Source organism: Camelus ferus, chromosome 2 (assembly GCF_009834535.1).
Source record: "Camelus ferus isolate YT-003-E chromosome 2, BCGSAC_Cfer_1.0, whole genome shotgun sequence".
In the NCBI taxonomy this organism is placed as follows: domain Eukaryota; kingdom Metazoa; phylum Chordata; class Mammalia; order Artiodactyla; family Camelidae; genus Camelus; species Camelus ferus.
The window spans coordinates 77,940,708-78,084,886 of NC_045697.1; the positions used below are offsets into that span (position 1 = coordinate 77,940,708).

The window sequence follows — 144,179 nt, forward strand, 5'->3', positions numbered from 1 at the left end:
GAGATGGTAGAAGAGAAAGTTTCTTTCTTGAAGTTCTCCGGAATACTGATGCAGTGCGATGAGTCCCCAGGAAACGTCTCTGGAAAGAATCCCTTTCCTTCCTCCCCAAATGTTAGGAATGAATTTATCTCCAACTTCAAATGTGTCCTTCAATGCGGAGTTACCTTCCAATAGAGCAAAAGTACTGACCCTTCTCTGCCCCTTTACTCATGTCTCCCCTCAAATTTAGGAACAGGAACTGGGCATACTTGGGTCAATTCACACTACTTTCCTCTTCTAGGAGTCCACCTGTTCAGAGAGTGTATGTTCTGATCTGTTTTCAGAAATAAAGCAAATAGCAATAAAGGCTCCCCATGGGGCATGAAGTTGCCCAGGGGGCTGTGGCAGAGTGGTGAGTCTACCAAATTCTCTGGGTTCATTATTATTACTGCCCACCTAAGCTATGTCCTCCAGCCTAGTCTTTATCCATAATAACTATTTATTTGTTTCCCAGTTGGCTGAGAATTCAGCTAGGAGGAAGGAGGCATATAAACTGTTGATAGACTGAAACTCAACACCAATATGGAATCCCTCCAGGGCTGCACAAAACTATATTTACTCAATCACATCAGATAACTCACATACTAAGTGGAGTTTTTAGATAAAAATAGGATTGTCTGACTAGTATTATTTAGAAATACTCCCAATTGTCTACTATTTGCCTCTGAAGATACATCTTTAAATGTATATTAGTAAACAGAAATAAATTACTAGTTTTCAATTGATACTTTAATAGTAAAAGTTGGCCTTAAACAGTAATTTAAAGAGTTGGCCAAGTCCTAACTGAATTAGGGGTTAAACTTTATCTTGAAGAATGAGTAACATGTAGTTAGAAGGACACAACAAAGGTGGAAAAAAGGTTGGCATTTTTAATAAAGTTGATATAATGTAGAAAAGAGGAAGGGACTAGGATCACAATGCTGAAAGGCAAACCTGAACTGATGTAATAGGGTCCAGAATTTGTGAAGTCTGGTAAGTTAACCTGAGGCCTTTATCCCATGGGCAATTAAGGAAACTGTTGAGAGTTTAGCTAAACTTGCAGAGGTTATGAATTTTAGCATCTGTTGAGCTCCTGCTATGTGCCAATTACTGTGCGAGGTGTTTTATGTACAATTATCTCATTTTGTCCTAACAACAGTCTTATGAAGCAGGTATTAACACCTTTTAAAATGAGGAAATAGGCTTAGTGAGGTTAAAAGTAACTTGTTCAGGATCCAACAGCTATTAGGGGGTGAAGCTGAGATCATTTCTGGTCTGGCTGATGGCAAACCCCATCCGCTTTCTAATTTATGAAACACTAAGTTTAGCGAAACAAGGGTACTATTAAGGAATAATTCATACATTTGATAAATAGTTCTTGAATGTTACTTTCATCAGCTAAATTCCATGCTTATTCAGATTTCCTTAGTTTTTGCCTATTGACTTTTTTTTTTAAATTTGTTTCAGGATCCCCTCTAGGATACCATATTGCATTTAATCATTTGATGTCCTTGAGGCTCCTCTTGGATCGAATACAGAATGTGATCCCCAAAATATAATTTATTACAAATCCTAAATCCTAAATAATTTTCTTTCTAATTTGCACATGTTAATGTTTATTTTTTGTGCTATAACATTCTATGAGTTTTGACAAATGTAAGAGATACAGGTTTTTCAGCTATAGATTTTGGAGGCATCTCTCTATCTATGACAGTTAAACTTGTGCAAGCATGGAGCCCCAAGGGTAGCATGTGGAATGAAAAACAGGAATAAGGAGCACAGAATACTGGGAAACAGCAACGCTGAAGGGGCAGATGAAGGAAGAGAAACCAGAAAAAGAGGATGAGAAAGAGTGGTCAGAGATGTATGAGAGAAAGAGCTCTAAGGAAGCCAGGGAAGGAGAATGCCAAGAAGGAGGGTGCTGAGGGTTGAACTGTGTCCGCCGGAAAATTCATATATTGAAATCCTAGCCCCTCACTTCTCAGGATGTGACTTTCTTTGGAGACAGGGTCTTTAGAGAGGTAATCAAGTTAAAGTGAGATCTTCAGGGTGGGCCCAAATCCAGGGACAGTGTCAAGTGAAGATAGCCACCTAAGCCACTGAGAGAGCCTTGGAACAGATCTTTCCTCCACAGCCCTCAGAAGCAGACAAACCTGCAGACACCTTGATTTCAGACTTTAGCCTTCAAAACTGCAAGACAACAAATTTCTGTTGTTTAAGCCACCTTGTTTGCCATGGAGCATAGCTTCCCCCTTCGTAAGTGTGGGCTATGCACAATGACTTCCTTCCAAAGAGTACAGCATGGAAAGAGCGAAAAAAAAAAAAGCAACTTTAAAGCAGAGAACCTGACAAACACTACCTCAGCTAGGTGTTCCACGTCAACATCAGTGATAAATCATAATGGTGGTATGATGTGATGAGATGGCACTTCACCTCTGTGGTCACTCTCCCTTAAATCCATAACCCCAGTCTAATCATGAGAAAAACATCAGGCAAACTGCAACTGAGGGACATTCTACAAAATAGCTGACCAGTACTCAAAACTGTCAAAGTCATCAAATACAACAGAAGTCTGAGAAGTTTATTACAACCAAGAGGAGCCTCAAGGACATATAATGATTAAATGCAATATGGTATTCTGGTTGGGATCCTGAAACTAATAAAAAAAGGCAATAGATAAAAACTAAGGAAATCTGAATAAGTATGGAATTTAGCTGATGAAAGTAACATTCAAGAACTATTTATCAAATGTATGAATTATTCCTTAATAGTACCCTTGTTTCGCTAAACTTAGTGTTTCATAAATTAGAAAGCGGATGGGCTTTGCCATCAGCCAGACCAGATCTGATCTCAGCTTCACCCCCTAATAGCTGTTGGATCCTGAACAAGTTACTTTTAACCTCACTAAGCCTATATCCTCATTTTAAAAGGTGTTAATACCTGCTTCATAAGACTGTTGTTAGGACAAAATGAGATAATTGTACATAAAACACCTCGCACAGTAATTGGTACATAGCAGGAGCTCAACAGATGCTAAAATTTGTACCCTCTACAAGTTGCAATGAGACCTGGAAGTCAAAGAGGGCAGGTCTTGCACATTATGCAGAAAGCTGAATGTTTACTTTAAGTCTCATGTTGCAGATTAATACTTTGCCATCCAACACTTAAGAGGTAGATATCACTTGTCAGAAATTAAAATATTTTGAATACAGTATGCCTTTGATGAGGGATAAAGCCTCTCTCAGCTGTTAGAACTTTTCATAAATCTTCACCTTGTACTCATTCAGCCTTTGCTTATTTGAAGTTTAATTATATCTCGGTTATCTGAAAAGCCCTTTCTGAATATTCCTTATTTTATTAAAAAAGAGAGCAGGTAAAAGAGAACAACTATTTAATTCATTGTAACAGTTAATAAGACAAGTGATAGACACAATGCATTTTTGGTCATGAATTGTGTCTTAATAAAAAGTGAGTCTTCTTTCTAACTGCAAAAAAAGAAATTCAGTAACAGCAACCAAAAGCATCCCAGGCCTACATACCATGCTGAAATACAAACGTTTAAGCCAAAGGTAAGAGTGCCTTTATCTTCTATTTGGATACCAATAACCAAACATCAAACAGAATTGATATGAACCCAAAAATATATAATGATAATTTTTTTAAAAAAAGAAAGAACTATTAGTGGGAAAAAGACATCAATATGTGAATAGCAAAGCAATGCAATTTCCAAAGTAATTTCCTGTTCCTTACTGGTTTGGAAAAAGAGCTCTTTTCACTAGATTAGACCTCACATATCGAGAATTAAGAGCAGCCTCTAGTGGCAGGTTAAGGATTTTACAGAGTGGCCTTGTAGAAACCAAAATGCCTTCTAGCTCTTTTACTATTTGCTCTGAGCAGAAAGTACATTTCATTCAAGGAACCTGGGGAAGCTTAGAGCCAAATTGGCTAATCAATTTTAGCAATTGTGCACAATTTCACCCCACCTTGAGGGTTCTTAATAGTTATATTTTATTTGTATTCTTTTCTATATGCGTAGTTTTTAAAACCATCTCAAATTCTTTGTTGACAGAGATAGGCTAATAGCTGAATGGGCTATTATCTGAACCATGGCCAGAGATGGGGGTGCAGTGTTTAATTGCAAGTCATAAAAGGACTGACAAAACCTAAATGAAGACAGATAGGTTTGATGAAATGAAGTCCAACTCTTACTTAGCCTTTCTATCTCCCTAAATCAAGGGTGACGAAAAGCAGAAATACTCTGAGGAAAAGTCGAAATATCTTCTCCATCTAAGGAACAGTGAACTTTCCTGAATCTCATTTCATCTTTTCAAAGGGGGCCCTTTTCATGGACAGTGCAAGAAAAAGGCTGGGAATATACCGAATAAACATATCCTGATTTTATACCACTGTCTTTCTCCTTCCTCTAAATTCTAATACATTCATCCAAAATCTTGATTTTTCACTACTTATGAAAATTAATTAAATGAGTGAGTGAGTGAGTAAGTAAGTAAGTAAAATGTTCTTCATCAATTATTGCCACAAAAACACTGATGTTACCTTTGGATAAAACTCATCGAGTGGTGCTGGGATGTGAGGTTTGCCTATAATGATAGCTCTGCTGCTCTGGTGCAAAGAACGCTCAGCAGAGACAACCAGAAAGCTTTACCAACGTCCAGGAACAGACAGTTTTAAAGTTTCCACAAAGGACAGAGCCAGGGAACTGGGAAAGTCGCTGAGAGCTGTGACACAAAGTGCGGACTCTGGGTAAGACCTAAGTCACTCTGTGAGAGAGGCCAAGCGCCCTTTGACACACCGTCGCCTCCCTCGACCTGTAATCAGGCCCCACCGTGAGGGAGCGCGTGGGGTGGCGAAGGCCGCAAACCTCGCGCGCCTTCCCGGTGTGTGAACACCCTCCTTGCTCTCAGGGGCCCAGCCGCCCGCCTTCTCCGCTCCTTCCTCGGCCGGGCCGCGCGGGGGTCGCGACGCGCAAGGAGCGCAGGCAGGTGAGGCCGGACCCGCGCACGGCGCCTGCACACCCGGCCCGGACCCCGCACCTCGGCCCGCCGGGACCCCCTCCATTGCCCACCGTCCGCCGTCCACCAGCCCGCGCCGCAGGACTGCGGGCCTCGGGCTCCGGCCCAGGCCTCCTCCAGGCCAGAGCCCCGCTCCACCTCCAAGCAAGGAGCAAGAGGCGCGCGCAGAGAGGCCGGCAGGTCCAGGACGAAGCTCCGGGCTTCTCAAGTACGTGGCGCGCTTGGTCATGGAGGGAACGAAGGAAGCCGCTGGAAAAGGCAGAGGTGACTGATACCCTGGGCAGGACCTACCTAACTGGGCTCGCCGGACCGGGATCCCCGCCTCGCCTGGCAGGTGAGCGACCAAGGGGGCCGCGGGCGCCTCCCGGCGTTGGGGGCGGGGCTTCTGTTCGTTGGGGTCCCGTGAAGTGGGGAAGGGCTGGACGCGCGGGTTCGCGAGACCTGGGCTCACCTTGCCTGGACTCAGTCACATCTCCCTGGCAAGGCTGCTAATTGTTCCTTCATTTGAGAAAGGAGGGTGGAAACAAAAATTTTAAAACCTTGACAGGCCCCTTACTCCCACGAGCTCCTCCTGAAATGACTCCAAGGGAGAGTGAATCATAAAACAATATTACCTTCTTTCATCTAATTAATATAATCATTTAATTTTTTAGTTTTTCTGCTTGTCTTTCACAGGTGCCTTCAAATAAATTAATCTAGAATATATTTTATTATATTTTATTTATTAAAAATTCCTACCTCCTCATGAGAGTGCAGCAATGATGAATTAATATTTGCTAAGCACTTGGAAGGTGAAAGCTACGTAAACTTGCTGGAGTTACTCTATTATTACTGATTCAGAAAAGCTAACTCGATAGGATTGGTAACCCATACCATCTGCTTTAATAACTGAAATTACATTATAAAAAGGCTTTGCCTATTGCGGGAAAGTAGTCGAATACAGAAATAATTCAAATTCCCCAGAAAATGGAATCGTGCTTTAAAAGAAAAGTGAGTCTCCAGACTGATTTCCTTTTGTTTTGCTCTATTATTATTGTCCCATTTAAATTAATTAGATGTATAAATGTAATCACCTGGACAACTTCTCAATATTAATTTCTCCTTCCTGTGATTTAGAATGAGTCATCTGAAGGCTAGGTCTTGCATTAACAAATTGAGAAATCATGCTCTTCCTTTCACAGCAGTCCCACTGTTTTACTTTATATGCAGGTATTGTAATAGAAATTTAAGTATAACTGCAAAGAATTTCAAATATTTTTGTATCTATATCATTTGTTGCTCAGTATTTTTGACTAGTAGAGTGGAATAATGTTAATAATGTCTAATTTGTCTGAGGTATATGGTAACCAGAGCAAAGACAGGCATTTAGATTTCCAGTTAATAGAATTAGATTTCCAGTTAAACTTCTTTCAACCATAATTTGACTATTAGGGCAATTGTTTTAATTTCCTCTTTTTACTTTGCTTAACGATCATAGCCCTCAAAATGACTTGGCACCAAATGTGTTTCAAAAGTAATCCAAAGAGTTTTAGAAATAAATTATTTTTAAAATGCAGAGTTTTTTAATGTAGTGTTCTAAAATATCCAGCAAGCAGCTCTTATCAGTCATTATGAAACTTCCCTGTATTCAAGCACAGAAAACATTAGTATTTAACACCACAAAAGTAGGCCAGACCACTATCATCAACCTAATAGTCATCATTATTTGTATCATTTATTAAATTACTTAGCGCAGCAGTGCCAAAAAGTGAAGTAATACTATGAATTCACTAGAGGGAGCAGTTCTTTTTAGTAAATTAGTATTACTTATCTATATTTAGCAGTCCTAGAGTGAATCTGGACATGTAACATAATCTGAGAATAAAAGTATGCAGAATTCAAGAAACAGATCTCAGTGAAGATGTTTAGAGGTTTTCTTAAAGCTTTTGAGGAGAAAAGAGAACTTGAAAACACAAGATGAAGTCCAAGGTAGTAATAATTTAGCTGAACATCTGTCAGCATTTCCTTTTTGTTTTAATTTTCACGTACTTTTAGACAAAATAATTACTGCCTATTAAAATTGGCATAGCATCTGATCCATTAAAAGTTCAACAATAGCCAGTAACAGTAACAGTAACAGTAGCTAGTTTCCAAGTGTCTGGTACAAATGCAAATAAACTCCAGATTCAATTAAGTAAAGATGCTTATTCTAGTTAGCAATATGTGAGATGTTCAGACCTATTCACATTTCTGTTATACATCTCTATTTTTTACCTCTATTTTTTACCTCAACAATTCATCCTATTTTTCATACTTGGGCTTTTAGCCAGAAAGACACTTATTAATTCCATATTAGTTTAAAATGAATGTGGAATTAATAAGTGATATTTATACAATTGTGCCTAACTATATTAAGTTTTGGTTACCTATAAAATGTTAATGTTGAATGATATAGATTTGGCCTTTGAAAACAAAATAAACTGAGTTGTTACTATTGAATTAATTCCAAACTTAATAATACCAAGGTGCTAATGTTTTTAAATGATAGTTTTATTTTATTTGTAAAATAATTCATTCAATACATACTTAGTGAATTTCTACCTGGTGTTGGATACTGTTAGGATCTGAGGATACAAAGAAGTGATATCCAATTTAGCTCACAATTTAATGATGTTTTAAAAATAAAATTTCCCCAATAATTTAATTACATTTATGTTTAAAAAAACCTATGCACTTAAAAAGTTTTCTCAAATCCTTTACTAAAAGGAGTAGCATTTCTTCTTCTTCTTTTTTTAATCACTAGGAAATCATCAGAAAAGCTCAGAGCTAAAGAAAAGTTTTAGAGTCTTCCAATATATGAGACATGTTCAGTATACGAATGGTCAATTCTGGCAACTCCAAGTCAAGTAGTTACTATTATTCATTTGTATGTGGATGGGCCACATGTTCTCCAAATGATATTCCCCAAACTCTTCCCTAAAATCCTTTTTAAAGAAATGTAATCTGAACACTTGTGCTATTGAATTGATGGTTTTGGTCTTGTTTTTACTTAAAGATGAATAAAGAGGATAGGTGACCCATGAATCCCTGGTAATGGTCAGTATATTCCACACTGAATCTCTCTTTTTCCCATTACACTATTTAAGTAGTGTATATTTATTTCTACAGTGTTATAATGCACCAAGTTAATCATAGGATGAAATGAACTATAATAATGTATCAAAGTCTCCATGAAATTGTATTCTAAAATATGAAGATGCATATCCTTTGTTGCACTGATAGTGTCATTTCACATGTTATCTTGCTGTGAATTAAAGTGTAAACATCAGAGCCACAAAGGAAGAACTATAATTAATATATTAGGGCCAAGGATTATGTAAGTTGAGGGTAAATTAATTTTCTTTGAAGTCAAATGCTGAAAACTCACTTTAAGCTATGACTTAAAGGAATATTGAACTTTCATAAATATTCTATATATCAATAAGAATAATATATTTTGATACTGGCATATGATTTATAGAGATGATTGAGAAAATAGAAATCCATTTATTCTACATTCTAAATTTTATTTTCTTTTAAAATTATATGAAGTTAGCTTCCATTATAGGAAATAAGTACATAGCAGTAAAACATTATGCTCCATATTCAGAGACATTCAACATTTTAGTTAGTTTAGACTATAATGTCCTTAAAACTAAATCTTCAAACATAGTTTAACAGTGCCTTTAGAATTAAAAAGCCCTCAGCCTTTCAAAGATGGAAACTAAATACATTAATTTTTCAGTATTTTAAATATTTAACATTGTCACACATAAATAGCCATCCAATATGAAAAGTGGAAACTCCTGTAATTATCAGAAATATACTTTCTAACACATTTTCCAGATTCTAAACCCAAACCAATTCAGTTTTTAAAGAAACAATTTAATTGCAATATATGTAGAAAATGAGTGTGCTCCATTCTCCTTAACGATAATTAAGATTACCTCATTTACTACACAAGAAAAGCAAATTTATACCTATTTGGAAAGCCTTGGCCCTTTGCTTTTTGTGTATTTGCAGTTCATAAATGTTAATCCCAGTGGATCCCAGGGACTGGTAAGGCTCATAGGCTAGAAACATTTTGTAAGAAGTGAAAAAAGCAGACATTCCCCCTCAGTTATAAAGCAAAGAACTTAAGAACTTTGAACTCCAATCTAAAAATCTTGGCATATTAACTAAGATTTTGAAAGGCAAGTATCCATGTTCAAATGTTGATATATTTATGAGCACTTTGCCTTATATATTTTTCTACTTAATCTATACTGGTAATATAAAATAAAAATAACGATGATGGAAAAATAACTTGGGAGGCTTAGCCTTGAGGATCAATGATAAGAAAAGATCTTGAACATGAGATTTTCCTAAACAGCAAGCTAAGAATGGGCTTTTACCGGACCCTGAGCCTGTGTAACATCAAAAAAAATGTTTACTTCATACTTAAGGTTGGTATCTTAATATGAATTATTCAGTGAACATATGATCCCTGTCTTAATAAATTTGAGAAATGAAACTATATTTTAAAGTATTCCACAATTATCAGAATCTTCATCTTCAAAGCACAATAGATAACAAGCCAATGTTTGCATAACATTCATATATGTTTTATGTAAATATTAATCGTAATTTATAGATGGTAAAACTGAGAAAAGATTCTTTAATAACTTCAGAGGCAATTGGAAACTAGTATAGTTTCTTCTCACACTTCTGTTTAAAGAAATATTATTACATTGGACAAAATTATCTAATAAATAAAAGTATTACAGGCATGTTGTTTTCATAATTGTAAATATTTTCCTAGCAGTAATTCCTGAGATATTTTTTAAGAATGAGGACATCAACTCATCTTCTTTGTATATTTATGTTTTGTTTTATTGAAGTATAGTTGATTTACAATATTATATTGGTTTCAGTTATACAACACAGTGATTCAATATTTTTATAGATGTTGTAAAGTTTATAAATTTAAGCTTTATAAAATATTAGCTATACTCCCTGTGCTGTACAACATATCCTTGTAGCTTATTTACTTTATACATAGCAGTTTGTACCTCCTGTGTAGTTTTTCTTTTTCTTTTTTTAGAGAATTGGAAGCATCAAAAAAATGCTTCTCTGTGTTGAAGTCTATTGTTCTATGACTTTTAGCCTTTCATTCTTTTTCTCCCCTTGGAAGGAACACAGAACATGCAGGATATGTCTATTACATATTTCTCGTGCTAATGCCCTAAATACATGTACAGATGTCACATCACCCCTACGTCTACTCAGTGTATTACCAGGTGTTCTCATGCACAAATCACCAGCTGTTCTCAGGTACTCTCCATGTTGTATTTTGTTAAGTCTTTACTATCCTGATAGTCTTTTAGTGCTCTCAGTGTGTTTTCAATGCCTTTCAAAGTATGTTACTCAAACTGTGTACAGTATCTTAAATTGATATATCTAGAAACAAACTATTACCGTAGTTGATGTGGAACTTTGTTCCACTGATACAGTCGAAAAGCACATAATATTTTTAAGCAGGCATTTCATTCTATTGCCTCATAATGAGATTGTAGTCCATTGTTTTAGTTATCTGTTGCTGCATAAAAATTACCCCAAAATTTAGTGGCTGAAAACAACAATATTTATTATTTTTCAAAATTTCTGTGGCTTGGGAATTTGAGAGCAGCCTAGCTGGGTAGTCCCGGTTTAGTGTCTCTCAGGAGGTTACAGTTAAAATCTCAGCTAGATCTACAGTCCTCTGAAAGCTTGACTGGGGCTGGAGGATCTGCTTCTACTTTGGTCCATTTTTATGGCAGTCAAGTTCATGCTGGCTCAGTTCCTTACCATATGGACCTGTCCTTAGGGCTGCTGGAGTGTCCTCATGAAATGACATGATACTTCACTTCCCCCAGAGTGAGTGATCCAAGAGAGAGCAAGGCAGAAGCCACAATCTTTTACGTCCTAGTTTTGGAATCCATATATTGTCATTTCCATAATATACTGTTGGCTGCACTAGTCAGCCCTATCCAGTGTGGGAGGGAAGGGTCCACACAGGGGCGTAAGTCCCAGGAAGCAAGAATAATTTGGGGGCATGTTGGAGGTTGGCCCTGGAGTCCATCCTCTACCCACCCCCACCATTGACTAGTCTCCCTCCCACAGGTAAATTATACTAATACCTGCCTCAAGGCCACCAAAAATCTTATCCCATTACAGCACCATCTCAAAGTCTAGAATCTTGTCATCTCAACCAGACCTAGATGTGGATGAAGCTTTCTGGGAGTGGTTCCTTGAGCACAGCTCCTTGAGAATAGTTCTTTAATCTGAAGACCTGTGAAGACCTTATCTCTTTAGAGATAAGATATCTGTTCACTGCCAACCCAGCCTACCCCCCACCCCCCACCCCCACACACACTCAACAGACAATGGTGGAGCAGGAATTGGATGACCACTATGGATGTTCCTCTTCAAAGGGCAGAAAACAAGAGGAATACTGGAATCACTGGTCCATAGTAATTCTGTAGTCCAGGTAGGCACATACTGGAAGTTCTTTCACTGGAACTTATTCCTGCTGCGTCTTGGGGATGGCTTTCCATGACTCTTCACTGTGACCTCTAAGCTCCTGGTCTGCATTGTGAGTCAATTTATTTTTCCATGAAGGTAGTCTAGGTTTAAAGCTGTGTAGTTTTCTCAGTCTGGTTCCTGCCTATAGAAGTCTTTAGGTCCAAAGGCCTCTTTTCCTTTTGTTCTATATCTGTTCCTTTCAGTCCAAGCTGCTGATGTTTCTAACAATAAAATAATCTTTAAAATTTTGTGGGTCTCCTGTGAATCTTACTAAGGTTTACTCCATTATACAAAAGCCACACCTACAAATCTGTTTGAGATAATTCCTTATTTATGTAGGATTTCTGCTAAGATGACTGAAGGACAGTACACTTAAGCTTCCTAGAAGCCCTAATGTCGACTGAATAGCTCTCTTGAGTTGTAACCTTAGCAAATCTTAACAAAGGACTGTACAGTCATAGTGTCAGCTTCATTTTTATACTATGTTTGTCTCACAGTACCTGGATTTAATCTTTGCTCAGAAGCCATTTCTTTGTTTTTGCATTGTATCCCATCTCGAGAGGCTGGCAGTTTTCAAGACTAACAAGTCTTGGCTTTTTTTGGTTTAACAATCCTTCCTTTAGCTTATCTTACCTCTTTCTCATTTGACCATAAGCAGAAAGAAGAAAGCAAGCAGCAACGTTAACACTCTAACTGAAAATCTCTTAACTAGATCATTCATGTTATTAGATACATTTTTCAGGTCCCACATCACTGCAGGTGACAGTGTTGCTCAACCTTCTGCCAACATCATAAAACTGTTCTCCTTTTCTCGGTTTCCAGTAACGTTTTCCTCACCAGCAGCCTCTTCAGAGACTATGAGGCTTATAATTAGTCTGTTCAAGACATTTTCAACTTCCACTAATACTGTCTTCAACATTCTTTTAGTTTCTGCCACTGCCTAATTCCAATGCCTTACCCACATTTTTAGGATTTGTTATGGCAGCAGCCCACTTCCAAATATATTATCTACTAATGTGTCAATAAAATTACTGCAAAATTTAGTGCCTCAAAACATCAATAAACATTTAGTATCTCAGTTTCTCAGAGTCAGGAATTTGGGGGCAGCTTAACTGAGTGGTCCTAGTTCAAGGTCTTTCATGAGGTTGGATTCAGGAGAGTGGCTGAGGTTGTAGCCATCTGAAAGTTTAACTGAAGCTGTAGGTTCTGCTTCAGAGATGTTCTTTCACATGGCTGGAAAGTTCCTACTGGCTGTTGGCAGGCAGCCTCAGTTCCTTACCACATGGATTTACTTCATAGGGCAGCCTGAGTGTCCTCATGGCAGCTACTTCTCCCCCAGAGAAAGTGATCCAAAAGAAGTACAGCAGAAGCTGCCATATCTTTTATGCCCCAGCCTTGGAAGCACACATCATTATTTCCACAAAGCCTATTAGTGACATAGATCAAACTTATTCATCGTGAAAGGGGGCTACAAGATGTGAATTATAGGAACCTGGAATAAATCGTGAAGGCTGGCTACTACATCCACTAAAATCCCTGATAATTTAATTTTAATCTATTAAGCCAACTTCATCACTTTTGGTATTTACTGATTTTTTTAAACATAAAAATTACCCATATTGAACATTAAATTCCAATTGTAGTTTCAATTCTTTATTTCAACCTATTCAGATGTTTTTGAATTTTAACTCTCATATCAACAATACTCCCCAGCTTTGAATTGTTGATAAGTATGCTATGCTATGGAATTTTAAAAATGCAATGTGTTGATAAAAATCTTGCTATACACTTGTGTCTCTAGGTCTATTTATACATTTAAAGTTGATAAAGTAAGTACATATATCCTCACCTGCACCATTACAGAAATAGCACATACATTAAGTTAATTTTCTGTCCAACATAAATAAGAGTCCAGTTCTCCCACGCACCATGATGATATAGTGCACTGAACAATGGGCAGCTCCAACTTTACCAGGAACTCTAGTGCATTTTGAAAGACGGATGAATTAGACAGACAAAACCCTCACAAATGAGTACAAAAGGTTATAATGCTTTGAATTTTCTAATCTGGAAACATGTAACTTATTTGCTAGGGCTGTACACAAAATATCAGCCAGTAACCAAATTATGAGATAAGATAAATTCATTATCTTTGCTCACCGAACCACATAAGAATAGAAACAGGTTTTTTGTTTTTGTTTTTGTTTTTGTTTTTTTTGTCATTGCTGTTGTTTTCTCCCATTGGACTTAGCAAGATGCCCTATGCCTGGTTGATCCTTCAAAAATATTTTTAATGGGTGAATTGTTTACTAAATTATTGAGAGATCATGAATTTCCCCCCCCCCCCAAGTTTCTTGGTACCCAGCTCCTCTTGCCTGTACCAATACCCCACCAAAGCCTGCCCCCAGCATTCCAAGACGGGAATCTTTTTCAATCTCTATGAAAGTTTGACTTTTTTTTTCTTAAAGAAGTTGGGCAATCTAATGATACTTAGGAACCTTTTGTTGTTGATGCCTGAATCCATCTTAAGACATCTTATGGTGCGGATTTTCTGATACGGCTAACAAATAAAAGTTTTGACAAACTTTGGGCTGCCTTACAAATCATAACAGGTTGCCATCAACTTGCCCTCTCAGTAAAATCAGTCTTGGTTGAACGCATCAATGGGGGAATTTTGTATCTGGAAAATCTGGCCTTGCCGATGTTGCAATTCCAAAACTGTATTTCTCACTGTCTTTCTTGCCGTGATTCCTTTTCTTGTTCACCCAATTTAAGAAATTACTCTTCAAAATGAATAGCATTTCCATATTTCTGCTAATGGCCGCATCATTCAGTCAGAATAACGGAAGTTTATTATTCAAAAACTTGAAGTTTGTATGAATTTGCCCTTTCCCTAAACTCATCCAGTGTAGTTTTTTTTTTTCCCAACTTTCTCAGCTCTATTTCCTCTTTTCTCTCTATCATGCACCAATTTAAAACTTTTAGTTTAATTCTTGTGGCAATTTGGTTACACATCCTCACCACATTAAGTCACTAAAGCACAGCATCTATCCATTTACTATGCTACTCAAAAACCTCACTTCCATCTGCTCAGGGCCTACACAATGAACTCCAAACTTTTTAGTCTAGCTTTCAATGACTGCCACATTCTAGCCACAGTTCCGTTTGCCAGCCTTATCTTTCACCACTTCCCCAGACTGGATTTTTCTTGGTTCACCAAACTCACACAGCTACTATTAAGTCTTTGTTGTGCTTTTTGCTCTGCCTGAAATGCTCTCCCTTCACTTCTCTTAAAACCCTGCCCATCTTTCAAAGTCAAAATCAAAAGGAATCTCAAACGTGATGTCTTAATCCTCCTAACCAGAAGTATGCTCACTCTTTTCTGAAAGTCCCAGGTACTTTATAAGACTCCTAAGGTGCTGACTGACTTCTAACTTAGGTTCCAGTTATATGCTTACATGACTTATCTCTTCTTATATATTTTAAGCTTTCTACTGACATAGTATCATTCTGTATGTAGTAGTTAGCACATCTGTGTTACTTAGAGGTGGTTGTTTCTGAGTTGAAACCATCACAGAATGAGTTGGGTAGTATTATATATTGGTTTGGGTTAATGAGTAGAAACACAGTATATTGTGGTTAAGAGAAAAATCTTTGGAGGGCAAACAATCCCAGATTTAAATTCAGTTTTACTGGTTCCTAGTTAGGTGATCTTAGGCAAATTAATTAATCTCTTAGCAACACAGTTTCCTCATCTGTAAAATGGGAATAGCAGTACCTATTTCATAGATTTGTTTTCATAATTAACTGAGGTGTTGAGAATAGAACACTTATCTTAATAAATATTAGCTTCCTATCCTTTATTTTTTCTAGCACAGAGTCTTACAACAGTGTTCAATTACTTTTTATTAAATAAAAGAATTATTTCAAAAACAAAAACATATGAATTATATTTTAAATATACGTGTATATTTAACAATTAAGAAAAAAATGAGGAGTATAGAATACAGGATAAAAAATGGAAAAGAGAAGTAAGGAATTAAGATAGGACATTATTTTTTAAAAAGCGAGCAAGAAGAAATTTAATTTCTGACACAGACTTATAGTCTTAACTCTACAGAATATGCTGGGAATTCCTTACAACTTTCCAATGGGAAAAATCTAATTACCCATTTTTAATTATAACAGTTCACATCTTAAATTACATATAAAAATGTTTAAACAGTGTAGCTTATGGGAGGCCCAGCCAGGCTCCAGAATCTCAGCCACTGGGGAATTTCTGTGCCGGACCACCCACTGCGAAAGTGAAAAGTTGGTACCTTTGCCAGTATGGAAATTTCTTCAGAAAAGAACTTTAAGCTGTCATAACCATTTTCCCCCAAGAAGACTGAGAGGGAGAAAAACACATGAGAAATTACTGGACAAACACTACTTGTCCAAGTTTCAAAGTAATAATCAAAGTTGGAATTAATGCCTTTAACACGACAGTTCTCCTAAACCTGAGTCTGTTTATATAGATTTGGTCTGACTTGTTTCAGTCCGCTCCTTTGGAGGACACAAACTTACATAAATAAAGCTAGAATTTCAAGGCAAGTCACGCTATTTAGTTATAGTTTAATTTGGATTTTTTGTTCACTTTTTACAGTCTTTTTCAAAATGTCTTTAGAAACAAGTCATTCAAATAGTAATACTGAAATAGCATTTGCATTTGACATCTTGCCTCAAGTTTCTTGGGGTAACCTTTTATTATGAAAGTAAAAGAGACACCCAAACCGGTGGTTAAACAGAGAAAGTATAGAAAGGTACACACGATGAGTCTTTGCTCATAACTTTCCCATTTCATAAAGACTAATATTTAACATCTTTTATATGCAAAGTATTGTCTCATCTATAATTAGGAACAGTCTGAAAAAAAATCAAGTTTCTTAGGCTAATGCAGAACAGATGTTTGTGAAAGTGCCTGAAATATAATAGACCTTCAGTAAATATTATTGTATTGGCAAAAAAGCTGGACAGGTGTGTGTGTGTGTTTTTATGTGCACAACTCTCCTTCTTCCCCATGTCAGGATTTCCCAGGGAGTGTTAGCAGAGGGCCTCTAGAAGATGAGATTTTTCTGCTCACACTGGAGCCCCTGAAGATACCCAAAGTTTCTCTCAAATCATGGCTCCAAAGACACTTTCTTCTGCTCTCTCCAGGGAAGAAGACTATTTATTGGGGACCCTCTATTGAAGAAGAACTCTTTGGGTTGCAAGTAACAAAAACTCAATTTGAACTACTGTGGGCAAAACAGGAAATATACTGACCTGATAAGCAATGTCTCAGGAAGGGCATGGATTTAGCTGGACCTCCAGGATCACAGGAACAGGGACACAGCTAGACTGTCCCCAGCCAGCTCTCATTTGTGCTTCTCTGAGTCAGCTTTCTGTCTTGCTAGGCACTGCAACCCTTCTGCCCTGCAGAACCTGCCTTTTGACACAGCATCTCTTCATCATGAAAAGGACTATTTCTCTTCTCTAAATCCAATTTGAAAATTCCCAGAGAGGGACCACAGGGCCAGCCTCGGTCATATGCCTCCTCTTGTGAACAGAGTGACCAGTTCTGTCATTGGCAGCCTCCACTGGAACAGCACAGCTTGAGTAAAGGGAAAAGCAGCTCCTCCAAAGGTGGACCGTTCTACCCATGGATGAGAGTATGAGGCTGGACAGATAAAACAAGTATTCTTAAAATTATACTTAAAAAATATCAGAATTATATTTACTAAATATGGAATTAAAATCTTTTTCCGTTGCTTATTATTTTCTGTAAATGTATTCTTCTGCCTCTTAGTGTTTTTCTTATGTTTCTTCTGTCTCAAATTTTTTCTTACACAGCATCATTAAGTCCTACCCTTTCTCTCTTTCATATCTGTGCTTAACATTCACTTCTTTGGACTGCTGATAAAATGTGGAGAATTGAATAGATTTATCTTTGTTTTCCTCCAAGTGCAATTAAAATGGCAGCAAAAAAGAAGGAAAAAAAAAAAAAAGAAAAAACCCCTAAGTGAAGATGAGAAAAGACTACAACAGGTGAAAAGTGACAAAAACTTTTGGAAGATAGGAAATGATATATAGTGTCTTAGTTATCTATGGCAATGTAACAAATAACTCCAAAACTTAACATCTTATAACAATAAATATTCATCTCACACAGTTTTATGGGTCAGAAATCTGGAATCAGCTTAGGTTGCAGTCAAGCTGTCAGCCAGGGCTTGCACACATTTGAAGAACTGGAGGATCTCCTTCCAAGGTCACACACGGTTGTTGGCAGGGGACTTCAGTTTCTCACCATGAAGCTTCTCGTGAAATACTAACTACAGTGGGGAAAAATGTAACAATATGATAGAGAAGCTAACAGACACCACCTTAATCAGGTGATCAATGTAACACCACCAAACATCGTCTAAACGGGCACTATGTGCCTAAGAACACAGCATCACTTCTGTAATATTCCTGAATATCATAGAAGATAAATGTAATCTGAGTCTAATAACGTGAAAATATCACACACATGCAAAGCAAATGGAGACATTCTTCAAAATAGCTGGCCTATACGCTTCAAGAGTGTTAAATTCACGGGGAAGTGCGTTATGTGCTTTGCTATGGCTATGGGAGCACACAGGAGGGAAACCTTGACCTAAGCCAAGGCCAAAATATCAGGGAGGCCTTTTGCAGAGTAGGAATGTCTAAGCTGAGATCGCAAGTCAGCCTCAAAAGTGGACAACAGGGGTGAAGAGAGGCAAGAAGAATGAAGAATGAAGCAGGTTTTAGTGTACAAGACCAAGGAAAATGCACTTGCTCATATGCCAGCTGATGTCTGTGTGTGTGTTTGTGTATCCTTTCTTTAATATTAGCAAGAGTTTTCTCCTTTTCCTAACATATCCAAAATGTCACATTTCAAAATATCTTAGGAGGTCATACCTATTGCTTTAGTCTAAGAAATATTCCTTGAAACACATGCGAAAAGAGTAGAACAAATTTACTTTTGATTGGCTAAGTCACTACACTATTCATCTCATAAACTAATGAGGTAATATTATTTTCATATATTTCCTTAATACGTATGCCTTTTATAAATGGTATTTTCTTTTTAAAAAATTTTTAATTTTATACAATTTTTAAAGATTACTTTCCATTTATACTTGTTACAAAATATCAGCTATATTCTGTGTTGTACAATACATCCATGAGCCTGTCTTACATCCAGTAGTTTGTACCTTCAACTTCCTCACACCTATATTCCCGCTCCCCCTACCCACTTGTAACCACTAGTTTGTTCTCTATATCTGTGAATCAGCTTCTTTTTTTTTTTATTATATTCACTAGTTTGTTATATTTTTTAGATTCCATACATAAGTGATTTCATAGATTGTTTATCTTTCTCTATCCTACTGATTTCACTTAGCATCACAAGTCCATCCATGTTGTTGCAAATGACAAAATTTTATTCTTTTTCTATGGCTGAGTAGTATTCCATTGGTTATATCTACCATGTCTTCTTTATCCATTAGTCTGCTTATGGACGCTTAGGTTGCTTCTATATCCTGGAAATTGTAAATAATGCTGCTATGAACACTGGGGTGCATGTATCTTTTCAAATTAGTAGATTCTTTTTTTTCAGATATATACCCAAGAGTGGAATTGTTGGGTCATATGGTAATTCTAGTTTTAGTTTTTGAGAAACCTCCATACTGTTTTCCAGTGTCTGCACCAATGTACCTTCCCACTAACAGTGTACAAGGGTTCCCCTTTCTTCACACCCTTGCCAACATTTGTTATTTGTACACTTTTTGGTAATAGTCATGAATGACATTTTCTAATCACATCAACAGAAAGTAATGCAGAAGACTAAATTCTTTCACAGTGGCAGTTTGCTTAGTGGTTGGGAGTACAAGCCTCTTGTCAGATTGTGCCTGATTTGAGTCCTATCCTAGGTTCATTTCTGCTACTCTAACCAGGTAGCCTGAGGCAAGATACTTCTGAGCATCAGTATATGTAGAGTGCTGTGAAAATAATATTGGCCTCCTATTTTGAGTGTGTAGATAATTTTTTAAAATGATGATTGTAGTGCCTGAGCCGATCAAAAATATCTATCTACTCCATCACATTTTGTAAGTTCCCAATCATCATTCCCCTTGATTTTTCAAATTTCCAGTCATCTAACCCTCCCTAGAGTGCCTTCTAAGAAACAACGAAGCCAGGACTAGTGATTCTTCAGTAGAAACTGGGGTCTTTGAAAGCCCTATAGGCACTGCAAAACCCACCTCACTGTTAACACCCTACCATTCCAATCCCTACATTTACGTATTTGTTCATATATGTTTGTTTGTTTGCTCCTTTATTTAGCGTGATAAGACAAAATATTTTCTCTAGTATAAGAATTACTAAATGCTTCATAGTTGTCTCATCAAAAGTTGTCTCATCATAGTTGTCTCATCACTACCCATTGATGTAGTGATGTGTGTTTATTTTTATGGTAGTAGCTGGAAAGTGGGAGTGAATGAGGTAAGTGATCTAAGGAATATTTGCCACCAATAAATTAATTAAAAATATTTGAAGCTATCTGGGCAAAAATCAGCAGAAAAAAGTTACTGTGGTTTGTTTAGCTTATGATTTTAATCAACATCTGATTGGACGAATACTTTTGTGTTGTTTTAGGGTTGACTAACATTTTTATTTAACGTCTCAAGTTTCCTTATTTCTAACTACAAAAGTGAAAAGACAACTTTGTCCAAGTATATTTTGATGCACTGCGTTTTACTGTATATTGTGAATAGTAAAGTTTTTAAAAGTGTAAAATAACTATGAGAATTGGGGATCATAATCTCAACTAGTAAAATAATCTTAGGTTGTGACATTGTAAACTGGAAAATTCTGTCATCTATGTGTCTCCTCACCCCCCTTCACACACTACACACCACACACATGCACATCTCCTCCCTGTCTCCCTCACCACACACGTTTCCCACGTTATAGATATATTTTTAAATGTTTATTTTAATAAAGATATATCAGGAAACATTAAAATGTGTCCAATGTCTTATGAACATTAATGAAAATGATGAACAATATGAATTATTATCCTAAAAATTCTCACATAAAGATGAAGTGGTGGTAAAAAAGTTTAAGTTGAAATTTTTTCTATAGAATTCTTTCAAATATCTGATTTATTGAGAAAATATTAGAAATTAATTAGAATTAATCTGAAGTTTAATTCATGCCAATTAAATAGATTTTAATGTCTTTGATCTTTGATTTTTGTGAACAAAGTTTTAATTATACTGTTTGATCAGTTGGCATTTATTGAACATCTACTGTTTGCCAACTGTTATGCCAGGCTCCCATAAAAAACCTAAAAGAAAATGATCCCCCAAATGTTAATTCATTAAAATGCTCCACATAGTAAACGACAAAGGAGTAGTATGGACAAGGGATAATTTTCAGGTATGGGAAAAATGAGTGCCCAGAACTGAAATTTTAAAAATTAAAAAGGGAGAGAGATGTGAGATTTAGACTTACATCTGGGACAGATGTTGGAAGAAATTAGAAAAAAAAGAAATCAAAGGAGGATAGAAATGTGGCAGCTCTTCTGTGGAGGAAGAAGTCTTTCTACCAAGTCCTAATCTGAAAGTTACAGAATGACAATAAAGGTGTTTTCCAACCATAAAAAGAAGAAAAACCTCTATAAAATACTGCTTGAGCTAATAACAATAGGACATAACACAAGAAAGAGAAATACTTTTATATGGAAAGATGCAGAAAGGAACTTATATTAGCACATAAACTCTACACAGGACGGTATCTGTCTTCTCCAGGAACACATAATTTTGACAATGTATGCAAATATACAGGTGGTGATTTCAGGCAGAGAAGGAGCTTCCACACTAAGAATAGTAAACTAAGCTGAGATTTACCACTTTGGTAGTCATAATGCTAAGGGTAATGTTGCCTGGAATGAAAGGAGTGTGCTCACTGACCCTTCCAGGATACCCAACATGCAGTGGGGCTTTATTAAAGAACGTGCAAAGTACAGTCCCTCTGTTGCTATGAAAATACAGATTCCCATATTGCATGCTTTACTTACTGGCCCTGACACCTTTATTATTTATACAAGCACTCCATATTTATGAATACAAATGGTTTACAGGTAAATTCTGGATTGGATAAAACAACGTTTCATATCTGGAAGAGTAAACACTGCAAACAATCTGAAGTCTTAACTCAAAAGAGGGGACAAGCCAAGGATAATCCAGGAGCATTTAGAATTCTGGGGAGAGTCTCCTGAGATGGGAGAAGGGCAAAAAGGAGGAGGACACGAAGAAGGTAGTAAATAAAGGGAAGGCAAAGAAAAGGGATGTGGAGAGATGTGTAAATTTCTCCCACCCATGAAGCTGTATTGATAGCTCTTCCTAATCCCCTGTTCTCTGACAAGGCATTTCATGTGAATGCAGGGTCTGGCAGAGACTTAACAGTTGCTGGGCTTCTCCAGCCACTGTGGCCTCATCCTCTCTCCACTTCTACCCACCCAGATTCCTTTCTTGTCAAACTTGTTTCCAATCACCCAAGCCCTCTAGTCTAGGACCTTTTGGTCAAACTGTCTGTTACTCAGGACACAAATAGATTGAGGGTGTCAGATAACATGGTAATTTGGTGGGGGAGAAGACAGTTTGAGCACTGCAATACCCTTTATAATACCCCCTTTTCCAACCACACACACCTTTAAAAGTAAATGTCCTTTATCTACCTATGTTTTTCTATGTCTCTAAGTCACTGGAGGGCAACTGAGTATGATTCATACCTCTTTTTATTTATTTGCTTTGATGTGTTCATTCTCTCTGAGGAGCTAACTGATAGAACATTTGAGTCAATTCTCTTTTTCTTGGGGAAGAGGGGTAACACAAAGCTGAGTGATGACAAACTTGGGCTCTGTTGCTCTAAGAGAACCACATAGAATATTGAATGCACTAAAGTTAGAGCATTGACACTACATGAAGTGATGACATCCTTTAACTACATCTTAAGCTCAAAGCCATTTCTTCTGGAACTGTTTAATGTCCAACTAATATACATGCATAGTACTCACCACATGCTTGATGCCTTGCTGATTGTCTGAAAACCGTGTTCCCCAATATCTCAGTTGCCTCTCTCCCCCATCCCCTGAAACTCTCAGGATCACTATACAGGCTGTGAATAGCAGGTGACCTTGAAGAAGCTAAGACATGAGCATAAGAGTAGTGGAATGAGGCAGAGTTCACCCCAGACATACACACCACCATGGCTACTTGATCGCACACCTAAATACAAAGATTCGGGTGAATGCTCTCAGTAAAAATGGTGCTGCTTCAATGAACAGGTCAGAAGGAGGGTCCAAGGGGAGGGGGTTACCTGCTCAAAAAATATTTGCTGAGAAGTTACTATAGGTTAGGCACTCTGTTTTGAGTAAAGCAGCTATTTTGCATAGAAATACACCAGTCTTCTTAAGAGGTACAAGAATTTTTCTTCGCGTTGGTTGGCAATTCCTGAAAGCTCTTGTAACATCACATCTTTCTCTTGTTTGCACCTACTTTCTCTCTTTTCTTGAATGAGGGAGAAGGAAAGAGACGGGATACAGGAAGGAAATGACCTTCCTTTTCAGGGATTTGCTAATGTTTCCAGGTGAGGGCACAAGAATTCAGGAGGTTCACTGCTTCTCCAGCTGTTATCTTTTCATATGTTCTGTACATTTGACTGGGCACATAAGTCAGTGCTGAAGTACCACTGTAACGTTCTAATATTCATGTTTAAAGAAACAAATAGGTCAGAGAGTAGGAGTGACAGGGTCCGGGGGAGTGGGGGCTAGGCTGGCACCTGAGCCTGGGATTTCAGCCAGATCGCTGGCCGGGGCTTTGCTCAGAGTCTGTCTCGGGATCAGGACCCGCATCCCCTGCGTCACCCTCCTCGCGGCTCGCCTCTGGCTCCTGGCGGCCTGGGGTGCTCCATTCTTTACCCGCACAGCCTTGCCTCCCAGGGTCCACCCAGAGCGTCAGGGCTGGCGGCGGATTCCCGGAGATGTCCGCCCAAACTACGTTCCGGACCCTGTGGGCAGCGACTCCTTCTGGAATTGCAGCTGCTCCTACTAACCTTTGGAAAAGAGGAAATCTGTCTCAGATCTTTCTGTGTATCTCAAGTGTGAGAGGAAAGAACATTCACTTGCGTTAGAAGGCCTAAGTATCAAGCTACTCAAGGAGAAATGCTGGTCCGTTAACCTCTAACCCTCCCGCCCCAACACAATCCCAGCCGCTGGGGAAGTGGCCGCCGGAAGGGTCGGTGCATCGGGCCAGGGACTTGGCCGGGGCAGCTCTCGGCGCAGAACTCTCTATAGGTCCTCACTCCCAGGATCGGATAGATGATTCATTTTTATATGTAACGTTTTACCCCACTCTATAGCTCCGGCTGGTTAATGTTCAACCTCAGGGCTTCGAGAGGCAGGTCGAGGGAGGCAGGCGGGGACGACCCATTCAAGGTATATGGCTGCTCGGGAGTGAAGGCTCAGAAGCCCGAGAGAGGGTGAGGAGGATGTGACGGGGGCTCCTCCGGCCTGGGCCTCCCTGGGCCGACTCTGAGAGGGTAGAGGAGCGGGGGCGGGGGTTGGGGGTCGGAGGCCCGGGCCCAGTTCTTGTCCCCGGAGGCGCAGCCGGGAGGCTGTGCCCGGGCTGAGTCCAGACCGCCCACGACGCCGCGGCCCAGGCCGGGAGCGGCGCGTGCAGGGGCGGCGGGCGCGCGGGCGGGCGCTTCGGCCCAGCGGGACTCGGAGGCAGGCTGTGCCGCTCCAGCACCCGGCTCCGATGCTCGCCTGGGGCTGCGGGCTGAGGAGGGGGGAAGTGGGCGCACGGCGGCAGCTGCGGATCAGATTCCGGTTTTGTTGTCCGGAGGGACGCGCAAACACCATAGCGGAGACCCGAGAGGAGTACAGCGGGGTGCGTAGGTTGCCCTCTGGGCCACCACTTCTCTGGGTCCCTCTGAAAATACCATCAGGGTAATGAGAGGCGGCAAGTCTTGCCACCTCCCTTCTCCCGCGTCGCCGGCCAAAAAAAATGAACATTAAGATAAAGCAGCTGTTGTGGTCAATAGAAAAGGGGAGGATTGGGTCGTGCCCGAGCCACAGTGCGGGCAGCCAGTGAGGCCCACGGCGAAGCCGCCCTTGGGGGCATGTTCAGCTGGAGCGAGGTCACCGCGGGTCTTTCTAAGAGCTGGGCCGCTTGGTCCCCACGGAATCCAGAGGTCCAGAAGGTCCCGGTCAGCTGTCCAGGCTGCCATCCCCTGGCGCTGGGCAGTTGACAGGCCGGCAGTGCTGCAGGGGGGGAGGAGGCTCCGAGCTGATGAGGGAAGTTTCGTTCCGGGAGCTGCAGCCCAGTCTTCGCAGGCGGGATTTTTCCCCCCTGTCAGAGAAACTGACAAACAAGACCCTGCCTCATCAGATAAGAGTGGCTCCTACGATTTCATGGATTTTAGGAGAGGGTGGAGGCGTTGATGTTAGTAGAGCCCTGTGAATGAACATCCCCCGAGGCCCAGCGCCCGCATAAGAAGGGTTTTATTTTACTTTCTTTTGTTTGATATTATCTTATTTTCTGACAAAGTGACCCGTCGTCTGTCGCTTTGGGCTCTGGCAGGCAAAGCCCCTTTTGTGGCGCTGGGGATGGCCTGCAAGGTGTCCACCTCAGTCCACAACAGCGTTCCCCGCCCCCTGTGCCCCCACACAGCGGGGTGAATTACAGAGACCCGTGGTCAGCACAACGCAAACGGCCCTGTACAGTGACACTACAGAAGGCCCTGCCAGTTCATCTGGGAGGACAGAGAACGATGCCATCAAGCTTCATGTGGGTACAGCAACCCCACCCAGATACCCACCCAGAGAAGCAGACATGAGGGGGCTGTTGAGACAAGCAGAACGGGGGAAAGCACCCAAGAACTGGGTAGCCGCTAATCTGGGTTCCAAGTCACATTCCATATGCTGCTCCACTGTCTTCTTAGGGACAGCAGAAACGCCTCAAGGTCTCATCTCCCTAGAGGGACGAGGGTAAATGTTCTTGTCCAGGACTGCCGGCTGAGGGAGGCCAGGGTGGGGGGTTTGGGGTGGGGGCGGGTCCCCCGCTGCTGCAAACTGTTGGCGGAGGCAGAAAGACTACTGCTTCTGGACAGAGAAAGCATTGGTAGAGGGAGTCTCGAAGCTCTAAGGACGCTCTAAGGTACATTTGGTTGCAGCATCATTGGTCCGTTTTCTAAGTTGATAGAACAGGAAAAACAAGCAAGCAAACAAACAAACAAAAAACCCCACTTTGGAGTGGATAAAAAGAAAAAAACAGAAGAGGGAAAAGATAGGAAAAGAAAAAGACAGAAAGCACGAGTGTGGGGCAAATACCTTAAACATTTTTGCAGGAAGAATAGGAGAACTGGCTCTAGAAGGATCCATCAAAGTCAGGGGATGCAGACACATAGCCTGATCAGGGAGGGTCCAATGAGTCTGAACTTCTCTTAGCTCTTCTGAGAGAAGAAGAAGAAGAAGAAGAAGAAGAAGAAGAAGAAGAAGAAGAAGAAGAAGAAGAAGAAGAAGAAGAAGAAGAAGAAGAGAAGAGAAGAAGAAGAATAGAGAAGAGAAGAAGAAGAGAAGAAGAAGAGAAGAGAAGAAGAAGGAGAAGAAGAGAAGAAGAGAAGAAGAAGAAGAAGAAGAAGAAGAAGAAGAAGAAGAAGAGAAGAAGAAAGAAGAAGAAGAAAAAATATACAGTCCCCGACACAATCCCCTAAAAGTGAACACCTTTACCATATAATTATTAAATATTTTTTAAATATTTAAAAAGGGAATTTAGATGGTTCTTTTAGTCATTCTTTGGCTGAGTAACTTTAACTTCCAGTATCTTCTGCTTTCCACAACTGCCACTGAACTACTAACAAGGCATGTTATAACAGGAGTGGAAATGATTTTTTTTTTAAAGGTAATGAAGTAGAATTAAATACATCTTGAGTGGGACATTGTGTTTCTTGCAGGCCTTCTCTAAGCTTCAAACAAAATCTAAAATCCATATTTCCATAAAATGCGTAAAATACTCGGCACAGAAGTGAATGAAGTTAAGTATCCTCCACACAATAAATTCTGGTTTCTGTCTTTTCAGATAGAATGGCAACAATGAGAAGGCCTCCTTTGGTGGTGGGGTGGAGTAGGGTGGGTCATAAATAAACTTTTGAGATTAAAGACCTGAAAAAGTAAATTAGTAATGTGTATAGATAGTTTAAAAAATTTCCTTCTGAAAATCTGCTATAAGAAATTTCTCCCGTTTACTCCGAGACCTCTCTTCCCTCAGTCAACCACGTTTCTGGCTTCCCCGTGTGCTTAGATTAACTGCAGCTTGTAGGGGGGTTCTATAGGATAATCAATATATTCATAAAGGCCTCTGATCTGATTACATTGTTGTTTTCCCTTTTCCTTTCAAGAACTTCAGTCGGCGAGCCGGGGACTCCCAGCGTTGCTGCGTCTGTGAGCGCCGGAGGCTGGGGAGCCCTGGCGACGGCGGCGAGGGCGCTCGTGGATTAGGTTGTGGATTGCAGGGCAGACCTTTGTTTGGTCACATTCTCGACGGGGTTTGGGGAGGGAGGGAGTTGTCCTCCTGGGAGATCGCGACAAGTTTTTATAGACTCTCCTTAAAAGAACTCGCCGCTCTTCATAGGGTTAATTTATGGGGCTTTCGAGGAATATTGGGACTTTTAAGACGTTCTTTATTCCTCCCCCCCCTTTTTTTTTGTTACACTCCTGAAAGGACTCCTGGATTTCAGCACCTCGCAGGAAGAGGGTGGGAGTGGGAGAAAGAACAGGGCCTAGAGGAGAAGGGGAGGGTTTGCCTCCTAATCAAACCGCCTACAGGGCCCAGGCTGCCCAAGATATTTTTAAGAATTAAGTTTCTAATCATGCTGTGGGCTGTAAAACTCAGGTTTAAGAACTGGGAGGAAATTGAGACAAACGTGAGCTACATCCACCTTTCCCCAGGTCTCCATTAATTTGAATTCAGGATCAGAGTAAGGAAGAGTTTGGGGCCTTGAATTTTTTAAGTTTAAAAACCAAGGACCTGCGGGAGAGAGGATTGGAGTAACAGGTGAGGAGGGCAGGGAGGAAAAGCCCCTAGACCGCGAACTGTCTGCTTGTTGCTGTCCCAGACCCCCTGCCTCAGGGCGCTCAGAGGTGGGCGGCGGGGGACTGAAGGCCTGGGAGGCCCGGGCTCCTGGGGGCCCGACCTCCCGCTCGCCATCTTTGATCCTAAGCGGAGGAGGTTGGTGTTCATGCTATAGATTACCTTAAAGGTTCCTTTAAGCACTTTAATACACAACTAGCTCAGAAATCATTAAGAGACCTAGAGAAGAGGAAGAAATACCCTCACACTCACCGGTAATAAATGTTGACATGCAGCAAAAATCGATTGAGTGGAACCGAGGTGGTGGCAGTAGCGATGGCTGGAGGGGGGGACCGGCATGGGAGCGGGAGGGGCGAGGGGACCGACTCCGCTGGCTCGGGAACTAGGCTTTTCTCACTTAAAGGGAAAAGGAGGTGCGGAAAGGGGCCGGCGGGCGAGGGAGGATGGGTGTGGGGAGGCGGGGGAAGGGTGAGGAGGGTAATTCTTCCTTCTGGAAGTCCGGGGAAAGGAGCTGAGGTGGGAGAAAGGGCCTCTCATCAGTCCCGAGTCTCCGCCCCCAGCCCGCACCACTCAAGTCAGGGAAGTGACAACCCTTCCCAAACCTCGACTTCCATTTTTGTTTCCTGCAGATTGATTGATTTCTTCGAAATAGAGTTCTATTTCAGCAAGCGAACTAGGCCGAGATTCACCTCCTGCACCCAGCGCTCCCAGGTCACTCTTAGACCCGCAGACGCAAATCCTCCCAGCAGGTCTCCTTAACGCTTCCAGCTCCCCATCCCCAAATCCCCTCTCCCAGTCCCTTCTCCCGCCGCCCCTCCCCCATACCAGACGGAGGCTCTGGGCGGCACGGACGGACGAGCCCCGCGGCTCCAGAAGCCAAAGTCCGCCCGTGGGGACCATTTTCCTCTCCACTGCTCTCAAGTGAACAACAAGGACCGAGGTGACCCTCGTCCAAAGGGCTTTTATCTGCCCTCCACTGCCGCGTGATCCCTCCGCAGGTCTGAGGCAGAGCTTAAAAAAGAAAGACAGTTAATGTACATTAAGCACTGGTCTTAAATCGGGGACATTATCTGTGATCTCTTTAAGTGGCAGCAGCAGTTTCATGCAGAACAAAGACTCAGTGTCTGAGCTCCAGAAGCTATAGGTAAAGTTTCAGTCAGATAAAAGCGACCTGAGCGCAAAAACACAGGTTTTCTCGCCCCAGAAAAACCAGCGGCTACTTTTCGTTCCCGATTCCCCTGGATGGTGTTTGTCCTCGCCCATCGCGGGGGGATGGGTGGTGGTGACCCGAATGGCAAAAGACTTCAGAGCTCCCCCCCCCAACACACACGCCGACCTCCCCTTGCGCCATGGTGAATTCTTTGGGACTAAGTTGTATTTGCTACTCTTAGTTACAAAATCAGATTTCACATTAAAAAAAAAAAAAAAGCTGAAAACCACCAACAAAGGGAGAGTGGGTGCTTAAAGTTCTTTTAAACACTCACACCGACTTTATTCCCCTTTTAGATGTCAGAGGATGGGAGGGAGGACCAGGGCTGTAATTCATCTTGATTTGCTTCATTGTCCCACAGTTTGCAAACTATAATCCTGTATAATTTCAGGAACAAGCAGGTTTAGAATTAATGGGTCAATATTATTTAAAACAAAACACAGGGAGCATGACCTTTGCCTCAACTACATATTGGTCGACAAGACTCAGGAAACTCCACTCTAACCTCTCAACCCCTGGGCTCTTTGAGAAACTAAAGGGCTATGGTTATTAGAAATGGTCTTTGTTTCTTTTAATGTCTTGAAAGGATTTGGAAATAGTAATGTAATATAACATGAAGAATCTCTCTACTTAAGCCTGGAAGATAAACGTGGAGGCCTAAATATTTTGAACTGGAGGTGTTTCCTTGTAAACTTATTATTGATGTATTCCTCTTGAGGGGAATGTATATATACTGTACATGTATACATACACTCATACTTCTCCAGAACGATTTACTGGATGTGCAGCTCTCCCCTCCCCCAAAAGAGTAAACTTGAGACTCATTCCAAGCTAATGTACTTTCTAAATTTCTTTCTCCTTTCTTCTTTCCCTCTTATATTATTTGCTAGCAATAATGGAATCCTCTGGGTTTAAGCCAAACAAAAATCTGGGAGACAAGTCCAGACTTTGCAAGTTTTTTTTTTCCCCTGAGAGTGTCTTTTTTTTTTCTTTTTAGTTTCTGATGAATGACTATAATTTATTTTTACCAAAATTAAATAAGTACTGCTGCCTTGTGTATTTAACTAGGCAGGCAGAGGGAACTGGTTTGTTTAGGAAGCAGTGACTAAGAAACCCTGGACAGGTGACAAAGGAGGGCAGAAAGAATCCAGACCAATCTGTATGCAGTATATTTTACTCCCATGAAATAAAACACATTTTTTTCATATTTGCTGAAAAGTAAAACAATAATATTGTACGAAATGTTATACACAGGGTAGGTTGTACATAGCAGTTTCAGAAACATCATTGCATCCACCAGAGAAACTATTCTAAAACTGATATTCACACATTTTTTATAATAATAATATGTTAGAAACATACAGTGTGGCATTTAGTATATACATTCCTTTGCTCGCAAGCGAAAAATCCTAATCGCTTCTGTATAACATGCTTTATTTTAAAGCCTAACCTTTAAAAACACTGTTGTGATATTACTAACAACTGCTTTTTATAAAATTAATTTGACATTTCGATATATATACATCCTTTCAGTCATTTTAATGTTAACAATGCTAAACTTAAAAAATAACAAGCTTATAGTAATGTTAAAATGTCATATCCAGTCAAACATTTGTGTGTGTCCTTGCAACTGTTGGAAATACTTTTAGTGAAAGATGTCAAACTTGCGGAAATTCCTTTGAAATCAAAGGAGCTTTCTTTAATTCAGTGGTTTCCTTTTCTTTCTGTCTTCTCTTTCTCTCCCTTTCTTTAGCGCCCACGACCTTCTAGCGTAATCCCCAGTCTTTCAAGGGCAGAGCTGCCCCCTCCGGCACGGTCCTAGGATCCCGGCGCAGTGGGCGCGGCTCACACAGGCCGGTCCACGGCGTACTGGCAAGCACTCAGGTTGGACGCCGGGTTCTGCACGCTGGCGTAGCCGAAGCTGGAATGCTGCTTTGCTTTCAGTCTCAGGCTGGCCAGGCTCGAGTTACACGTGTCCCTATAAACGTACGGAGGAGTCGGCGGTGCGTAAGGACAAGCGGGCGTCGGCACCGCGGAATTCAGCGACGGGCTGCTCAGGTTGTTCAAGTTATTCAGGCTGTTGAGGCTGGAGCCCGGGACGCCGGTCACCGCTGAGGGCACCATGCTGGACGACATGCTCATGGACGAGATGGAGTTGGGTGGGGAGAACATGCTCTGCGACGACAGGGGGTTCACGTTCATAGAGTTGAAGAAAGGGAAGCTCTTGGTGGACAGGGAGGCCGACGTGAGGCCCTTGGCGGCCCAGTTGTTGTATGAATAGCCCGGGTACATGTCATCGTAGGGCTGCATAAGCCCGTTGAACTGCGGCCCAAAGCCATTCTTGCAAAGCTCGGCCTGCTGGTTGCGCTCCCGCTTTCTCCATTTGGCCCGGCGATTCTTGAACCAAACCTGGGGGTGGAGGGCAAGGGAGAAAACAGACGCCACAGTCCAGATTAGTAAAACCTTGATCCCAGAAGACACCAGCGGCCACCCTCCTCGGACACATCCATCCTCGCCGCCACTATCCCCGCCCTGCGCCCCAAGCTGCCGGAGCCCGGTCCAAACCAGGAAGGCCCGGCCGGCTCAGGCCTTCGACTCCGGGCTCTGAGTTGTGCCACAAACCCCAGCCCAACGCCTGGCGGCCTGCGGGTGGCTTGTACACTAACCCAGGCCCTCCTCAGGGTCCAAAAACACTTACTGAAAAATAAACGCGGAGCTGTGGGCTCTCGGCCCAACCCTTCCCCGTTCACCTTGCAAACTTGCTTGCATTCCAGAGCCACAGACTCAGTGGTGTGGACAAGGGGCTGGGAGGGCACCAGCAGCCCGCGCTCTCTCCATACAACTCCCTCCCTTCTCGTATCTCCACTGCCGCCCACTACTCCACGGAAAGTGCGCTCTCAACAGGCGCCAGGCCGCGACCCCCTTCCTCGCCTATCAAAACAACCAAATAAGAAGCAAAAGATCACCTCTCCAACAGCTCATTAAACTCCTCGAGCTAGGCGTGTAAATCTCCGAGACCCCAGAACTAGTCTTTCTGCAGCCTTCCCCTTACTTCGCTCCGCTCCTTCACACCCTCCACCCATCCCAGGCCAGGCCCGCGCGCTGGGTGCCGCTCCGACTGGCTGGGCCCACCCAGCCCGGGTGTTGGGCTTTGCAGTCGGCTGGCCAGCCCCCACCCACGTCCGGTGTCCCCGACACAACCCCACTCTCAATCCACATCGGGCCCGCCGCCGCCCCAGACGGCGTCTTTTGTGTATTGGAGCGAGGCCTGGCCCGAGATTTCCGAGTTGACACCAGTGATGTTTCACATTACACATCTCAGCCAGGACCAGCTGCCTAATCCGCTTTTTTCCCCCCTTTTCCCTTTCATTCTCGATTTCCTTCTTATCCCCCTTCCTCTTTGCACCCGACTGCTATAAAAAGCACGCCTCACTCCCCACTTGGCTGGACAAGCCGCGGGTCTGGAAAGAGGCTGACGGAGGGAGAGAGAGCCCAGCGCTGCGGCGGCAGAGACTTGGGAGGGACTGCAAAAAAGCCGGAGGGGTGGGGGAGGGCTTTTCCGAAGGATTCCAGAGAACCCACAGATTGTGCTCTCATTTTAATTACTTGCCATTTCTACCCTGGGCGGTCTAAACTTTGCCCAGGCGAGAAGAGTACGTGCGAGACTTGTTCCCCAGACGCGTAGGATAGCTAAGGAAAGACTGACCTTGCGCAAAAACCACGCGGCCCAGGCTGGAGCGCAGCTCTGAGCAGTTAAACTAAAACCATTTCCAATTTCACCCCGGCTCTTTTATCCACCAGCATAGCCTCATTCTCTACACAGATGCCACCTAGAAAATGCCTTCGTTGCCTCTGTTTTGGGAATGCATTTTGGTCTTTATTCATTTCATCATTGCTATACAGTGTTTTCTTTCCGTTTTCTCTGCTGTAATTGGAGGCTCTATTTTTCTATCCAGAGCATTTTTTTTTTAAACAGCAAAGTCTCTCGACCCTGCTATGTATTTTTTTCTACTTCCAGAATCCTAACAATCTTGGAGTTTTCCACCGACCAGCATAAACCAGGATATTGCTACTGGGTAATTTATCTGTTAATTTTCACCAATCCATAAAGTACAGAATTGCTACAAAGGTAAGCTCTTTCTTTAATAAAACTATTATAACTGGGAGGAAGGGTGTGAGTAACAATCTCCTGAGAAAAGATAAATAAACAAAACCGTAAAGTCTTTCCTCTTTTTTCTCTTTTTTTCTAAGAGGACTAGCAGAATAGGAGTTGTGTATTAGAACTGATTCCGCAGATCACAAAACAAGGGAATAGGGTGTGGGAGAGATTTGAATGGCAGAAAAACTGCAAAGACCGTATAAAAGGGCAACCTGAGCAGAGAAAAGGCTGGGGTAGGCCAGGAGTGAAAGTTTTCCAAGAAGAACCAACCCTTGAGTGTTTCAGGCGGGTTTTCGTTGTTAAAAGGGCACAGGTTGGAGCCTGTTCTAGGTTCCTGGCCGGGGAGGGATTTTATTAGCTCTTGTCTGGTGAAGCCGGGAACACAATACCCTGTGCAGGGGAATGCACGCGGCCCAGTTTGGGAGGGCGCTGGGTGGCGGCCTGTGAGCCGGTGTGGCTCTGGGCTTTTGCGCCAGGCCTGCAGCTGGCCTCAGAAGGGGGAGCTGTAACCTCGCAACTGGGGCCGCCGCGAGGCCTTCTGCCTTTGCAGAAGCAGCCCCCCTCCAACCCTCCCGGGCGGCGCTGCCTTCCACACTCCTCACCCCCATCTCGGTCTACAGTGCCTGCATCTCTTTAATGCCTACCCCACTAGTCCTCCCAGCCTCCCTGCGGGCTCTTACCCGGACTCGGGCTTCCGTAAGGTTGGTCCACACTGCAATTTCTTCGCGCGTGGACATGTCCGGGTAGCGGTTCCTCTGAAAAGTGGCCTCCAGTTCCTGCAGCTGCTGGCTGGTGAAGTGAGTCCGCTGCCGCCGTTGCCTCTTCTTCTTGGACGGATCTTCGGCGCCAACGTCCTCATTCTTTCCCTGCTGGCTTTTATCTTTCTCTGAAAACGAAAAGCACAGAGGTTCCCGTCAGCATGCCCACCTGCTACCCGCTAACCCCAACTGGATCAGGCGCAGAGGCCGGGGAAGAGCGAGGCTGCCTGGCGGGGAAGGAATGCGTGAGCGGCCGATCCGGGCTGCGAAGAGCGCTGCGTCTGCGGGTTGTGCAGATGTGAGTGTGGGTGTGCGCGCCGCATCTCCTCCCCTCCCCCAGCGCCGCACGTTTTATTTACATGTTTATCTCACTGAGACGGCACATTCATTTTTATAGCCTGTGCTTTCAAGTATATTTATACGCCTCTGAGCGGACACACCAAATCTCTCGACACAGCCTCAAGCGCGCGTTTTACACAACCCTCTCCCTCTCGTAGAAAGCTCAGATTTCGATGCAGTTTCGGAAGGCTAAGAAAAGTAAACTTTGGGATTCGGAGAGTCACTCAAGTTCCTCCGCCCTTTAGAAAAACCGCCTCTTCTTCTGAGGCGTAGTTTCACAAATATTTTTTTAACAAGTGGAGCTTCTTGGGAACTGAAAGCCGAGAGGGTAACAGGGGCCGGGGTGGGAGTGGGGATGGGGGTCAGGGGGCCCCCTCTGAAAATCCTCTAATGGGGATGCTGAGATTTTTGTGACCCAGGAAACAGAAGGAAAGTCAGGATAGGAACAGGGAGGGCAGCTGAATGGCCGGCTTGGTTCGCGCCACCCCAGCCTGGAGGTCGAGGCAGAGCGAAAGGGACGCGGGGTCAACAGAACCTGGCTCCGGAAGTGCTGCGGGGAGCAAACTGAACGACCACTCCCACCACGCCTCCCCCTGGAGGGGCCGACTTCCTTGGGGGCTAGAAGTGCCGAGCAGCGCCGGGCCGCAAGGGGCGGCGCGGTGCCTTACCTGCGGCCTCGGGGCTGGAGGTGTCGGAGATGGTGTGCACCTCCAGCCTGTGCTTGGAAGAGTCCAGGGAGCGGGTCTGACCGGGAGTCAGGACCGAAGCCATGGCCAGTGGCTGGGGATGGTGACAGGAGGAGGACGAGGAGGCGGCCAACAGCCTGGTCCCTGCTGCTCGGTGCTCCAAGTACAGCGGGCCTTTCATGCAGTTCATGGACGAAGGAACGCGTCGCCCTACTAGTCCTGGGCTGCCGCCCTGCGAAGCCCCGTGGCTGCCGCCGCCTGCTCCGCTTGCTTCGCGCTCTAGGCGGGGAGTTTCCTTGCCGTGGCGGCCGCTGGCAGAGCCAAGGAACACAACCCCCGCTGAGTCTTCAAGCCGAGCTGCCCCAGTCCCCTTCGGAAGGCTCAAGCGAAAGGGTCCGGCGGCCGAAAGTCAGTGGGCAAACGGAGACATGAGGATGTGGGTAGGAGAGCACAGCTCGGAGCGTCTTTTGGGAGGAGGCTTCCAAGCTCCAAAGCGAAACAAGAGTGGGCAAAGACCCCTTTCTTCCCTCCCTCCCTCCCCCAAGTACCCCTCCAATAAGGAAAGCTAACGCCGATCGCGCTCTGCCCGCCCCTCGCGCGGCAGCCCTGACAGCGAAGTGTCAAGAGTGACAGGGACAGGTAGCTGATATTAGATCTCCGGCGGCAGCGGCGCGGGCCTCTAGGCGCACCCTCCGCGGTGCCCACACGCACACCCCCTCGGGCTGTAGAGCTCGAGCCCAGCTTCGCCGCTGCTCAGCTCCCAGCACCCAGGCGAACGACTGACCAGATCTGCGGCTGCAAGCTTCCCTGTTGGCCTAACATCTTAAAACCAGAGGCGGGCTTCCTGATGCCGAGACGTCACTCGGCAGCGGCCCTCCCCAATCCTCCCCGCCTCTGCCTCCTCCCAAACTCTTCGCGGGCTGGAGTGACGTGGCTCCGCACCAATCAGAAACCCTCGAGACGCGGCGGAGGGACAGTCCTGTCTGCACCTATCAGCTGTTCGGGGCCGAGCTAATAACTCGCCTTGCCGGCGGAGTCTACACCGGCCGACTCCCGGGAATTCTGCTCCGGCCCGGCCCAAGACGATCCGGCTTTTAGTTTGGGCGGGGAGGTGGAAAGATGGCTGGGAGTAAAAGGCTGGGCAGAAAGAAGCGGAAAGGTCGAAGGCTGAGAGGTACAAGGATCAACAAGGCACCCAGCCCTCCTTCCTTTCGTGTCTCCTTACATTAATTTCCAACCGAGAGGTGTTTTTCTCCCCCTGTGTGGAAAGGAGATATGCTGCTTAAAACTAGAAAATTTTAAAAACACCCAACAAATCATCTCTCCGATCTTAAATTTTCCAAACAGTCTGTCAAGTGAATGCTGCGGCGCTAATCTGAAAAAGCTTTACTTAAATTGCAAAGAAGACATAGCAGGGAGAAGAGAGGCTAATAAATTAGAAATCGAGAAGCAAATGGACCTGTCAAAGGAAAATTGCTTTGACTTTAAGCGAACAACTGTTTGGTGGTTCACTCTGGATTTATACAAGAATAAAAAGTCGCCTCAGATCACGTTCTCTGTAATGCTTATTAGTCCCCAGACAGAAAACATACAATAGAATAGAAACCCTAACCCAGCACTTTCAAAATGCTGAAAGCTTATCCATTCTACTTAACGTGTATTAAGACACATATCCTAGAGCTTTCAAATTCCTTATACACTGTATTAAGCTCATCCTAACCCGAGAGAGAGCCATGCTTTAAATTTGACTCTCTTGTTTACTTTATTATCAATCAGATTCAAATCCATAAAGCCTGTAGAATCAACAACCTTGAGCTAATTACGTATAAAATATGCTTTAATGAATTTCCATACAATTAAGAATGTTGCCAAATAACCAATTTCAAGGATAATTTTTAAGTCATTTTCTATTCCTAGGGAGCTCAAGACTGTCTTGAATTGTTAAGAGTCTAAGCAGGCAGAGGCAGTAGGTTGTAGGCAAAGGGCAAAAGCCTAGGGAAACACTCAGCTAGGAAAAACAAATCCTTGTACATTTATATAAAACAAAAGAGAAAAAAAACACTTTGGGGACATCTAAATCTTTACAGCACTATTTCCAAAGAAACTGAAGAAGAAATCCAAAGATATCATTCAAAATAATTTGTGAAAGTCCTTTTGTCCTCTGGCTTAGGTCAGCTAGAGAGCACAAACTAATCTCCCCTGGGTTTTTGCATTGGCGATTGCTTTATTGTGGAGTTAGTGTTATCATCCCTCAATGTGTATTTGTTTGACATTACAGTCAATGATTTGCAACACGAGCATGAGGTATCTTCAGAAAACTCCCTCGTCCTTGTTCCTAAGATTGGGAAACTTATTCAGTCTGGGGCAGAGTGGATGAAGCAGACTACAAATATGTTTGTAACCCATGTGTCTCTCCTTTGCCCTGCTCCCACTCCCCAACCCTATCTGGAACTCCTCCCCCATGTTAAACATGCTTGAGAGTAGTCCAAAGAACCAAGTGAGAATTCTTTGGTCTCTCTTCACAAGCATCATCCCATTTTAAGAAGAATTTAGCTATAGGAAGGAACTTTCTTCATAGCAAGCTTTAAATCAGCATTTCTACTTTTAACCTTTCATTCCAATTCACCCCATTCCACACATACACACACCTGCTCAGAGCAGAACAGATCCCCATGTGACAGGTCTGCATTAGCTGAGGCTCACACATCCAGCCATATTAGGTCCTGCAATCTTATCACTAAATTATACATATTACATAAGCAGCCTGTTGGTAAAGAAGGTTAAATTAATTTACATACTGCTCATTATCTGGTGCTTAAATGACGCATTTTATCCCTGAGATTTGGCAGAGAATCTCTTTCTCAGACCCCACAGTGTTTCACTGAAGACAGTGCTTCTTACATTTGTAGTGGTTTTTAATCTGATAAGACTCTAATTTGCTTAAGTCTTTTAAATAAAGGTTTTAAATGTTTCTAGCCATTTTCTTATTGAATTTCCCCTAATTCCTCCAAGATCATAAAGTATATGTGTAAAGTAAATATTTCCTCCCATTGCCCAGCCAGTCCATGACCTATAACTAAGTCAATATGAATCAGCTCTTTTCTGCCCATGTTTACTAATCATATTCCAGTATCTTCTTTAAACCTCAGCATAGTTGCTATCCCTACAATACCACATGCTCAAGGCTTCATTTCACAAAACAAATCCATCACATCAAAGTATAAAAGGTTCTCCTCCATAAGGAGCATACTTTCTGCCTTGCTTTTTCACAATTCAAACTCTGGAGCCACAGTTTTTGGTGGAGAACCTGAGTGGTTTTCAAAATGCCTTACTCAGGAGAGTTGAAAAACTCCACAGAGATGTATAGATTTCTAAGCCCGTGTCTCATTAAATCCATGGAAGTTTGATTTAATCTCATTGGCTCCATTGACTAACAGAACTTTATGGCCAATATACACATATGAAGGGCCTAAACCAGCCTCTAAAGTGGGTGAAAAACCCAAGGGCAAGTGGCAGTTCCTCAGAGTGCCAAATGTGGGAGATGTCGGAAGTGCTAGTGATCTTCAGGTGGCCTAAAAGCCAAAAAAGATAAGGAATCTTAAATTGTATTGATCCATTGTAACATCAAGTGGAGAATAAATTATATTGAAGAACTCTGGTTAAGTAAAAACAAAATCATATATATTATGCATGTATCTATTTATAGATAGAAATGCTCATACATAATACATATACCTCTCCCCAACCTCCTCAATCCAACTGAGCCAGGGCAGTATTTCTTTGCATTTTTCTGGCTAGAATTTCAACTCTCTTCTAATCTTCTAATCACTTCACACACTCTGAGGTTGGTCAATACCCTTTCCAGGCCCAACAAAGTTCACTTCCATGTGTGGCAGGATTATTCCAATGTGAAAAGTTGGGGTGAGGAAAAGCAAGTGTGTAGTGGGGAAACAAGAAACAATTTTCGGTGAAAACTGTATTGGTAGTAGGCATTTTTTTTAGATTTAATCTACAAAAAACCCCAAACGTTGTGGTGCACAGGTGTACACGTTTAGGCAGTACAGATAAAAGAATTTGAAATAAGGAAATCTTAGGCATTTTGTGAGTTCAGCTCTACCGTTACCAGCCTCCTTCCCGCCCCTACTCTTCTTTGACTGGTTCTGGAAATTAGTGTGACTTCGGCCTCCATTACAGAAATGGTCAATCCAGGAAAAAAAAAAAAAAATCAGTGCAGTGGTTTCAGGGAAGCTGGAGGTGCTGCACTGCTGCAGTGGGGGAGAGAACAGGAAGCCCAATGAGGGTTTGGGTTTTCCACTCAGAAGACATCAGGAATCGCCTCAACTGGGTTTTCTTAATTATTCTTCAAAGAAAGACCCTTGAGGAGGGAAATGTGTGATACGAGGTCAGGCGTGTTTTGAGCTGGTATTTGCCATCGATTACTAGTCTTAAGGTCTTATTTAATTTCACGCTCTTTAGTGTTAGTTGCACAAAGGCCCTCTGGCCATCACGGCGAGATGGGTCGGGCAGCGCCGCCAAACTCTTGGTTGCAGCGGCCGGGACGCGAGCTGGGACACAGTGAAGCGACTCACGATTTTTGGAGAAAATTCTATCCTCAAAGCTCACATGAAGATGGTTCAGTTAGATGTCTCCTTGCGCTGTCAGGTGGTAGAGGGCTAGGAGTCTCGCTCAGGTCCAGGCCAGCTCAAGGATGAGGCCAGCAGGAGTCAGCTCGCAGCCACATGACAGGCGCGCGTGCGCGTGCGTGAGAGAGTGTGTCTGTGTGTGTGTCCGCGCGCGAGCGCGCGAGCCTGCGGTGTAAGGCGCAGAGGTCAGATGGAGACCTTGCACCTTGCCCGAGAAATGGTTCTGCTCCCCTTTTTTCCTGGCCTGGCTTTTTTTCACACACAAATCAAGCTAGAAAAGGCCCCTTCGCCGTCCTCCCCAACCCCGCCATCAAGCCAAAGCACCCAGAAATTAAAGGTTCTGCCGTCACTGGTTTCTCCCTGGTCCCTAAATGGAAAAAATAAATAAATAAATAAATAAATAAATAAATAAATAAATAAATAAATAAATAAATAAATAAATAAATAAATAAATAAAAGTGCAGGTTTGTAAAAAGGGGGCGGATTCTTTTCTAAATCAAAAGCCTGTAGAAGTACTGAGCAACATCCACCCTCTCTGGGTCTCCACAAATGGTAACCATATTTCTGTCCCCCACAAACCACTTGAAGTTTGGGGTAACTGGCTGGGGGGTTCTTTTCACCTGCCAGTGTTGGGTGAAGAGGAGCTGGGGATTAGGGGAGGAGCGGGGAGGGGGAGAGGGGCTACTGCAATCACTAACCCACGTGCTGTAGAGCTTTTGCACATTAGTCTGTTAGCACAACGGGTTTATTAGGCGCTCATTTAATTACGGAAGGCAACTAGGCGTGGAAAAGTAAAATAAAGTCAATGGTATACTTGTGCTTGAGGGTAAAAGAGGGATAGAGAAATGAGACTGAAATAAACATCAATGCCTAGGTCTAGAGAGATGGAAGTGGCAAAGGACTAACTAAAGTCACTTAAAAAATTGGATTAAAATACTTCTCTTTCTATTTTTTTCTATTTTCCGTCTCCAGCTCATGTCCGTCTCCCTTTCTATTTCTCTTGCTCCCCTTCTTTCTGTCTTCCCTCTCCCAGACATGCTGGTAGCTAACATTCAGCATTAGTTGTCATGGTGACCATAAATCACATAAATCCAAAAATACCCACCTATAATCTGAGATGAAGCTTTTATTTCCCTAGCGAAATAATATTTTAAAAGCTGTCAGCTGACCAAAAAAAAAAAAAAAACCCACCTCATTGTAGTAACCCAAGTAATATATTACTTCTAAAGGTTTAAATTAAAATGTCAGCCTGTTAAAAACATTCTGGGAGAATCTTGGGCACTCTTCATGTCAGATCCTCACAATGAAGTTGGCTCCATCACTCTTGATCTCTCTTTAACACATATACACAACTTTGCATGCTCTCTCTCCTTCTATTAATTTCTTTCTTCCCATCCCAACCATCTTGTCCTCACAGATTCTCTGCCTTTGGTTGTAAGAGAAAGGAGTCTCCGTCTAGATGAGAAAGAAGCTCAATCCTTTGCCTGAGCCTTCTGAGGACTTGCATGTTGGTCCTCTGTTATCAATCGCTTCCCTAAATGAAAGATGGGTGCCTTGGGGAGATAGGTGCTGGTCAGGGCCACGATGGGGGAGTCTTTCTAGAGAAGTTGAGAAGAAAGAAATGCAGAGGGAAGGACTGGTGGGGGAAGACGGAGCTGGACAGCCAGGTTCTGTGTTTAAGTCTAGCCCAGGAAAGGTACGTATACTCTCCCACTTGTGCATTTTTCTCTTGAGAGGAAAGTTTCCCATGTGAAGACCCTGGGTAGGGGGCGGAGAAGAGGGTGGCGGCCGCAGTCGGGGCTTTTGTCTTCTACCTTGGGCTTGTTGTCTTTTGCCTATCTTTGGATTACAGGGTATTCGCCTAGATGAAGAGCCATTAATTACCCATTCAGTCAATATTAGGAAGACGACAAAGCTTTTTACATAGGATTAAGAAGACATCAGATTGTTCCATTAGTATATTCCTGCTCACGAATAAGCTTTCGTTATACATTTCCTTTTCCCCCGAGTCGCTCTGACAACTGCCGCATATATTAACAGCGGGCGGTGCGGCATAGCAGCCGAATCAGCCTTGCGAAACTTTGAGCGCACACCGCGTCGGTACCGAGGAACGCGACCCGTAAAGACGCGAACGGGGATCCGCAGGAACTGACTACCTTTGGACAATTTCCTGTTTGGGGAACAACAACAACAACAACAACAACAACAACAACAACAACAACAACAACAACAACAACAACAACATCACCAAAAGGAGAAGCAACTTCTGCCAATAAGCTGAAGATTTGAAGCGGGGTGGGGGTGGTGGCGATGGGGGTAGAAAAGAAAATGGAAATCTCTCCTCTCCCATCTCCCGGCTTCTTCAGACCTCACGCCCCTCTGGCACTCCCTGGTCTTTTACCCCGGCTTCGCACTAAAAGCCCTCCACCCTTTTAAACATCCCCCTTCTTTCTGACCACGCTCAGGCCCGAGAGCCTCCCCCTCGCACCGCCATTTAGCATTTTGCTAGAGGTGGTCTGGGTTGCTTTTGTTGGTATCCTCGTTAGCATTAAAGTCGCTTCCGAACGGCGAAGGGAAACCGGATGATTTGCTTGGGGGAGGAGGGGGAGGCATTAGGAATCCATGCAGTATGTGCTTGGCAAACATTTGGTGATTGAATGAATGGCTCTGCGGCCACAAAGGCGGCGAGGGTTACCCCCGCTCCTCTGAAGAAGACCGGGACCCGACTGCTGCCGCGTGAGACGGTGTGTCGCGGCTGGAGTCTTGGAGTCCCTGTCCTTAGGGAAGAAAGCCTGCGCGCACCAGAGGCCGAGGTTGAACAATTTCAGCCCAACTGCTTTGCCAAACCACGTAAAAATTAGTGGCGTAGCTGAGGGAGGCCGGGCGAAGGTATCGGCCCCAAATCTGGTCCCGAGGCCAGCGCCGGGACCGACGGACCGCAGCTGGGTCGATTACAGCCCCAAATTTACAGCCACAGCCCTGAAACTTTAAAGGTGATTTACAGGGGAGGCTCAGGCCATTCTCTTCCTGAAGGTCAAGATTACTTTTCGTGTTTCTCCAAACGGAGGCTCCACTCAGGACACTCAAAGCAAGGAAAAGCCAAGGACGTCTGTTCAAAGGGAACTTCTCAGCCTGCCTTCTGTCTGGGGGAATCCTGTTTAACTTACCAACTCTTCCTCTCTTCACTTGCCATCCTTGCCATCCTTCTCTCAAACTCCTTGCCTTAGGGAGTCTTCAGGCAACTTCCTGCCCCCCAGTCATTTCTGGGTTTGAGCCAGGCTGTGGGTCATCTCAATGGGTATCAAGGGCACGGAGACTTGTTTGGGAAGAGAGGCAGATCTCCCAGAGATCGATCCTGTCAACTCACAGAACTTTTTCAATATTCAAGGAGGACATGGTGTTTTGGGGTGGGGTTTAGGAGAGGGTAGTGTCTTCAATAGGATATCAGGGACCTTTTCAAAAATTGCATGTCATTGTAAATATTTTTTCTTTTAAAAAGCAAATAAAAACTATTAAAAAGTTAAGGAGAATAATCTCTCTCCCTTTTTCTTTTAAAAATTATGCTGTGGCTAGGAGTTTGCCTATTCTGTAAGTTAAATTTACTTACTACAGCTTTGTCTACATTTGTGTGACATTTTTGGTCTACTCGATTCCTTAAAAGCCAATAAAATCAAGATTTTCATAATTTTCCCCTACCACGTGTCTCTTCTTAATTAATGGCATTAAACGTGTTTGGGCAGCAGTTTTCGTCTTCAGTCCAAAAGGCAGAAAACAGACTACTGGCAGTGTAGGGAAGAGCCTTTCCCTGCACAAAAATAATCCGGGCCTAAAAGTATTGATTAAGAAAATAATCGTTTATTATTTCTAGCTCTTTGCTAATTATCAAAAGCGAACTCCTAGGGCCGCCTGCTCGGACGGTGACAGGAGAGGACAGGACTCCCTGGCTCCGCCACTTCTAGCCCATCCAAGAGGCCCCCATCCCACCTCAGGCTTCTTTTTTCCTCGAAGGGACCCTAGTCACGTGGAGGCCACCTGTTCTCAGAAGCCATCCCTGGGGTCAAGGAAACCCTGGGTGCGGGTAGGGTTAGGGGTATGAGACATTTTGCGTCTCTGGGCTCCTAGCGCAGCGAGAAACGCCAGCCTCGGCTGGGCGGCGGCCAGCCCGCGCTGTGCGAAGCGAGACTGGGGAGCTCCCCTAGCCTGGCCGGAGCCAGGGCTGAGCCCGCACAAAGCATTTCCCCCAGGAGTCATCGCTGCTCTTGATTTTTAACCATATCCCAAACATGCTCCGGTGTAATAATTTATTTTTACGACCGATTATCAAACAGAAGAAGAATTTAACACAATCTTAATGACAGAAATCACCCGATGTTATCTCCGTGTGGCCTCATTTAACCCCATGGGGTTAATCCCGGACAAGTGAGCGTTTAACTGGCCCAGCGGGAGGACTAGCGATTTTGTGCAGTGTCGAGGCCATTCTGCTCCACACCACTTTAGACGTTTTATTTCAACAAATGATGCTTTTCTCTCAGATTCACTGGGAAGCCCAATGCGGGAGGCCTTTGTTTTCTTCTCGGTAATACGGCTTGTTTACTTGGCGGGGGTCCCAATTCGCCCCTCTCTAGCACACATTACATTTGTACCCTTAAACTTTAATCCGGAAAGAGGGGGTTAGGGATGAGGGCTGTGGGGGGGTGCTTTATCTCCTCACACTATCAAAGGTCAACAACATTCTATAGGCACTTAGTTATTAAGGAGCCTGGAAAACACAGAGAATAGAGCAACAGTAAATTTGAGTTTTTTCTGTATTCCAAAGGACAGGTTGTCCCACTTATCTCTCTCTCTCTCTCTCTCTGTCTCTCTCTCTCTCTCTCTCTCACACACACACACACACACACACACGCACACAACTAAAGGACACATTTCAATTCAGCAAAGGCCTGTGCGGGGATTGGAGACGTTAAGTTCTACTCGAGCCTGCAGTCTTTGAGTAGCAATATCCCTTGACTCGTCCAGAGTGAAACAAGACAATGAACCACACTACCAAAACCTGAGGCCTTGGAACCAGCACAACAGGTAGGTTCGCGTCGACAGGGGCAAACTCCATTCCACCCTCTGCTGCTGCGCCCAGTTCGCTGCCCTCAGGCTCTGCAGGGCTGTTGTCAGCTCCCCCACCTCGCTGCCTGGGCGAACCTCCGCCAACCTCGCTTGCTGATCTTCCGCGGTAAACCCCGCACCCACAAGCCTGGGCGGGGCGCGACCAAAAGCCGCCGGGACGGGGTGGGCCCTGCTGGTACTGTACGCAGTGGGACGTGGTGAGCGACAGAGGTCGCTGTTGGACCACTTTTCCACGCCAGCTAGAGGCACCGAGGTAGTTTGGGGTGTGTGTAGATCAGGCCACACATCAGATCATAAGGAGAGAGCGAGAAAGAGCGAGAGGGAGAGGTGATGGGTCTCAGGAGGGTAGTATAATTTGGGGAAAGGAATTAACGTTGCTTGGACGGCTGCTTCTCGTCCTACCCAGAGGCCAAGTGTCTTAAGTTCGGAGAAGGCGCGCCCAGTCTGGCGGCCTTGCCTGCGTGCGTCTCACCAGAGCCCCAGAGGCCCGGGGGCGGGCGCCAAGCGCGCGGCGTGCGCCTCGCTCCTGGCCTTACCATAGGCGCTGGGATGCAGCCGCGGGAAGAGCTTGCTGGTGGCCGCCTCTTTCCGGCTCTCGGGAGAGTCCGTGAACTCGATCTTTTTGATTTCGGAGTCTTTGGAGAAGAGGCATTCAACGGCCGCCGGCTGCACGCCTGGGCCACGCGCGCCCGCCCCACGTGCGGGGAAAGAGAGGCCCCAGACGGCGGCGGAATGTAACAGGGGTTGAGCGGGGTGGGAGAGGGAGGCAGAACAGAGGAGAAAAAGGGACAAAGAGCAAAGACCCAGTTAGAGGGAAGAGCGGAGGACACTCCAGTCTCCCGGACCCTCTGGCAACCCGGCGCAGGGCGGCGTACTCTCACCGCGCCTCCCTGGCTGTCAGCGGCTCCCCCCGGGAGGAGGAGGCCCGGGGCTTCGAGACGCGGCGAGCGGCCCCCTCCCTACCCACAGCCCCCCGCGGGGAGAGGCTGCCGGCGTCCTGGTTCTGATTTCCTTCCTGCCCTGGGCGGCTCCTGCGGGAAGCCCCCCTCGCGCGGCCTCGCCGCGGGACCTGTGCCCTCTCGCCGCCCTCGCGTGGCGCGGTCTCCCGTCGGGTGACCCTGGCAGAAGAAACGACTCTTACCTAATTGCACACACGCCGACACTAACTTGCGACAGTTGGTCTCCATTCCCCGTTATCTACAAAACAGAAGAGAAAGAAGGCTGTGAGAGTCGGCGGCAGGCAAGCGCGCAGGGCTCAAAGGAGGCTACCTGTGGGGCAAACAAATTCAACACTAGCTATTAGGCGCCTACTCTGTGCTAGGTTTTAGGAGTGTTTCTCGGACTTGACAGCCTCTGGCTGCCCAGCCTCATCCCCATCCTAGCCCTGGTCCAGGACATCTGAATGTTTACCAAGGGGCGGGATCGGCCTCCAGAGTTGCAGCGAATGGGCCCAGGGGCTCTTGGCCGATAAAACCACCATGTTCTGGGAACTTAGGCTGTGGAACTATCCACAAGAGTGTCTGTGTAAGGGGTTAAAAGCCCGTCTGAACACGAGGACAACCTTAGCAGATACAAAATTTAGGGATGAGTGGAGAGGACTTTCTCTTTGGGGACTTGTGTGCGAAGGCCAGCACAGTGCTTGTTCGTTAAATGGAGCTCAGCAAATATTTATAAAATGCCAGAAACAACTTGTCCCTGTCCTAGACAGCAATTCTCGATTTTCTGTAATTCTGAAACACACAGGACTCCAAAGCTCTCTGCCTGTGGTGCTCCAGGAGTGAGCTGGCTTCGGGCCTCTCATCCATCAGGAGCCACTTTTCCATATTTAGCCACACTTTCCCCTGGAGATACTCACCCAGCCATTTATTTACCCTAAAGTATGATTTAAGATCGCCGAGCAGGGAAATGGGGTGGACCGAGTGAGACTGAGGAGAGCGAGGCAAAAGTCCCCGGAGGGTTTACCGCTCGCCAAGGACAGAGAAATAGCTCCGAGGGAATGGCTTCCCCAGTACTCCCCCTTCTCCTCCCTGGCAAACCAGATCTTTTTCAAATTTCTAACCAGAGCGCAGCGAGCCAAGCGTTTAACGCGCGCCCCCTTCTCTGCCACGGGCAAACCGGGAGAGGTGGGTGGCGAGGGGCTCTGTCGGGGAGGGTAGAAGAGCCGTGGCTGCTTTAAAGACAGAAGAAAGGAAAGAAGGTCCCAGCTCCCCAGGCCCCTTGGATCACGGCGCCTGCCTCGCTCCACGTTAACCAGGGTACGCCGGCGGCGGGAGGGCCCACCTCGCTGGGGTCCAGGGCTGGGGTTGGGGGCGGGCGTTGCCCGGTTGTTCGAGGGGCAGAGGCTGGGCAGGGAGCTGCGGGGTTTGGCTCTTGACTGAGTCGCATTTCTCGGCTCTCGGCCTCTCCTGGTAGGAGCCGGGCCGAGGGGCCTCTGGCCAAGGTCGGTGCCTAGAAAAGGGGCTGCCCCGCGCGGCAAGCGTGGGGATCCAAGGGAGGGGACAGCCAGGCGGTTCCCCCACCCGCTAGCGTGGACGCGGGCGGGGACTCTGCTGATCCTTGCAGGCCCGGGCGCCCAGAAGTAGCAGTTTGGCGGCTCCAGATTTAGTGATTCTGCAGTAAAATCACAGGATTAGTCCCTGATTGAGATGTCTGTTCGTGAGATATTACAAAATTCATTATCACAGCTTTCTACTAACTCGATATGAAGTAACACAGATGGGATTTTATTAGTCCAGACTTCAAATGTTTACTTATGATAATTTCAGGGGAAATTTGCATGTCATCATCATTTCGATAATCTTTTTTTTTCTTTTCTTTTTTCTTATTTCTGAACTGGCTGCATTATTAGCTTTGCAGATGGTAACTGCAAATAGTTTTTATTTTTTAAAATAATGACATATACAAAAGAAAAAGATCCAGTCGCTCAGCGTAAAGTCAGTCAATTATTACACATTCTCCCCCTACTCCCAAGGTTCAGTACTGAAGACCAAACAAAGCAACACAAAACAAATCTTCAAGAACTCCTCTCTAAAGACTGAAAATAAGGTCAAGGCGTGTTCCTTAGCTTACTCCTACGTGTCCTTGTGATTTGTGGATTTATTTTGCAGTCAAAATGAGTCCTGAGACCTGCATTTTTTTTTTTTTTGCTTCATTTAAAGATCAGGCCTCCTAGATGAATTGACTCTATATAACTGGGGAAGATAATTTTTAAGAAGGGACCTCCAAGTCCTGCCTGCTGATCCTTAAACTTGCCCTGTCAAGACAAGTCTTACAAGACAAATTTGGCTGCAGGATTTAGGCACTGGCTTGAATGGCTAATCTCACAAATTAAGATGAGCAACTTTTCCTGTTGGATAGTTGTTCTCACCCTAAAAGTTCATGTCCTGCTTGGAATGTATATATATGCGGCAATCTTGTTTTGGCCACCTTGAGTTATCTATTGTGAGCTTGCTAAAAAGCACTACACAGCTAATGGAGCCCGCTGAACCTCTGGCTAGGGCAGACAAATAGAAGGAAATAAAACAATTTGCTTAAAAATAATTTCTGTTGATTGTCATAAGATGAAATTGCTGGAAACAAATACAGTCTTAATAATTCCAAATTCCCTCGCATTTCCCTTCTTTCCATTCACATTATTACCCCATAACAAAATCTTTAATGGAAAGTTTAAAAATAAACATGACAAGAACATATGTTTTAAGTGAACTGAATTAGTGAGATTAGTCAGTAAATTAATTTGCAGTGGGTAATCATTTAAGGAAATTAAAATGCTGCTTAGCACAGTTCTGTATTTTACCAGTTTAAGCCTTCTTTTAAACCAATTAATATTGATGCTTTAGGAACACTTGAGGACAAACACGCTCAACTTGAGGAACAAAGCACCTGAATAATTTAAGTGTAGTTTTGCTGAGGTAGAGTAAAACAGTCCATAAATGAAGTAGCTATTTAATTTTTAGGGAAAGTTTGATATTTGAAGCCTTGTATGCTTATTTTATGTTACATCAACAAAAATCCTCTATCTATATTGCTTAAGTGCTTTGTTTCCTTGACTTAAATGGCATTTGAATTTTAGATGGCTTTCCTCCAAAATGATATTAAAAGCATCTTTAATTATTATTAATGGACTAAAAAGAATGCAAGAAAATCTCTCTAAATCAAATTAATATTTCATAAATTACTTTAGAATGCGTGAATTCCGTATATTATTTAAATTCGTGATAGTAAAAGTTTTTTTTAAAATTTTAGTTTACTTTAAGAAAAGAGAAAAAAGATTTCTAAATTGCTTAGGAAAGTAAAATCGTTAAATTGGAATAAAAAGAGGAACATATTTCTCTGATTCAGAATCATAATGTTTTTCTTACTGGACAGTCAGAAAATAGTCCTCTTCCCTGCACACATTTAAAATGTATCTCCTGAAGTGCAAGATTGGAGTTGACTGGTAATCAATTTAAGGGATTTATAATCCGAAGTAATTGTGTGAGCTTGGCATCCAGGCCTGGCTCCCAGGTAATTCGCTTGGGCCTGAGAGGTCACTAACTGCCAGTTAAGATGGAAGCTTTTTTTTCCAATTGATAACAATGGGAAGGGGGCTAATCTTCCAGTAGCTGAAACTTTGTACCCGGCCCTTTATCTTGAGAATTCTAATCCTCAATCTGAGGATTTGTCCCTTCAGCGTTGGCACCAAGATTTAAGGGAAGATACCTCGTTTTAAATGCCAGCCATGGCCTCGCTTCCCACTCGACTTCAGCACCCCATGCATAGATTGTTAGTGTCTGTGACTGGGACGAAGGGAACGGGGCTTTGCAAGGTCTGTTTGCCAAGTGCGTTACCTAGGGGGAAAGGCAGCCCTAAGAGCCACAAATCACCTATGGCGAAGAATCTCCAAAGTGGAACAAATTTCCAAACTCGCATTATCTCACATCCCTGCGGGAGAGGCGGCCTCCACTTACCGGCTACCGGGAGAGAGCGGCTGTCTCCGCGTCCCGCCGCGTCCTGGAGAGATTTCCAGCGAACAGAGGCGCGGGCTGCACCGCAAGCGCCCGAAAGCCGGGCCCGAGAGTACTGCTGGGCTCCGGAGGGTGCCAAGTTCCGAGGGGGTCTACGGGTCCGCGGCGGCCTCCGGAATCTAGCCGTCACTGGCAGTTTCTTTCTGCTCTTCTCCAGCTTTCTCTCCCGGTCTCGCACTCTCTCTCCCCTCCCTCGCTCTCATCCCTCTCTCTTCCCTCAGCTCCGACTCGGTGTGGGGAGTGACGTGACGTCAGCAGAGATTCCACCAAACTCCACTGCACAGTGGCGGGCGGGCGGGCGGGCGGGCAGCCGAGCCGGCCGCGCGGCGGGCGATCAAGGAGCGAGCGCAGCGCTCGGGCGAGCACGGGGGGGAGCCAGCAGGGGCGCGAGACGCGGGGCAGGGGAGGGAGGTGGAGGCCCGCGGGCGGAGAGTCGGGAGCCAGGGAAAGAGCCCGGAGAGCGAAAGGAGAGGGAGTCGGGCAGGGCGCTTAGATAGAAGCCGACTGAGCAGGAGGCTCAAGCACGCCCACTGTGGAAAGGAGGACGGGAAGGGAGGATGGGAAGGAGGAGAAGAAAAAGGAATCTGCGCCAAACCGGGAGCTCTAATAAATCAGAAGGGGAGGGCAAAGGCGTCGGGGCAAACTCCCGGGGAGCAAACCCGGACTGGTAGGGAGAAAGGGGTAGAGAAAGTGGCCCAAGAAATGGAACAAAGGATAATGTGCATGGGTTCGTTTGGGGGCGAGGCATATGGGGTGTGAGTTTGACTGTGCTTGTGTGTGACCTTCTTTCGGGCCTGCAGGGTTGAGGAAAGAGGTCACAGAAACCAGGGATTGCGGGAGACAGACAGGAGGCTGGAGTGAAGGTAGGCGGGGTGGGGGTGTGAGAGGATGACTGAGGAGAAATCTGGAAAACTGGAGCGAGCGGGGGCTTGGTGGGGTGGCGGGATCTGGGAAGAGGGTGGGAGGGAGACATCTAGGAAGAAATGAACAAGGCTAGTCACCCGGGGAAGGCCTGGATGCCTGGCCCAGCACCACCGACCGGGAAACCGCGCCCGAGGTCAAGGCGGGGTGACCAAGAGCGCTGCACCCGGTGTCCGCGCGCAGGTGGGCACCGCTGCGCGCTGACCAGTGTGCACCAAGGGGTTGCGCTGGATAAGGCTCGGGTGATCGTAGAGTCTAGAATTTCCTCTGCTGTACCTACACTCAACAAGTTCACTCCGGGTCACGGATATCTCATTTTTTAAAATGACGAGGTTAAGGTTCCTGGCGAGCATAGTATTAAATTGCAAGGGATGGTGATGGGGATGGGAAAGGAAGCTACCCTCAAATTCAGATTTGCTCCTAAAAACCGAAGAACATGTGAAGTTAGGAGGGTCATCCTTTCCCCCAAATGTGTGCCCCACTTCTAAAACCTGATTTTCCGATTTCTTTACTCCAGCAAGGGCTTGTATTTTGGTAGCAAGAGGATATTTTTGCTCTGTCCTGCCTTTGGGTAGAAGGACTATAAATATGATTCTCCTGGAAGACCAGGTGCCAAGACTTCTGCCGGGCATATTGGACAACGTTCTTTGAATCTCAAGAGCGCGGTGTTAATGCATGTTTTTGAAATGTGTCAGGAAAACATCCATAGGTCCCATTTGGTATTCCCACCAATATTATTTCCTGCATAGGGGCAAAACTCAGCCAGGCCCACCGTTAGAGAGTCCTCCCCTTTGGTCCTCAAGAGAGGATAAAGTCCCCTTTAAAAGTTTTATTGCTCTTCCTAAGTCAATATACCAATCTTGCAATTTTAAGAAAAAAGAATGATGTTGGGAGAATATGTGTGAGATACATACATTTTTGAAAGCCTGGCGTTTAAAATAACCTAGGTCACCATATATGTGCCGGGATTTCCCTACATTTGGGGGCTGTCTGAAACATGTTATGTATTTTCTTGAATTACTCCGTGTTTTGAATTCATTTGAGTTAGCAGTAAAAACAGGCAAACAAACTTGCTCAATTTGTTTTGAGTGCTAAATCCCTTCACTTTGAAATAGCTAACAGTCGACAGATGGACTCATTTTATGGAAAGGGTTAGCCTCTTCAGCCACGAAGAAAACTGATGAGAGGTCTACATTTTTAAGCCATTTCTAACCTCCACGTAACATCCGTGAAAACTCAAATTTTCTCTTTTTACCCGGTGGAAATTCAAGACAGTTTTATTTAAGGGGAGAGAAATGAGGGTAAAATGCCCACTTGCTGTTTTTACTTTTCTTTCCCCTCTGTCTCTGAGAATTTCTATTTCTGCTTTCTGAAATCTTGCTGAGGCAAGAAAATCAAATTTCTTCAAGTCGCTGGACTGAAATCTAAGGTCATAACATACCGCGTAATGTAGTGTAAGAAAGACATTTTCGTCGCTGCCCATCAAAGATTTTTGCTGCTTCCCCAGCCCCCTGAATTATGGGTTAACGTCTTCCCCTTTCTTTTCATTTTATGGAGATTAAGAGACGCTCATAGCAGAACAGCCTTGCCTTCATCCGGAGGCGAGGATGGGGAATCTCACGGAAAAGTGGAGAAAAAGTGAGAAAATCAGAGATAGGAAGATTCTGAGACGCGCGGAGAGACAAGAGAAAGAGAAAGGGACTGCGCTGCAGAGACGCGCAGATAAGCGCGTGCCACTCCTCCCTCTTTCAGGATTCAAAGGTTTGCAAACCCGGGCTAGGATGAAGGGGCTCCGGGAAGCTCACATTCCCCTCGCCCCCCCTTATGTCTGGAGTCTCGCCCGCCAGGGGCTGGTTAACCCCAGCCCCGGCCGCCGCAGACACCGTGCCGAGCTTTTGGGTCCTCGCCTTGCCCAGAGCCAGTGCAGCTGAAGTGAGCAGCTGGTGGGAAATGCAAATGGCTCCTGGAGAAATAGAAGACACAGAATGATTCTCATTCCCTCCTCGAGTGTGTGGAAGGAGCTGGACATACGTTTCACGCTCCTAATCCTTCTTTTACATTTTTAGTCATACTCCTATTAAACAACTAATTAATGCCCAGAACCACCAGGGAATACATTAGGCATGCAGCAGAGAGGCAGGGTGCTGGGGGGCTACAAACCACCATGCTGATTTAAGACGTGGATTTCAGGTTTTTTCTCTCGTCAGGAACAGAAATGGAAGAGTGGGCTGTGGCGATTGTATTTAGATTCCGATTACTTCAAATTAGAAGGGGGTGGAGGGACCGTCCAAGCAAAGCAAGCAATTCTCTGCCCTGCAGATGTAAACAAGATTGTAGCATCAAAGGTACCAGCTCCTTAAGGGCCAGATCGCCTGGGCTGTGAGCCTGGGGTGGGGAGACACTGACCTTATGTATCAGTGAATTTCAAGTATGTTACACTTTTACATAAACAACTCCGGAGTCGATCTCCTGGTGAGATTCACTGTTCTTGAATATCTTAAATTTTTTTTCCTGGAAATATACATCCTTGTTACTTTACCAAAATTTTGAACTCTGTCTAAAGATAATAACCTTCCAGTAAACTAGTGCACTGGACCATTTCCTCTAGCCGTTCCTTTTGCCTTTTCAATTGTTTGATTTAATGTGTAGGGGATACAGAGAACTAAACATAGCCCCCCAGCTCCCCATCAGCATAGGAATAATGGTGCTGGCTACATGGGTTCAGAGAATTTTTAGTGAGATTCTGAATTATGTCCCTCTCTCTAATATTTTGAAGCAAGTGGCAGAAATATTAGGATAAGAATCAAATCGTGAAGCTCAGAGAGGACATAACATTTTGTGATCAAAGTGGGGCAAAACCGAGGACAAATGTGGAACAACGTCTGCCAGCTCACTTCTCACCCAAGAGGTAGGATTTGGGAAAGGTACAGTATTGTTTTGAAGCCCCCCGTGGCTGGCTGCGTGCTACCATTTACTTTCTTCACTCTGGATTATGATTTCAACCCTGGCAAGCAATTTCCCCAACTCCTTATCTGACAAAAAGCCAGTATGTAAATACCAATAGCTAGAGATGTTTAACTGCCTCAAACATTATTGATTTGCTGGCTGTTCTAAATTTTCTTCCCAGTCCAGGGTCTGCTTCCGAATTGTCTGTGCAGGCAGTTTGATCCTTACCTCCGATCCTACAATACAATAATTGTTTTTCTGTTTTTAGGCATTTAAGATGAACCAATTGATTTGCATACAAATTAAAATTACTATGCGTTGCTTATTCCCGTGTTTTATAAGCATTTCGAAATTAGTGCTTAACCACTTGAGCTAAAAGAATATATACATGTCTGTATTGACTCACTAATGAATTACCTAATTAAAACATCTTGGGGATGCTGGGCTCTGGAAAGACTGTAAAATCAAGACATATCAGGGGAGGGACGAATATTGGAAGGGTAACAGACCGAGGTCTGGAACTCAGAACGGAGTTTCCGGTGATTTCGAGCTTTAATTTTGGAGCACTGGCCCTTCTCTGTTGTTGATGATTTTGTGCTTGTTTGTAAATAAATGAAGTGGAAGGAGCGCTCCGGTGGCCGCGGTCGCTCAGGCCCTTTGCTCTGGCAGGACCTTCCAGCCCTGACCCAGAAGCGCTAAATCCTGGGAGAAGCTGGGCCAGCCCGGGGGCTTTGTGGCCCCGCCGGCGGCCTGGACAGCCTTCTCCTCTCCTCCAGCTTCGCCGACTGGCTGGCGGGCCGACGCAGCGCTCTCTCAGCTCGGTCGGAGAGCTGGAAATGGAGCCGACATTTAATAGATATGCTAACTGAGCACTTACCTTCGTCCTGAGAATAAGAATAAAAGGTAGCTCTTCTTAAGAGAGGCGGTGCAAAGGCACGCTAGGAGTTCAGAAAAGGCAGGCGGCGGGAAATCTGTAGCCTGGGGGCTCGCCAACATCCCCTTTCATTTCAAGCACTTATTGATTTGCTGTTGTCATCTTTGGCGACGCAGAAGGACACTTGAAAGAATTTCTGATGGGGCTCTGATCTGAGAAAGGATGTGACCTGCCCAGGCTCTCACCAAATTCTTAATTACCACATCAACTGCTTTTTTTCATCCCCCATCCCACCCCACCTCTTTCCCCTCCGTGGCAACCGACTTTGCTTATTCTTAACTTTTTAATTATTCAGAATTAAATAGGTTTCCTTTTCTGTAGTGGTTTTCTATCCAAATCTTCCCCCCTCCCCCATGGTAGGGTCTGCATATTGATCCCTCTGACCTTTGGCACATCTGGGCCTTCCGAAATCTCTCAATCTTTTTAGATTTGAGGTTAAAAGGCTCCACCCTCTGCACTATGTGCACGCTCAGAGATATGAAGGCTTGCACAGACTGCCCTCAGACCCAGGGTGTCTAGCAGGTGTTCCCTTTTCAGCTTGTCTCTTGAAATCTGAAATGCCTGCTTGACTTGAACTTGGATACTTCTCTCTCCTTCTTTCTTCCTCTCTTGTCCCCATCCCTTTTTCAAAGCAGTTTGACCATCATGCACATGTGTCCACAACATCTCCACCTACGATCTTTACCAAACTGTAAATAAAGAGCAACACGTGCAGTAGGTTGGTATACAGATTGCATTAGGAATCAGAATCCCTGCTTTCAGGATTCCTCCACCAACTCTGGTTATGATCTATACTGAGTCATTCCAAGCAGGAGAGCTATAGGAATCTGCACTGTGAAACAGCAGATAAAGCCACAGTAAAAAGAACAATTTCAGGGTCATTTCATTCGAATGCAAATTATGTTTCTGGGTTTTGTTCATAACCATTTATTTTCAGTATATGCAGAATTAGGGAAAATATGTCATCATGGTTATTGGTAGGGAGGGGAAACACCTTGGGTTCATCAGTGAAAAGAAGACCCCCAAAGTCTACAACTTTCAGTGGTTTAATTCCATTTATAACAGTGGGAACAAATAAGACACAAACTGCCTTGTGTATTTTATGTGCATTGACCAATCTGAGTTTCCATTAAAAGCAGTTATGAAGAATTTCTTTTAACTTCTGATAGCAACTTCAGGAAGTAAAGCCATTGAGACAACGTGAACCTAGGTAAACCCCTTGAGCTGACTGTTCCTGTAAGCTCAGGGGTGTAATATTGCTTCTGTAGGTTATTTTTACACTATCTGCTAGGGTTTGCTGGTTCTTACCAGACCTCACATCATTGTTTGATGTTGCATCCATTGTAGGCAAGCTCAATTACTATGCTGATTTTAAAATAGTTTTTTCTGCCAGCATAATCTTGGTTTTCAAATAATAGAAGTATTTAATATACAAAACTCTGAGTTTTCATTTTTTCAGGAAGTTTTTTTGATTGTTGCAAGTAATAATAATTTGTATTGCTATATGTATTACTTTTATTTTTTATTTTGAGGAGTGGGTGGGGTCCACTATCACCATTGCCACAAAAACCAAAATCTAAAAATTAAGCTGTTTCTTGTATAATAATTGGGAACTTGAAATGCATCTGACTTACCGCTGTCCTACAAACGTACCTTGTAAATTTTCTTGGAATTTCTGGCAAGTGTTTGCAGCAACAGGAATAGCTTCTCATCGAAGATACTCTCTTCGATGGATTCTCACTGCTGGAGGAGTGGCCTTCAAAGCAACGAAGGAGGAAGGAGACATTGGAGGTTGACAGCCGCTTCAGCTGAAGAAAGCCAGAGTTCAGTGATGTGGTTGAGGCAGTGGTCAAATCTCCCATCCTGAATTTCCCTTTAATTAGAGCACTGACTTCCTGACTGCGGGATTCTGAAGCGCTTGGTGTTTACACAGATTCCCCCCGCTGTGGTCGTCGCAGTGTGGTTTCATAAGTCCCCGGTTCGATGACGTTTTATAGTTGTAGCTATACTTATTATTACAATCTCAGCGTTCAGGTTTTGATGCATTGAGATGAAAACTGCTCTGTTAGTAAGCTGTAGCAGACAGAAGAGATGGGACAAGTGAGGACTCACCAGAACTCAAATTCAGACGTGTTTAGATGACTTTGACTGCATACAAAGTCTGGCAGTGCTCTGGCTCCCCCAGCTCTCCACCCTAAACTTCATGTGGACCATGAGAAAAAGCCTCTGGCTAATGAGGTATGATGAATTCTGGGTTTAAGAAATAAGAGCATTTACATTGAGAACCAAGGGAAGTCAGGAAACCTGCTATACGAAATGCTATACGAAGTGGGGCTGATAATTTGAATAAGTAATAGAGGTAATAACTAATGTTTATAGAGTGATTAGTTTATTTAGCCATCATGCTAAACTTTTAGCTAAACATGCTAAACATTAGCTAAACATCATGCTAAATACTTTTGTATTGTTCATCACGTTTATTTTTATACTAGCATTATAAGGTAGATACTGTCATTTTACAAATGAGGACAGTGAGGTTTGGAGTGATTATGTCATTGGCCCAAGGTCACTACCTGGTAAGAGCAAGAGCTTCTAGTCACTGGCATGCAGAGTGAGTAGGAAATTACTTCATATCACATAGGCATTAAGTGTCACAGTTGGAATTTGAATCTCGATTTGTCTACCATCTCCAGAGTCCCAAATGTTAACTAGTACACTGAACTGGTGGTGACTGTAACTGGAGGGTCAGAATCTGCTGAGGGGAAGAAATATAGAACTTCCATGTGGAAAATTTCAAAAAACAAAAGAAAACTGCAGAGATAAGAAAAGCAAATATATTATCTAGGGCATGGAGAAAGTCAGAAATGCCTTAAGTGCTAGAGAGGAGGAAAAGAGAAATGATTGAATAAAAGACATCAGGAAAGCCCAGCTCCAGGATTTGTCCTGGGCAGGCCATTCCAGGAAAGAGAAAGATAAGTTCAGGGATATTTGTGAACAGTAGGAAAATTAATGCTTAGATGGTCAGGATGGCCTAAGCCTAATAAATCTAGGAATGTAGTTCATAAGACTCTCCCTGAGATTCCAAAGTAGGCTAAAATATCTAAACTGAGTTTGAGTAGTTTTATTCTAGAACCAAAGAGAGATGCAAGTAAGGACTGAGTAATAAGAATATCCATGTTGCAGGAACATGCACGTTGAGTGGGGAGTGAAATCTAGAAAAACCTGTTAGGAATCTGGTTATTGTGCTAAATCATGCCAGGCTCAAAGGAGAAACGAGATCTTACCTATCATTACCTACCTCTGCCTAGAGTGCACCCGAGTATCTCCATTACTGTTGTGAAGTCATTTGAAATTTACAGTGAGATGACTTCCTGTGCTGAAGAAGAAATCTTGCACGGAGGAGCATCAGGAGGTGAATGAAGGGGAGAGAGAATGATCCCAAGGACACAGGCTGTGGGAGCAATGCTCCACTTAGATGAGTTGCTGATGGTAGAACGTGAGCCAGGAGAGAACGTCAGGGAGACTTCTGCAAAATCCATGTCATCATAGTGGGCCTGTTGCTGATCGTAAAGGTTATTTCCAATTCAGCTTTGTCCCTTTGTCAAAAATGAGCCAAAACTGGCTTCACTTCAGCCTTTTCCAGAAGGGATAGATACACACAAGTGTATGTATGGATTCCCAGTTTTATGAAGCACAGAAGAAGCAAAAAAAAAAAAAAAAAAAAAACAAAAGAAGACTCAATCCAGTTTCCTGTTTTCTGGTAAAAAAATTCTCTTATTCTTTTGTGGTGTGTGTAGAATAAGGAAACATGAGGAGTGGGTTCAAATAAAGAAAAATGATATGTGAGTTCATTTCAAGGGAGACCTCAGTTTGTGCTGTCACAGGAATCCAGACTATCCCTGTAAATGCTATGGTATTTTTGAAAGAAAAGTTCAAGGGCACACTGTCTTATTTTCCATCTCTAGCCTGTGAGTCTCATAGTTACTTTAAAAAAATAAATAAACGGGGAAGAAAAATTAGGATCCACAGAAATTAAAAACTAGAAAGGATCTAGAGGGTACACTCACCCTCAGCCTGTGTTTAAATTATTCCCAGAAAGATATCCAGTTACACTCTTTGGGAAAGATTCCCCCTTAGATCCCTTGTTAATGCATTTGGATGCCTCATAATTTCACATATACACTGAATAGCTATCTATTGTGTAAACCCCAGGTACTGAAGAGAATAATGTCATATCATATAGCTCCAATTAATAGAAGGCATTTCTTCCAGACTCTTAAATATTTCATATGTCTTTTACTTTCAAAAATCTATATGAAAATATTATTAGCCCCATTAACAGATGGAAAACTATGTCACAGAGACTTACAGAGAGTCAGCCCTGGCTGTGCAGCACGGTGCTGAAAGAAGTAAGTTAAAGGCAAAGTCAGAAAATTCTACGTTCAAGGCTTTCCTAGCAGGCACGTCACTTCTTGGGGCTAGTTATTATCTGTCTGAGTAAAGTACATGTTTGATTGTAACTCTATCTGTCCTTCTGTTTGTCTGCCTGTGAGTAGTTTATCTTTTAATCCATCAATTTATCTCCTTGCTACTTTTTAAATATACCACAAGTTAACCGATGTTGATAAAATTTCACCCTTACCATGAGTGCTACTTGAGCAGATTGAGATGGTTGTCATATTTTTCACATTTCCCATGTAAAAAACAGTTCTGCCACTGTTTAAGTGCCATGATTTTGTTCTTACCTGGAAACTGTACATGTACCACACCTGTCACGAGGGGACTGCCTCCACTTATTAGCACTTTTGATATTTACACTGTCTCTTGGGAGGATGTTGATCGTTTTGTTCACTTCACTTGATATTCTAACAACTGCCTTTTTGTTTAGGTGTGTGCTTTCTCTCAGGTGTATTTAGTTTTGTTTCCCAAGCGTAAAGTCACTGATTCACTTAAAAATATTTAAATTTCCTGAAAGAAAATGTTGGCACAATCCTGGGACAAGTATGATTTTCCATGCATCATCTTTATCTGGATATAAATGTTCTTTCTTTTCCAAATCCACATATTCCAACATTTGGGGAGAAGTTCTTTTTCTTGAATGTAATTTATGAGCCCAAAGCAACAGGATTCTTACTCATTTTCCTTTTTGATATTTGCTCTCCTTATTCTCCCCTGAAGTAGTTCCTCCTTTCTCCCAGAGATGCACTCCAGGGAGCCTTTCATATTATCTTCCTCCTCACGGGAAAGCAACTGTGAATTGTACAGGTTAGAGCTACATCCTCTCAGTTCTTTATTTCTTTTGCCACAGTTGACAACTCATACTTCTTTTCCCGAAGCATTAATGTCATTCTACTGGTTTCTGATTTACAAAACTCAAGGAGGGTTCACAAAAGTCAGTGAAAATAAAAATAATGCTTTTCATCTCAAAACCTTTATTTGTTGCTTTCCTAATTTTAGAAAGGAAACTTATGGCTTTCCTATATATTTTAAAATTATGACACAAATCATATACCCTCTCCTCATCCTCTACCCTTTCCAAATCCACAAGAATATGTGGAATAGAGAGAAAAAGGAATCAAGAAAGGAAAAGGAATGACTCAACTCAACTGAAATGAGAAAAAAGCTGAGGCAGAATCTAGGATTGTGGGTCAACAAGATGGTTCGATTAATTTGGTAGATTCATTTTGTGGTAGTTTGTTACTCTGAGTTTTGGATGATGGAGATGTGTTTCTAGATCTTTAAAGGGCATAAGCTGAGTTTAAAAAGAAAGACTAAATACTTTAATTATACGCAAATAATCACATGAAAATGAAAGAAAAGAGAGATGGTTAAACAGATGTGGTAGGGTGCAGGGTTGGGGGAAGACAAGAATTTTTGAGAGTAGAACAGTTTGCAGATTGACTTTAAGAGACTCTTTTTGAGTCTTTTGTTTCCCACATTAAACTTAAGTAGTATTACATTTTTAAATTGAAAGTTTATTTCTAAATTCAGGTGAACTTAACTTCTCACTTCCTTGACCATTTTGTTACACATAATTTGTATTGTAAGGAATACCATGATTGAGTTTAAATGTGCTGTCTTAGTTCTTTCCTTTAAACATATCTTTTGGGGGGTTTGAAAAAAGTAGGAAAGTGCATTATTTCCAGGTCCTTCCAAAGATTATTTCACTGAGAAGCTATAGTTCAGTCGTTGAGCTAGTTCTGACCTCAGAAGGCTCCCAGGATTTGAAGGAAGGTGAAGACGAGGATTTGAACCAGCTTCCAGGCTGCTCTCACTGGGCTTTACTACCTGAATCACACAGGTGAGGACATTTGAGAGAGTTCCTCAAAAGAGGATATATCCCCGGAGTTCCCCGTTTAGAGGTCACATAGCCCATGTAGAATGAGGAGCCTCCCAGGGCAGAGAAGCTCAGGGCGCGGCGCTGGGACAGAAGCAGTGGAACCCTCAGGGCTTCTTCCCCGCTGTTACCACGGACTGGACAGGAGTCGTTGATGCCCCCTCTAGGAATCTACTTTTTAAAAATAATGTATTTATTTTGTAAATATTAAATTTTATTTATTTTTGAACAAGGACTTTTTTTGGGTGTGGGTGGGCAATGAGGTTTATTTATTTATTTATTTTAATGGAGGTGGTGGGGATTGAACCCAGGACCTCATGCACACTAAGCATGTACTCTACCACTGAGCTATACCCTTCCTCTGCTTCTGCATTCTGTTTATAGCTCATTCATTGGTCTATGCTGGCCTGGCAAAGACATGCTATGTGAAGTTGAAGAGTAGGGAGGAAAGCACAAAAATCAACATTTCTTTGTGAAATAAGAAAAAATATATCAATTAACTCTAAAATAGGATGAATTACTGATCTGGATAAAATTAATTGACTTTAATTGATTCATTATGTCTGATTTCCTACCTCAGGTTATAAGCAGATATCTGAAAACTGTGAAGCTGATGTTATTCTAGATGTTCAAAATAACTGATAATCGAGGGGACTGTAATATAATAAACACTTTTCTCTCTCTCTCTTTTTTTTTTTACTACTATTAGGATTTAGTTGATAAACATTACTGTTAAGCTGAAAATACCTCACTGTTTTGGAAGTCAGTGGCTGTGATTATCATTATTATTTTGCACTATGGATTTTTTTAGTTTTTTATTCCTGCCAGAATCATACCTATATAAAAAAAAAACTTACGACAAATAAGCTGTCATAAAACACTTAAGAAGGCTGAATCAGATCTCTCTATCCTAATTAGAAGTAAAATGAATGAAACTTTACGACTGTGTTTTATTTAATTTTTAACCCTTTTAAATCTAAAAAGACAGTTTAAAATAGTCACATAATTATGAATGTATTCTCTCTACATTCTGGATTCTATACATAGAGAAATAGATATGTGTTTAAGTATTTCCATAGGAGGTCCATGTAAAGCATTATGATTTTAAATAGGCCTCTCTATATAAACGTGTGTATAAATATTTATGCACATATATACATACATTATATGTCAACATTCCCTGTAAGTCCTACTGCTTATAATTTTGACAACAAAAACAAATAAAGAGTAGGATAAATAATCAAAAGGGGAAAACTCTTTGACTCATTTAAAGAACTCAGATATAAATTCTTTTACATCAATTACAATTTATTTATCAAACATCTTGTGTCATTTCCTTGTGAGCTCATGTAGGCGTAGCACAATGTTTAACTGCATACTTCATTCAGTATAGGATGTTTTCTATTTTTAAAAGCATTCTGAAGTGTGGATGAATTGTAAAAAGACAAGCAATCCAGTTCAGACTCTCCCTGCCTCTCCTATCCCTAATCTTTTCATTCATAGAGGTGATTTTCCTATAAGAGTAATAGCTATTTAGAATATGTTTAATAAAGGATTGACTCTTAATTTAAGTAAGAATAAAGTCCCCATGGTAAGATTCTCAGTAAGGGTTATAAGGGAGCTTTTTATTTTTCCTCCCCAAGAACACCTTGGCACAGTTACACATAATTAAAAAAGTATATGCCTTTAATCTGAAGCTGACTCTTCTTTGGAGTAATGTTGGTGAGAGTTAATGAAAACCTCCTTGTCTCAGGCCAATTAAAAAAAAGTAAGTGACATGGTCTTAGTAGTATAAAATGATACATTGAAATATTTTTAGATGCTGTATCATGTCCCAGTTTCAATCACTAGATTGTTTTGGCCCTGGGAAGCTAAAAATAATCCCTTTTCATTCATCCTAATACTCTATGTCAAAAGAGCTGGCTAATTACAGTATTGTATTGAAACTGTATTGAAAGTATAAGTTTGGAATGTATGAAAAATGTTATTCCTCTCCATGAACATTAACTGTTTGGATCATATTCAGTATCTTTTGCTACTTGCTCTGTAAATTTATTTATGTGAAAAGAAATTGAAAATCTGTTTGTTGTCCTCTGTCATAATGAAGAGAAAACTCCTAAGTGATTTGACTACAGCTTGCTAAGCACATTATATTTATTTTTAAGCACATTATCTATGAAAAGCAAAACAAACAAACAAACAAACAAACAAACAAAAAACAGGTAAGATGGCAGGACTGTTAGTGAAAGTGTAAATTAAAGAATATTTAGAAGGAAGGCAGTTTTATTTTCTTTCAAGTATACACATAATAACCTGAGTCAGGCTCCTAAGTGCTGCCTTCTTGAGCTAATTGTGCTCCTTCAGCTTAATTTTTGCAACAGGGAAGAAATAAATATATGTATATATGTCAGCTTTCGGAGGCCATGGGCTAAGTATTAATTTTTGTGTTCCAAGCACAATTCCTTGATACCAACAATTGCTATTTGTGGAACGGAAGAATAAATGGATCAAATGACAAACTCTTTGTGATGAAAATAATCAGGACTAAAAATGACATATCTGGCAATTTTGATAATAATAACTATATCGGACTGACCTGTGGGCAGTATGGTTCATTTTTTTTTTTTAATGTTTCACTCAAGTCAAATTGCCCATCATGGGTCTATTATATGGGTCCACAAATATGTCTTAGTGAGACAAACAAGCTCTTTACTAGGCAATAGTGTGGGACTCTTTATGTTTTTTTCTTTAAAATTATTTTACAGTTAAACATTCCGTTAATTCAGAGTAATGCTTCTCTCATTCTCAAGACTGGAGTAATAAGCTTTTCTTTTCATACGTCTAGGTTTTGGATGATGACCATAGCTCATATGTAATGAGTGTACTATGCTAGGCAATTTATTACATCGATACTATTATCGTCCTCATTTTGCAGATGAGAAAAGTAAGACTTAAAGAGGGACAGTAACTTTCCCAAGTTCTCACAAAAACAGAGAGTGAGCAAATAGTTACAAGCTTGGATGCAAATCCAGGCCTGTCTGACTCGAGGGTCCAAATGTTCATATTCACTTTCAACTGCCTCTGTTAATGAAGAGTATAATTTTAGCACGTGCACTTTTTGGGAGCTTCATAAATATAGTTAGGAGCCGTAGGGGTATTTTCTTGGATAACAGCTGTGGGGAAGGTTTGGACATGACAAAAAAAATCATCAGATATTAACAAACCACAAATTATTTTAGAAAATATTCATTATGCATCTTGATATCTTGGGGGGTATAGAAAGTGGTCACATTAGGTAAATTTAAGGAAGGTGACTGTGACGATGGTATAGCTTTTCATTCTTAAGAATATGGACTGTCATTATTTTATTTAAACCACCTCTTGCAGCAGATTAGAGTGAGAGTCCAGTTTTCAGCCTGGCTTTGGTAAGAAACAGAAGAGTCTATGTAACATTGCCTTCAGTCATTGCATGCATTTCAAATATGACTAATGAGATTCCTCTTCTGAGTCTGGAGAGGGGGCCCAGCTCCATTTCAAGGAACTTCAGAATCAGTTTCTCTACTCCCACCCTGATCTCCTGTCATCTTTTTGCTCATATCCAAATATTCTTGACATACCTTCTACAGTTAGAGACAAAATAATTGAAAATCTGCTTCAGGCACCATTTTGGTATGAATAATTTCTGTTTAACCAGTAAACAATTATAAATGACAAGTTCCTTGCCTGGAAGGGTTACCAACAAGAGGGAAAAGAAAAGTACAGGAAAGCAGGTGAAAAGTGAACTTTAAACACTTTACAACTTTGTTTAAGGTCAACTCTGTTTACTTTCTCTGGGGCAGGTCAAACAGAAGGAAACAGCACATGCCAGAGAGCTGCCACTAAATGCCTTCCATACCTTCTCAAGCTGGGTCTTCACCATTTTCCAGGGGGTAAGCATTCTTACGGTTTTCCCATTTTCCCCTTGAGCAAATGGATTCTGGAAGGTTAAGTGACTTGTTCAAGATCACACGGGGTTGGGATCGATCTTAGGTTGAAATGAATCCGGAACGCATACATTTCCTTTTCTAGCACCGTGTCTCCTTAGCATGGTACAAACTCAGGTGGGCCTGGAGGCAGTGAGCCAGCTCTGCTTCAGGTTAGTTATGCCAGGTTTCTCTCTTCTTTTCCTCCTTCTTCTTTTCCAATAGGGTGGACTTTGTATAAAACAGTTTAATTTTGTAGGGGGTTGTTAATTTTAGTATCACAGAGAGCTTCTGGGGATCCTTTTAATTAATTCAGTGGCTTATTTTTCAATGTATTTATTTATCCATATACCCTTCTTTTTCCTGCCAAAAAGAAGGCATTGAACAGCGTTTGATGATTGAAAGACTAGCTGGGATAACATTAATTTTCTCTGTTTCTCACCGTGTGCATGCTGGGATTTAAGATATGCGTGGAATTTTCTGTAGAATCATAAGATATTGAGGTTGGAAGAATATGCAAAGAACATCTTAGCAACCCCTCATTTGTAGATAAGAAAACTGAGGCTCTGAAATGATAAGAGAATCATCCGAGGTCACATGCATGCTTATTGGTATTGTTGGGACAAGTACCTGGTCCTCTTTTCTGGGCATCACTATATAACCTATCAATTTAACATTTTTCTCGATGAGGCGAGGGAGCCTGGGGTTCTAATACTGTACAACTTAATTATATTTCCCCATTTTTTCTCATTTGTCCTTCTGATGGAGTACAGTAGGTTGAATGGTGGTCCCCTAAATAAATATATCCACATCCTATTCCCTGGAACTGGTGGATGTCAGTTTACCTGGAAAAAAGTCTTTGAAGACATAATTAATTTAAAGATAGTGAGATGATGAGATCATCCTGGATTATCTTGGTAGACCCAAGATCCAATGGCAAGTGTCTTTATAACAGAAAGGCAGAGGAAGATGAGACTGACTGAAGAGAAGACAGGGGAGAAGGTGATGTGAAGGTGGAGGCAGAGATTTGGAGAAACCAAGGAGCGCAGAGAACCACCAGAAGCTGGAAGAGGCAGGGAACGATCCTCCCCTAAAGTCTCTGGAGACCGAACAGCCCTGACAACCCCTTGATATCTGATTTCTGACCTCCAAAACTCTGAGAGAATAAATGTCTGTTTAAAGCCACTCAGCCTTTGATCATTTGTTATAGCAGCTGCAGGAAACTAATACATGGGGGAAGAGCTGATATGATAGAACTGATGTTATATAAAAAAAAAAATCGTAGAACCGATGTCTTTTCTCTCACTGCTGACTTCACACACACTAAGGGAGAGTGGGTGTCTGCTGATGGGAGTGGACAGTCGAAGAGCTTCAGGGACATATGAGGGTTTTTGTTGTGATATAGACAGGCAATAATGACCTTCTGGCAAATGACGGGGATTTTATTAAAAAATCCCCCAGAGAAAGATGAGAATATCAAGTCAAATAAAGTGAAGGAGTGAGAGAGGGACAGAACATTCCCTGTTTTGTGCTCACACCCTTTCAGATCATGGTGCCCTCACCCCGCTTCCTGGATACCTGTGAGCCCTTCTCACCAAGCCACTCGTCTCCGCCTTCTGCTAAGCTGTCTCCAACCTCTGTCTCCTTTCCTCAGGGCTCTCTTCCTAGGGCTAAATCCCAACCCCCAATTAATTTGTTGCAAGGAGATAAGACTGATTATAACTCACTGTTACCCTGTTTTAATAACATTTGTCTTTTACAACTGATCTTGGACCCATTAAGCTGAGGAGAGAAGTCAGTGGGGATTTCACGCAGGTTCCACATCAGCCTAAGGGAGAGACACTTTGGAGAGAGAGGAGCATTCCTCCTGCCCGTCCTGTCGTACTGCATCAAGTGCAGTCCAGTTCGTGAGCAGCACGGTGTGTAGGCAGTAGTACAGCCCCAGATGTATCAGCAGAAGGAACCCTAAATATGGAAGAAGAAAAACTCTTCCATCCAGGTTGGATTTTCTCATGAATCCTGTTAGTGATATAATGTCGCCTTACCTCCTGGTGAGCCTTCTATATGGACATGATTTTCTTTTTTCTCCTTCAATTACTTAACCCCTCTGTGCTTCAGTTTCTTTCTCTGTAAAGTGGAGATAATAAAGGAACTTTCCTTATAGGTTTGTTGTGAGGTTTAAATGAGTAAATCTGGGTTTATAACAGAAAGGCAGAGGGAGAAAGGCTTTTAGAGCAGTGCCTGACACATAGTGAGAACTCAATAAACATTAGCTATTCTTGTTTTTTAAAGAGAAGCACCTCCTCTGACTTCTGATGTCTCTGAGGAGGGATCACCCTTATGTACCCCCAAATTTTGGCCCAATTCCTTACTCCCCTGGGAGATACGTTTGCCTAGTGACAGCCATTATTCCAATTTCCTTGATTGTGGGGAGCTACTCTACTAAAAGTCCTGAGCATGAAGGGATTTGGTGTCTTTCTCTTTCATTCTCCACTCAGAGAAATAGAGACAGTGACCTGGGTAAATGTGTCTGCCGTGTGGTCTCAAACTCGCCCTCAGATGAGCTGTTCTGAGGACTAGGCTAGGGGTCAGAAGTGAACAAGTCAACTCTGGTTCTCACAGTAAGCAAAGTCCTCTAACCTAGTCTGTATCAGTAATAAAGTGGGTATTTTTGCTCATTAGCTGACTCTTTGGTCTTACTTCTTATTGGTTCAGTACTTCCTATTGGTTGAAGTCTCTTGAAAATACCAATAAGGTTATTATCATCAGGGAAACTTAAGCTACAGTGGATGGAATTTTTTTTTTAAATGGAGGTACTGGAGATTGAACCTAGGACCTCATGCATGCTAAGCACGAACTCTACCACTGAGCTATACCCACCCCTCAAAACCTTGTTTGAAGAAAAAAATCTGTGTTTCAGTAGGTGCTCCAAATGCTTCCCAGTGTTTGAAGGCAGAATGTGAGGTTGAGGTTCCCTGCCCTCTTGTACCTCCAGTCCACCCATTGAACTAATTTGTTCTCTTATCTTCCAAAACTTCCTAAGTCAATCAGCAATGAAAGAACACCGGAAGTCACTTCTTCCAACCCATGTGCTCCCCTCAAAGAAGCCTTTAAGGATTCACCAACAATTCCATGCTGTGGAATGAGAAAAGATGTGCAGCAGAGGGATCATAAACAGAAGATTTTTATTCCTGAGCAAGCAAAATGAAAATTCAGCAAACAAATCAAAGAATCAAGATAAAGACCTAAAAGATGAAATGGGAACACGAACTATATAACAATGAACATAAAACAAAATCCTCTCAGCACTCAGGCAATTACGCTGGTCCTGTGGTGAGTCAAAGTGAGCAAAATACTCCTTCAGAAGAAAGTGTTGATGCTTGCAGGAGTGTGAACATCTTGCATCTATATATTACTTTATACTGTAAAGTGCCCTCACATCTGTTTCCTAAAATGAGTTTTATATGAACTCTGTGGTGTTTGTAGGGGATTATAACAGATGTGGGGGAAAAAAAGGACACTCTACAGTAAAAAAACATCTGACTTATAGCTGGTCAAATGATAGATGTCTGATCCAGTAACAGATGACAGTTCTCTGTCTTTCATCACATAACTGTTTCTACCACTTTTGGTAATGTTTGGAATAAAACTTAAGTTACTTTTTCTTTTTCAGTATCTTAGAGACTGTGACTCTGCCTTTCAAATTATGACATTGCAAAGAAAATATTTCATTCTTTACCATTTTGGAAACACATGAGTTCTTCCACCAGCGCCTGAATTCAGAAGACTTCCATTCATTGGTTTATTAATGGGAGACTCGGATTTGCTCATTTTAATAGTGGTTCAGAATAAGAGGATTATCTGTCTAATTATACTCAAGAGTGTTATAAAGAATGGTTCCATTGTAAAGGGTAGAAGATGCTATGACTAGACACAGAAAAATTGAAGGCCTAAAATAAGTTAGCTTTGGGTTTTGTCACAGAAGCAATCTTGCTTTTAGGATTTAAACCAGAGCCCTCAGATGTGGGTTAATAAAGAAATTAACATGGTACTTAAATCACAGAGATACATATATTTCAGAAAGTAGTGGTCAGTTCTTACCTCGCTGGGACTTGTTCTCACTGTTGGTAAATGAATGTCACCAGCAGGTTGTGCTGGAACTTCACCTATCAATGTATTAAGACACGTTTCCCCCACTTACTGTTTGGCAAATATCTTCTGCTTGCTTACTCCTTAGGGCAATGTTCCAGAGGATGCCGTATTCTGTGGTTGTGGTTGGCAGTATCTGACAAGGGTTTTCTGAATCTATCCTTGGTAAAGCCATCTGACAGTCTACTGCCCTTCTGCTGAGATCTTTTTCCATTTCTGGATTTCCCCCCCCCCCCCCTTAGCTTTCTGGTCTCTAGTAGGGAGTTGGGGCAATCCACTACTGTAGCTGGCTTCTGGGGCTTATTTCCTGGTCTCATTCTTATAAGCTCTATTTCCTAGAGCTGAGTTTCCTCCACTACCTCCTTTATATCACATTAGGATATCTCCTGGTCCATGTCTGTAATTGACTCGGCAAATTATCATTATAGCAACTCCTGAAGCATTTCTATCTTCCATTGACTCAGCTGATCACTACCTATACTGGCCTTAAGTTTCTGTTATTGTTGAACTGTAGTTCTTTTGCCACATTTGGGGGTGAAATGGACTGCTCATTTCCTGCTGAAATGGGAGCTGCTGCTGCTTCTTTGTTTTTTTCCAAGTCTACTTGTTTCCTTCTTCTGGATGAAATCCCCCCTTACTCTGATCATTCTCCTTTGCTTTTGTGGCACCTTTCATTCATATCATTTTTATAGTAACCCCAATGATAAAATATAGTGGGATATTACCTTGACAATAGGTTAGCAATCAAGGGTGTTGATAAGACTTTGTAATGATCAACAAATGTAATAACTTTTTAACTGGTGCATTTGGTACAGACATCACAGTTGTCTATGGAGACCAAATAAACACATAGGTAGTACTAAAGAAAGAAAAAATAATGAAGGTGTGGTTATTTCAGAGATTAAACTCAGATTCTATGCAGGCATTGATTCTTCACAGAACATGGCAATTCAGCATATTCAGTTCTTGAAAATAATTCTGGGAGATTATTTTGCTATTGGGGCAGAGATGTTTAGGTGTCCTTCAATATTATTTTCCACCTTCTTTAGTGATAGAATTCTTGATTTTAGCTGGGCAAATGGCTGCCCAAAGTGAAAAACAATAATTCCCAGCTTCTCTTGCAGCTAGGTTGGCCATATCATAAAATTCTGGCCAATGGAATGCAAGTTGTAGAAATGTGAAATTGAACTGTGTCCCCTCAAAAGATATATCCAAGGCCTACCCCCAGTTCTTGTGAATGTAACTGTATTTGAAGATAGGATTCTTTGTAGATATAATTAAGTTAGGGGTCTTGAGATGAGATGATTTTGGATTAGGTTAGGCCCTAAATCCCATAATGTCCTTTGAAGAGAAAGGAGAGAGAGAGACTTGAGACACAGAGACACAGGGAAGAGGGCTGGGTAAAGAGAGAGGCAGAGACTGGAGTTTTGCTGCCACAAGACAAGGAAAGCCAGGAGCCACTGGACACTGGAAGACTCAAGGAAGGATTTTCCCCAGAAGTTTGCTGATGTGGTGAGAGAATACATTCCTATTGCTTTAAGCTGCCAAGTTTGTGGGATTTGATATGATAATCCTGAGAAATTAGTACAAAGTATAACAATTAAAAAGATTTTTAATTAAATTTTACTTTTTTAACTGAAGGAACATTGGTTTATAACATTATATAAGTTTCATGAAACACTTTTCTAAAAAATGAACATATAAGAGATTTATCTAAGTCATAAAATGATAATTTAAACACAGACCTGATGATTTCTTCTTGGGCACTGTGTTTATGCCAGGCTTGAAAGAAGTCATTAAAGCCGTTAATCTGTCGTTTAGCAAAAATTCATTTTCTCCCAGAGTATATTTATCTTGCTAGGATTCTTTGTGGGACCAATCCCATTAGCGCATCAGAAATCCATTGTACTTATATGTAAATATAAGTGTCTCTTTGAAGATTTATCAACTGGCTGATGTTCATCAATGAAAATCAAATGAACGGCTTTTGCTTAAAATGATACTGCTTTTCCTGGGCAAATGGATGAAGCGTTTCCTTCTCTTCAGAAGGAACTCAGATTCTATAGTAACAAAAACTGGCAATTAGGTTTGGCAATAAAAGGGGAATGATTACAAACACCATTTATCAATTTTTCAGGGTGGCAAACACTGTATTTAAGATCAATTATTAAAAGAGACAGTAGAGCTGAATATTGACATACCAGTAAGTATTCCGACCTGAGTTACCACTGCTATGAATGAGCCTTAGTTAGGTGACAGTGCTTTGTGTGTGTGTGTGTGTGTGTGTGTGTGTGTATGATTCACAAATTTGTGCTTTATTTTCATAAACACTTTGTTATTCCACCAACTAGAGACTCACTAGTTTGTGAGCTTTCTATTTTCAAAATGTCTCCTGGGAGAGGGGTGAAACAGGAGCCATCATCCCCCTGTTAACTGGGATGAACTGGATCTCCTCAGTCACCCTCTCCTCCTCCCACTACCTGAATGGTGTCCTACTGTATACAGTGCATATTAGAGTAGAATACATATATATATGTGTGTGTGTATGTATATATATATATATATATATAAAAACACAGCCTTAAGGCCCTAAAGATGTGGCCCCCACCTCTCAGCCTGGCCCCTCTCTCCTGTCTCTCTCTTTTTTAATGCTGCTCTTTAAGGTTGAGCAGGTATTCCTACTGATGGAGGTTTTGGCTACATAAGGCAGATACATAACGCACAGTGCAGAGAGAGGAGGCCAAAGGGCAGAGAAGAATTTATGCCTAAATTTTTCTTGTTTTGCCGTAAAATATGACTTTTATTTCATATACCTTAGAATATTGCTAACCTTCTTTCATATAAATGTTTGTCCTTTATTTTAATTATAGATCCCTCTTGGTGTAAGATAAAAATATTCTTTCCCTTATGATATTAGGATGATAGTATTTATTTTGTGAACCCCCCGTTGCTCCAGCCACAGGCGCCTTTTTCCAGTTCCCAGAACAAGCCCGATTCTTTCTGTCTCAGCGCATTCACACATGCTGTTGCCTCTGCCTGGAACACCCTCTGCCTGGAATACCCTTTCCCCAGGTCTTGTCTGTTGAACTCCTATTTATCCCTCAAGTCTCAGTTTATGTCTGATGTGCTCAGGTAGGCTTTTACTTTGTGACACTTGTTATAATTTTTAATATTTTGATTTGCTTTTTAAATAGTCTTTGTTTAGTTGTTCAATGTTTGCTTGTTTTGTAACCTCCCTAAGGAAGGGACTGTGGCTCTGGTTTTGTTTTCGCTGCCTCCCTCTGTAGCTAGCCCAGCACCTGGGACGTAGCAGGCACTCAGCAAATATTTGCTGAATGAATGAACTGAAATAAGGTTTCTAGTAAGGATACTGGATATACCTCAACAGCTCAGATAGCAACGTTAGACTAACCAAGGAAATAAATGAATAAAAAAAATTTAGCTTGATGGCATAAGAAGAACAGTGTTTCTCAATTCTGGCTGGTTGTTAAATTCACCTAAGAAGCTTTTATTAACTGATGATGTCCAGACTCCACTCCAGAAGTTCTGATTTATCTGGTCTGAGATGTGGCCAGAGCATCAGTATTTTTATAAATTCTGATTCTGATGTGTGGCCAGGATGGAAAACTGCTGATTCTGGGTGGTAATGAGTCATACAACACAATCTTCTTTTCTTCTGATATCTTCTTTCATTTTATTCCTATTAATAATTTCATTCTGACTAAGTATTCTGAACAAAGATGACAATAATTGGATGAAGGTAAAAATATAAAGCATTATATTTGTTAAGTTATCTTGACATAAATATCCGCAGCATGTTTTGTGTAGTGAAGTACAAAATGCCTTGCCATAAATCGAAATTAGATTGAGTGAACAGCATTAGAAACTGGATGAAAAGAGAGTAGCTTTTGTGACTGTTCTTACAAGCAGTGATGTAAGCCCCGATTCTGGGAAAAGGTGAAAGTGTGTCGGAGTGGTCTACCTTATCTTTGGTGACTTACTCAAGAAGCGGATCTCACTTGGAGGAGGAACACCCACACTTCCATCTTCACAGGCATAGGGCCTGAGGCATTCCTGCACAGCAAGGTTCTGCTGTGTGGGAGTGCCGTAGCTCCAGCTCTGCAGACATCCTGGGGGTGCAAACACCACCGTCAGGTAGGGAGACACACCGTGCAGATGAACGAGCAGTGTGCTGTGGTGGAGAAACCTGGAAAATGAGGACCTTCTGACTGTCCCAAGAGTTCTGTCTCCGGGGCCCTGTCTCCCATGCTCCCACTGAAGAGAGTCTGCACCCCCAGGACAGCGCTTACCTAATCGTATTATGCTTATATGTCTATACGTCTTGCCACCAGCCTGCAAGCTCTTTGAGGTCAGGATAACACTTTTTATTTGCTTGGGTATCCCCAGGACTTTACTCACTTCCTGGCACACGGTGGCCACTCACTTGCATTTCTGAATAGAAGGGCTTTTGAGCCTGATAGATGTGACTTGTCTCAGCATCCCGGGTCAGTCATACCTGTGACTTTGGGGAAGTTTCTTTATCTCTTGGGATGGTTATTTCTTTATCTGTGAACTAGAGATAACCTTTCAAATTTGTTACAAGAGTACTTGTCTTAGCCAGGTTGGGTAGGTGGAAACATTGGCCTAATTTCTTCACTTTTCCCTATACCCATGCCCTTTGCCTTGTAACCTTGCAGTTTCTCTTGGGCTCAGTCATGGCTTTGGTCTGTGAGACGCAAGCTGATGTGACACCAGCAGGGGCTGGACAGTGCTTGTATTACTGTGTTGCCATCTTGCATCGGTGCCACTGATGTGACAAGAACTTCCCCTGGGCAGCTGCTGCTCCTTCAGTCTGAGCTCCATAAAACAAGGATCCAGGAGGATTGAACTAGAGCCCAGCCAGAGGCAAGGAGCTAAGCCCAGTCTGACCCACCTCCGCAGCCACCGCCTGAAGTGAAGCTCCCCCCGCTGACTGGCAAATTTGTGAGTCAGAATTAAATAATACTCATCATATGCCACTGAAATCCTGTAGCTGTGTTATGCAAGAATAGTCAACTAATATACCAAGATTTCCCACGATGTACACAGACTGAGGTGAAATGAAAGCTTATGTGCTGCCCCTTTTAAATAAAGAGACATAACAAGGTGGGGGAGTCCTAGGGAAACAGTGAGGGGACAGCATGGGGGGAGGAGGAACAGATACACTCCTGAAAGGTGGCTGATACTATGCTGTAATTAATGGTAGTTTTTATTATTAATATACTTTGGGGGAATGGATCGAAAGCTTTCAGTTTTAAAGATAATTCATGGAAAAGCAGATCTTTCTGTTTTGCTGTTTTCAGAAGTGAAAATTTTGATTTGGGACATTGGAAAAGTGAGCACTGGCTGTTCTTTCCTCAGCTCTACTTTTAGATATTCCAGTTCTTTAAGATGTCTGGCAACATCTCTAACACCTTATCTTATTTTGTTGTTCTATTTCTACATGAAGTCACTGGACGTTCTGTAAGCATTTTATAGGTAAAGTAAAATCCTGATGTTTCTATTGTTCTATGAGTGCAAAATGAAATAATTGACAAACAAAGAAAATAAGACTTTGGGTGATGCTGGAAATCTAATTCTTTCTTATCTTTGTACTATAATTCAGTAGTGGTGAGATTCAAGATAGTGGTCAGAGATGATGAACTGTACAGGTAAGTTCTCGAGAGCACTAGTTCTGATGAATTTATAACCAGATCTTTAGCAGAGTCATAACAACAAGGAATGTGATCATAAAACTAGGAAGAAGCAAAAGGAAAATATTTGTGGTAAAGAATAAGTTGATAAGCAAAGCTTTTTAGACTGGATATTCCTGTTGCCAAGGTAGATCTAATTTAGTGTTCCTTTCTCACCAGCAGGGATTTATATAAAGAAGTTACTTGAAATACAAAAATCTGAATACAAATGGTTGAAGGCAAAGATTTCCACTTCTGGGAAAAATTAACTATATTGTTGTGGGGTTGATTAACTAAAACCCAGAACTTACGTAAGTCTAGAGTAAATGGAGAAAACGAACCATTTAAGTGCCAGATGGATCTTTGACCCTGCATTTTTGGTTATATTAGTTTCTTAAAAAGGCCCATCCCCACACTAAACTTGCCAACCGTTACTGAAACAGGTGAAGTTCAAGAGTGTTACATCCTGTATACCAAAGGATAAAGATAATGTTTATTTACTGACATTTATGGATAATATAATCCTTAGAGTGCTTAAATTAAATGTTAAAGTTAATCCTCTTTACATTGTAAACCCCATCAGAATTTGGATGAGAGGACTCAAAGCTCAAGCAAAGTCTTGGACACTAAATTAATATCATTTTCTAGAATTTCTAAAAAATGAATAACCTAAAAAAGTGAAAAGGAACTTTCCATTGGACGCATGCCTATGGGGCTTATTTTGAATAGGACTTCTTTACTAGTAGCTACATAAAAAAGAGGTATATAAAAGTGAACTCTTTTTTTGCTTCAAACTATGGATACATTTATTTGAATCCTCTTTCTTTCTGCATAGATCTTAAAATGTCTTTTTTTTAATGTTCATTCTTACCCACCACTATTGTTATTAATAATTTTTAGCCCTGGGGAAGCAGGGATTCCAGAGCCCTGAGAAGGTAACTTATAAAGAACTGGTGCTTCAAGGTAGTTAGCTGGTTAAATGTCAGTACAAGGGGATAGGAAGTGAATGATGCTGAGGTCAGCGACTCCCTCTGTGAAAAAGTCCTACTGATGTGGACAAAACCCGGCCCCCTCTCACCCCTGCCAGCAAGCAGTTTTTGGGATAGGAGGAGGGGGGCTACTCAGGCTGGTCTTGCAGGTGCTGGGGTTGGTGTGTGGGAGCGACTGTCCCGAGGTTGCAGGGTCTCACGCCAAGGGATGCTGGGGGTCAAGGGTGGAACAGGAGGAAGCAAAGGAACAAGTAACGCCCTCAGCTAAGGGAGCTGGCAGAGAACAAAAACACGGAGCTGGAGAGAACTGAGGAGTATGAATCTGACAACAGCAAAACCAAATAAGCAGGTCTGAAAGGTGGGGACTTGAAAAAGTTGGTAGAGACTGTGACTGGCTGAACCTACTTCAGACAGTCAGGTGGCTTCACACAGGAGTTTGGACGCTGCGCCGAACTGCGCAGGGCTCCGAGAGTCCTCGGCCCGCCCTCTCTCTTGATGAGCCAAAAAGGCTTGAAGGAGATGATCACTCAAGAGGACACTCCAGGCTGATGCGTCTGCAACGCGGTTCATTGATAGCCCATCGGGATACTTGCATTGGCAGCAACTTTCTTTCACTAGAGCAGAAACAAACACTTTGAAAGAAAGGTGAAAAAAAGAGATTGTGAACGTTTTCACCTTCCAACTCTAGAGTTTGTGATTTTTATGCACTTTTTCCCCCCCGAGCCACTGTATGCTCCTTTAAATGCTGGCTCTGAGGGAAAGAGAACCAGCAGTCCGGCGGCCCATAGTTCTCTCTCTAGTTAAGAGAGAGGTGCAAGGCGAGAAGCCAGGCCCGGGAGTGGTGGCAATACAACCACGACCGCGACTGCGACCACGATGACCCCTGGATGCTGCCAACGCCAATGCTGCTGTTAGAAACGAGGTCTCTGCAGGTGTGTACCCCCGCTTTAAAAAAGGTATACCTGTTAAAGGACATTTCATTCCAGAACAAAAATATATTGATGTGAAACTAAGACGTTAAATACTTTAGTAATGGGCTAAAATCACCTGGAATTTATTTCATTCCTTGTGAGTTATTTTTGAGCCTAGCCTAGATGGATGCAGAGGTGACATTCCAAACACTCAGCAGACTATGCGGCTGGGCCTGGCCATTGGAAGAGCTCCCTGATCACTGCACGCATCAGCAGAGCCCGGGAGCTCCCTGCTCTGTGTGGTGCTGCCTCTGTAGCCGCAGGATGGGTTTTGGGGAGGGCGAGGGTGCCTGGGGGGAGTGTCAGGGGTGGCCCGAACAGGGAGATGGCACTATGGGGGCTCAGAGTATCATCAGTTTACCAATCAATACAGAAGTATTTCCATTTTGTACCAAGAGGTTGGCTCTACCAGCCGAGTATTTGTCCTTCCTTATGGAGATGGCTTGCTTGCTTGTCCTCAGCCTGTGTCACTTTAATGACCCCCCCTCGGCTCTTCAGAACTGCACTCATCTGGACTGTTTCTGTCGCCATTTCCACAACACAGGTTGTTTCTGTTGGTTTCTGAATAATGTTTTCCCCACGCCTTTCCTTGAAATGTGTTCCTATCAAGATATGCACTCAAAGGGTGGCCTGAGGAGCTTTAAATTTCTTACTTTATGGTTTTTGGATTGGTCACGTTAACTCCTTGTACTATATGGTGAACTGAAAATCCAACATATCCAAAATACTTGGAGATCTTCAGATGGTTGTTAGGAACCACATATTAAAAAAAAACTCTTCAAATTCAAATTCTTCTAACTCCCCATAGAATGGCTTGTGTGAGGAGCTGAGAGAGTGCTAACTGCCAACATGTGTTTTTGTTGAAATGTATTTGCTAATGTAAACAACTTATGCCTGCCTGTGGCACCCAGCACTGTCACATGTGGCTTGCATGCTACTTGGAGAATGCTGCTCTCGCAAAGATTAATACATGTAAATCTGTAACTCAGATTTCTGGGCTCGCATGTGTCTCATACAATTAAAGAGGAAGGGAACTCATTTACATTAGGCCAGCGCTCTGATAACTTCATCATTTGATCACTAGAAACAGAAGGAAACAAAAAATCAATGAAAAATAGGAAAAAAAATTCATAAAAGATGAATTAAATGATAGAGTTTTTTTTCTGCATCTTTTAGTTTGAGTTTATTTACTGCGACCTTTTTTTTTTTTAATGCAACGTATATTTTTCAAGTAGCTTATCATTGCTAATATGAGGAAATGAAAAGGCTTATTAGCTGTCTTGGATGTTTAACTAGATAAATCAGAGCTCTTGGACTAATAAAACATTCTAAGGCAATGGTTCTCCGGCTTGAACATGTGCTGGAATCACCTGGGAGCTTCTTAAAACACAGCTTGCTGGGCCTCATCGCCAGAGTTTTTGTAGCTCTGGGGTGGTGTCTGAGGCTCCATATGTCTTACTAGTTCCCAGATGACGCTGCTGCTGCTGGTCTCCAGGACCAGACTTTGAGAACCACTGAGAGGCAGAGGTTATCGACCTCAGATGCACAGCAGAATCATCAGGAGAGCTTTGAAGCAAAACTCAAGCTGGGGCTCCACCCCCAGACTTTCTGATCTGATTAGTCTGCAGTGGGTCCTAGGGAATTGGTAATGTTTAAAACTCTCCAGGAGATGATAACTGGGAACCACTGCCTAAAGATTAATCACTAGCATGGGATTTGTTTTTGGATGGCTTTTGCCTGAATACTAAATATTCAAGGATTTTGAACCTAGGGGTAACTTTTGCACTCCGCACAGAATCAGCTAAACTTTTTTTTCGAGCAACTGTAAAATTTGGTGGAAATCAAAACTTATTTCAAAAATGAGTGATACATTAATATCATAATTAGCAGCTACTTGAAAATAATGGCAGTTTCCTCCTAATTCAGGGATGGGGAGGAGAGAAAGGAGGGGCTGGAGTTTTACCTTCCTTTCTTTACATCATCCCCTTCCACCCTCATCTCCAGTTTCTGAGCCTTCTTCCTTTTTTCCAACCTTTTGTTCAAGGTCATTTGGCTGACTGCAGGAGCTATCCTCCAGATAATAATAGGTGGTTTAAATAGAAAAAGCTCTAAGAATGGCCACAAGGGAGCTCGAGGGCACCCGCTGGAGGTGGGGTGATCTCTTTTGCAGGGCGCTGGTCCCAGAGTCAAATGATCAGAGTTCAGATTCTTATTAATTTCTCAGTCTAATGGATCCGTGATTATAGGAGAATCTCTTTGCCCTGATCAACTTTGCTTTTTGTAACCATAAAAATAGGGAGAACATCTGCCTCCTGTGAGTCTGTTTCAAGGTTTGGATAAAATGGCAGGGATGGGATGCCGATTTCCATGCTGGCACCTGACACCAGAGCTCCTGTGACAAAGCAAGCACACAGGAGACACTTTCTGAGTTTCGGTCAAATTAAAACAAACTTCGTAAACTGTGAAGCACTAAATAAGAAGAATCGCCCTGAGGGAACATGCTTGCTAGCCTCAAGCTCTCTGCACTTCCCCTGCACTGTGGCCTTCATCCTTCCTTGGCCTCTATTCAGCCCTACAGACACTGAATGTTTATAATCAGATGATGGAAGCAAAAGCTGATATGGATGCATTCTTTCTTGTTGGAGTAAACATCTGATTATTATCACGTTTCATTTCTCATATATTCTTTCCATAAAGAACGTGAAATATAGCCTTGTTGACATTATTCCTTTTCCAGAACTTCAGAGGTAATTCTTTTTTTCTGTTGAGAAGGAGTTGTTAGTTGAAGTTAGGAATTGAAGTCTTGGGTTGTATTTATTCCTAACAGTACTGTGGTACCTCATGCTTTATAAATAACCTTTATTGACTTAACACTGGCACACCTCAGGTTACTGGTGATAATTATGCCAAAATAACATCTTTCTCCCTTCTAATAATAATTTCTTTGTTTCGTTGTAAACTTGGACTGATAAAAGTCTAATCAGGCTGATTAAATGAATTTGGGTGGTAGTAGGGATGTCTCATTTGTCAAATCACATGAGTGTAAGAAGGGAAGTGAGCTACATTTGGCTGTAAGAGCAGTAGCCTTCGTATGCTTGGCAAGGGACATCATTGTATATTTGGATTGAACAAGTTTTACCATGGCATATAAAGTTCCTTGGTTAATGAATGCTTGTACAAAATTATCAGAGTCAAGAGGTTGCACATATGCATACATGTAAAAATAGGGAAAATCTTACTTATAATCTTACTTTACAAACTATTTTATAAGGTAGAGTATGTGTTGATGCCTTTGTGCAAAGCTGACACGTTGATCCAACTTCTATTTTTGCTGAACAGTCAGTATCAAATGAGAAATTATTACATCATAGCTACTTAAAATTTTTTACACAAAGTGTTTTTTTTGAAAAGACAGAGCACTTTTATTATTATATAGGTGATGCTATGACATGATATTTTCTTGTGTTGATACAAACAAAACCCTCCAAAACCAACTTTGAAAGGAAATCCAAGATTTACAAAATGATTAGAAAGTTCTAGTTTTCCCCAAGCAGGAAATCTCAGAAAAAGATCCTTTCTTCTACTCTCATCTCCCCCCACCTCCCCCTAAGCCTGGATTTCACAGGCAACAGCTTTTCTTGCAGTTGTAAAGTTAGCCTTCAAATATAAACCGAGGTCCTGGGCTCCATTACTGTTTCTGGCCAGAAAGCTAGAGTCAGTGTTATCTCTAAGTTTGTGAAATTCAGAAAAAAACAGCTCTGTGGTGGCAGGGCTAGAATTTTATAGCCTGGGTAAGGAATGCCATTGAAGTTGTCAGACTCATAAACTTAAAATGTTTAGATCTCTTGGAGGGAGGGAGCATGGTGTGATGGTGGAAGAAAAGAACGCCAAGTCTACAGGACTATGTCTTACTCCTAAGATGCTCAAACATTTTTACAACTTTAGGTCATGTTTTCCTGCCTCAGTTTCTCCACCCACGTAATGAAATAATTCTGAGAATTAACATACCTTTGCACCTGAAACACTACGCTGTACATCAGAAACTGACACATTGTAACTAACTATATTTCAATTTAAAAAAAAAAACACAAAAAACAACTTTGCTTAAGGTCTCAGCTTGGATGCTACTTTCTCTCAGGAAGCCTTCCTTGAACCTCTGATTTTTGGTTTGGTGCCTAATTTTTGAAAATCCAACCCCTGATGCCCAGCTTGAAACTCTATGCCTATCACAAGGTTTTATGTTTGCCTGTTTACTTCTCTTTTGACTCCACGTCCTCAGCAACCCCATCTCTTTGGATTATAAACTCCAGTCTAAAATCGAGTTTTCACTACTTTAATTGCAGTGCCTAGCTCTGTGTTGAGGTAGTGGGACACTCAGTGAATGCTGATGAACAGAATAAGGGAAGGAAGGAACAGTTCTTTCCTTAGTGCCCAAGGACAAGTCTGTACAATGTAATAGAATAGACAAGATTAAAAACATTTTTTTTGCATGTGTATGTAGGTGTGGGTGGCAAGTGACAGAGTCTTATTAGCATGGCTCAAAAAGAAAAGAGAAGGTCATGTTGGTGAATGGTTTTTAACAGCCAAAATGATTCATGGAGGTATGTATGCTTGGCACACATTTGCTGCTGGAGTGATGGGCAGGGCACAGCTGTGGTGAGAGCATTCTCACTGCTGGATGGATAGCCTATACCAACAAAAGGAGAGGAGCTCTCTTCTGTTCATGCAGGGACACATAATATGACTGTGAAGGGACTGGACGACCCACACCACTTGAAGTTAACTGAGACAGCCAGTCAATAATGCTAACATTTCTTAAGCATTTATTATATCCAGATACTTTTCTAAGCATTTACATGATCAAGTCAATTAATCCTTAGAATAGAGATTATGATTCTTCTTTTAGAGATTTTTAAGACACAAAGAAGTGAGGTAAAGTGCTTAAGTTCATCTAGTCAGAAGGGGAAGAGGCAGGCTTCAAAGCCAGACAGCCAGGCTCTGGAAGCAATCCCACCTCTCAGGAGCAGGACCGTCTTTGCTCTCAGCGAAGCGGCTAGGAGGGCCAGTTGTTCTATCATTCAGTCAACCAAGCAATCAGTCAATACTTTGGACTACATCTTGCTGCAGCAGGAGTCATCAAAACAGTAAACGTGAAGCCTCTGCCCTGATAGCTTTGTGGTCATGCATTTCAGGCTCATTCTTAGAAAACATTTCAAGATGGGGTATAATTATGGGCTTTTTTGCATGGTGTAGTGAGTACCATTTATGCCCAGATACTGAGAATCATTCCAGCCCTCCTGGGGGTGAGTTCTGAGGAAAAAGAAAACATCCTCTGATCTACACCTGTCCTTCAAATGAAATGATCCCATTTGCCGATCATCTAAGACATCATTTCTGCTCCTTTGAGGAAAAAGCATTCAGGCAAGACTGGCTTGACTGCTCCTGAGGCAGGGGAAGATTTTTTATGACTGGGGAAAGGATCAAAATGATAATGGTATAATCCTAATAACAGCAGCAATGAAAACTAACATTTATTGAGCACTTATATGTCACTTGCTGTTCTAACATGTACCTACACTTTTACTCATATACCTATTCTGGGACAAGGGAGGTACTGTTATTATTTATATTTTGCAAATGACAAAACTGTGGCACAGAGAGAGAAAACAACTTCAGTATTAAAAGGCAAAGTCTGGACTTTTATTTATTTTGCCTTAACAGTCATATAGTTCTTACTCTGTGCTAGGGACTGTTTCAAACACTTTACCTTTATATTAACACCTTTAACCCTCATAACACACCCATTTCACACGTAGGGAAACTAAAGCAGAGGGTGATTCAGTAATTTGTTGAAAGCACACATCCTGGTAGTTCTAACCAGCAGCCTGTTTGATATGGAAGCCTGATTTCCTGACCATCCTACTCTTCAGCCTCTGCTTGATTTTCCTTCAGGATTTACCAAGACTGCTGGGTTTTGTGATCTAAAAAGTGACATCATTAACAGTAATACCTGCCTTATGGGATTAAATGTGATGGCTTGTGTGAGGCTTTAGCGCAGGACTCAGCACACTGTAAAGGTTCAATGCGTGTGAATTTAGAATGCTATCAGAATTTACACATTTTTATTTACTTTGGAATTGGAACTAGATTCAAATATTTATTTTCCACTTACTAGCTGGGTAGCTTAGGCAATGTATTTAACTTCTCTGTACCTCAGTGTCCTTCCCTGCAGAAGGGAGGAAATAATTGTATCTATCTCCGAAATTGTTGTGAAGATGAAATGAGACCATCTATTTAAAGAGCAGAGCTCTGTGGCCAGTGCTAAATGAATGTTTGCATCTATTATTAGGAGAAGTAAGAGAATGGAGTTAAGAGGGACGCAAAGATTGTTTACCATGCAGACTTCATGACGTAGTTAAAGATGGGTGACTCAAGTGGCAGACCCACAAGTGGGGTTAATAGAGCCATTTGCCAGGAAGACCCCATCATCTGCTGTCATGGCCTCAGAGTACGGGGGAGCCAGGCAGCAGCCCTGGGTTCCAGTCTGCTCTCTGTGTGGCTCAGGCAAATGATTTAATCACTCTAAGTCTCTGATTCCTCATCTGTGCAATGGGGGTCATTCGCTGCCCTCATGGAGTTGTCAGGAGGATTAACTGAGGTACTGCATGTAATTCACTCGGCATACTGCCTGACGAATGATAAACTCCCCGTAAAGGTAACTATCAGGAAGGTGAACAACACAGCCTCCTGACTTACACAACTGTGTAACCATTTCTGACTAATACGTGGCCTCCTCCCATGCTCCTAAGGACTCTGATTACGAGGCTAGGCCATTTGCTGTCCCTGCTACAAGTTTGGCCTTGTAGGCACAGAGTCAGGGGAACTTTAGGACTGGGAAAACAATGGGTAGAGTAGAACAAAATTAGAGAGTGTTTGAGTCGAATGTTTGCTTTAGTAAGTCAGAAAAATGAGATCATAGCACGTAAGGGACTTGTTCAAGATCAGAGAGCTGAGTTTGATCAGTCAGACCAGAACCTATGTTTTCTGGTTCCCCTACTTACGCAAGCAGACTTCTAAGTCATTTTGATTTTATGTTGCTGTGGTGAGAGGTGAGTGCTAAATGCAGCTCTAAGCACTTAAAAGGGTTAATATGCTGCCTGAGGCATCAGGGAGTATCTGATTTAATGAATTTTTATTTAGTAAGAACTCATGATCCCACAAATGAAAATTTTATGTGTACAAGTTCTTCTTTATAAAATGTGGTTAGAACAAATGTAGATACCTCACTCAAGATATGTGAGAGACTATAGATTGTAAAAAAACAGGAACAAACAAAAACCCCCAAACTCAAAAAAAAAAAAAAAAAAACTATTTCAAAGTAGTAGGGAATCCTCCTAGATTTGAATACTGATTTTTACTAGTGTCAAGAAAAAAGTTATACATTGTCAAATGAACTATAGCACTTGAAATTAATTAATACATGTTCTACATGGGAAATCTATACATTGTTTTCAATTTGTTTCAACTCACAGAAAATTTGATCAATTTGATAAATTGATTCTGTTTAAGAATCATAATTCTGAAACGGAGAATTGAGTAGGTGATATATTAAATTATCTGGATTAAAGAGGTGTCATCTGTGAGAGAATTGCTAAGTCTAGAATTTGTTTTACTTTTAAAAATAAATCTCAGTTTTTACACCAATATTATTGATAATTCAGCCACAGAGAAATCACAGGGTGAACTGCACAGTTAAAGGAAGAGCAATATGGAAGGAGATAAGAAAAAGTTCCATTTTAAAGGTAATACAAAATTGCAGCCATGATCTCCAGTGTTTTTTAGAGTAATCCTTTATAGTTGGAATATTATAATTGTTTAATTGAACAATATGTATTTTGTACTCATAAACCAAAGTGTTCTTATGTTCAAAGATAAAATCTGATCATTTGTACCATTTAGGGTTATGTTTGACCTCAAAGAAAGAAAACAGTCCAAAATAAAAGTAGCTTAACAGCACAGAAATTGATTTTTCTGTCAAATAAGAGAAATGTAGATGTAGTCAGTATAGAGTGCAGCCCCAAAGTGCCATCAGGGCCCAGACTCCTATCAGGATGCTCTATCCTCTGTCCAGACACTAGCATCTGGTTATTAACCTCTGCTTCTCCTCTTCTTCCATGGTAACGGCACTGTGCTGACCTGCAGCTGTCCAGTTAGACACTGACTTTCCTAGTCTCTCCTGGAGCTGGATGTGGCCATGGGCGGAGCTCTTGCCTATGGACTGTGAGGAGACACGGTCTAGGCAGCCTTGTCCTCCCTGTCTAAGAGGAGGGCTCTGATGCAGGCCTCCCACCCTTCCCCATTTTGGCTTGGTCTGGATGGTGTTAGCTAGAGTGACCTTGGAAGCCACACAACAAAGATGACAGAGCCACCATGAGCCTGAGTCCTTGACTGACTGGAGCAAAACTGCCCAATGCCAGAGGCTTCCCTTCGACCTGTTATACAGGAGAGAGGTCATCTGTTTTCTAATTCACCAAGTCTGGGTGTTCTTTGTTACAGCACCTTAACCTTTGTTAACTAAATTTCATCCTAGGCATGGCTTACGTTCTCAGAGTCGCTTCATGGTCCAGGATGGCTGCTTGGGCTGTCTGTGTGTGACGGTTCCAGCCATCATATCCACGTTGCAAATCAGGAGGAGGGAAGGCAGAGTGGCAAAGGGCTCTCCCATCTCAGTCAGGTCCTTTCAACAGGCTTGCTGGAAACCTTCCACTTAACCTCTCATTGGGTGGAACTTGGTCCCATGGTTACACCCAGCTGGAAGGAAGCGGGGAACATAATCTTCATTCTGGGGGGCAAGATGTCGAAGTGAAAATCAGAGTTCTGTTCCCAAGAAGGATACTGAGGGTAAATGGCTTCCATTCTCTGCCACCGATGCTTTTTTCATTTTCTGGGAAAAAGGTGAAAGTTAAAGATTCTAACCACCCTGCTGATCAGAGAACCTTAATTACTTGACGCTGAAAAGTATCAATGAGCAATGTAATTATTCTTCTTACTAGAAATGATGTTCTTCATGGTGACGTGTGTGTGTGTGTGTGTGTGAGAGAGAGAGAGAGAGAGATAGGACACACATCTGGGGGAACAGAGATGGGAGGGTTTGGCGGTGGTAATAAAACTGATGAAGCCTAGTGCTCTAGGATGAGGCTTTTTGTTCTAAGGGGAAAATACAGTCCGTCTAGGATTCAGAGAATGTCATCTTCCTCCCGGAGTTGGAGATGTTACAGATGCTGCAGCTTACCCTTGGGAGATGGCCTGCCAAGGGGATCCTGCTCAGCTGATGAAATACATTTCTGGATGGCTGTTTGTAGTGTGTTACATTGTAGAGGAGTTTCTCTCTTCTTTTGCAATTTATATGGTTAAGCCCGCAAATAAACTTAGTTTAGGGATTTTCGAACTCGCTTCCAGATCCCTATTTAATGTTGACACATACAAGATGTTTGACGTGCCCTTAGAATGTAACATAGCTACTGGATGGTCTGTCTACATGCTCTGGACAGTGGTGAGAACCTCAAATCTCCCATCACGTGGGATGTTTTTCCTGGTATCTTTACTGTGAGTAATATTAATCCAAATAAATTCCATGCATACATTCAACACAGTTTTTATTAGAACTGGGTATGAGTCATTTTAACCTCAGATCTCGTGTCCTCTTCCTTTACTAATGCAGTGACTACTAAGATAGGTAAATGAAGAGAGAATTGAGAAATTCGCTCTTAACTGTCCCTTTCAAACTATCATTAAAACAGACAGTAAGACTTTGATCATTTTTTCATATCTCAAGTTTGAAAGTGATGCAATAGTCTTAGCATGCCCCAAAGTACACGATTTCTCTGAAGGGGCAGAGACCATTTATTTCTCATGGATTGATATTTTCCTATTAAAGGTAATGTTTCTTTTAATTACAAACGAGTTCTTACACTTGTCTTAAGAGCAAGTGCTTAAAAAACAGCAGTAATCTATTCATAAGGCTAGTGACTTTGGAGTAGAGAGTCTTTGGAAGCAATTTTTGGGCTTGTGCCTCCTATTTTTAGGCGTGGCTGGTGACTTAGTGCCTCAGAAACGGGCTTGCAGTTCAGGTGGAACAAGAGCCTCATTATTACACTGAAGTTCTGGAAAATCGTTGCAGGTGGAGGAAGAAGGGGACGCTCTGTTTGGGATGACTCTTCAGGGTTGGGTCTATGGCAGAAACAGCTGGCTGTCTTCTGACATCTGCTTTCCCTGGTTTTTGCAGTAAACTTTTTAGCTGGGCACCTGTAACTAGGTGTGCACATGTGATGATATTCTAGCCAGTAAGATGTTAATTAGCAAGAGTGCCGTGTGCAACTTCCAGATTGTGGCCTTAAAAGGAAAGGACGTGCCCGTTCCTTCTCCTCTTCCTCTCTCTGCTGGCTGCAGTGTGGTGGGAGGGACTGCAGCTGGAGCAGCTGTGACTGAGCAACAAGTTAGAAGGAGCCTGGGTTCCTAGTGCCATGAGACTGCCATGCCTGCTGGACTGGCACTTGAGAGAGAAATGCACTTCCATCTTGTTTAAAAGATGCTGTTTGGTTTGGTCTGTCTACTACAAAAGCCAAACCAATTTATCATGAATACAGGGGGCGTAGTCCTTCTGTTGGTGCAGTCCCCAAGCCTCGTGGCTCAGCACCAGATTCAACAACTTTCAGTGCAGCCGAGCTTACTCACTTCCTCCCCACCCCACGGGAGTCTTCCACTGGGGAGGCATCTCTTCCTGGTCGGTGGTGGGTAGAGCTGAATCCTAGTCTACACCCATGTTTTTCTCTTGCTAACCAAGGAAAAACCACCCCAGGTTTTTGGAGAGAATGAGTAGATTTAGAAGGCAGAAGTCTTTGGTCTTGAGTGGATTTCACAATCACTTCCAGGACTACGCAATGCAGTCACATCCATCTGATCAATCTGACCCAAAAACCTGCTTTTGTATTGAGATTTTACTCTCCCTGCTCTGTTTCTTCACACAGTGGAGTGTAAGAGGCAGTGTCTTGGTGGAAAGAGGATTAAGGATTCAGAAAACAGGAGAACTTATCCTGGGTGGGCTATGTCCTAGCATGGTTCTCTGATTCTCAATTTTCCTGGTCAGACAGGGGTTTTCATATTTTTCCTGAGTGCCTCAATGTATTTACTCCAGTGATGAACCCTTTGGTGCATGGGGATAATGAGGGTAAAAGTGCCCTGGAAATCATTAAATCCTTTATCACTGTGAGTTAGGCTGGATCCCCATGAATTTGCTCTTGCGGGCCTCTGGTGAAGGTGTTTTGTTAATTCTCAACCACAGATGTGACTTGGATTACATTTCTACAGACACTTTACGCAAATCTCTCAATAACTGATATATGTTTACCCTCTTCCCTGCGTAGTCCCCTTCCTCCCGACCCCCACAAGCAGGTATCTAAATAATTTCTTCAAGTTACTACTTGGCTTTGTCTATAGAAGATGATCTTACAGACCCAGGTCTTCAGAAGTATAAACGTTCATCCAATGGCACATAAAAATTATAGACACAGTTCTGGGGTTGAGTAGAATTACGCTCCTTTGAAGGCAAATTTCTGTCTCCTCTGAAGAAAGGAGCTGGTGTTGGTTGCTTCTTCCTCTCTGCATCCTTATTTTCTGTTTTCCTCTTTCCTAGCACTCATCACTTACTGTGGGTTCACTGAAGAGTAGCAGGTGTTAAGCTTTGTACCTCAGTACTCAGTACTGTACCAGGCATACAGTAGTTTCTCATTGCATGTATGCTGAATGAATGAATGGATGAAGGTAAATTGCTTATTTGGGACAGGCAGTACGTCAGGGATAAGACACAGATTCATGTTTGGACTGACTGGTGATTAAATACACTAAGTCAGTCTCACCCATATTATTGAAATTGAGACCTTAGAGGTTTAGCTTGATAGGATAGGCAGACAGGTTAGAGAAAAAAGGTCAATGAAATAAGTTGATGACCTTGAAGCGGGACGTCTAGCATGGAGAACAGAGGTAAACGTCTGGGGAAAAGTAGTTTGGGAGCTTGGAACGGGTCTGGTGCTGTGTCAGGCTGACTGCTGCAGCTCTGGGAAATATCTTGTTCAGAACCATACACTTCAGGCTCTGTAAATAAATCACAGAGAATTATTTATTCCTGCTGTGTCTGTAGGCTTTTTTTTTTTTTTTTTTTGCCACCATATAGGAAAAGCAGACTCCTGTAGAAAAAGACATTCCTATCTTCCTCAAATATTTTAACAAGTGATCATCTCAGAAGCATTAATTTTTTTTAACCAGACAAAACTTAGGAGGCCTTATCTATTATAAATTGCTTTGGGGATAATAATGTTGTTCTGTAACTTCCTTTATTTGATGATTCTTCACCGTTAAGTCGACAGAGAATGTTTAGGTGCCAAGTCATAAAAGAAAAATCCTTTCAAGCCAGGATCTCAGTGGGTACATAAAAGTGAACAATCAAGAGAAACTTTCATCAAGGGTAATGTTCTAGCAGAATCAGAGAAAACTTACTTTTTGCTACTTTAGTTCTTCTCTCCCCTCCCCCAAGTTCAACAATGTCACCAGGTTGAAAAACACAGAAAGAGGGAGATTAATCATTAGTAAAAACACACACTTCAGCCCCTGCCCCAACCTTCTGAAATTTGAGTGAGGAAAAAATATGTAACATTTAATCAGAGTGGCTGATTTTTTTCCATTAATGTACAACCCCCCTTTCCTTTCTCTGCTGCCTTTTGAAGGGAGGAAAAGGTGATTTTTTGGCTCCACTCACGTCTAGTCAACCTTTATCCTCTCCCTCTCCCTTTTCAATCTCTAGGGTGTATTTTGGAGAAAAGTCCACCCCCGCACACTGTTCTGGCATTCATTATTTTCTTTACTTTTAGATACTATTGGTTTCAGAAACCAGTCTCAACACATGACTGAGTTACGTTAGAAAGGAGAATACTATGTTTTGGATCTTTTTCAGGCTTTATACACAAGCTTCCAAGTACAGGCTAAAGATACGTTCCTTTCTTTGTCTGTTTTCACTCTGCTGCTTTTTCAGTAGTTGGTTATCTTTACTGGCTAAAAGCATTTATTCTAATAAGGGTATCTAAGTCATTTTCTCCTCTTTTCTGACTCCTTCCTTTTCTTTGTTTTCTTCCTTTCTTCCTTCCTTTTCTCTCTTCCTCCTTTCCTTCCTCCAACTGTCCTCCCCTGTTCAGATTCTCAGGACTTGCATTAGATGCAAGGATTTCAAAAATTGAGAAGAAAAAAAAAATCCCAGCCTTCAGGAAACACGCAACTCTCCCTAAACTGCCGACTTCCTGGCAGTGGGTGAGTGTCCTTAGAGAGGGTGCAGTCGTGCTCAGGAATGAAGGGCAGGGAAAGCCCTGCCGCCGGGGCTGGAGGTGGAAGGGTTCCCTCTGGAAGGCAGAAGAACTGAGCCTGTGAGGAATTCTCCAGGAAGGCTGTACAGGGTGGAATGGGAAAGATATTCCATGGAGAGGAAGCAGCAAGCTCAAAGATAAAAAGAAAATGAGAAGTTTAGGGAAATGCAGATTGGAATAAACATGGAGATTGGCCAGAGATGGGGCCCAGAAGGCCCAGTAAGGCCTGCCAAGGAGTTCAGAATTTAGACAGTAGGCGTTTGGAGCCACTGATGACTTTTTGAAGTGGAGGGACCTGCCTGGCCAGAGTGTTAAAGCAAAGAGGAAGAAAGTGGGAGATGGAGGGAGACAGTAGAGGAGGACTGCAATCGTCCAGGCAAAACTTACAAAGTCCTCAGCGAAGGCAATGGGCGAAGGGTGAAAATGATGAGATGAACCCGAGGCACACTGGGGGTCCACTGGACGGGATGCAGGAAGAGACGTGGGGGATGGGGGAGCAAGTGGAGTCTCGCAGTTTGGCCAGTTTTCTGTCTTGCGACCTGCTGCTGTTCTCTGAGCTAGGTAACACAGGAAGTAGAAGAGGTTTTGGGGGAGCAAAGGTGATGAATTCTTGGCATTGAGTCAGACTAGTCTGTGAAGCTAACGAGTCATCTTGCCAGTGGAAGCTGTTGCTAGAAAGAAAAACCAGGGGAGATAGTTAAATCAACACAAGAATTCTGGTATGTTGGTGGGAAGGCCATTAGGCTGGAAAACCACACAGCCAAGAGTACCTTCATAGACTCCAAGGCAAGGAGCTGGTGAAGGGAAGGAGAACAAACTCAGTATTGGCAAATGTAAGGAGATATTCCAGTAAGGCGACAGTAATTTAATTACAAAAAATTAATTACCAAAAATTCTAATACTGCTAAATGCTTCTGATACTGCTACTTGAAACTGATGGAAAAGAAACAATGGAAAACAACTCATCAGGAGCTGATTAGTAGAAAAAGTGATAAAAATACATCTATAGTTCGTACTTTATATCTGGATGAAAGTATTGGTTGGGGGTTGGTGTTAAAATAACAATAAGATGAATTTTATTAATATATTTCTAAAATATTTTCAGGAGATGAGGAAACTTTATGCCCTACCTTTCCTAAATTAAATACACCGTGCATCACATGCCTCCTTTTTCTCTTGGAGTTTCAACCGCGAGAAAACGGCTCCACGATGTTGTCTTTAAACTTCATTTCAGGGGTAAAGGGAGCTCTTGATGTTCAAAATACTTTGCGGTTACTGAAGCTACCAAAACATAGCCGGCATTGTGGCACGGTCAGTAGCTGAGGACCTACAATCGATCCTTAAACAGCTCCGAAGAATTTTGGATTTTAGCACTTCCAGGGCTTCATTCAGCCTAGAGCAATTATCTAACCAATTTGGCATCTCTCCAGAGGACGGGTTACCAAATTGCCCTGGGTTCATGCTGAACTAGCAGTTATTCCACAAAGATTTTCACTAGTGCTTATCTGCATGTGTGGAATTCCTGTTCAGAGGTTGTTTTTCTGAGCTGCTTAGTTGAGCCAGATTACAAATTGACTATGTTTGGTGTGAACAGAAACCTATTTACAATGCAGATCTCCCAAGCCACCTTGCTGGTTAAATTAAGTTATCTAATAATTTTCCCCTCTATTCTTACATAAAAAAGTCATGTCTATAAAGTTTTTCCCTTTTTAGATTTCGAGTTGTAAAGTAGCAGTGTAGACTGCCTTGAAATCTTTGGGAAGTTTAAATTTCTTTCTAGAAATTAAGTATAGGAGTAAATATTACCAGAACTTACTTTAATTGATCTATAAAAAGAAGAAAGAAGGACCAAAAACTTATTTAAATACTCAAAAAAAGCAAGTTTATCTGAATTACGAGTTTGAGTCTTATTAAATTTGGTGGATTTCTAAAGTTTATGTTCATAGAATTTTTGTGTTTTCCAGTTAACAGACCTCCTTTTACATTAAACATTAATATGAATTAAATATTACTTCATCATGGAAAGCCTAATGATTTTTTTTTTGGGGCAAACAGACACCAGGTTTATTTCTTAGACTATATTATTAATTTTGTGTCATCACAGAAGGTAGCCCAGTTTTATTTTGAGATTGGTTTATTTTCCCTGGACACTTGGGATGAATAGCTCAGCATAACAAATTATTCTATACGCTCTAGTTTCAAGCGTTTAAAGTGGAATCCAAGTTTTAGCATCAGGAACCAATTAAATGATAGTTAGATCTGACTGAAAAATTAATGGTCCAGAACAGAAACTGTGTCTTTTTTTTTTCTTTTTTTAGTTTTTTTTTCTCCCTAGCATTTCTGTTTTAAATAAAAATCTGGATGATTCCCAATAAAACACAAAGTGTCATTAAAAAAAAAAAAAGAACGAACTGATATAAATGGAGCCACACCCAGGCTTAAAAATCACTCAATGGTGATTGCATTCTCAGTATGCTATTAAACACAAGGTGTTTATCAGCCTTCACGGGCTGTTAAGACTTTGGCTACAGAACACAAAGCACCGTGGGGCAATGAAGACCTGCCATGGTGCGGTGGGTCTTGATGGTGAGTATGACTCTTTAAAAATGATCACTCTGTCGTCTAGCATGATTGCGGTTAACATTCGATTTTTGCCATAGAAATCAATCAGACTCAGGTTAGTATTTTGTCCTAATGGGAAATAAATCAGGAGAGAAGAATGTTGATGTTCAGCCCACTAACTTAAAACTTGTTAATATGCCTTGACAGAACATGGTGGCCTTAGATTAGATGCTAGTGAGAGGGTTCAGGCTTGAACATTTGGCCACTGCTTCAAGCACCCTACACGGTAAGCCAGTGTAGTACCTTTAATCTGGCTCTAATTCAAACCTATCGGTAATCACCGAGCCTGCTCTACTTACTCTGTCAGTCTTTTTGCCAAAAAAGATTTCATGGGTAGCAGTATCAGAAGCATTTTTGTAATTAAATTATTGTCGCTTCACTGGAAAATCTCCTTACATTTGCAAAGGCTGAATGTGTTTTCCTTCCCCTCACCCCTTACTTGACTCGTAGTCTACCAAGGCGCTTTTGGCTGGGTGACTTTCCAGCTTAATGGCCTCCTTACCGCAATATTCATTTTGGTTGGGTTATTCTAGCCATCATTTTCCAGAGACAGTCAAAATCCCTCAACGATGACAGAAGTCATTTGATCATGGGGAATAAGAAATAGAAAGAGCCACAATAATTTCTTTAGGACCTTTTCATGGGTTTTAAAGAGAAGAGATTTCAGCGATAAGAATACAAATTCTGTGTTTCCAACCCGAGATACGCCATTTTAACATTTTTCCTGAGGGAATTAAATGAGCGTAGTCACTATATGAAAAGCGCCGTTCCCAGGCTGCCACTCACTTCTCTGAGTTCTCATGTATCTTATCACTTTTCACACGCAGGGTGGTTAAGTATGTGCGTACATATCTATGCCTTCCAAAACATCTTAGCTTCTTCGGGGTTTGTTGTGTTACTTATGTCTGCCCCAGTGTGGACTGCCTGGCCCATAGCAGGTGCTCATTTTGTATGCATGTTGAAGAGTGGATGAAAATCTTCATTCTGGTCCTTGACTCTTGTGCTGCAGGTCCAGATCTATTCCTCATCCTTCCCCAGCCTTTCCTCTATGCCTCAGGGAAGTTGATCTTAGCAGGCTGCTTCTCAGGCTCCCACACAGTTGCCTTCCTTCTGAGTTTTGGCAAGAGGAGGCAGCGGTGGGAGACTGAAGGGCAGGAGGAAGGGAGCAACCAAGCTATTTTTTGCATTGGGCTGCTGCACAACCTTTGCGACCCCAGCCCCTGCTGGACAGGCTGCAGTGATTCCATCTTCTTTGGGGTGACACAATTCTCTGGCCTCGGATAATGCTGCTCCAGCACAAGGAGTGCCTTACTGCTTTTGCTAATTTCTGGGTTTCTTCACTTTCTCCTGTTTGGTTTCTCAGCAATTCCATCACCTGTGTAACCAATTCCTTGCATTACATTTCCTTGATTTTCAATACTTAGAGTGTGTTCAGATCTCTATACTGTGATGCAAAATTGAAATTATACTTCCTGACCTCAAAGCTGCTTAGTAAAGAAGGAATTATCAGGCCCTCTAGAGGCACACTGTTGCCTGGGATCTTTGCTTACACTGCAGTGTCTCCAAAATGGGCCTCCACTGAGGGGAGAGTCAGAGGTTCCTGTGGGATCTGATGTCCCCACTTTCTGAAAAAGCCTGATCCTTACACGTTGCTGTGGTATTTTATCCTCACTGTTGTCCTTCTGCTTGGAACCCTGCAGCACTTTGGACAGACCCTTCCTCCACGGAGCGAAGAAGCAGCCCCAATCTAACAGTTGTTTGGCGGAGTAGGAGCAGGGCCATGGTTCCCAGAGCAACTGGTGGCAGCTCTTACTTACAGAGGAAAGACTGGGATTCTGATAGTGATACTGCCTGCCCTGGTTCTGAAGGTGGGCGTGGTCTGGGTCTGTTTTAATTGTGTGTCTTGTAGTTGTTGGCATACTCTAGTTGGATAGCCTCTGGGATAAGCAAATCGAGTGGCCGAATTCTCTTAGATAGCACCCTCAGATTCTGGCCCTTTAATGAATCTTGTGCATTTTCACGATGAGCTGTAGATGAATTCAAATGTGCATAGGTTCTTTTTCTCCCTTTTCTCATCTTTATAACCCTTCTTTGATCATACTTCGCTGGGGGATGGGAAGGAAAAGGAATCTGGCTGACATCAAATTATGAATATTGGTTTAAGTTCTTAACAAGCTTGCATTTCACATGCACAGCTAACCCGCAAAAGCCACTGGATTTTCCAATGAGTTAGTTTCAAATCTACAAGAATGAGGGATTTCAGCAAGGATCTCTCCCCTTATTTTCTCCTATGGGTTTGGCCACACAGCCAGGCAATAGTCAAATGGTCGGCTGCCTATTGTTGGGAAGGGAGTCCTGTAATGTTTGGCATGCACAAATTAGTAAAACATCATACTTCAGTAGCAAGTCTTATTTTTTACCGTACACTATCTTGTTTAGTCGGAACAGTAAATTGCTTTTGGGAGAGAAAATGTTATCTGTGTGAATTTAATTGGGCTAAATGATAGGAAAATTTACCTAGCGTGACTAAATACTTACTTCCACAAGAATTTCAGGACATTAGAGCCAGAAAGGATCTTAGGACTCTCTTGATCCAATGTTTTCATTTTGTGCCTAAGAAAACTCAGGCTCAGACAGGTTAAGAACAGCTGGCTAGTAGCAGAATGGAGATTAAAATCTGGAATGGTTTTCGTCTTGTTACCTTTCAACAAAACTTATTACCTGTCAGTTTATACACCTTAGCTTTCAAGCCTGATTTTCTTTCTTGTATCTTGACCTTAGTACTATCAGATCTGGCCCAGACATATTACAAAAGACAGTCAAAAGTGTACACACAGTTTGAAGACGTGTTCCAGGGCATGGGACTTGACAATGGGGAGTAGGGAAGAAGTGAAAAGGCAATGGGGGGCAGTTTTGAGTCCCTACTCTTTGACAGATGGAAGATCATTTTATATGTATCTTAGGCGGTGCTGTGATGGGATGTATGCTCAGTGAAGGTGGTGCGTGCAGAAGATGGGTGACACTGGGCAACGTGTAAGCGAAGAAGCATTGCTCTGAATATACATGGCTGTGTTGAATAGGAATACAGACATAACCAAAGCAGATAATGACCACATTTGTTGCCCCTCATCTTGTCAAATAGTTATTCAGGTTCTAGGGAAGTATATTAACTCTCAGGTTGTTAAAATACCCTATTGCACTTAATATTATAACGATAGTTTATAATTGTATTTAAATCTCTTTATAGCCACTAACCTGATAAATCTTCTCATTTGAGAAAGGTAGTTTCTTATATCTGTAGAGAAACAAATAAATATTTGAGATATAAGCTGCTGCCATTGTTTCAGAGTTGCGTTTTGCATTTTTTTCACTACAAAAATCTAGACTATTACCACACTGTACAGTGAACTGCTGATGGTGACATTTCCCCATGTCTTTCTATGCTATAGGCCTCTATTAGATATTCTATTCTCATTCAATAAAAGCTCTTCACTGAAGATAAATGTCATTATGTTGTAATGAGTTTCAGTATCTGCTGACCTCACCTGGATTTTGGAGGGTGAGTTGGCTATGAAAGATTCAGTACCTCTTTATCCTTCTCCTGAGATACTAATTACTCATTAAATTTTCTTTTTATCCTTTTTGCTGTATTTAAAAGATTCCAAAGATGAAGATTTTTTGAAAAACGAGAAACTGGGGGAAATGCCTGAGAGTGTTTCTTTAAACTTCAAACTGCAGATAGCCAAATGTGGAAAGAGATACTGCGAACTTTTTTGTCTTTATTTCACCTGGCTATAAGTAGATCAGTTTGAAATTGGGTATTCCGAGTTTCATCCCGAAGCAAATTTCTATAGTTGCGTTATAAGCCCCTGAAAAACGAGGTTTATGATGAAAATGTTGAAAGACTCTCAACTTTAGGACAAGGCACAACTATAATTTTACAGGCATTAGGCACCTAAAATAACTTTGTATGAAGATTACTCTGGGATTTGTCCCCCATTTTGTAGAAAATGCTTAATGTTGAACTATATTTTATGCACACAAAAAGACTTATTTCATAAGACAAGGAGCTCAAGGATTTTCATTCCAGTATTCAACAACACTATTACTAAAGAGGCCTCTTCTACTCTCATAATTGAGTGATCTTAAGTGATTTTTAAAAGAAAATATCATTCTGCTAAACTTATATGTAAAGACATAGGTGACAGAGTGATTTAAAATTTTCAAATAGAATGTATTCTGACCAGGTATTTGGTATGTCATGAAACTGAACTGACGGATCATAATAATGTCTTAATATTCTATTCTATAGCAGCAAAAGAAATGAGCTTTTATTTTTGTTTGTGTAGAGCAATAGCTGAAGTGCTCCTATTTGAGCATACAGTGTAATAATAAAAAAACTTTTTGTCTAATGGAAAATCCCTGGTGCTGGACAATCCTTGCCTGTCTTCTTTGTTAATTCATTATCCTTCTCCTTAAGTGTAGATAAACCCAAGTCCTGGTCCCTATATTTTTCTCTTCTTTCTCTCCACTTTCTCCACTCACCTCCATGCAGATGACTCTGACATTTATATTTCTATGCCCATCTTCATCCCCAATTGTAGAACCTTTCTTCTCTCTCCAGTCTTTATTTGGATGGATGGGAATATTTTAAAATTCATCTTTGAAACCCAACTCATCATCTCGCCTTATCTCTTTCCACCAACTCTAAAACTTAAAAAAATATAATATATATATAACTTTTAAAAATAATTTTAATGGCACCACTATCCTCCAAGTCGCTCCAAATCAAAACCCCACCATATTTCTTGAGAATCTCCTCTATTCTCACCTGTGCCACAACCACCCAACTTTTGCCAATTAAATCAGCTTTAACATCTACATAGTCACACAAAAATGTCACTGATTTTTTTCTTTCACTGCCAGCATCTTGGCTGAGAAGTTTATTGTTTCTTGCCTAGACTGTTATCATGGCCTCTTCAGCTCTAGTCTTCTCTCTTGCTTTGCTGGCAGGTGAATCTCATAGTAGTACATATCTTGGGAATTGCCAGTTTCTTATTGAATTAGGTGTCAAACACTCAGCCTGATATCGCAAGTTAGGCCAAAAAGTCACCCCAATTTACACTCTGGCTTTACCTTATATTTCCCCACTGAAGTGGGATACTTCTTATGACTGACTGACTGTCTTTCCTGCTCTCATTCTTTGGTTCATATTCTTTCCTCCGTGTGAAGCAACCTCCCTCTAATTTAGAAAAAAATCCACATCAGATGCTACTTCATGGAACCTTTTTCAACTTCTGACAGAATGGATGAAAACCAGCCTTTCTTAGAGCGCCCTATGGGCCTTGGAATCTGCATGTCATATTTCATTTGGTCAAAGGCCATACTTCGTATGACTTCAATTCTTTTAAAGTTGATATTTGTTTCATGGCCCAGAGTACAATCTATTGTGGTTTAAAAATATGTATTGTACTGTCACTGGGTGGAGTTAGTTGATGGTTTTGTTCAAATTTTTTATATCCTTACTGACTTTTTGTCTAGTAATTCTATAACCTTACTGAGAGAGGATTTTTTTGAAATCTCTAACCACACTTGTGGATTTTTCTATTTTTTGTTTTAGTCCTGTTAGTTTTTGCCTGTGCATTTAAAGCTCTACAGTTAAGTGCCTACATAGTCAGTGTTGTTATTTCTTCTTGATACATTTTAATCTTTCATTATTATTGACATGATTGAATATTATCTTGGTAATATTCCTTGTACCAAAATCTACTTTATTAGTATAACTTCTCCAGCATTCTTTTGATTAGTGTTTGCATAGCTCCTCTCATCATTCTACTTTTTTTTTTTTTTAATTGAAGTATAGTTGATTTGCAACATTCTGTTTGGTTCTGGTGTATAGGATAGTGATTCAGTTACACATATATATTCTTTTTCATTATAGGTTATTATAAGATATTGAATATAGTCCCCTGTGCTATACAGTAGGACCTTGTTGTTCACCTATTTTATATATAGTAGTTTGTATCTGCTAATCCAAAACTTCTAATTTAACCCTCCCCTACTTCCCTTTCTTACCTGGTAACCAGTAAGTTTGTTTTCTACATCAGTGAATCTGATTCTGTTTTGTAAATAAGTTCAATTGTATCAGCTTTTAGATTCCACGTATAAGTGGTATCATATATTTGTCTTTTCTCTGACTTACTTCACTTAGTATGATAATCTCTAGGTCCAGCCATGTGGCTGCAAATGGCATTATTTCATTCCTTTTTATGGCTGAGTAGTATTCCATTGCATCTCTTTTTTTATCCAGGCATCTGTCACTGAATATTTAGGTTGCTTCCATGTCTTGGCTGCTGTAAATAGTACTGCTGTGAACATTGGCATGCATGTATCTTTTTCAATTAGAGTTTTCTCTGGATGTATGCCCAGGAGTGGGATTGCTGGATCATATGGTAACTTTATTTTTAGTTTTTTTTAAAACCATCCTTTTATTTTTAATAAGTGTTGTTCTTTTACTGCAAATTGTTTGGTTGCTTTTTAAAATCCGAATGTGAGAATCTCTGCCTTTTATTTGTAATATATAGACTATTTACATTTATTTTTTAATTTTTAAAATTTTTACATTTTTTTATTGAGTTATAGTCATTTTACAATGTTGTGCCAATTTCCAGTGTAGAGCACAATTTTTCAGTTATACATGAACATACATATATTCATTGTCACTTTTTTTTTGCTGTGAGCTACCACAAGATCTTGTATATATTTCCCTGTGCTATACAGTATAATCTTGTTTACCTATTCTACATTTTGAAATCCCAGTCTGTTCCTTCCCACCCTCTGCCCCCTTGGCAACCACAAGTTTGTATTCTATGTCTATGAGTCTGTTTCTGTTTTGTATTTATGTTCTTTTCTTTTCTTTCTTTTCTTTTTTTTTTTTTTTAGATTCCACGTATGAGTGATCTCATACAGTATTTTTCTTTCTCTTTCTGGCTTACTTCACTTAGAATAACATTCTCCAGGAACATCCATGTTGCTGCAAATGGCATTATGTTGTCGGTTTTTTATGGCTGAATAGTATTCCATTGTATAAATATACCACCTCTTCTTTATCCAGTCATCTGTCGATGGACATTTAGGCTGTTTCCATGTCTTGGCTACTGTAAATAGTGCTGCTATGAACATTGGGGTGCAGGTGTCTTTCTGAAGTAGGGTTCCTTCTGGATATATGTCCAGGAGCAGGATTCCTGGGTCATATGGTAAGTCTATTCCTACTCTTTTGAGGACTCTCCATACTGTTTTCCACAGGGGCTGCACCAAACTGCATTCCCACCAGCAGTGTAGGAGGGTTCCCTTTTCTCCACAGCCTCTCCAGCATGTGTCATTTGTGGACTTTTGAATGATGGCCATTCTGACTGGTGAGAGGTGATATACCTCATTGTGATTTTGATTTGCAGTTCTCTGATAATTAGTGGTATTGAGCATTTTTTCATGTGCCTATTGATCATTTGTATTTCTTCCTTGGAGAATTGCTCATTTAGGTCTTCTGCCCATTTTTGGATTGGGTTGTTTGTTTTTTTCTTATTAAGTCGTATGAGCTGCTTATATATTCTGGAGATCAAGCCTTTGTCGGTTTCATCTTCTGCAAAAATTTTCTCCCATTCTGCAGGTTGTTGTTTGTTTTGCTTATGGTTTCCTTTGCTGTGCAGAAACTTGTAAGTTTAATTAGGTCCCATTTGTTTATTCTTGTTTTTAGACTGTTTACCTTTAATGCAGTCATTAATAATCTTGAACTTAAATCTATTATCTTGCTCTTTGTATTTTATTGTTCCTATCTGTTCTTTGTTTCTTTTCCCCTTTCCTTTTGCTTTGAATATTTTATGACTCTATTTTGACACAACTAATATCAGCTTATTACATATACTTCTTTTTTTTGGTTGCCTTAGTGTTTACTACACATACCTCTTACTAATCAGAGTGTACCTTTACATAGTATTATGCTAATTCACATGTAGTGTAAGACCCTTATCATGATATACTTTTATTTCTTCCCTTCTATACTGCTCTTGTCATAAATGTTATTTCTCCTCATGTTCTAAATTCAGAATGCATTGCTACTGCTTTTGCTTTAGTCAATTATCTTTTAAAATAATTGAAAATAAGAAAAATGTTTTTCATATTTATCCTAATTCTTCCTGTTTTAATTCTTTTCATTTCTTGAAGCTTCAAATTTCCATCTGGTATGAGCATTACCAACCTTTGCTGGGAGTGGAGATGTAGGTTTTTCTCTCCTCTCCCAACAGTAGATAGCTTTTGCTTCTGCCCTCCAGGAGAAGCAGTGGATATTTGTCTGGGAGGGTGGCGTTTCTGCTCCTCTCCCAGAGCCTTAGGCTTTTACTTCACACAGGAGAAGGATCCGAGATGCAGGCAGGGCTTCATGCCCATGTTTTACTGAGGAGTGCTGTCTCAGCTCCTCTGTCATGCTCCAGTCTTTCTTGTGAGCAATCAGTGGAGGCTCATGGAAAAGAGCTGGAGAATGAATATGTGCTCCCCTTGGGTCTGGATCTCCCGAGCTGTCTAAATTGTCCTTTTAGCACACAGCTGACCTTTAAAAATGTGTAAAATTTAAGTTTTTTCTTATCCACTTTTACACTGGCAGTTGCCTTCTTCCTCCTGTACTCTGGCTGAGATGAAACAGTTCGTGTATCCCATTTCTCTTCAGACGGGCGTGTCATGCCTTCAAATTTAGTTCATCTGATTATCTTGTGCTCAGCTCTCTCCTGGGCTCAAGAAGGGTTATGATTTTGTGGGTTATCTGTTTTTTTTTTTCTCTTGTTTTTAGAAAAGGAGTAATCTCTTGTGACTTTTTCAATTCTAAGAGGAACAGAACTTTATGTCACATGAGTTTTAGTATTGGAGTGTGAACTAGGCATAAGTTTTCTGAGCAAACATGAAATACTAATATAAAAAACAGAGATTCCTAAAACTGGTCTTTTAATGTTAGTTTGTACTGAGAGGTTGGAATTGATACCCAATTCTATAATTAATATAAAGGATATCCTTGTAGTAATAAAATGATTCATTTCATTGTAATAATGTTTTTCTTTAAATTAAAAGACCATATCTGAAATCTATAGTAACTTTTTTACAAGTCAGTGAGAAGTAAACCTATTAATGTCAGGGAGTGTTTGGTATGTTGTCATTTACCTTCACGTGACACTTCCAACTCATTTTGGGGGATAGGAAATACTTGATATTGGGAGCAGCATTTGCTGCTTAAGTGATATTTGGTGATGAACCGCAATGCTTATGTGAGAACAGGAATTTTTCCCAAGTACTTTAATTTGGTTTCCCTCTTCCCTCTATGGAAGACAACGTTATGGTAAATTGAGAAAGGCCCCCCAAACGATATTCATGTCCTAATCCGTGGAACCTGTAAATGTTACCTTTTTGGAAAAATTGTTTTTGCAAATTTGATTAGTTAAGGGTCTTGAAATGAGAAGATTATCCTGGATTATGGGAGTGGGCCCTAAGTGCCATCACAAATGTCCTTATGAGAGAGGCAGAGGGAGAGTAGGCACACAGAGGAGAAGGTGAGAGGAAGACTGAGGTGGAGGGTGGAGGTGGAGCGATGTGCTGGCAACCACAGAAGCTGGAGAGGTGAGGAACAAATTCTCCCCTAGAGCTTCGAGGGGCAGTGTGGCCCTGCTGGCATCTTGATCCCAGCCCAGTGAAACTGATTTTAGACTTCTGGCTTCCAAAACTGTAAGAGAAGAAATTTCTGCTGTCTTCAGCCACCAAATCTGTGGTGATTTCTTACAGTGACTGTCAGAAACTATTACATCATCTTAGTCTTATCTTAACAGAGGGAATTTTAACTTCTTCCCATCTTACTATTTGAAATGTCCTTTGATAAAAATCAGTTGTAGGGAGTATGTGTTTACTATGATCCACACTCAAAATTGCCACTGATGTTTAGCTTTAAGTTGGTTAAATTTTCTAGTAATAAAGCAAGAGGGTAATTACACTCAGCCTGGGATGGCATCACACACCTTTATAGATTACTTGAGTGAGTGATTAGGTTAGGTTTTTGGATGCTTCTCCTCATCAATCCTGATTTGAATTCATACTAGCGGTGATATATTGGTATGTTTGAACCCCCAAACAAAAATGACTCAAAGAGAATCACCTATCTATTGTAGATTGTCAAACAATTTGATACCCCTTATAGGGTACCCTGAGCTTCACCACAGGTGCACGGTTGGGCTTTGTTCACATTTTCAGGTGTCTTTCAGTCAGTTCACAAGTTCATTCATAAGGCAAAAAGTATTTGATTTTGCAAAGTGTCCAATGAAAATGAAAGAATAAATGGAAATCTCTGGAAATGTATTAATTGTTTGCTAAGAACATGATGAATTTACATTTTTATATGTCCTCAGTGTGGTTTCTATCTTTCATCCACTTTATTTTTTTGGTAGTATAGTACTTATCATCTTCCACGCCACTGTATAACCACTTTACTTGATATCTGTTGTTCATCTGTCTCCTCCAATTAGAACATAAGATCCAGGGGGGCAGATCTCTTTGTTGTTGTTGTTCGGTGCTGTATCCACGTGCCTAAAACAGCGTCTGGGACTTAGTAGGCCCTCAACAAATATTTGCATATCAAATGAAGCAATGATTGGCTATACAGGCCTGAAGAGGTTCATCGTTTCATCCCAGGTAGGTGTTAGCTGTGACAAATGCTAACTAAGCCCTTTTAAGAATTTCAAAGAAAATAGAAAAGTACTTTCTTTAATTACCTATCATAGAGATTAAAAAAAAAATCCTCTTTGCTCTTATTTTTTCCTGATAAACTAAAACACTTACAAGGACTTCAGGTGCCCACGAGGTTTCCGGGACCACCTCTGCCTACCTGTGTGACGCCCCTCCTACCGCTCTTGACACGCTTCATGATGCTTCAGCCACCCTGGCTTTCTTTCCCATCTCTTTTCCCACATTAGCGTGTTTGCCTTTATTCGCCTCTTTGCTTGGATCCCAGATGCTGAGTCCCAGATCTTTCCTGGCTGTCTCTGTCATGTCATTTGGCCTCAGGTCAGATATCACCTTTTCAGAGAAGATGTCTATGATCCCTTAAGCCTATGGTTCTTAACTGGCATGACTTTGTCCCCCAAGAGACATTGGGCAGTGTCTGGAGACAATTTTGTTTGCCATAACTTGGGAGGAGGAGGGGTTGTGCTACTGGCCTCTAAGGGGAAGAGGCTAGGATGCTGCTGAACACCCTGTAATGCACATGCCAGTCCTCTGCCCACCCCCAGCTCTCACAGCAGAGAATCATCTGGCCTGAGAGGTCAGCTGTGCCAAGGCCAGGCTAACGCATCTCCTTCTCTAACACAGGCACTTTCTTGCCACCAGTGTTGTGCTACCTCAAAGCACTTGCCGAGAGTCAAAATTACTTTATTAATTTGTTTACTTTCTTTTGACCATCTCTCTGGCCTACTAGAATGCAACTTCTAGGAAAGCAAGGTCCTTGTCTGTCTCATTCACATAATATTCCCAGTGCCTGGAATTGAAACCTAGTAGACATCCAATTACTCATTGTCTAGATGAATAAGTAAGTAAACATAACTGACTATTCTCCCCCGTTCTCCACGTTATTGCAGTCACTCAGCCAGCATCTTTTGCTTTGGACTAAAATTTTTAGATTGTTTTGCTTTTCAGTATGGGCCCCTTTCCGCTATAATTGTAACTATTTTCATTAACATCTGTAGAAGTCCTATTGTCTATAGTTAAAAATCACAGAATCTAAAATCAGAATACTTGGGTTCAACAGGCCTTTAGCAATTATCTGTTCTATGAGAACCTACTGGGAGAAGTTATTTTATTAGCTCTCGGAAAAGTTACTTTATCTTTGTGGTCTTTGGGTTTCCTTCAACAGAAGATAATACCAGTGTCTCCTCAAAGAGTTGCTTTGAAGATTAAGTGGATAATTCACAGGAAGCACTCGGCCCAGGAAACACACATATATTTGCTGTTATTATGATTATTATTTTATCATGGTCAAACACATAAAATTTACCATTCCAGCCATTTTTAAGTACAATCACCTTGTTGTACAACTGTTATTATTCTATTTATCCTCTGAACCTGTATTTTATTTCTTCAGGCTTTTCTTTATGTGTGGCTCCTACTTTAGTCCCAGGATTCAAAGATGGATCCTACTGGTACTGGGTTTAATCAGTTTGCCCATGACCCTTAGGGGGTCTGTATCACATGCTTTGTTGCTCGGCAAGCTTAATGGTGCCCGTTCGTCCATTGTATTCACCAGGTTACCTGCCACGTGTTCGTCTCTGCATTAAGTGCTTTCCTAATAACATTACAGGCACCTCAGCGCACATTCTATTCTTGAGTGTATGCCCAAGAAGCGCATTCACTATAAGTATGTGCGAAATTCTTGCCACCTTCAAATTGATGGCAACAAGACACAGAAGATGAATATCTGGTTTTATAATCCTAAAATAGAGGCTTAATAGCAAGTCATGAAAGTAAAGATTTGATTATAGAGATTAGAAGAATAGAAATTGGGTTTTATAGCAATTGAGTAACTATTAAGAATACTTCAAACACCTTGAAAGAATCCTTAAAATACCAAGGTTTAAGACAAAATCTCAATATGGGCTGAGGATTTTTCCCAAGGAAAAAAAAATCCCACTCACTTAATTAAGCAACTTTTAAAAATTGTCAGTACAACGATTTAAATATAGTCTCTCAGGGTTCTACAAGAACAAATTACATGGGGAAATTAGTGCTGAGGGCTAAGAAGAAATGAAGGCGTTTCTCCACGATCATGTTTGGATTATATTCAAAATGCAATTCTAATCACTCCACAATTTTTGAAAGGTTGGTGGTCGATTAGTGACCTTTCATGACAGCTTCTCAAGAGGTTAGATTTGTTGGGAAACGTTAAGTGAAATTTGCAATGTGAATTTTAAAGCTTTTATTCACAAAAACTTCTGAAGTAATTGAAAGATTAGACATGGAGTCATCTGAACTAGAGTTTTAAAAATGAGTGTGTGCAGGCTGGTAAGACATTTTTACACACGCCGGTTTGTTACAACCTCAGAACATGAGTGTGGTACCTGAGGAAAAAAAAAAGCCTCATTAGGCTGGGAACGTGGAGCTTTCAACAGAGAAATGAGTCATGGTTTGGTGGGAGAGTAAGGAAATCCATCTGACGCTTCGCCCAAGGATTCACTGAGCACTAGTGGCCAATTGTGCCCAGAACCCAGGTCATCTGAGCCCAGACCAGTGACATTTCTTTTCCCCAGACCCTTCTCATCAATTACCAGGACCCTGGGAGCCCAGACTTCTTTTTTTAATTTAATTTGTTTATTGAGATAAAATTAACCTAAAACATTGTATATGTTTAAGGTGTACAACATGCTGAGTTGACATATTTATATATTGCAATATGATTACCACTGCAGCATTAGCTAATCTCTCTATCACATCACACAATTACCACTACTTTCTTGTGGTTAGAACATTTACAATCTAGTCTCTTAGTAACTTTGCAGTTTCTAATACAGTATCATTGACTATAATCTCTGTGCTGTGCATTAGATCCCAGGATTTATTCATCTTCCAGTTGCAAGTCTGTCCCTTTAACAACATCTCCCCATTTCTGCCACCTTCAGCCCCTGGTAACCACCCTCTACTCTCTGTTCCTATAGGTTTGGCTTTTTTAGATTCTATATATAAGGGGGATCATACAGTATTTGCCCTGCTCTGTCTGGCCTATTCCACTTAGCATAATGACCTCAAGCTCCATCCTGTAGCAGCAAATGGCAGGATTCCTTCCTTTACCGTGGCTGAATAATATTGCTACAGGTTACTCTTTAAGGTAAGTTAAAAGTTGCTGTCTGTGCTCCCCTCCAGCCTGCAGCCGGTTGGCTTTAGCTTCAGGGCCAGTGCTGGCCTTGGGACGGTGCACACCCTGGTCTACCTACTGGAGAGCCTTCCTGTGAGCATTTCTTCGGTTCAGCTGCCTTGATCCCTGGGAGAATTTCATGAGCTAAAAATCCGTCAGTGTTTCCATTTACCAAGTTGCTATTTGATCGCTCGATAATCTAACCATCCCAAATTGCCCTCAGCTGAAACGTAGCACATGTCTTGACAACCCCAGATGCAATTTTTTTTAATTGAAAATGGTTGGTGATTTTTGATTTACGTGTAAAAACAACAATGTGCAAGTCCCATGATTCAGCTCTTTGGCACGATTCTCAGATGATTTACTGTCAGTTATGACCATGTGATACCACTGCTTTCTACAAGGCCAGTAAATGTCACAGGTTGAAGGTGGTTAGGGTCTGGGAGAAATCTTCCAAATGCAGTATGGTTTATATTTCTGTTCAGCATTTCATAGGCGGATCTGAGACTCAAGTGGTATAGGATTATGTGATGGGAAAATGAGGACTAGTTTGTTGTCAAAATAGGGAAGAATTAAATGATTTAAGAATGTGAAGTGGAGATGGCAAAATAGGAACTCGCATTTCTCGGCATTACTGGCTGAACATTTGTTTAAGGACAGGCCTGGACCTATACAGAAGTGTGAAGCAGAAGTCTGTTCTCAGTTCCGCTCTCCTTTCCCATTCCAACACTTTTTTTGTGTGTCTCTCCCCACTCTTTCCCGCCCTCCCTTGTTACTATGTCCCCAGTGATGTCACGTCCAAGTCACTGGCATTAAGGACTTTCTTATTTTAAATTTGTATGAAGAGAAAGATTTCAAGAATACTTTCGGTATGTTACAGCATATATGCACTAGTTTTTAGCACTAAGGATAAGACAAGTTCTGTTTAAGGTTATCACTTTTTGAAAATAAAACTATTATTTTGTCTAGCTTCCAACTCCAACAATAAGAGAAAAAGATAGTTATGAAACGTATACGAGTTTATGAAATGAACAGAGTAGTTGAATTTTGCCCTGAAAAACAGTATCGGTAGCTACATTTAAAATGCAACCGTGCACAGCATTCATAAGCATAGAAATCAACAATTAAATAAATTCTTTAAAGTATTTTAAGCACTGTTGTAAACATTAGGTCCCTTACAATGGAAATGTAACAGGGATAGACTAAAAAGATATTTTTCTTACTTTTTAAGTAACTCGGGACAGTTTTTAGAGAGTTTGGGGTAGTGGCATGAATATTTTGAGTCAAAAAATATTAATATGAATTCTGACTTCTCTGTCTTTTCTTGCTTGCCTTTGGAGTGTGAACTATCTAAATGAGATGCTCAAAAGCAGAGAAAAATAAGAAAATTGCTGTGATTCTCCACCAACAAAACCACCTCCCCCAAATAATTGAAATTGCTGCTCTAGGCAGGAAATATAAATGTCTGAGCAACCACGTTCTTGGTAAGACTGAAAGCTTTCTAATGGGATTTTTCCCCTTAAATTCTGCAAACATTTCTGGAAGATCAGTTAAAAATTAATTATCACTCATTTAAAAGTTTGCACTGATTCAATTAATTGGTAGCTAGATGCCCACTTGCTGTGTTGTTCCAAAACAAATACTTATAAAATGTCAATTAGTACATCTCTATATTTTATACTCAGTTTGTCCCCTCCTTAGTAAATAAAGCATAATTAGGATTCCATCGAAGTGGTAAATGGAGAAGATTATCTGTAGTCAATCTTGTGTACCTATGTCTGCCAGTTATTTTAAACTTGTTCCTGTTGCATCCTGCCTTTGAGAGACTGTTTTCTTCAGATTTTATTTCATGTCTGCCTTGGTCAGTGTTTTCTGAGACAATACGTTCTTGAGTTGCCTGGAGGCCCCCCAGTTAAATGCCACTTTGTAATGAGACTTTCTTTGGTCACTGGACTTGTCTCTGAAGTTGTTAAAGCCTGCAGGTGGCTGGGTGAGGCAACTATATTAAACTACAGCAAATTGAATTTAGGTGCTAAAGCTATGTTTGAAATTTATGGGAGTGCTTTTCTGTGAGTTATTTATTTTTCAAGGATGGTGGGTCATCCCTCCCAGGAATGCCTGGCTGGCCACTTTTGATAAGTCAGAACTACTCTAGACTGACCCTCCCCGCCCCAAAGCGGAGTCTGGCTTCTCTGCACACAGTGAAAGGTGAACACTGTACTTAATTTGAAATCTCATCTTTCAGTCAACCCAAGATGTTGCTATGTTTCTGAGCAATTCATTGGGTGTGTACTTAGATAATAAAAACTTATTTTAATACTATATAAGTAAAAGACAATTATGCTTATTTCACAAAATTTATATAATCTTGTGTAGAGGATGTTTAATGTACCTGTTGCAACATTTCTCCACTGATGCTGATAATAGATGGTTGATTTTATAAGGAGTTTAAATGAACTTAATTTTCACACATTTGATGTATAGGGATTTTTTTGGGAGGGAGCGGTGAATTCTATTAACATCTTGATCGCCCACTGTGGATCAGGTGTGTTTCCTGCAGGGCTCGAATTCACACTACACCCCAGTGTTATGCACTAACAATATATGTGCTTTTAAGTAATCTGTTTGTTTTTTCCAATGTAATTGGAATTATTAAAAAAATTTATATTCTTCTTCTCAATTTTCAAGCTCTCTACAGTTTTATTTCTTCTTGGGATGTCATTATTCTGCACAGAATAAATTTGGAATAAATTCTGCATAATTGGATGAAGGAAAACGCCACCCATATCTGGGTGATGGGGCTCCTGAGGAAGTACAACTGTCACCCAGGTGTGGGTGACATGGTGATCAACGTGTTAGGGAAATTTATCATCACTAACTAAGAGGAATTACAAGGGTTTTGGGATGAGTTCTACAGCTCAATCTAAGTCATGGTATGATGCAGAGAGAACCTGAAAACTCTGTAACCTCCAAGTCTAGCGGGTGTGCAAGCCCCAGGCCCAGTGGACCAGGAGGCAAGCTCCAGCTTCACTCTGCAGCAGAGGGATGTTATTCGGAGCTGTGCTCTCAAGGGGACACCATAACTACCATGCACAATTAGGGCACACAAGTGGTTACGGCGCCCTTGAGAGGTGTGATCTTTGAGCTGTGAGCCTGGGACTAGACTTGGGTGTTGATTGCTCCTGGACCACTGGAGGGATGACTCCACTGGCAGTTGGAATGCCTCTCAATGGTGGCCAAAAATAATTTCAGCACCAGGGGCAGGTTTATTTTGGCTAGATGCCACAATCGGATGGTCTGCAGAAATGTCTACAGCTGTTCATCAAAGGTGCAGTAAGGAGGAAGAATGCCCTGCCTTTCCAGTGCCTTTTCTCTTCACAATTGCAAGAGTGAGAAGAACTGACCTTGTTGTGCTAGTGGCACACTTAAATGTTCCAAGTGTGAGGACTACTGTAGGGACAAGAAGGTATACTACCTGACCTTGCCTCCTAGACCTGAGCCGACTCCAAGGTGGACCTAGCTAAGCGGAAATGTGACATTGTTAAGACCTCTTCAAAGAGAATCTTGCAGGATGGGAATAGCTCACTGGTAGACCATGTGCTTAGCAAACATGTGGTCCTCTGTTCAATCCCCAGTATCTCCATTAAAAAAAAAAAAAGATATAAAATGGAACTTTATACTTGACAAAAAGTATTTCTTTTCAGGATGCCAAGAAAGATGTCAGTCCAGATTTTCTTGGGGTCTATGAAACTCCCTGCCTTTTTGACATTTTTGGAAGATGGATAAATTTCTTTATACCCCTCAATTATTCTTTAGTTTGTAATAGACACCATCCCCAACACCTCTGCTGTCTTTCAGGCAGCATTAGATCTTGGTTCTTTATTTATTTATTTATTTTTTTGTGCTGTAGGGCAGAAATGCACCCACAAAAGGAATATATTAGGTAGGGAAAGAAGCTAGGTCTTTCATTAAGTGATGTGTCTCTCTTGATGTTATCTTCTTTCATCTAATAACCAGATTTGGCAGTAGGCTAGAGTGGGTTAAAGTGCAGGTTTCTGTTGCTGCTTCCAAGTCTCTTCCAAATGGACTAGAGGAACTACTTCAAAGCTCTAGATCTTGTCAGATTTCTGTCAAGGCTGTAGGAGCAGTTTATAGTTAAAAAAAAAACCCAACAACTTTATTTTAGGATAGTTTTAGATTTACAGGGAAATTGCAAAGACAGTACAGAAAATTCTTACACGTCCTACACCCTGTTTTACCTGTTATTAACATCTTACAGTGTATTTGTTTTAATTCATGAACCAATATTAACACAGAAGCATTAGCTAAATTCTCTACTATATTCCAATTTTCTAAGTTTTTACCTAATTGTCTTTTTCTCCACCATCCCATCCAGGATACTACATTACATTTAGTCATCATGTTTTCTTAGACTCCTCTTGGCTGTGACAGTTTTTAAGGCTTTTCTTGTTTCTGATGACCTCGACAATTTTGAGGAATACTGGAATACTGGTCAGACATTTTGTAGAATGTTCCTCAACAGGGATTTGTCTGATGTTTTTCTTACGACTAGGCTGAGACTACGCGTTTTGGGGATGATGACTCCAGAGGAAGGGTATCACTTTCATGGCATAATATCAAGGGTACATACCGTCCACATGACTTGTCAGTGTTGCTATTAACCTTGATCACTTGCTTGAGGTAGATTTGGTCAGGCTGGTCCACTGTAAAGTGACTGATTTTTTTCTCTTTTCCATACTATCCTGTTTGGGAGGAAGTCACTAAACACAGCTTATCTAAAGGAGATTATTATTACAAACTAAGAAACTGCAGGTGTTTAGGCCCGAGTTATATAGCTTTCTCCATGTCCTGGGATGACGCAGGAGTGGGGAGCTAGGCTCCACCTCCTTGAGGGTGGAGCATCTACATAAATTATTTGGAATTCTTCTGCTGGAAGATTTATTTATTCTCCCCCTTTATTTACTTACTTACTTACGTCAGTATACACTTACAGATATTTATTTTCAACTCTGGGTTATAACCCAATACTACTTTGTTTCTTAAAATGTTCTACCTTTGGCCATTGGGAACTCATTCAGGTGGTCCCTATGTCCCTTTGACATGCTCCATCTCTGTTTTCCTGTTTATATTTGAGCACTTCATTACTTTCTGGCACTATAAGATGCTCCAGGCTCCTTTCGTATACTTTCTGTTCCAGTCCTAGAATCAGCCATTTCTCTAAGGAGCCCAGATCAGACCAGTTTTTAAAGAACTGCATTTTTTGCATTCTCTCTAAGTCTTCCCTGTGTTTGGTGTATGCAACAGATGCTTTTTGCTTGGTTGACATTGAAACAGATTTTTTTTTTAATTACAGAGATGTTCAAACATATATAAATGCTAATGGGCAAAGGGCAATGAAGCCCCATTTAGCCCTCATCCAGCTTGGACATGATCACCTTACGGCCAATATTATTTTATTTCTACTCTGCTCCACTTCTCCTTACATCCCAACCTTGTATTATTTCATCTATTAATATTTCAGCAATATCTCTAAATAATAATAATTCTTAAAACATGACATATATAAAAGAAACTTAATGACTATTTGGGTGGTAAAAGATTAAAAGTGATTTGATGCTCCTCTGCCACGCGGTCAGGTGTGGGTCCCCTCCCATCGAATCTGGGCGGGCTTTGTGGCTTTACTACAGCAGAGGAGATGCTGTAGCAGCTTCAGGGTCCAGGCCTTAAGACCGTCTACTTCCTTTCTCTTGGAGCAATTTTTCTGGTAGTCTTGAATTTCATATAACAAATTTAACTACCTTGAGACAGCTGTGATGGAGAGGCATGTGCAAGTGCTCCAGTCAACGGTCCCAGCTGAGCCCGGCCTTCTAGGCTTTTCTGCCAAGGCACCAGATGTGTGAGTGAAGCCATCCTGGACCATCTGGAACAGCCCACCTGACGCCTCCATTGACAACATGTTGAGCAGACAGATCGTCCAGGCTTCCCCTGCTGGATTTCCTAACTCAAAAGATTATGAGGTATATTCATATGGTTATTGTTTAATCCACTAAGTTTTGAGGTGCTTTGTTGGGCAGCAATAGATAACTGAAATAGTAGCCTTTTAAAATTTGCATTCCCAGTGTTTTACTTTGAGCATAAATCTCTTGGGAGTGTGACTTACCTGTCCCTTAGAAGGTCTTTTTGAAATTGTGTGGATTCATTTGCCACGTAAACAGTTTTGAGTATTTCTTACCTTTGCTTTTAATGTAATTTATTTAATTACATATTTATATAGCTTAAAATTTTAATAACTGTCACAAGATTTCTCAAAATGTAACAGTTGGCTTTCTTCCCTTTGGAGTAATGGCTTCGGTACGTTACTGATCGACAGTCTCTTCTTGATCAGTTTGTGCTGATTTTATCTCCATCCTCAGCTCTGGCAAAACACTTAAGTTACCTGACTTTGGAGTTAGAGTTGAGTTAAAACTTTGGCTTTGTGCCTTAGTGGTGTGACCCTGTGTAAATTACTTAATGTTGAGTCCTGTTGCCTTGTATGCAAAATGAGGATAACCGTCTGTACCCTAAAGGGCTGTTGTGGAGGACTGAATGCAGGGAAACACGAACAGAACTCTGTGCATTGTCAGCTCTAGGATTATTACAATTATTTGGTTTTCTCGTAAAATATATGAACTCATTTTGGCAGTAGTGCTTTTAAAATTCACAGCAATGAAAAGACAGCCAGCCTTTCTTAGGTGGTGAGATTAGGGAGATTTTTCTGTCTTTGGTTCTTGTTTTGGCTGCGCTGGGGACTCAGGCTTTAATCTTTGCAGGGAGGTGTGGAGGGTGTGGAGAGAGGCGATGGGAAGGCTTGCGAGTGCCTGAAAAAGGACGTTAGCAGAAAGGAGCACTGACTTTCAGCACACTGAGGATGCTTGATGTGCCCATCCTCCTGGTGAGGTGTTTGGGAGAGAATTATATGGTCTGCCTTTTGCAGACTGGCAAACTGAAGATAAAAGAGCTTACAACTTGCCCCAGGATCATCGTAGCAGGAACGGAAAAAGAATGGCAGAAATATTCAGCACGGCTTTTTGTTAATGGATTCACTCCAGTACTCAGGCCATGCAAGTTCTTTAATTTCCCCCAAACCATAGCCTTAAATGAGGCCTATTTCAGGCAGAGACACTAATCCAGCCCTGAGGTGGAATAATTCCTCCTCAGCGCCCTCCTTTGATGTGTAGCTGATATGGAACTGAGTGCCAACATATGTTTGTACAAATATATTGGCAAATGTAAGCAGCCTACTGCTAATTACTACACTCTGAACCTCATGTGAAGTTTGAGTGATGCCTCAAGGAACTGGAATCTAAGAAAATCATATACATGTATATTTTTTTCAGATGTTAGCAAAAATGGGTTAACTTCTTTGTGGTTGAAACTGGAAGACACGAATTATCTTGTCTTCTCAAATTTTGGGCAATAACGTTCTTACTTACGGAATTCAGGTCAAACAGTTGTCTAGCAGAGATTGAAGCATTGTAGACACTTCTAATATGAAAACAGGCAGCTTAAATGTAAAAAGCTAAGATTGCTTAAAATTTGGAAAATGAAAATAAGAACAATACAATTTAAACTGACTCTATATGAAACACAGGAGATTGACTGAAACCACAGGCCACCAATTAAAAATCATTTATCGGCAGAGAACAGAGTTACTGGGTTGAAAACAAAGAGTAGGGAGCACTGTGGGAACTTCAGAGTGGCCTGTCCTGCGCATTCAAATTCAAATCATTTCTGAGTACCGGGCTGGCTTAGCAGAGTTGAGAAGGCCAGAGAGCAGGCCTTTGTCCTCCACGGGTGACCCTTTGATTTAATGATAGTTAAAAAAACAGTGTTTTCATCATTTCACTACATATTTCAAACTAAAACATTTTAAAATTTGAATTAATACAATTTTACATTAATTTTTGCTCATTTTAATGGGTGATTTAATTGGCCATCAAATAGTATTTCTACTTTTGAAAGTGGGTATGTAGAATTATTCTATTGATCAATTTCTGAAAGTCTTAGATTTCAAGTATAGAAATAGTGTAGAAAGATTTCTTTTTTACAAAAATGAAATGTTTGCATTTTGTGGGGTTATGGAAAAAACTGTCAGAAACTGAAACAGATACTGAAAGGGAGAAAGAGTGTCTGCAGAGGTGGCTTACAGTCTGTTTCTGGGATGGACTGATTTTTGCTGGTCAGTTGTCAAGATGGGGAAGATTAGAATGTTTGATCATTGTGCTTCAGTGGAAGCAAATTGCAAGGATACAATTTGATATCCTTAAATCTAGATATTTGGATCAAAATTTTTAAATTTGGTTTAGTTGCAATGAAGATGTCTAAATTGAAAATACAGAAAACAAAAGCAATTCTATTTTTTTAAAATGTAAACAAGCTAGTGGAATAACTTTCACTAATTCATCAGCTAAATTGCCGGCTAAGTAATTGAATAAAAATTGTGGTTTAGGTTTTTAGGAAGTGTGTATCAGTGAAAAGAAATGATGGATTTGTATTTTAGTGTTTGGATTTACGTGGTTGTTTCTAAATTTCCCAAGTGTACTTAAATGTAGATTTTCCCTCTTAATTTTTTGAATTTGTAATCACTTCACTAAATTTCTCTTTCTCTGTAGGCAAAGATAGTTGAATACATCAATTGTGCATGTCAATGTACTTGGTAAGTTGTACACCTATAAGATACTGTGAATGATGTCACCACTGCCTTTAAAATCTTTAAATATCCCCTTCTTTGACTCCCACCACTTATTTTCCCAGCTCAATTGCTCTAGTACACCCATTGTAACAATTCTTCAATGTCATGGAGACCTCCAGCCCATCGACCCTACATGCCCTATCCATCAGTTCCCCCGTCTTCATTTCCTTTCTTGTCCAGCATAATGTCATGGTCCATCATAATTATCACTCCCTTGCTAATGCCCTAAACTCCCTTGCTCCTCTTTTCCTTCTTCACGTTTGACTGGCTAAGACTCAACCCTGATTGAACCCAACCATTCCCTTGAAACTGGGGGAAAAAAATTCACAGTAAAGCTGACTTATTCAGTTTTAAACTCTTGATCATCAACTTCAAATGGGCTCGAACACAGTCCAGAAATTCTTTGATTTTTTTCCTCTTACTGTTGGGTCCAAATATTAAACACCATTGCTCTGATTTGAGAAAAAAAAGTGAATATTTATTTTCTGTAACCGATGTCATCTCCCCCTCCCAGGTCTCAGTAGCAGAAGCAAAAACTGGGGAGATGAGATATTGGGTAGGGGAACCTTGGATATAAAGTTTAATGAATGGAATCTCAATTTCAGATTTCATTGCTTTGGACAACATTTAGGTGCTTTGTCTTTCAAATCTCTTCGTTCTTTCTAGCTCCTTTTCATGATGGGTTCTAGATAGATGAAGCAGAGTACCTGATTTTATGATAGAGGGCAAGAAGACCTCAGACTCACTGAAACTCTAGATCCCTGTTGTCTTTGCTGGGTTGGAGAGGTGTCTTATCTGTATTGATCCTTGGCCCTTTGCACTGGAACCCACTGAGGTGTGTCTGATCTCTTGTGGCATTTTGGAGATATTCTGTGTGCATCTGTTTGTGAAATCTATAGTCTTAGCCAATGATGTGGTTGCCCAGATCTCACGCTTTGTAGTCTCTTTTTTAATGGTGCTGGGTCTTCTGGTCAACCAGCCCTCTCAGTATCTTTATATCTGCATATATTCCACATGAGCTTTAAGAAACCAGTAGTAATATGTGTGCAATTTATTCCAGGTGAATTGGACATGGTGCTGAGACAAATGAGGGACTTGTGCCTGAGGTTTGTGTCTCCAAGCTCTGCCTGGAGGAGCAGCCTGCTGTCTCTAATGTTCTCCAGTGCCTCTCTACCCATCAGAATGTTCCTATAGCCGCCACTACTGGGTTCCCATGAGGAGTGGGAGGAAAGACAAAGTCCTTGCTCTACCTTTTCCCTTTCTCATTTCCACATTCTTCTAGGGCTGGATCAGCTGGGCTTCTCTTCTTCTCCTCATGTGGCAGGGACTTTTCCTGTGCCCTATCTTGAGTTTCTCTACTGATAATAAACTCGATGATCAAATCAGCCAGACTGGCTTTTGATGCATTATTGAGAGTTTAAGGAATTAAAAAATTTTTTTTTTCTCTTGATAAAGTCTGTTTTTTCAAACTTATGGTATTATTAGGGATTCAACTGAACATTTGTTGCTTTCTTTCTATTCCTGTTATAATTGTCCTCATCTCCACCCTCCTGTGCCCCTTGGCACTTACTCTCCCTTGTAGATGGATACCGCTGAGTAGAGAGATGGTCACGTCCATGGAAATTCAAGAGAAAGGCACATTAATACATATCAAAAATTGTAATCCTAGTTACACTATTCAGTTTACTTTTCTACTCTACACGATGACTATTTTGTCTGTCTGCTTGTTCCTCAGAGGTCTCATTACCTCTCCCCCCTTCCCTACCCAGTTCTCAGCAGAAGACTCCATCTCATGTATCACTGAGAAAAATTACAGTCATCAGAGAACTCTCACTGCTAAATCTATAAATAACCTGAATCTCTTTCTTTCTTAGAGAAATATGGAAAGAAAGAGAGTTAATTCTTTCATCAAGGGACAATCCCTCCAATTTTGCTTGGGATCTCATTCCTTCTGGTCTTTTAAAACACTTCAGTCCTTCCTTTATCTTTTACATTGTGAATATCTTTCTTTCTATTGCATTATTCTCATCAATATAAAAGATGCTATAATATTTTTCTTCTTAAAGAAAAAAAACCCCACTAACCCCTTACCTCCCTCAGCTCTCAATCTGTGGCCTTATTTCTCTGTCACTCTCTCTGGCCACGTTACTCAAAAAGTAATCCACCTGTGCTCTTACCCTTTCTCACCTTCTATTCAGCTTTTGAGCCACTCGAATCTGGCGTGCATCTCTACCATGTCAATGAAACTGATCAGGCCAAATTCAGTGTGCACATTTCTGTTCTCATCTCACTCAACTTCCTGGCAGCATTCAGCACCATTGATCAGTTTCTTCTTCTGGAAACATTTTTCTGTCTTAGCATCCATGGTGTCACACTCTTCTGGCTTCTTACTCTTTCTATTGATTCAACCTCTAAACGTTGGAGCTCCACAGGGCTTGATCCAACCTTCATTTTTTCCCCATACTTTCTCCCAACAGTGATCTCCCCTAACTTCATGACTTCAAATATCATATATGCTAGAAGTTTTCACATTTGCATCTTCTCTCCAGACTTCTCTCTGAGGTACAGACTCAAATATTCAGACTATTTTCTTGAATATCTCTGTTTGGAGGAATCACAGGCATTGTAAGCTTGACATGGCTAACACAATTATGGATTTACAATCCCTTACCCTAAATAATCTTCTGTCTTCCACATATCAGTAATAATGCACACATACTCTAGACCCTTAATCCAGAAATCTGGTTTTCTTTCTGAATCCTCTAGCTACTTCTTCTCAGTGTCTTGCGTGTTTTCTTTTCTTGGTGAGTCTTTAGTGATGTTTTGACTTAGCATCATTTCTCTCTTCATTTGCATGTTTCTCCCTAATCAGTTGGATCTACTCCTATGGCTTCATTGTCATGATACATTGATGACTTTCTATATTCCATCTCTAACCCAGGATTTGCTGCTGAAATTGAGACTCTTATATTTAAATACTTAGTTATCACTTTTATTATGATGTTCCACAGGAAATTTCAGATTATTCTATCCAGAATAGAATTTGCTACATTTCCCCATAATCTGTGTTTCTTTCTTGATCCCTTTCTCAGTGAATGATACTAGCACTGAATAGAGTCACAGCTAAAATCTTGGGTACCATTCTTGATAAGGTGTCCCTGTATTATTCACATTCAATCCATCAGAAGGTTCTGTCTCCTCAACTTCTATAATATATCACAAATTCGTCAGCTCATCTTCCTGTCTTTTGAGATCACCCTGAAACAGATCTTTCTAATTTCTTGCTTCATTTTCATTTTCCATTTCATTCTTCAAGAAGCCAGAGTGATTTCTAAGAAAGCAAATAGAATCATGTTATTCTCTCGTTTAAAGCCATTAATTTTTGTATTAACTTCATCAATCTGCAGTCGTTTTCTTTATTCATTTGTTTATCTGCCTGTGATGATAATTCCCCACCGAAATTTATGCTCCATGTGAACAAGGCCATATCTGCTATGTGTTGTTTTTCAATTATCAACATAAATGACTTGGGGGGAGGATATAGCTCAGTGGTACAGTAACTGCTTAGCATACATGAGGTCCTGGGTTCAGTCCCCAGTGCCTCCATTGAAGTAAATAAATAAATAAATAAATAAACCCCTGATTATTTGCCCTCCCCCAATTAAAAAATAAAACATAGATGACTAGTCACTGTGAATTCCAATGTAATGTAATTTAAGATTTTTACTACAAATGACCTTTTAGAGAATTTAGATTAAAAATTTTCAGTAAATAAGCCAAGGTAGGTAACTCCACTTTTCAGCTAAAGTAATTGTGAATCTAGGAACGTGAGTGAGTGGCTATTCCCTGTTGCTCTATATGGAGTCTATGCCTCGTTCAAGCAAGGTCAGGACCATAGCTAGATCATTTGAAAAAACTCTTGGTATAGAATTCTAACCAAGTCAGACATAAGTTGTAGATATACGTGAAGTGACTTTTGTCTTCCTGACATATTAAGCTTCAACATGATACTACAGTGTCTGTAAAACAAAGGAGGAAGCATCTATTTCACAAAACAGGATATGGCCAAGTCACTTGGTTAAAAGAAAGGATCATATTTATTTTTCAATTAATTAATTATTTAAAATACCAGTTACAAGTAAAATAAGCCAATCCTCTTGCCTCGCCCCTCAACAAAACAGAACAAAACAAAACACCTAAACCAACAAATCCATATACTGCAGTACTATTTAAATGCTGATAGGAAAATTGACAGTGTTTTTTTACTTAATATTTCTTGATTTCTCGTATTTGTCGACTAACTCTTAAGTTTTATCTTCTCTGGAGAAAGAGCAGCCTGTGTCTTGTGTTTTTACACATCATCAATTTGAATATGTTTCAAATTAATTGTCAGTGTGAGATATTGAGAAAGGGAGCTTAAGAATAAGATGATAGCAGTGTAAAAGGAAATTTGAAATAAATATATATAGCTCAGTTTAAAACTATATATATTTTACCAGTGGGAAGGGTGGGATCAGAGTAGGGCTGAGAAATTTGGGGTATAAGGGTTAAGCCTTGTTTTCATTTAAATATCTCATGTAGCCACTGAAGTGCTTTTTGGGGTTCCCACAGTAACACAGCAAGAAGGTACTCACCCAGCATTAGTGGAGAAAACATATAACCAGTAAAGCGTGTGAATTGTATGTATCCAGTTGGCCCTCCATGTCTGAAAATCTTGAATCCTTAGGTTTAAACAACCAATTCTAAAAAGAAAAAGAATCCCAGAAAGTTCCCAAAAGCAAAACTTGAATTTGCCACATATGATGGCAACTATTTACATAGCATTGACATTGTATTAGGTATTATAAGTAATCAAAAGGTGATTTAAAATATACAGAAGGATGTACGTAGGTTATAAGCAAAAACTATGCCATTTTATATAAGGGACTTGAGCATCTGCAGATTCTGATATCCTCGGGGGTCCTGAAATCAATTTCCTGTGGATACCAAGAGGACTGTGTAGACAATTACAAATACTAGGTGAAACAGTGTCGGTCATTTAACCTCAGAACTCTTTGGTGTGGATAGCTGAAGTGAACTTGATAGTGACTTGGCAAATCTAAGCATTTCTTTTTTTTCATTATCTTTGTGTCATGAAAATGGTGATTAATTGTGTAGTTAACCCATGACTGGCTACACAGGGGCCCCATTCTCTAGCATCAATCCCATATAAAATGGGTCTTACCAGCTTATAAAAGGAAATGCTGTAAATAACATTAATTTTTATAAGTTGAAGCACATCATAAATGCAATAATAAAACTCTTTATTGAAGGACAATATCTAAAAAAAAAAAAAAAAAGTAGGGAGAGAGAGAGAGAAAGAAAGAAAATACATCAGAAGAATCCTCTTAGTATAAGAATAATATCTGCTCCATCACTTACTCTCCACAGGTGTTAGGAAGCAGCAAGTTGTGGTACAAACAACAAAGACTTAGCCCCAAGAAATCTGGGTTCTAGTTCCTGTCCTGACTGTCACTAGCAGTATGACTTTAAGCAAAGCTAACATTGCAGGATAACTCTTTCCGTTGGTGAGGGAGCTGTACTGGATTATGCCCAAGAATTTCTCCAGCTCTAAAGTTTCATGTTTTATTTTCCAGATTTGGATTTTCATTGATGGCAAGATGTTTTCATGGTTGCACACCTGTATTATATAACTAGGGTGACAGAGTGCAAAATTAATACTAATCCCCAGAACTGATTTAAAGCTATTTGAATTGGGGTGCATTGATTACCATCTTATTAACCTGAAAGGGATAATGAAACTTCCAAAGCCTCTCGACTAACTGTAGAGATTAGTTTTTGTTTCGGAGAATCTAGTCCCAGGTATGGTATCAGTATGCATGACCATTGCTTTGGACTTATTGGTGAGATAAAGAATGGTTTCAAAAGTCATGGGACTCCTTGGTGTAGTTGAAAGAATAATAAACATGGAAAGGTGCATTTTGAATTTTGGCCCTATTTTTTATTAACTATGTGGCATTGCTTAAGTCACTTAATTTCTCGGATGTTTAATTTTTTGCATCTTTATGATGGGGATAATAGCTGTTTTGCATGCATTATAAAGTACCTGTGATTGAATACAGTTATTTATATACGAATGCCCTTTGTGAATTGCAAAATGCAAAATGTTTTAAGGACTGTAGTTTAATTTTGGTTCTGTAGCAGAGAGAAATTATTTCCAACTGCTAGTTTTGGAAAGCAGTGATATTTTATGAATGTCTTTCTGGGATGGAGGCTATATGGCACTAGTAGGAACGCACACATAGGCAACATCATTTTGGTATTGGAGGAGAGAACAGTGCCACCCTGCCTACCACAGTATCCATCGGCAGAGTGAGGGTGTGTCTGAGGAACACTGCTTGGCAATCTGTTCTCTGAGGATTATGGCAGATGTGGTACCATTGACCATCAGACCTGGTGATGTCTTTATCCTGTCTCTATCTCTTACGGGTCATGTGACCTTGGATATGTTCCCTAACCTTTCTGAATCTCGGTTTTCCTATGCATCAGTTTCCCTCTCCCCCAAAATAGTAGCTGTCATATTTGCTCCTCTTACATTGTCATTCTCTAAATGTAGAGTTTGCAGGCATATACTTCTTCTCAAAGAAAGGGCATTTAAAGTCCTCTAATGGTTAAGTCGTGTCATTCCTTAATTCTCTATTGCATTAGACATTATGATTTATGATTAGATTTTACTGAGAGTAACAGAGGCCCAAAATATAGTGTCTTAAGTGAAAGCAAAATTGATTTCTTGAATAGAAAAAAGGTTTTATAGATAAATAGTTTTATGTTGATATGGTAAGTCTGTCTCACAATGTCCTCAGGGATCCAGTACCTTCTACGTGATTGCTCTTTCATAGGTAGCACCATTACCAAGGTCACCTGGTGGCTCAAGATAGCTGCTCCAGCTCCACCCATCATGTCTACATTCTAGCTAGCAGGAAGGAGGAAGGGGCAATAAAAAAGAGTGTGGATTACCTACCATTTAAAGAAAGTCCCCCAAAATGTTGTATGACACTTACTCACTGAATGAAAATGTATCTACCTAAATATATCTAGCAACAAGGAAGGCTGTGAAATTTGGTTTTTCCATGAAGAAGAGAAGAAGATATTGGGAGAAAATGTAGATTCTTTGGCACAAGAACAATTACAGAAGCGTTTATAACATGTTCTAAAATATACAGACAAATAGAAAAAAAAAAGGGAGACTATATCATTATCTTATGCTGAGTTTGGTGACTATTACAAAGAATGCTTATTACATGTAATTATCAAAAAGAAGTTAGTCCTAATACAGAAGCCTAGCTTGCAACCCTGAGTTTTTGTATGGATGTCTTCAGTAGGAAGTTTATTTTGTTCTCTGTGAAGCACAGATATTATCTTTATAAAACACATTACTCATATTCTCTAAAAGTTATTTTTTTTCCACAGAAAAGCCATGCATTTAAAAAAGATCTAATAACTTGTTCTGAGTGTCAATCAATATAGCACATGAATATCTAGTGGAAAGCGGTCACTGTGCTGCCCAAGGGGAAGTTACCCAAGAATGAAATCAGGACTACAGCTGAATTGCATCCTTCATCAAACACATGCAAAGCAGATCAGAAAGGCATCAATTCCCAATGCTGCCATGGGTGGTCTTTCTACTGCCCATGTAATCTCCAGTTTAACAAAGATTATTATACTTCAGTAATTTGAAATGTCAAAATAGTAAATCTTACGTGGATAAACTAGGCGGCAGTTTCCAAATTTATAACCAATGTCTAGTTAAAATGGTAAAGTCATTTAAATTACATTTGCAGAGTTGTCTTTTGAAACTAAAGATATTTGGCTCACAGTTTTTAATGGGTCAGGAATATAATATCTAATATCTGATACAATTCTCTTTTAGGACAGTATAGCCTGGTATGACAGGAAGGAGGCAATGAGGTATTGTTAACTAAGCGATTCTAACAAGATAAGCTTCCTTTTGTTACCTTTTAATCATCTGCTGTTTCCATTCAATTGTTTATTAATTGGGGTAACTTATTTTAGTCACTAGATTGAGTATTTAATCTGTTCTTATTTTTTTTAATTTGAAATTTCCTTTTAAATTTTACTTTACAATATTATTATTAATACTAAATTTATTTGCTCAAGAGATAAAATGTGTTTGTTATGTTGGCTTTCTGTAATTGACTTAAAAAAAAAAAACATTTTCTTTAATTAAAAAATTCCTTCACAGGAACAAGGTTTGAAAGGCTGAAGAAGTTACATTTGCTTATCTTCTTTAGCTGCAGTAAATTGACTTTGATGGGTGTGCTTGTCAATACTGAAAATTTTCTTCATTGTGTTTTTTAAAAAAAGCCAGATTGACAAAATGATTACCTTTCAGTTTCTGGTATTTTACTGCTCTTTTCTGATATATGTTAGTTCAGTTATTTCAGCAGCACATATTGAAAGGCTGCTTGGTTCCAGGTGCCTTGCCAAAACTGGGAAATATAAAGACTAGTGGAGCGTGGTTCCTGACCTTGAGAAGTTCAGAGTCTAGACTAAAATTTGAACCTCCTACTTTTAGAAAACTAAAATAGAATAGCAATCATTCTTAGACGTCTAAATTAGGGACTTATGATAAGAAATGGATGATTTAACCAAAATGGAAAGCAATATAGAGATATGCTTTTGTTTTAAATGTCTATCCCTGCCCTGAATTTACAAGGGAGTTTTCCATCTCTCTATATCAGCTATGTTCCAGAAAAGGCGTGGTTTGATAACAAAAAGATTCCTTTATCTCAAATGCATTACAAAGACTGATATAGATGTAACGTGGAAACTGTGAAAATCTAGTTCTCTTTTCTTTCTTGAAGATCCTTTCTATTTTATAGCACTATGCCTATAGGAACAGTTTTAAAATTAGAAGAGGTACTCAAATCTCTTGGTTTGGGCAACAATGCATTTTCTTCCAAAGTTGAGTTACAAAGAAAATGGTCAATGATCAAGGCTAGATGTTAATCCCAGATACCTCAACCTCTATGAGTCTATTATCTTTCAAAAATCAGTTTAGTAAAAAGCATTATTTTCTTAGGACTCTACAACATATGAAACACAGAACATTTGAGAAAGAGCAACACCCAACCTTAATCATGTGACAAAAGTGATTTATCATGAAGTAATAAAGTTGTATTGGTATAAATCTTTAGTAGACTTATCACAGGGGATTTTTAATGTCACTTTAGTGCAAAATAAGGAATTCTTATGTAACCTCAATACAAAATAAAAAGGAAACAAAGGAAATTTTATGTCAGAATAAAGAAGCTGAGAATCAAAAGACACATGAATGGAAAATTCTCCTCCACAGCTGGCCTTTTGATGAATTTCTTCCTGCTGCTTCTATTCCTCTGTATTCAGCTGTGCCATCTTTCTTCTGTCTTTACCCTTCCCTCTCTTCCCCTTTGTGATCATCTCAGTTCCGTGCTCCCTTTCCCTCACCTTTTTAAAAATGTCATATAGGACCCTCCTTACATTCTCCTGGTGGGACTGCTCTGACCTCTGACAGTTTCGGTGGGAGACTACAGACATGGGCTGTTTTCTTAGTGGCTGAGAGAAAGGCAGATGGATGCTTCCATCTCAGAGGGAAATCTGTAGCGACGAAATGGACAGGCTTCCTTGGATGGAGAGCTAACATTTGCTGTACGTGTGCTCTGAGGTCCTTTAATTCCCTAGGTCTCTCATGCCTCTTGTTTAAGAGAAGATTCCAGCAAGCCAATTCCCAGCTTTCTGAGGTAGGTAACTCTTGGGAAACTCATGTTTCTCTCTCTGGGAACGTCAGAGGTCTTAGGACTGGGAGCTCCGATTCTGGCTTTGAGTTCTGATTTACTGTCCCTGACATTTGTGGGTCCAGCTAGGACTGTAGTCTTTACTCCAGCTCGTTTTTTGCACCGATTTCTCAGGCAGTAGCAGTAGGGACACCCTGTCTGGTCCTGGTAAGCTCTGAAGCCTCTGACTGCCCAGGCCTGTGCCAGCTTCACCCCAAGGACTTGGATCTGTTTCTTTACAACCATGCCCCAGCTCTGATGCTCCTGGGCGGGGTCATACTCGTATTACTTGGTAATACTGCTCTCTATTTTATTTGAATGTGGCCCTTCAGTTCTCCCAGTAGGGCACTTACCATGCTCTACTGCAGGTACAGTAATTGAGGTAGTCGGGGGGGGGGGCGCACAGGCTCCGACATCATACACAACAGCATTTGTGTCTGAACTCTGTACCTTCCCCGCTGTGTGACCCTGGGCAAGTCTCTAACCTTAGCTTCCTTGGCCATCAAATGGACATAATAACTCCAATCTCTTGGGAGCTGTTGTGATAATTATAGGGAATAATCATGTAAAATACTTGCCCTTTTGTCTGACAGCAGTGACAGTCAAGAGAGTCAATTCCCTCTCTCTTCTCTGCATGGCTGCATGGATGGGTTTGTATGCATACTGTTCTGATGATGCTCTTGTGTTCTTTTCTATTTCTCCTGCTTTAGCTGCCAGCTTTCTGTATATTCTGGTTGTTTCTTAGGTTTAAGAAAACAACCCATTTCTTAGTAAACTGCAGGAAGGAGTGGGTTCAGATTGGTAGTTTTGTCCTACAAATTACCCCAGAATGGAAATATGTCCCCCTTTTCTACTTTGCAACTCTGGAGAGAAAGAAATACATGAAAAATAACCCCAGTTTTCCTTCCCAGAGGCAACCATTTTCAACTCTTCCAGTTATTTCTTCTAGTATTCTGTCAGTATTTCTCAAAAGTAATGATTTCTTGGTTTATCTGGTTAGATATCACTTAGTGACGTACACTTCTAGTTGTTGAGGACTTAACTTTTTTCAACTACCTTACACTTCCCTTTCCAAAATTTATCACAGTTTTGGTTAAATCACTATTTGGTGTTGTCACTATTATTACTTTGTCGATAATGTTCACCTAAGTGAAGCAGTCATGTACTATGATTATGTATCCTGTCGTGAGCAATATTTTCCTCTGGAATTAATACTTCCTTAAATAAAAATGTCTTTGGTTTAGTTTCTTTAGTTGTCTTTATATCTACTGAGAGTTTTTTTTCCTAAATACAAAGATTTATTCATCCAATCTGTAAACAGCTTCCCAATAACTCACAGTCACGTGAATCAGCCGATATACTGATGGCCACTCCTCTGTTTACTTTCTGTCTTCCCAAAGTGTGTTAATACTGTTCATTCACTGTTTTGTCTCTCTTACTTTCTCACTCTTATATCTGGCTGAAGCAGGCATGTCCTTTTGGCCCCAGGTTTGCCCTGCCTCATGGACATTTAGTGTTGATAATTGAGTTCCATGTGCAAGGCTCCACCCTGGTCAGTCTGTTCCACCTCTCATGCTGGTAGACTGGGATTTTGCACTGAACCAAAATTTTATCCCCTAACGCACACCTACTTATGCTCTTTCTGTTATTCAGCACTATTTAGACTGTTTAACTCTTTGTACTAGTTTCCTATTGCTGCTGTAAAAAAAAAAGTCCACAAATTTAGTGGTGAAACACCACAGGTTCACTATTTTATATTTCCGAAGGTCAGAAGTCTCGAATGGGCTGGCAGAGCTGTGTTTCCTCTGGAGCCTCCAGGACAGCATCCATTTCCTTGTTTTTTCCAGCTCCTAGAGGCGGCCCACCTCCCTTAGCTTGTGGCCCCCATCACTCTGACCTCTGCTTGTATAGTCAGTTTGCCCCCTCCAACTCTGACTTCATGTCTCTCTTTTCTATCTTTTAAGAACTCTAGGGATTACATTGGACTCACCTGGATAATCCAGGATCATCTCCCTGTTTCAAGATCTTTGGTCACATCTGCGAAGTCCCTTTGGCCATGTAAGGTAACATATCTACAGGTGTCAGGGATTAGGAAGTAGACTTCTTTGGGGGGCCATTATTCTGCCTACCACACTCTTCTATACGATAACTCTACAAGTATTTGAACAGATGTTATGTATCTTCTAAGGCTTCTTTTTTTAAGGTTAATATAAGAAAGTATTTTTATTTGTTTCATCTTTGACACGGCTCCCAGGTTCATCACCCTTTTCTTTGCCATCGTCTGTATTTATTTTGTTTTGTCAATGTCTTTTTAAAGTGTTCAGAACTGAACATAAATATGATTACACCCGGGAAGATTCAAAGAAGATAACATTTCCCTGCTTCTGGAAACTCTCCTTCTATTAATGCAGCTCAAGATTTCATTATTTTCTTGGGGAACATTGTTGACTAATATTGATCTTTTCACCAGCTAAAATCCCTTAATCTTTTTCATGCAAACCACTTGTAAGTGAGGTTTTTCCCATTTTGTATTTCTGTAGGATTGTTAAATTAAAACAACAACAACAACAACAACTAAGATGTATTCAGGTCCTATTAGGTGCCAGAAACCGGACACAGTTACACTTAGATAAGTCAGTGTCAGCTGCCAAGATGTCGCCAGAGTCCTGTACTTGCTTTCAGATTTAAGTACAATTGGTACGGATCCTATCCAAAGACTGGAGGGAGTCACATTCCACCCAACATGTTCCAAAATTTTTGGTGAAGTTTATGCAGTGTTTGGTCATGTCTGGCTAATCATTTATTTCTATCAGACCCTTAACCCCCGATCTGCCTCCTGTCTTCCTTGCTGCAGTCACTTTTCTGCACTCTTGTTGTCTCATGCTGGGCACCCCCTTTCCCATGCTCCCCCAAAGTTCCACTGACCCAAGCTTGTACATGTGAACCTTTACTGAAGGTCTGAGGTTATGAAGGGAGGTAACATGCAGCCTAGAGAACAATCAACAATAAATATTAGACCTCAGAAGTCCCTCTGTGATTCTTGCTTCTGGGAGCTCCTCACATGAGCAGTTCTTGGCACAGAGCCTAGGTTCACATCCAGCTGCTTGGCTTCTCCCTTCTCCCTCTCTTCAGTCCCAGTTTTCCTTCTGTTTCTTGCTTCAGAGCATCGTGGCTCTCGTTTGGGACTTCACCTTTTTTTGTGTGTAAAGGAATTATCAAAGTATTTGATTGAATTAAAAATGGCTTCTCTAACCTAATAAAGAGTAACTTACCAGGATTTTAGCACGAGAAAAAGGTTCATCTCTGAAAAATATCTAGCTCTCTGAGCAATTCAACTCCAAACTCCATAGAACTACTTATATTATGAAAAGAAAATACCTGTATATTTAAAAACTGTGTATACTTTAAGAAAGCCATTACTAGAAATCATCATTTGCGAAATGAAGATTATGATTAGTTCTTCTGAATTTCAAGCCACAAAAATAAACTAAGATACCCATGAGGTTTTGCTCCCCATCGTGGACATCCTGGAGGTCTTGAACACACACAAGTCTGCCTGCATAAGGACTGCAGGATCAAAATCAGGGCAAACACCATGAATCTAAAGCTCTCTCTTTCACAAAAAGCAATTTTTTTTCCTCTTTCATCAAGGGAAAAAGGGATTATTTTTGATTAATACATTTATGGTTTGTATTGTGTCCTCCTAAAAAGATTAATTGAAGTTCTAAGCCCCCGTACCGGGGATTGAGACCTTGTTTGGAAATAACGTCTTTTTAAAGGTAAACAAGTTACAGTGCGGTCATGCTGATGGGCCATAATACAAACTGGCTAGCATCCTTATGAAAGGGGGAAATCTGAACACAGACACACACACAGGGAGGGTGCTTTGTGAGCATGAGGGCAGAGATCTTATGAAGAAGCATCTACAAGGCAAGGAACACCAAAATTGCCAGCAAAGCACCAGAAGCTAGGAGGGAGCGTGGGGAGATTTTCTCACAATTTTCAGGAGCAATCAGTCTTGCTGACACCTGGATGGCAGACTTCCTCGCCTCTAGAACGTTGAGTGGCCCAGGTTGTAGTATTCTGTTACAATTGTCCCAACAGACTAAAACAGGGCCTTTGACTGAAACAAAGACTTTATTCATCATTTCTTAACTCCTTGGTCTATTTCTAACATGAAATATGGTGGGAAGACACTTTATTTTGCTGAGACAAGTTTCTGACGATAAGTAAACTAGTTTTCAACATATATATGAACATAATTTGTCAAATAAACTGAATTGAAATTCCTCCCGATTAACCAAATCATCTATCTGAAAAGACACTTTGAAGAGGGGGGGCCTTGTGCTTTTCCCTTGGAAGCAGTGTCTGCTTGTCAGTGAACGGGGTGCTTGCGAGTGTGGAGCAGACCCAGGAAGCGGAAAGGAACGCGCCGGGAAGCCGGGGGAAGGAGGGCAGCCCTAACGTCCCCTAATCCATCCAGCCAATTTATCCTAAAACACAAAAGCACGCCACAGAAATCTCTCTTGACTGCACGTCTTCCCCTCTCAGCTCCATCGCATAAACAGACTTTTAGAACGAACTACGTATCCACTGTGTGTTCACTTCCTCATTTTTTTATTCTTTGACCTTCTCCAGTCTGGCTCCGCCCCTTGCCATTCTGCTGAAACTGCCCTAGTCCAGGGTCCAGTGACTCTGCCAGCAACGTTTCCCCCTCATCTTACTCCTCCTGCCAGTAGCATTTGGCACTTGTCAGCGTGTCCTTCTGTTGAAACCCTTGTGGCTTGAATGATACCATGCTCTCCTGGTTTCCACCAGGCCTCCCTGGTCCTGCCTTCTGTCTTTGCCGGCTCTTCCTCCTCTATCTTTTCTATTTATGTTGCTTTGCCCCGGACCCTCTTTTCTTTTCTGTATACTCTCTCCTGAGGTGATCTCGTTCAGTCTCATAGTTTGAACTACTGTCTATGGTGAGGAGTCCCAGACTGAGGTCTTCAGCTCAGACCTCTCAACTGAGCTCCAGACTTTTACATCCAACTTCCTGCCTACCTGACATCTCCATTTGTGCATCTCATCCTGTCCTAAACGCAACACAGCCCAAACGGAAGTTCTGATTCCCGTGCAGCCACATGTGTGTTTCTTTGAACTCTTTATCATCTCCATAAAACCCATCAGAAGTCTAGAAATCAGCCTTCATTCCCATCCTCTGCTACTTGCCATCCACGTCTCTCCATTTCCCTGGTGGCCACCCTAGCCCAGGCCACTATCACTTACTATCCAACTAATTTAACAGCCTCAGACCAATCTTTCCTCTGCCCCGCTGGTCTCCCCCTTCCCTCATTAATTCTCCACCAAGTATCTAGAAATGGCTTTATATATGAGAATAGGAGCATCTCATTCTCCTGCTGAAAACTCCTCTGTGACTTCCTATTGCACTTAGATTAAAATCTAAACACATTACAGGAGACTTCAGGGCCCCGCAAAACCCTGTCCCTGCCTGCCTGTGGAACCCCATCCTGGGCACCCCACCCTCACTCAGCACTTTCCGTCACACAGTCCTCTTGAATTTCTCTGACAGGCCAAGACATTTATCTGTCTTGAGGCATTTTCACCTCTCTCTTCTGCCCAAAATATTAAGCTAATAGGTGTGAAAAAAGACAGATAGTTAAACCATATTTTGGCTTTGGGCCACTTGTGACAGGCTCTTTTTGTGGCAGAGAACTTGGGGTGTTCCTCTCAGGCAGTTACTTGGGGTTTTATGAGGCAGAGCCTACCGGGTGGAAGGTTTTTTGTTTTTGTTTTGTTTTGTTTTTTTAACCGATACCTGTGTGTTATACTATAGCTGGTGGGTGGACCCTTGGCATTTAAGAGTCCTTATAAGGACGCTTATCTAGTTGTTTGTTGGAAAGAGCACACGGTCAAAATTCTTTCCACTTACACCATTGACCCCTTTGGGTTTTGTATCCCATTCTGGGTGAATTGATTTGGTAACACACAGGTAAAAAGTTGTGCTAGAAGCTGCTTTGCATACAAAATATTAAGTAAAAATTAATTGTATTAATTGATATTCCTCGAATCATCTTTTCTTTTTTTTTAATAGGAATGCAATTTTTAAAAACATGTTTTTCCAATATCATCACTTTTATTTCAGGCCCTTTGTTTTGAGGACATATACCCATTTCCCAAACTTTCGTCATTCACATGCCAATTTCAAGATTTTTGCAGTATTTCTGTATTATTTGTATTTAATATGTGTGTATATTTTTATCTTAATAGCATCTGGGAAATCAAGGTTTGATGTTTTATGTTTCATCTTTCTATTTACAACAGAACAAGCACATCATTATCAAAATGAAAAATGGTCATCTGTGTAGCATGTAGAATTAATTATGATTCATCAGAACTTAGGTACTATTTTTAGGAAAAACTATTACATACCAATCCTTAAAGTCACCCTTACTTAGTGAACATAGTTTTACAACATATTTACCTCACTTAATCATTTTTTTAAGGCTAGAGTTAAAAGAAATTTATATTTCCTGAGCATGAACCAGTTGAAGGCATCAAAGATACTACGGGAAGCATGTAGCCAGGCTGTAATTAAAATTTTGCCATGTGTAATAGAAAAGATGTGAAGTCTACCAATGAATATAAAGGAATGTAGTTTACCAAAAGGTATATTATCCCTATATATTAATATTTTGTTAATATTGATGTGTTGAGCTTTGCTTTTATTGATGTCCATTTGTGAAAAGGACTGGTCAGCCCCAATTAGCATTAACCCTTTGCACATAGAGGCTCCTTCTGGAGACTCTGAGTCCACCTTCAGCCTTTACAAATGATGAGCTATTGACTAGGACACAGGCATACAGGTGAGCCGAATTTCACATATGATGGCACGTATTCATTTTATTCTGCACATTAATCTCCATATAAAATATGAAAGTTGCTTTTCAATAAAATGATGGATGGCTGATTTTCTATTTATTATTCCTTGGTTCTTCTTTTCATGAACTACATTTAGTTGCTACTGGAACAATACAGTTAGGTTGAACCCTTGATAACAGAACAGATCAAAGTAATTGGACTATGTGGGAATTGAGCTGAAGACCAACTTTGACCTCATTAGTGCAATGATACAGTCAGCGAAGGTTGTCAGATCCAACACTCACAGAACCACTCAAAGGAAACACTCATTTCAAAGGGAAGGTGAATTCATAGTTAACACAGCAGCTTTGTAGACTGAAGTTTAAAAAGAGAATTGTAAAAATATCAGAGCACATCATAAAGTTGGATTTTTAGCTCTGTGTATTTGATTCTGTTTCTCACCTTGTAGTCAGTGGTAGGAAAATGCTTAGGAAAGAGAACAGATTCACCATGGTATTCTCAGCAGACATGGTCAGAGAGAAGGATACAGTAAGCTATTAGAGCACAATCACTCTACAAGCATCCTTGAAGCCATGCTAATTGTACTGGTGCAGGTCACATGAGAATGGACATTCAGGGGTCCAGTACAGCTATCAGAGACAAATGACAGGCTGACCTTTTCTGAGTGCAGTAGCTGGGTACTATGGCTATTATTTCTTGCCACTTAAGCAAAAAGACTATGTTCAACGAGAATGTTAGGGTTACGATTTCCAAAGCAACTGACTTTTTGCCCTACAGGGGCAGTGACGGCAGTCTTTATTCAGGAACAGGACATGCATATGTAAGTCTGTAAGGTGTATCCGGCCACTTTTGTAGACACGAGAAATAGTATTAATGCAGAATCATCAAAGGACAGGTAATTGGTCACATCTGAAACCTGTTTTCCTCTTTCAACTCAAGACAGGGAACTTAAGTATTTTCTCCTCTCTCTCTTGTTTCTCCCCTTTTTTCCCTTAAAGACATTTTTTCTTCACCTTATTTTCCACAAATAATTTTATTGTTGAAATCTTTATCTTGACCTTGAATTTCCTCGTTTGGTAGCTATGAGTTTGTATTAATGATACGCTACTGGTACCAGGTGTTGATGTTCCCAATCTAGACTGGAATATGAATAAGGTATGATTTGAAGAGAAACAAGAGGCCCTTCAGCCCCCAAATATTCTTGAATGTGTCCCTAAAGTTCAACTACTAGAGAGTAATTTATTTTTCAATTCAATTATTATTAATTGAGCAGCTACCACAGGCTAAGCATTGTGATAGGTGCTGAAAATAAAATGGTATGCAGAAACAGACAGAATATGGTGTTTCACAGCACGCAGTCTAGTGCAGGAACCTAACAGGAATCGCAGCAGTTATCTTTTGAACTTTGAACTTTGAAGCCCCCATTCTAAAGCAAACATCCCCGAGACTAGCTAGCTGTTAATGCTTTAGAGAGGATTTGACTTCAGGCTGAGAGGAAGACTCCGTAGAAACAGTTTTTGATTTAGTCACTGGGGAGGCAGGACACAGGATAAGAGGAAATACCATTTTCCTTACAACATTGATTTGAGGAGGTGCAAAGCTGGTGAAGGTGTCCTGGGGACCAAGTCCATATATTGAAAGATAAGTGGAAGCTAGAGCCTTCATTTATTTGCCTTTCTTTGGCTATTATTATTATTATTATTATTATTATTATTATTATTATTATTATTTTTGGAGAGCATAGAAATTAGATATTTGAGTTTCTGAAAATTTGTTTCAGTTGCCCTGGTTTAGTCCTTAACCTTGGATTCTTCTCTTTTTTTAAATCGAAGTACAGACAGTTACAATGTGTCAATTTCTGGTGCACAGCACAAGGTCCCAGTCATGCTTATACATACACATACTAGTTTTCATATTCTTTTTCATTAAAGGTTATTATAAGATATTGAATATAGTTCCCTATGCTATACAGAAGAAACTTGTTTTTGTAAAATCTATTTTTATATATAGTACCTACGTTTGCAAATCTCAAATTTCCAAATTTATTCCTTCCCACACCCTTTCCCCCAGTAACCATAATTGTTTACTATGTTTGCAAGTCTGTTTCTGTTTTATAGATGAGTTCATTAGTGTTCTCTTCCCCCCCTCTTTTTTTTTTAAGATCCCACATATGAGTGATATAATATGGTATTTTTCTTTCTCTTTCTGGCTTATTTCACTTAGAATGATGATCTCTATGTCTATCCATGTTGCTGCAAATGACACTATTTTATTCTTTTTATGGCTGAGTAGTATTCCATTATATAATATACCACAATTTCTTTATTCAGTCATCTGTCAATGGACATTTAGGTTGCTTCTATGTCTTGGCTATTGTGAATAATGCTGCCATGAACATTGGAGTGGATGTATCTTTTCGAATTAGAGTTCCCTCCAGATACATGCCCAGGAGTGGGATTGCTGGATCATGTGGCAAGTCTATTTTTAGTTTTTTAAGGAATCTCCATACTGTTTTCCATAATGGCTGCACCAAACTACATTCCCATCAGCACTGTAGAAGGCTTCCCTTTTTTCCACACCCTCTCCAGCATTTATCATTTGTGGACTTTTGAATGATGGCCGTTCTGACTGGTGATGAGTGATACCTCATTGTAGTTTTGATTTGCATTTTTCTGATAATTAGTGATACTGAACATTTTTTCATGTGCCTATTGGCCATTTGTATGTCTTCACTGGAGAATTGAATGTTTAGGTCTTCTGCCCATTTTTGGATAGGGTTGTTTGGTTTTTTGTTATTAAGTTGTATAAGCTGTTTATATAGTGTGGAAATTAAACCTTTGTTAGTTGCATCATTTTAACCTTGCATTTGTTTTGCGGGCAATCTGTTATGACTTTTCATTTTCGAATGTGTGTTCCTCAAAATTGACTATCTTTTTGACTGTTTATCTGTTATTAATGCATATATTCATAAGCTATATGATGTTACCTTCCTATGGGTATAATATTATTCTAAAACAATTTGAATTAGAGTTTGAAAATTTTGTAGTTTATTCATCATTCTCCACCCCAAGAAATGTTGCATGTTTTCCTCAAATAGTTACTTCTTTTTATACCAATATCTAAATAATTAAAAAGATCAAGAACCATATACTATCTATGTTGAATTAAGTGACTTCAGGTCATCAATATTTTTATATGAGAGCAATAACAAATAGGTTATTTGCTCAATTTTATAAAAGCACAGTTGTCTGAAATTACATATTCTTTTGATTATGATTATACTATCTTAATGAGATATTATCTTGTTATATCATTTTGGAGCTCAGCACAATTTATACTGTGTCCTACTAATCAAAATGGTTATTTTCCTTGATCTACAGGAAAGACATCTGAATCAGTTCACTCTGATATTATAATCATAGTACAGCTTAATAGCAAGCCTTTGCAATATTCAAATTCAAGGCCTTCATCTCTATTCACTTCAATTCACAAAACCTCTCTGGATCAACTGGCATTTACCCACTCACTCGTTTTCCTCAAATTCTGCCTCTCTCTTTCCTCCCACATCTAATCAATTACTAGGTTTTGTCAACTGTACCACAAAAATGTTTTCTCATGCTCATCATTTCATTTCCATCCTCTTTGACACTGTCCTAATTGACCAAGATCCTGGGCTTGCATTTATGGCCTTTGACAATCTAGCCATAACTTGTCTTTCCAGTGTTAGCTTCCACTACAAGCTCCCCTTCCCGTGTTCCTGTACACAGTTCCCACCTGAAGCCTTTTATCCTACCCTCCAGAAACTTATTCACAAGATTTCTTCCATCTGACTTCCCCTTACCATACTCTGACCTTCAAATTCCTGATCCATTCTTCACAAATGCCCCCTTCCAACAAAGTTTTCTCATCTTCCAACCAGAAGACATTTCCCCTTTCTCTCTCTCCTATTACTGCATATATTATCAGAGTAGTTAAAGCTGCTCTGTTGTGTTAGTTTATGTATTCATGCATGTATCCACCAGATGAAGTTATGTAAAGCTGTGGTAACAAAAAAAAGTGTCAAAATTTTAGTGGCTTAGCTGTGCTCCACGTGGCAGCTCAACTTTCCAGGCTGCTGGTGACACCTCCATCTCAACAAATGCTTTCACAGTTGCCACAGCAGAACACATGGGGAATCACAACCATCTCTTAATCACTTCTGTCTGTTATTGAGATATCACTTTCCTCATATTTTCTTGGCCAAAGCAAGCTGCCTTTAAGTTAATAGAGAAATGTAAAACTCTTGGATGTGCAGAAAAGAGAAGAGAACCAAAAATATTGGTGAGCACTAATGATTTCTTTCTTCTCAATCTGTATATCTTTTATTTCCTTTTCTTGTCTTATTGTATTAGCTAGAACTTCTAGTACAATGTTGAATAGAAGTGGTGATAGGGGAATCTTTGTCTTATTTCTGAACTTAGGGGGAAAACATCTAGTTTCTCACTCTTGAGTAAAATGTCAGCTGTAGGTTTTTTGTTCTTGCTTATCAAGTTGAGGAAATTTCCTTTATTCTTATTTTGTTGAGCATTTTTATAATGAGTGAGTTTGGCATTTTATCAAATGTGTTTACTGTCTTTATTGTATAATCATGATTTTTATTGGTCTGTTGGTGTGATGAATGACATTAATTGATTTTTGAATGTTAAATCAGCATTGCATTGCATACCTAGAATAAATCCCACTTGGTCATGGCACATAATTCTTTTTATACATTGTTGAATTCAATTTGCTAATATTTTGTTGAGAATTTTTGCATTTATGCTCATGAGAAATATCGGTCTATAGTTTTCCTTTCTTGTAATGTCTTTGTCTGGTTTTAGTTCTAGGGTAATACTCACCTCAGAATGTGTTTGGAAGTATCCTCTCTGCCTCAATTTTCTGGAAGAGATTATAGAGAATTGGTATCATTTCCTCCTTAAATATCTGGTAGACTGCACTAGTAAAACCATCCAGGCCTGGTGCTTTCTGTTTTGGAAAGTTATTATTATTGATTCAAATTCTTTATTCTATTAAGATTACTTATTTTTCTGTGTGTGAGTTTTGGAACATTGTGATTTTTAACGAACTGATCCATTTCATCTAAGTTGTCAAATTTGTGGGCATAGAGTTTTTCATAATATCCCTTTATTATACTTTCGGTGTTCATGGGATCACCAGTGATGGTCTCTCTTTCACTCCTGATATTAGTAATTTGTGTCCTCTCTTTCCTTAGTTAGTCTGACTAGACGTTTATCAATTTTTAAGGATCTTTTTAAAGGACTAGCTTTTGACTTCATTAATTTTCTTTATTGTTTTCCTGTTTACAATTTTACTCATCTCTGTTCTAATTTTTACTATTTATTTTCTGCTACTTAGTTTGGATTTATTTTGCTCTTCTTTTTTCTAGCTTCCTAAAATCAAAGCTTAGGTTATTGATTTTAGATATTCTTTTCTAATAGCACTATTGATTTTTCATAATATAAGTGAAAATTATCATAAGACTGAACATTCTGAAGTTAGCATGTGTGCCTTGTTCTTCTTTGTATTCTCCCAGGCCACAAGGAAGCATTCAGAAATCAGTGTTTTCCAAACCTCAGTCATTCCCATTTTGTCTTCATGTTTTGCCATGTCTTGTGCCATTTATGATAACAATGAATATTTTTAGATAGTGTCGTTTTTAAAATAAATTAGCATCCTTAGAATGGAATCTTTAAATTACATTCATAAGCTAAAAACTAAACTATTTTCCAAAAATAGAGGTTGTCCTGAAAAATAAATATTAAACTATTAGAGTAAAAATATTGGTTGGATACCATCTAAAGTTGTCTCAAGTACCAGCAGTGGTCTTTGTGGTATGCTTTTGGAAGCACTAAAACAAATATTAATGAAAGAGGATGCAAATATATTCCAATGTTCTTTCCAGTGGTTGAAATTTTTTTACTTTATTTTCTTGGGGTAACATTTAACAACATTAACAGAATGTTTGCCTTAATGTGAAGGACTGAAGAATTCACTCTGTAGTCAGAAAGCCTGGTTTTAATGTTCTGTTTTTCTACTTGTCGTGTGATACAGAAAGTCACACAGATCCTCATTGGTAGAATCAATGTTATCCTCTTGACTGTGCTGTTAGATCTATAAATGAGATGAATTATGATTATACTTTAAAATTTTCTTGTCATGGGAATATGATTATGATTCTGAATAGATATGCCTGTGTCCAGCCCTATATAATGTGGATTGGAGGTATACCAGAGATTATTTGCTTTTTAAGTAAGATTTGTGCAACTTTTTCTTTTGAAATGAATGCTTATCCAGAGGCCTAGGTAAAGTTATGAACTGCCAAAGAAGATTCATATTAAAGAAAAATTTTCAATTAAATTAGTGGAGAAAGAATTTGGAGAAAAGACTAACTTGGAAAAATATTTCTCTCTGAAATTTCCTTAAAGTAAAGAATCCATCCTTTTTCTTTCTGGATGTCCACAGTTAGAGTATGATGGTAGATTTTATCTGCTATTTTGGAAGGTCAAGCCAGTATGGCCTTACCCATCCCTTTTTCTATTTCTCAAGTCTCCTTCACTCATTCTTTTTTTATTGTCAGAATTTTCTATACAGTTATTTCAGAATTGCATACAAACCAGATGATGAACAATTAATTGTTTGGTACCATACAAGCAAAAATCCCTAAATGATTAGGTGTTTCTCTCATTAAATGAGTGATTGGCTTCTAAGTCACTATACTAAGTAGTTGGAATAAGAGTTAAGGTAAATGAACAAATAGTTTATGAGCCAAACAGAAGTACATCATAAGATAAAATTTCTCTTAAGACAAAATTCCTCTTAAGATAAAGTTCCTCGAAACATTTTCTAAGGATCAAGTTTTTTAAAAAGGTACGTTTGGGAAGTTATTTAGTACAGAAGCACTAGAAGGTTTTGTTGACATTGAAGCAATGGGATCCGTCTCTGGATTCAGTGGCAGTCATAGTTTGTTGAGGATACAGCAATGTCTGTATTCTGAAGAAAAATAAATGAATAAGTAAAATAAATTTAAATTTGTGCATAGCCTACTTTAGTAGTGCCTACTCACAACAGGAGTAACAGACGTAATCCTGGCCACGTAGAAAATCAAAGATCTGAAAACTACACTTTCAGTGAATATGTCCCCTTTGAGCAAGTTGAATAACGGAGAATGAGAGCCAGCTCCTGTGATATTTATGCAACTGCTAAACTCTCACTGAAGTCAATGGGAGCTTGCTTACGTCAGGGCTGCGAGCCTCAGCCTCTAGAGATTAAAGGGGAAAAAGAATCCTTAAACTCTTTCAACATTAATATTGCCTGTAAGGAATCCAGCCATGATCTAAGCCATGGAGCTTTTTGAACCTAGCAAGTAGAAGGGTAAACAATAAACAACAGTTATTTTAAGCATGAGCTAATCAGAGTTCAATGGGAAGGAATATTATATTTGATCTCTAAGGTATTAATACTTGTAGATCACTTTTAGACATTTTTTATGTAGCCCATTATCCAAACAATGGCTTAAGTCTGTGGTATTTAATAAGTCGAGGTGGCACGGCCATGGCGTTGGGTGGGGGTGGGGAGGAAGCGTCTTCTCGCCATTTTTTTTTTCCTCAGGTGCAATTCTGTGTTAATATAGGAGAAGTGTGGCCTTCCTTCTCATAGCACTAGACGTGAGATAATCCCTGTGTAAGAAATCAGTAAGTACGGTCTGCTTAATCTAGTCCCAGTGTGAAACTGTTGACATTTGTTCTTTTTTCTATCATTATGTGACTGGGCCTGTTTTGTGCTGGATTAGGCACAAATCTCCTATGCAGCACATTTGGCATGTTACTAGTAGTTTAACTTCATTAATAATGTATGAAGAAAATGTAATCCATGACAAGGAAGGAAAGAAAAGTATTTTTTTTTCTTCTCTCAAATCCTTTGGAATGAGTAATTATTCAACATTTTATGTTTGATGTTATATTTTACAATTGAACTTCTATAATGATATTTTAAAAACTTTGGCAAATGCTGGCAAAAAACACACCTTTTAAAATTTTAAGTGTCATTTACTGATGGCCAGAACTTGTTAAACATAGTAGGAAATTAAATATTTATTCAGCTTATTTCATTTTCAGGGTCATAAACGCTCTTTCTGAGTCATCCCCAGTAACAAGAATTTCCACCAGCAAAGCCATTAACAGGCCTCAAGATAGGGGAGCGCTAAATTAAGATGAGATTGTATAAACAAATAAGAGCGTACGCAGTCTTGCACAGGGGCGCAAAATAATCGTTTCTGATTGAAATGTTTATAGCTAAATGAGTTTGGCTGCATCAAACAAAAATATGCCAAAAGATAAGCCCCTCACTGCTGCTGCTGCTGCTGCTGCTTTTTTCTGTTTTCTAAGCCGCTTTACAGATGAAAATGGAACTATGTTTGGAACAATGCTTTCTGTTTTTCCATACTATTGATATTTGTGGAAAGTCACAAAATGGCCTAAGGAAGCTAAGCTCACCCCAAGCAGTGGTCACTTACAAGTACTTTTGTGCTCTACTCCTGTCACATTTGGGCGATCAGAGCAACAGCTGGGGAGACTTTTTCAACAAAGATGAGTGTCAGATAATCCTGATGAGATTCCACATCCAACATCTTTTGTAATTATGTCACATTCAGCTGTAATGGAATAATTCAAGCTGAAAGGACAAGCTTTGATCCTTTCTTAAACCTTTCCCTGTGGACTGGCTATCTAAAAGATTTAAAGATATTTCTGTTACAAGATCTACTGTTTCCTCAGAGAAGTCATGCTCCTGAAGCATCGTGATCTACAAGAACAATATCAAGTTTGCCAAACACATTTCTGAAAGCATCTTCTCTGGGTGGGAGGGGTGCATTGAATGAAGATGTCAATAATTCACTGTTCTTCAATTTTTATCTAGACTATCAAGATTCATTGTCTTATTCTGTCATCTTAACAGGCAGATAGAAAAGCGATTTAAATACATTGTGGATTTGTGGATATGTGTCATTGCACATTTAAAGCATCTGTGTGCAAATTCATGCATATTAAATTGCGTTGTAGGAAAACTGGCCTACTGAAACACTAGATATGTTGTAGAATTTAAAAATAAAAAGTTATTAAAATGCGAACAAGTTAAAGTCCCAAATTTCTATTTTATAGGAATTTTTGTGCAAAATATTCATATTTTATTTTTATTAAGCTTTTGCATTATACTGGTGCAACTGACAGAATTTTTTTTCAAATTCCAACTTAACACAAGATCTTTGCTTAATAATAAAGATTAGTCATGTTAAAAATCACTTATTCTTGCCTTTAGTCATCCTATTTCTAAGTTATCATTTTAATTCTTTTCTTACATTTCAGTCTTGCACTTAATCATTTTCCCCCCACCTTTCTCTCTTTCTTTTCCTTTCTAATCTCAATTATTTTTTCTGAGACTAAGTTACTGACAAAAAATAAAGAATGTGATGGAGAAGAAAATATAGACTTGACTTTAATTTTGACTTGAAGAAAATTATTACTTAGGGGAGGGATAAATTAGGAGTTTGGGATTAGCAGATACAAACTACTATATATAAAATAGACAAACAGCAAGGTCCTATATTCAATATCTTGTAATAACCTATAATGAAAAAGAATATGAAAAATAATATATATATAACTGAATCACTATGCTACACCAGAAACTAACACAACATTGTAAATCAACTAAACTTCAACAACAGCAAAAAAAAATTACTAAAATGAAAACCAGTGTTAGAAAATAAAGTTTCTTTGAGTGTCATTTTAAAGAATGACTCTACATGACTCTTAAAGTATGGAGATTTGACTGCTGTTTGATTTACTGAGTAAAGAAAAGATGATCAGTGTATGAATACCCTCAAATGAAAATCAAAGTTTGATTTGGTAGAACTGCAAAGAGGCAAATCGGCAGGACTAAGTGGTACAAATATTAAAACAATTTTTGCCCAAACTAATGAAGTAACCTTTCACCGATGTGATAAAAGTCCTTTGGAAGATCATCTTTTCCAACAGAGCACTTCCTCTGTGGCCCCATTAGGAACAGCACATGAGCTTGTTGCTAAATACAACATGCTGTGCCCTAGATAAGGCATACATATCTTTAGCTCACACATTAATTTGTTTTAATTATGTATATGTATATAGACATATATATGAGGAATAATTTTAGATTTTCTTTTGTTTCATTTAGATCTTTAACTCTGTGTTTGATTTAAGCTTAATCTTCCCAACTCTGAAGTATCATTATCATCATTTTGTAAATGAGGAAACCGAGTGGCTAGTGGACTTACACAGGGAAGAGACAAAACTGGGATTGAAAATCAGAGCTTCAGTCTGTAAGCTCGGCACTCATTCTGGGGAACTATAGTTTTCTTTTTCTGATTTGATTGACAATTACTGTGGTGGGAGAGTAAAGAATAAGTAATGCAGCTTACTCAAGATTATACATTCTTTCCCTTACATGTTACTTTTACTTACAAAATTCACAATGAATTTTTTCCTGAGATCTAAATTTCTTTTTAAGAATGTGTGTCATCTATTCAAAAAAAAAAAAAATACCGGCTGAAGAAAATGACAATTGCAGTCTCTGACCGTGACTCACCAAAAACATTGAAGGAACAGACTGGATACCTTCATTCTTGCCTTTATGCCTGAAGTTTAGATTCTTACTCTATGGATATGTACTCAAAAGAGTTTTGAATATTTACTTCACTGAATGCACAACTCAGTTTTCTCCTTTTTGGTCATGGTTGAGTGAGTTATTTATGGTAAAACAATAATCTGAGTTTTGAACAAATGAAAAATTTAGAATGTTGATAACTTGACCACTAACAGTGCCCTCTTGAAGAAATGTTCCTTTCTGGTGAATATACAAAGACCAGCAGATAGTTTCCCAATAGATAAAAAGTTTGGTGGGCTGACAGATCTTAAATTTCTAACTGGTGTCTGTTTCACCATATATAACTTTACAATCTTTTTTTTTCCTCCTCAAAATGGGTGTTTTATCATGCCATCACCAAACTGCTGCCTACATTTTCATATTAGAATTGAAGACATCGGTCACATCCCTAATGAATTCACCAAGTGAACCTCCTTGAAAATTTTTGGTGCCTAATATTACTTAATTCTTTGAATAAAAAAATCCAACAATATAAAACCCTTATTATGTGCTTTTAGGTTTTTATAAGAAAATAGGAAGTACATGAATGAAACTTAATCTTCTATTGTCATTACTCATCTCATACTTTCCTGATAGTTTTTCCAACTCAGTATCCACAAAGATGTTTTGGAGAAAAAATCCCCCAGTATTTTATGCTTTTAAAATAAATTATTGGCCAGAAAACTAAAATCTTCTGCTTATTACAGTTGATCAGATTTCAATGCTTAGTGTGTGGCACAGAAAACACCTACTTTCTTCATTTAGTCACCATTTAAAGTCAGAGATGCACTCCAGAAGAGATAGTTGTGGTTTTGAGGGCAATTTCAACATAACTAATGGTACTGCATGTCTTACTTTTTAAATGTGGCTATAGATAAATCATTGTCTTAGATTGGAACACCTTATTATTTAAGAAATCATATGTCTAAAGATCAATTTCATTCATAAGAAACAGAACGGTTTATTTCCCATTTATGGGGGCTCTTTCTAGAAAAACAAGTCTCTTTCTCTGTGTATACACATATACACAGACACACACACAACACTTTACATTATTTTAAGAGGTATGTTAAAAACACTTTTTTAAAATTATTTCTAACTATAGTAAAAGTAGAATGAACAGTACTACAACCCCCAGTGTACTCATCACAACTTTAGTAATTATGACAATCGTGTTTAATTATTTTAAATCTATATCTATATCCCCTATCCCAGGGGATTCTTTTGAAGCAAATTCAGACACAATATTATTTCACCTGTAAATACTTCTGAATATATCTCTAAAAGTAATAATTCTCCCTTAAACATGTAAAATAATCCATTAACACATAGAATAATTAACCATAATTCTTCAAATATTGTCACATTTAAAACAGAGAATTTCCACATTT

General features: G+C 40.7%; 2 protein-coding genes and 4 long non-coding RNA genes across 8 annotated transcripts; 2 read left to right on the forward strand and 4 right to left on the reverse strand.

Moving 5' to 3' along the window:
- Positions 1-15,583: 15,583 nt before the first annotated feature.
- On the reverse strand, positions 15,584-28,731 carry LOC116657961. The gene is made up of 4 exons (XR_004313149.1): positions 28,631-28,731; positions 28,058-28,316; positions 26,047-26,168; positions 15,584-17,962 (listed from the first exon to the last, which is right to left on the reverse strand). It is a non-coding gene; the product is annotated as an uncharacterized LOC116657961 (long non-coding RNA).
- On the reverse strand, positions 23,776-28,614 carry LOC116657957. The gene is made up of 2 exons (XM_032461857.1): positions 28,408-28,614; positions 23,776-25,066 (listed from the first exon to the last, which is right to left on the reverse strand). Exon 2 carries the CDS (start codon positions 24,727-24,729, stop codon positions 24,085-24,087), a length of 645 nt encoding a protein of 214 aa, XP_032317748.1. The 5' UTR covers positions 24,730-25,066; positions 28,408-28,614; the 3' UTR covers positions 23,776-24,084.
- A 1,430-nt stretch (positions 28,732-30,161) lies between the features above and the next one.
- Positions 30,162-49,949, reverse strand: PITX2 (paired like homeodomain 2). 3 transcript variants are annotated; one of them, XM_006191295.3, is made up of 5 exons: positions 49,668-49,949; positions 45,860-45,915; positions 45,255-45,392; positions 33,855-34,060; positions 30,162-31,424 (listed from the first exon to the last, which is right to left on the reverse strand). In XM_006191295.3, exons 2-5 carry the CDS (start codon positions 45,903-45,905, stop codon positions 30,861-30,863), a joined length of 954 nt encoding a protein of 317 aa, XP_006191357.1. In that variant the 5' UTR covers positions 45,906-45,915; positions 49,668-49,949; the 3' UTR covers positions 30,162-30,860. The 3 variants fall into 3 exon arrangements, with proteins under 3 accessions (XP_006191357.1, XP_006191359.1, XP_032317712.1); XM_006191297.2 differs by lacking the exon at positions 45,255-45,392 and having other exon boundaries at positions 49,668-49,946; XM_032461821.1 differs by lacking the exons at positions 45,255-45,392; positions 45,860-45,915; positions 49,668-49,949 and adding an exon at positions 34,940-35,834.
- A 109-nt stretch (positions 49,950-50,058) lies between these two features.
- Positions 50,059-66,009, forward strand: LOC116657960. The gene is made up of 4 exons (XR_004313147.1): positions 50,059-50,587; positions 64,702-64,791; positions 64,931-64,997; positions 65,780-66,009. It is a non-coding gene; the product is annotated as an uncharacterized LOC116657960 (long non-coding RNA).
- LOC116657964 lies at positions 50,708-58,351 on the forward strand. Its single transcript, XR_004313151.1, has 2 exons — positions 50,708-52,406; positions 53,422-58,351. It is a non-coding gene; the product is annotated as an uncharacterized LOC116657964 (long non-coding RNA).
- Positions 58,708-64,424, reverse strand: LOC116657965. Its single transcript, XR_004313152.1, has 3 exons — positions 62,118-64,424; positions 60,811-60,813; positions 58,708-58,719 (listed from the first exon to the last, which is right to left on the reverse strand). It is a non-coding gene; the product is annotated as an uncharacterized LOC116657965 (long non-coding RNA).
- Positions 66,010-144,179: the final 78,170 nt, after the last annotated feature.

Excerpts from the sequence above, each read along its gene's own strand:
- LOC116657957 (XM_032461857.1), bottom strand. The coding sequence starts at position 24,729 with ATGTTCATTTTTTTTGGCCGGCGACGCGGGAGAAGGGAGGTGGCAAGA.
- PITX2 (XM_032461821.1), bottom strand. The coding sequence starts at position 35,147 with ATGAACTGCATGAAAGGCCCGCTGTACTTGGAGCACCGAGCAGCAGGG. Across the intron at positions 34,061-34,939 it reads CTCCAGCCCCGAGGCCGCAG|AGAAAGATAAAAGCCAGCAG; the intron begins GTAAGGCACCGC and ends TTTCGTTTTCAG. Across the intron at positions 31,425-33,854 it reads TTACGGAAGCCCGAGTCCGG|GTTTGGTTCAAGAATCGCCG; the intron begins GTAAGAGCCCGC and ends CTCCACCCCCAG.